Source organism: Drosophila melanogaster, chromosome 2R (genome assembly GCF_000001215.4).
Source record: "Drosophila melanogaster chromosome 2R".
Classification (NCBI taxonomy): domain Eukaryota; kingdom Metazoa; phylum Arthropoda; class Insecta; order Diptera; family Drosophilidae; genus Drosophila; species Drosophila melanogaster.
Window position 1 is genome coordinate 1,009,306 of NT_033778.4, and position 144,179 is coordinate 1,153,484.

Sequence of the window (144,179 nt, forward strand, 5' to 3'; positions counted from 1 at the left end):
TTCACGCACGGACTGATTTTTGATCTAACCCTTTTTAGGCCGCAGGGATCCCGTTATTTCCGTCTTCGCGCACGGTCCGCACGGTTACCGTTCGACCTCTTTGCCCTTGGCCAGCTGGAGTCCAAGGTCCAGAGCGGTATCGTTAGTTCACGGTGCGTCTTCTTTGTGCATGCACCGTTACCGTTCGTCCTCTTCGCCCTTGGCCAGCTGGAGTCCAAGGTCCAGTGCGGCACCGTTAATTCACGGCCTCTCCGCTTTGTCCTGGCCGCCCTTGACTCTTCCTGTATCACGGCTGTTGCTTGGCCACTTTCCTACACGAGACTTGTGGGGAGTTTTAAGACTCTCCCTTCCTTGGGAAGTTTTGAAAAAGCTTGATGATCCCGGCGGTCTTCCGCTCCTCGCATAGGCAGCTCCCTTGTTCCTTCCACCTTATCCTTCTGTTGTCCTGCATCCTTCTGGTTTCAGGCTGTCGTTAGGCATCAAGTCGGGGCATCTTGACCCTTCACATACCCTTCTCCGTCCTCCTCTCGTCGACCCGCGCCTTCTTGACCTCGGCCAGGCAGTCTCAGCCTAATAGACCCTGTTGTTCGGCGTCTCGGCTCCGGCTCGTCGATCCTCGCGGTCTTCCTTCAGCTTCCATCTGCTGCTGCTGTCTGCCCCTCTCCACCAGTTCGATATTTGAAAATTCCCACCTTCCGTTCTAACGCTCATCAATTTTTCCCGCCTAGCAACACCGCCGAACTCACCAATATTGTGTTATCGGCGCTGCCATCTTGTGCCGATCGCTGCCCATAGTTTGGCAGCGTGTTGAGATAGTTTGGCCGTGCTTATACAGTATTTTTCCCTATCGATCTCACTATCGATCTACCGCCATTATTAAGGCGCCCCAACCCAATTCTTTTTTTTTACAGGTGTTTTGGTGTAGCAGCTCAATGAGAGGTAAGTGTTGCGGTTTTTTTCTACCGCCATATTGACTTAATCCTCTCTTCTTTCCAGCTCCTCTTATGCCCCTTCATGCTCCGGGGTGGCTGTCCCTGGCCTCGAGCGCCGCGGAGGCCCGCTTTCATCTCCCACAGGCGCCCTCCTGGTGCCACAGACGCCCTCCCATCTCGATCGTGCGAACTGCCTGGCCGACGTGTGCCCGTGGAATCTCCCTTGCCTGTTGTCTATCACACCGTGGCCACTCCCCCTCCTGGGGTGGTGGCGAAAGGGGTGGTGGTGTCGGCGTACGGGGGTGCGGCGTTGGCGTTGACGGAGCGCGCGTCGGCCGTGACGGTGACGGCAGCAGAGCCTGCGCCGGCGTCAGCCGCGGTGGTGTCGGTGGCGGTGCAATAGAACAAGGTTTTAAGCCAAAATCAGTTATCAACATATTTAACAAAGATAAAAAGCCACAACCTCTTTTCAAGGTCGAACTTGAACCAGACTCTTGGGCATTAAAGAAAAACAAGAGTCACCTCTTTACAAGCTGCAATATCTCTTTCACCGTAGAATCTCTGTTGGAAGAGCCGCATGAGCGCAAAGGACCTGTACAGTGTGCAAATTGCCAAGAATATGGTCATACAAAAACTTATTGTACCCTTCGCACTGTATGTGTAGTTTGTGGTGAGCTTCACAGCTCTGTTAACTGCCCATCAAACAAAGCTGACCCCGGTATGAAAAAGTGTAGTAACTGCGGAGGTAACCACACAGAGAACTACAGAAGTTGCCCTGTATATAAGGATCTACAAAATCGGCTACACCAAAAAGTGACAATGATGCGTGGACAAAGCACGCCGAGCACAATTATACCCTCAAAACATACACCTGATGTCCACTTAAACAGTCTGACCAACAGGAACGTAACATTTGCAAGTGCGCTTAAATCAGGTCTTGCATCTACAAATCCTACAACTCCATTCCCACTCGCTGAACAAAACAAGGTAAATGCTGATCAGCCAAGAGGACAGCCACAAGGCAATATTGAAGCAATGATCTTTAACTTGCAACAAAGCATGACCGAATTCATGACATTTATAAGAACAACCATGGAAAATCTTATGCGTAATCAGGATCTATTGATTCAGTTGCTGGTATCGCAGATGTCAAAATAATCAATGGCTCCCTTACGTATAACTCTATAGAATGCCAAGGGCGTTTCGCGACACAAGCTTGAAATCGCTCAATTTCTCCAAGACAAACGATGTAATCCTCCTTTTTTAAACACATCTTACAAACGAGTACAAGTTTCAAATAAATGGTTATATATTCTACGGCACCGATCACCCTGATGGTAAAGCTCATGGAGTCACTGGAGTCCTGATTAGAAACCGCATGAAACATACTTTCCGCAACGATTTTGCGACAAACTACTTACAGGCAACATCTTTCAATATACAGCTGGGTAATGGACAAATAACACTTGCTGCTGTATACTGCCCACCTCGCTTTACGATATCCACAAACCAATTTTTGGATTTTTTCAACACACTAGGGGATTGCTTCATAGCTTCTGCTGACTACAATGCTAAGCATACGCACTGGGGATCTCGACTTGTAACCCCTAAGGGAAATCAATTGTACAATACAATTATTGAAGTAAGCAACAAGCTTAGTTGCGCCTCTCCGGGCACACCTACATATTGGCCAACGGACCCCAGAAAGAAACCAGACTTAATTGACTTTGCTGTTACAAGAAACATCTCACATAATTATATAAACGCCGAATCCCTCCCAGACCTATCTTCTGATCACTCACCGGTGCTCCTTAATTATCTTCAATGCCCGGCTCTGAAAAATTCACCCTGTTGATTGACATCCAATAGAAATAACTGGCTAAAATACAAGAAATTCGTAAGTTCTCATATTGAACTGAACCCAATAAGGCTGACATAGAAAGCACCACTAAACTTTTGAAGTCTGTCCTTGTTGCTGTGTCTGTGTCTGTGGCATTTCAAGTGAACAGACGTGTTTTCATCGAGCTCCGTATAAAATCACTTGATTTTAGTGAAGCATATAGTTCATAACATAAAATAAATAAATAAATCGAAAGCGAAAGAGACACTATTGGCAATGTTAAATTGCTACACTACAAAATGTTCTGTGTGTGGAATAATAAAGTAAAACTATAAAAAAAAAGAAACATAAATAGACAACGAACAAATCGATCGTTTTAAAATGAGCCAACGCGAATTGCGCGGTCATCGGGAAAAAGACCAAGACGAGCGGCGACTCTCTTCGCAGCGGAATAATGCATAATTCACCGTCGTGTCAGACGCCCGCGAGTGCCAAATCATCCACCCGGTCATTGACCTACGTTTGAATGCAAACGATCGCGGTATTGCTCACCAATGCTGCACGAAATAAACCCGAACGCACTGAGAGCGTCTCTCTCAAGCTCTCCCCATTTCAAACGGTGTCAAGTTTTTCATCAACCAGCACAGCAATAACAATATCTACTGCAACTGCACCGCTAGCAACAACAACAACTGCAAAAGCTTCAACATTAACTCTATGCTCAGTACCGACAGCGGTGTACAATTCCGCTGTACAAACAACAACGAAAGCAAGAGCACTCACAACGACTCTAGAAAGCGGAAGCGGACAAGAACCAAAACAAAACAAAAAACTTTGTCAAACAGGGCTGGATCGCTACATCCAAATATATCGAAAAGGAAGCCCACAACACAATCAGACTGGTAATCAACCGAAAATAAATCGTGCCAACGCCTCCAATGACTCAAGTTCAAATAGGTTTGCACTATTATATGACTGCGAAGTGCAGGAGCAGGAGCAGAAGAAGATAAGGCCGCCATCAATATATATACGTGAGAAAACCTCAAGTGCGCTGGTTAACAAACTAGCTACAATTATCGAAGAAAAGGGCAACATACAAGAACCGAAAGTGCAGAGTGATCAACATTCTTAACAGGAACAAAGAGCCGCAGCCACTCTTAAAAGTAGAACTGGAGCCATCGAGTATAAGCTACAGTATTTACTGCACCGAAGGATAACAGTAGAAGAGCCACACAAGCGCAGGAGTTACAATCCTGTGGCCGAGGGAGGAAAGCTTAAAAAAAAAACAACTACAAAAGTTGTCTGTTGTCGTATTGGCGATCTTCGTTTAATTTTTTTTTGCTCGTCTCCGTTTATTCGTTTGCTGTATCGGTGTTGTTTCCCTGTGGTCGGAGAGAGGGGGCATGTTAACTCCTCTCCAAAGAGAAGGCCATAAGGGGAAATGGCCGGATCGGAGAAAGGTGATTAGGCGACATGTTGTTGGTATATGCTACGAACTCCGACGATATTTTGAATTTAACAATTTTTTTTTTTAGAAATTGGTATCTTAATGTTAAACATGAGTGTTGTGTATACAAACGTTACATCTAATGCTAAAGTTACATTTTGTTTACTTATTATCTATCTTATATTATTATTTGTTTCTTATGAAATAACAGTTTAGGGATAATGTTTAGTTTACTTTTTTTTTCTTTATTTTACTTTACTTTTTACTTTTTAGTTTTCTTTTCTAAATATTGTATCATTAGGCTCGACTTGTACTGGTGTCTCTCTGTCCTTGTATTTGGACGAGCTCTCGTTCTAGGCGTGCTTTCTTTCTTTTGTTCAAGATTATCCTGTATAGTTCGGTTAAGGTGGAGTTCAGTCTCTCGACAGAAGCATTGCCCGTTGATTGTTGAAATGAAGTTGTATGAGCTGTTATTTGGAATTGGTCGTTAAATAGACTGCCCGAAAATTACGCACCCTGGTCGAAAATTATTTTCTTTGGTGCGCCATAGTGACTTATGAATTGTAATAGGGCATCGGCGACTTTTATTGAATTCCTATTGCTAAGGGGTAGGCTTGCGGTAGCTTGGTGAATTTATCGATAATTGTGAGGTTACAAGTATTGTTAATGAAATATATGTCTATATGTACGACTGCCAATGGTCCCTCTGGGGCGGATGGGGTTTGTGTAAATGGTCTATGGGGCTGTCTATCGTATTTTAGGGTTAGGCAGGTATCACAATTTTTTATAATTTTTGTGATAATGTCCCTTTTTAAATGGTTATATGTTTCATCTATCCCCCTATGATTGGTATTTAAGTGGTATTTCGAATTTCGTTTTCCTGATCATGAGGATTCGTAATTACGGTAAGCCATATATTGCAGCGGACAATTTTGTATAAGTCATTTTCAAAGAAATAGTTATTTTAGGATTCTTCTATTATTTTGAAAATATCGTCTGGTGCAAATATTGCGAATGTTTTATTCGGTTTCAGGATTGTTTGAAGGGTATTTGTAACGGAGTCGAAAGTATGTACGGGTTCTGTGGTTATGTGTCTTACTTTATGGATAAATGGTGTTTCTACCTGACTTAGGGTTGTTGATCCGGTACGCAACATTATTTGGAAATTGAAGTGATTTAGTAGTTGCGAAACGATTGGTATAATTTGTAGATCTTCGGTTATGTTTAAGTTTGGCCCAATTCTGCTGAGTGCGTCAGCAACTACGTTTTGCGATCCTTTTTTGTATACGACTTCGTAGTCGTATGCGGCCAGGGTACTTTTCCATCGAAGTGGTTTTGGATTCTGACCGTTCAGATTTTCTAGCCAGATTAATGCTTATGGTCTGTGACTATTTTGAGTCTACGCCCGAAGAGGTATGTTCTGAAGTGACCTACAGACCAAATTATAGCTAGCATTTGTTTTTCTATCGTACAATAGCGGATTACTGTGTCCGATAGAGTCCTGCTAGCGAAAGATATGGGCCTGTCATTAGTGTCTGGACCTTGTGACGGCACAGAGCCTATCGCATAATTACTTGCGTCTGTGGTCAGCGTGAACGGTTTATTGAAATCAAGGTATATGAGTATGGGATCATTGCAAAGAAGAACTTTCGACGTTTGGAATGCTTGTTTAAATTCATCGTCTATTATTATAGATTTCTTCCCTTTGAACAGTCTCGTTTTGGGTTTAGTTATTTTCACAAAGTCCTTTATGAAATTCCTGTTCTACCCTAATAGTCTTAAAAATGATTTCATTTCCATGGTTGTCTTTGGGCAGTGGAAGTCCTTTATGGTTTGAATCTTAAGTGAATCTTAAGAATCTTAAGGGAATCATATCTTACGATATGTCCCAGGAAGTCGATTTCTTTCCTTAAGAAGCTACACTTGCTTGGTTGGATTTTTAGGTGTGCGTTTTGGAGTTTTCTGAAAACAGATTTAATATCTGCTGTATGTTTTTGGAGTGAAGGGGAGAATACTATTATGTCATCGAGATAGACGAGACAGATGTTACCGACTAAGTCACCTAAAACATTGTCCATAACGCGTTGGAACGTGGCAGGGGCGTTCTTGAGACCGATGGGCATTCTCGTGAACTCGTTGTGCCCATTTTCGACGGTGAATGCCGTCCTGCTCGCGTCGTGTGGGTTCATTTGAATTTGGTGAAATCCACTTGCTAAGTCGATTGTTGTGAAATTCATGGTCTTTCCTATGCCGTCTAGTATATATGCAATGTTGGGGATAGGGTATCTATCAGAGTCAGTCTTCTCGTTTAATTTCCGAAAATCGATTACCAAGCGCCACTTGTTTTCGCCTATGATGTCACTTTCCTTAGGTACGACCCATACGGGTGCACTCCAGGGGGATTGAGAACGTTAGAGAACGTTAGTTGGTTGTTTTCGTTGTGGGAAAGTCTTTTGAATGACTTGCATAGTTTGAGTGTGTATCGTTTTTCCTCGCTGTTAAGGTGTTCCGTCAGAATGTTAAATTGTTGGTCGTCCGGTCGTTCTGTATCTGTTGCCGCGGACATGCAGTTTAAGTTTCTGCCTGTAACGGTTCCTCGAGGTAAAGTGTTTGGATCTGATCTGAGTTATTGCAGACTTCGAAATAAGCGGATCCTGCGTTTGCGGTGTATAAACCGGCTGATATGGATACTTGATTATCCAAATTCATACAAAAAATCTTCCTGCATGAAGTTTACTGGGAGCGGAAGTAGCATTTTGGTATTTTGTGGCAGGTTATGTAATGTGTCTACAGGGTTTGCCCTTGTGAGGATTGGGATGGCGGTTTCTGGTGTTTCTAGTACGGATTCGGCAAGGTTTATTTTTGCATTTAGGCTAGATAGGATATACATGCCTAGGAGGCCATTGAAGTGGAAGTCGAAATTTAATAATAAGAACTTAAAATTTGGTATTTTTTTTAATTGTTTGAAATTTATTTTATCGGTATATTCCCGAATTTTTAATGTATTAAGAACAGTGTGAATATTGATATCCGAGGTTAATTTTTTGATGTGCTCTTCATTAATAAGTGCTGGATTTATGAAAGAGTAAGTAGATACAGTGCCTATTAGAAATTTGAGAGGGTTTGGTTATAAGAAAACAAATGGCAAGGAAGATCCGTGAGTCTTCTTGCTTATGTAGCCGACTGGCTTCCCGAGGTAGAAAATATATAGTAGAAAATTTGCATCATTGTTGATGTTACATAGGGGAGCGCTTGGGTTATGATTGTTCCTGTTTTGGTGACTTAGGGTCTGATCTGGTTGCTCGTTATTGTGTAAGGGGTTCCTGCCCAGAGTTTCTCTGTCTTGTCGACCATTACTATCGTTATGGGAATTATGTTGACGTGTGAAGCGTCTATTATTATTGTTGTGCATGACAAGCGTTGTTGCCATTATTATAGTTCTGTTGTCGTGGTATGTAGCGACTGTTGTGGTCGTTATTGGTTGGTTGTCCTTTTGCGTATGGGTGAATCCTGTGAAATGGGATGTCGCGTCGTCGGTTTCCTTGGTGTTTGTTCAGGCTTCTAGAGAAATTTAATTCAATCTGTCAGTACTCGTATGCTTTCTCGATTGTCTCTGGCCTTTGATTTCTAATAGCTGACCTAAGTGGGTCCTTTAATCCAGTTAGGAATGTATTTAGGCAGAATCTATCGTATTGGTCACGTTTGGCCGCGAGAGAGTGTCCACTAGGGTCTGCTTCTCTGGCGAGTGACATTAAATCGCTTCTTATTTTAGCGGCTGAGTAATACAATTTTCCCATACTGAGTCCGTCCGGAAGATTGTGTATCTCTCTAACAAGCATATCTTCTGTTTTCTTGCTTGAGGTATAGACGCTTGAGGTTTATTTTGATGTCATCCCAACTAAGGAGTACATCACAGACATTCAGTGCTTCGTCTGCCCTGCCTTTAATTGTGTCACGGATAGTTCCAAGTAAGTACTGTCCGCCTGTTGTTTGGTCTACTGATGAGGCTAACAAAAGGAGCTGATCTACTCTGTCTATGAATCTATCAAGATTGTCAGGTAGGCCTTCGTAGGTTGGTTACAAGGGTTTTTTTTATTATTATTCGACTTACGGTAGGAAAATTAAAATCTTCTAAAGATACCACCTACCGTCCGTAGGTGGCATGCATAAGCCCTATTGGAATTATGCCTACGTACTAAAACAAAAACCTCCGCGTGTTCTTCAGTCCTTGCTCGCTCACCGGGACTGCCAATCAAGGTATGACTTCGGTGAGCAGGATGTGAGGCCAGGTCGCACTCCCTTCCTTCGGTGTAGTCCATGGGGCTCCTCCTTCCACCCTTTAGTCGCCTTTTACGACGAGCTAGGAACGCTGAGGTAGAATTCTTCGCCCGCCGTCACTCAGGACGCCAGATTGGGCTTAGACATCCACTCTGTTGGCCATCTCGTCTGATCGGACACGCAGTAGGCATAGAGGGCGGTAGCTGTTTGCAGCATGTGCTGGCAACAGGACTAGCTTCTGGCTTTTCCACCTTGTTGGGAAGATTCCGTCCAGAAGGCATTGCTGGAAGGTGGCCCTGAAGATTTCAGGTCTACCCAGCGCCACTGCTTTTATAACAGCTCCAGGAATACCACCTAGTCCAGCAGCTTTTTTGGGTGTGATGCGCTTGGCTGCCTCGACGACTTCAAGTTCTGTGACGCACGGGAAATCTGGGGCAGGGGCTGCCTCTGTTGGCCTCCATAGTGTGGTCTGGTTTGGAAATAGCTTCCTACTATGTTAGCCAGGACCCCCGGGTCGGATAGGGTTGCCGCTCTCCTCCTTAGCTTGTTGGTAACAAGCTTGTAGGCGAGGCCCCAGATATCGCTGTCTACGCCATTCTGCAGCTCCTTAAGTGACCGCGCTTTGGCAGCCGCGATGCCGTGCTTGAACTCTAGGCGTTTCTGAAAGCCTCCAAGAGTTCCGCGTGGTGGGTACTGCCTCTGGCTCGTTGCGCCGTTCTCCTAGCCCTGAGGCAATCAGTAGTTGGCTTAGGGAGGCACTCCACCAGTAAACGGGTGGTTTGCGCTGTACCTTATTTTTCCTTGGCATGGTTGCGTCGCAGATTCTTCCCAGCATATTCATGAGGCCTGCCGCCATACTCTCTGCGTCCACATTTGGGATTTCCAGGGAATTGATCTGATAGGCCAGCATGGCCTCATCGATCTTCCTGGTGTCCCATGCTTTCCCGGCTGTTCTACTCTGCCGTCTCCTGGGCATGCCCTCCGGGGGGAGACTGAAGGAGATCAAGGCGTGGTCGCTCAGCGTTTTGACGTCATGGACCATCCAGTTGTTGTTGTCCACTAGCCCTCTGCTGACAAAGGTAACGTCAATAAAGGTCGTACCCCTATCGTTGTTAAACCTGGAAGCCGACGTCGTTCAGCAATATAAGGTCCAGCATTCCCATGGCGTCAATCACAGCTCGGCCTCTGGTTTTGGATGGCCTGCTGCTCCATTCCACTGCCCAGGCATTAAAGTCGCCGGCAATGACCTTCGGGCTTCGCCCTCTCGCATGGTCCACGAGCGCCTCCAGAAACTCCTCGAACTGATCGGGGGTGTCGCTCGGCAGAGCGTAGTAGCTGCACATGTGCACGTGTTTTAACTTCGCATAAGCGATACCCCGCATAGGTAACGCAGCCAGTTTCTGGACGTGGAGAGAGCTGCAGCATTTGATAGCTGCTTTACCTGTCTCGTCAAGGATCATGGATGATTGTATACTACCAGAGACGTAGGGTTCGCTTAGGAACATGCTGTCTACATTGCGCTCAACCGCAGTCTGGGCCAGGAGGCTCTGAGCTGCTGCGCAATGATTGAAATTAAGCTGTACTACGCTAATATGGGCGTGCATTAAGGTGGCTCTTCGCTTCTTTTAGGGTCGCTCTGTAGGTCGGGCACGCAAAGCTACCCGTCGGGTGGTTTCTGTCCACCTCGCTGCTGCAGATCAGGCATTTTGGTTCTGCAACGAACCCCTTTGCCTTGTGCCCACGCTCACCGCATCTAAGACAGCAGTCGGCCCTGTCAGTGTCCTTGCAGGTTGCTGATCGATGACCGTAGCCCAAGACACCTCTAGCATCTCGTGGGTCGGAAGTCCTGGGTAATGCGACACCTTGACCATCCAACGATTAAGGTGCCCTGTTTAAGGACTGCTATCGCATCGTTGGCGTTAAGCAGCACTGAGGCTATCTGCGTCCCATCCCGCATTCTGAGAAGGCCCTGATATCTTTAGGATTTATCTGCAGGCCCTGGAATTGGGTGACCATGCAGCTGTGGTCGCCCGACAGCTCCTCTGCTGTCGTAGCCTCGTCCAGTCCGCTGCACGATAGTGCTATTCTTTGCGCTCCTGTGCGCACAGAGGCCAAGTCATTGAGCGCCGCTTCCAGATCGCTCTTAAGCTTGGAACGCTTTCCGATGCTTTTCCCTCTACCTCAAGCAACGGCTCACCTTTTTGTGTTCTCCGGATTTTGCGTACGTGACTGCCCAGTTCGCTAAGGCTTAGCTTCCGAAGCATCTCTGCGTACGAAATCTCTCCTGTTTTTTTTACGATGAGTGCCTCGGGTTTTTTACGCAGGCGCGTAGGCTTCACCTTGGTCCACTCTGCACCCGTGCTAGCATTCTTGGCGACAGATGCGTAGCTGCCTGGTTTGGACTCGTTTGGTATGGATGTTGCCTTTTCTTCACCGTTGCCACCCAACGTAGGGTTGCTCGGCTTGGGCGCCTGGACTTTTGGCACTTGCACCTTGGGTACCTGCGCATTTTGAGGAGCCTTTTTGGTAGGCTTTTGTACCTCCGTCTGGGTAGCACTGCTCTTCAAACGGTGCTCGCTAGTAGTACCTTCGTACAGCTCTAACGCCCTGTTGTTAAGGGCTGAGAGTTCGGAAGCTATGCCCTTTGTCTCTTGTGTCACGTGCCGTTGGGTCTCGAATGCGGATAGCAAGGTGCTGATCTTGCCATTCATCCTGGTAAGTATGCCCCTCAGGTCCTCATTCTGGAGAGCCGCGGTCAGGTCCGAAGACCGATGAGGGGAACCAGCTGGGGACTTCCCTCCCGTCTTTTGCGATGGCACGGCGATGTGGTCCATCGTCTTCTGACTTGTCGCGGTCGTAGAAGCTGTAGGAGCCAAGTTCTCCACCTCTACAGCATCGCTGCAGTGGCTAGTCAACGGCGGCTGGGGTCCTGCGTGCTCACCATGGGTCGGGTTACCGGCTCCTCTGGTGGGGGATCTCGAAAGTCGGGAGCTCCTCCTGAACGGGTCGTTGCGATCAGGGGGACTGCCCCCCTGAGCTGTCCATCAACTGAAGGATGGCCTAAGGTTACCTAGGCGAAGCACCAGCCTTAGAACGTGGGTTCCCACGTAGGCCACGGATTTCCTGGCTTTTACGGATGGAGGTTTGTACCGCCTCGACTCGGACACCTGAGCCTCTGCTTAAGCACCAGAACGGTGAGAGGATGATATTTGGTCTGTCCGCGACCTTTGTGACTTTTCCCCTTTCTTAACGACTTGGGCGCTCCCAGTAACCAGTATCAAAATTAAATTAAATTAAATTTCAACGGTTTAATTTTATATTTAATTTTGAATTTCGCGCCCTACTGTCGCAACACAACACTGATCACACGGTTGATCTGACAACGCCTCCCTCTCCAGATCACCCGCTGCGCCAAGTTGGCAGCGCTATCAGCTGTTTTATCCGCTACAACAATCGCAAGCTAATAAATTACCTATTTACCTGAAACAGGCGCACAATTAACTCGCGTGATTGCAGCGCGAAACTATGGCGCGACTCCATCGTGTGGTTTTGCCAGTTTGCCGCACACACCGGCCGACACAACTTCTATAATTTCGAGTATTTCGCGCAGCGTTAATTTAAGACGTCCGTCTTTACGGCGATGTAGACTTGGTGTCCGATTTACAAGGGTTAGTAGTTGTTGTAGCGATGTAGACTTAGTGTCCGATTTACAAGGGTTAGTAGTTGTTGTAGGTTCAGGTTTGTGTTTGTTGATGAATTAACGGTAGGACTTATTGGCCCTGTGGCGGTACCGGAATCCATAGCGTTGGTGGGATTATTGTCTTCGGATTGAACCGACTGGGCTTTCTCTTTTGTTCGTGTCGCTTCCCTTATCTCAGATAGACTAAATCCGCTTCTTAACCCTAATCTGCCCCTAACTGTATTTCTAATGTTGGCATTTTTTTTCCTAACATTTACGTGTATTAGTATGAAATCTGTATTTTTGTTTGCAAATAATAGTGAATAATTATATATTGGGTTATGGTATGTGTAATAATATGTGAGGTATAAATAGGTATATTAATAATATCTTTTTGTGTAGGGAAAATGATGGACGTTTGGCTTGTTTTGTTTTCGTTTGTATATCAATGTAGTGATATATTGTATTATATTCTGTGATGCTATGTATATGTATTGGGGTATATATATTGGGGTGTGGTTATGGTATGTGTAATAATATGTGAGGTATAATTAGGTATATTAGTAATATGTATTTATGTTTTTTTTTCTGTGTGTAGGGAAGATTTTGGGTGTTTGTTTGGTTTGTTTTGCTTTTCTTTGTATATTAATGTAGTAATATATTGTATTATATTTTGTAATACTATGTATATGCATATATGATTGAATGTGTATTATATGTGTATTCTATCCAAAATCAAAGAAAACCTGTATGTATGTGTCCGTTACTCAGTTCCTTCTTACCCTTGTTTCCCGGCGCTTAGTGTTAATTGTATGTCGTCCTTGTAGTGCTGCTGTGCTTCCATCCACCTTTGTAGTTTTTTTTTGTGTTTTCGACTTTAACTGTAATACATGATTAAAATAGATATTCAATAGTGTATTTTTTATAGGTTAGTGAAAATGTGACAACAGTAGGCGTTAAGTTGGTTGGTTGGTTCTTTTTTTTTTCTTAAATTAATTCAGTGGGTTTTTTTTTGTAGTGCGTGGTGTGCAAAAAGAATTCAACCGAATTCAAAAGAACTCAACAGTGTACAAGCGACCACGGCGTCAAGCGCCGTACCGCCACTCTGGCGCGACATCAGCTCTTGGCGGCAGCCAAAGTACAGTGATGCGTCGACGTCGCAAGGGTTATATAAGCGGCGCAGCACAAGCACATACATGCTTACTTGATTTTGCCGAAGGAAACTGTATCACTGTGCAAATATTTTAGTTTTATTTTTTATTTATTACTATTATTTCGGTAATTCGATAATCACACAACTTACTTTTATTTTTAATAGCCCACTTGTGTAGAAGGTCCCGTTGTCTTGGAGGCGATCGATGTCCACATTCACTCTTTGCGCAGTGAGTTAGGGTCACAACGAAGTCTAATATTCGACTGATCTAGTTCTTTACCATTATCTTTTCTTTTGTGCACAACAACCAACACAGCGACGCCGCTCTGTCGCCGCACACAACAACCGTTCGCAGTGCAAATATAGGCTGATAACCAAAGAGCATACCAATACTCTCCCAAATATGCACACCAAGCGCTCTCCGACACACGCAAACGGTCACCACACACAGTTTGACATGTCAGAATTTTTTTTTTTTTTTTTTTTTTTTTGATTAATTTTCCATTTTTATGAGTTAGGGTGTATGGATGATCCCGGTGCCTTATCAGCGATTGGTGTACACATATACGGTCGCCTGTGAAGCAATTTGTACTTGATTTTGTTTGTTTCATTTGTTTTATTTGCACTTGCACGTCATTATGTTTCAATAACGCTTAACAACAACTGTCGTCACATGTTCATCACCTCTTTAGAATTTGAACGATAAGCGTAGTGGGCATTGTTATCAGTTACAATCCTGTGGCCGAGGGAGGAAAGATTCAAAAAAAAAAAAACATAATGATTAGTTTAAGGTATGAAAAGAGAATGCTCTTTATTACAAAATTTGCCTGTTTCCCTAAAAATGTTTTCGTTTTCGAGGGCCATGTTAACTCAGGCAACCTGTGCAGTTCACAGACTGCCAAGAATATGGACACACCAAAACGTACTGCACCGTAAAATCCATTTGCGTCGTTTGAAGCGATGGCCGATACTGTAAACTGTCCTAAGAATAAAAACGACAGATCAATTAAGTTATGCAGCAACTTTAGCGAAAAACACAACTGGCGAGGATGCATTGTTTACAAGGAACTCAAGAGTCGCCTAAACAAACGAGTGGATTCAGCTCGAGATCGTATCTCAGCAACAATTCACAAACCAATGGAGCCGACCACATCTAACAATGGCAAATTCATCCTTTGCAAGTGTACTAAAATCAGGGATCCAAGCACCAACATCAGTCACCTTCAGCGTCCAGCATAAAACTCACCAAATAAACACACAGAACATGCAACAGCAGCCGATTGGCGTTGAAGCGATCATGCTTTCGATGCAGCAAAGTATGAAAGACTTCATGACTTTCATGCAAGAAACTATGCAGGAGCTTATGAGGAACCAAAACATCCTTCTTCCTCATTATTATGCTACTCTCAGAGACTCACCTTACCGAAAAGTACAACTTCAATATTCCAGGATATAAATTTTACTTTACGAAACACTCGGATGGCAAAGCCCATGAAGGCACTGGCATACTAATACGATTGCGAATGCCAAGCACATGTACTGGAGATCTCGGATAGGAAAACAGCTGTACAACGCAATCATCAAACCGAAACACAAACTTAACTATGTTTCCCCGGGAGCGCCTACATACTGGCCAGCAGATCCCATGAAGCTTCCAGATTTGATTGACTTTGCCATCACAAAAAGGATATCCCAATCAATGATTACAGCTGAGGCACTTCCAGAACTCTCATCTGATGACTGTCCGGTGCTCTTTCAATTTTTGTACCAGCTACAAAACATCGAGCGACCGTGTAGGCTTACAAGCAATAGGACCAACTGGGCGAGGTACAAAAAATATGTTTGTTCCCATACCGGCTTTTCTAGCCCCCTGGAAACCGAGCAAGACATTGATCCCAGGAAGCTTCCAGATTTGATTGACTTTGCCATCACAAAAAAGATATCCCAATCAATTATAACAGCAGAGGCACTTCCAGAACTCTCATCTGATCACTGTCCGGTGCTCTTTCATCTTTTGTACGAGCTACAACACATCGAGCGACCGTGTAGGCTTACAAGCAATAGGACCAACTGGGCGAGGTACAAAAAATATGTTTGTTCCCATACCGGCTTTTCTAGCCCCCTGGAAACCGAGCAAGACATTGATCAGTTTGCTGATGATATAGAATTAATACTTGTCGCAGCAGCAAAAGCGTCAACTCCACAAGACAACCATGTATGCAGCACAAAGTTTAACAAGACAAACAGAGATGAACTGCTTGTGCTTGAAAAACGTCGACATCGAAGGGAGTGTCAGGAGCACAGATCACCTGGCGCAAAGAATAAATTAAAAGCAGCTTCTCGCAGACTTACCAAAGCACTTAAGAAAGAAGAAGCGGACGCACAACTAAGATACATCAAGAATCTCACGCCCACAGGCACAAAGAACTCGTTGTGGAAAGACCTACAGGCACCAACAGAAACGGTTGTACCTATCCGTAACTCTACTGAAAACTAGTCTCGCAGTGACACGGACAGAGCAAGAGTCGTCGCTGATCATCTTAAAAAAGTGGTTTAACCAAATCCAGCCACTTAGCACCACAAGATCCTGTAAAATTTCGGCCAAGCGAGATAACGAAAGTCATTAAAGAGCAACAGACAACTGAAATCGTCGGCGACGACTTAATAACCCCGAAAATGATCATCGAGCTCCCAATGTGTGCAGTAATGCGAATCTGCTCTTCAACGCAATTACTAAAATTGTATACTTCCCCCAAAAGTGGAAGAAATCAATTATAATCATGATCCCCAGCCTGGGAAAGACAAAACACAGCCATCATCATACAGGCCAATAAGCTTACTTACTTGTCTATCCAAGTTATTTGAAAAAGTGCTGCTGCTACCCATCAGGCCCCACCTCAAAACATACTCCCATCTCACCAATTTGGGTTTCGGGCTAAACATGGAGCCATTGAACAGGTTAACCGCATCACAACAGAAGTTTGCACTGCCTTTGAACATCATGAATACTGCACAGCTCTATTCTTAGACGTTGCACAAGCATTCGATAGAGTATGGCTGGATAGACTTATGTTTAAAATAATCAAACTGCTGCCTCAAAACATACATAAGCTTCTAAAGTCTTACCTATATAAAAGAGTGTTCGCGGTTAGATGCAGTTCAAGCACTTCAAGCGATTGTACTATAGAAGCCGGAGTGCCTCAAGGAAGTGTTCTAGGCCCAATTCTATACACCCTATACACAGCGGACAGCCCAACAAACTACCAGCTAACGATATCCTCATTCGCTGATGACACTGCAATACTAAGTCGATCCAGATGTCCAGTGAAAGCTACGATGCAATTAGCACGCCATCTAACTTGTGCAGAACCTTGGCTTGCAAATTGGCGCATACGAGTAAACGGAGGAAAGTGCAAACAGGTAACATTTACCCTAAACAAACAAAGCTGCCCGCCCTTGCTAATGAACCATACGCGCATCCCACAAGCCGATAACGTAACATACTTAGGTATTCATCTGGGCAAGCGGCTCACCTGGCCAAGACCATGCACCTCAGACTAAAAGCAAGGGATCTACACTGGCTTATAAACGTTCGCCCTCCCCTAAGACTGGAGTATAAAGTACAACTCCGTCCTAAAAGCGACCTCGACCTATGGCTCCCAGCTATGGGGGAACGCCAGTAACAGCAGCGTAGAAATCATCCAACGAACCTAATCGAAAATCCTGAGAACCATCACCGGCGCACCGTAGTACGTTCGAAGTGATAACTTACATAGGGATTTATTCATACTTCCGGTCAGAGATGAAATAGCCAAACAAATGGAAAAATATCGCAACAAGCTACGTGCCCATCTGAACTGGCTTGAGAGATTTTTAACACGGCTATCTAGCTGAACCCGACTTCGTCGTAATGATATGCCAACCCGACGATAATTATTAGGGCCACACAAACTCATATCAGTTACAATAGTGACTGTTAGTTAAGTACTTTTTAAGATTTGTAAACTTATTGTTAGTCTCATAATGAGAAGCTTCAATAAAACAGGCAACGCATAAAATAAAAGTCTAGCAGTCTAGATTTTTTTACTTTGCCTCCCTTAACTGGGCCAGGATGTAATTTATCATCAGCATCGGGTACGTGTCCTTCACGGACCTTATCTGGAAATCCATTCACAACCTCCATTGCCCTGTTTTCTTTGTCACCATCACTATCGGTGAGCTGTACGGGCTTTTAGACAGCTCGATACATCCTTTTTCTAACAGCTCATCGACGTTGGCGTTGATCTCCACCTGCATCTTAGGGTTTTTCGGGTAGTACCGCTGCTTGACTGGTTGATCGTCCTTCATTGTTATTCGGTGCACTGCCACGGTTGATGTTCCTTGTACGCTTCCTAAACTGGTCAACTCCGACCTCAGGAATTCGTCCACATCTTCCTCCGAGAAGTTCGCAGCCCTCTCAACGATTGCCACTGACAGTTTCTCCCGTGCCCTGCTTTGCCCTGCTGAGCAAACTGATATTGTTACGCTCAGTCCGGCGCATTCCATTCGTGCTCCCATTCTTGTTAGGAAATCCCAACACAATACTAGAGCGTCGATTATGTTGTGTAAGATCAGCAATTGCATCCAAACGGCCCTCTCCCCTTTATCACCACTCCGTCTGTGGCGTACAGTTGCCTTTCTTCCGCCTTTAGATTGCCCATTAATTTTGAGGGGTTGCAGCTTGCGAACACCCTGGTTGCCCCTCTGAGGCTGGGGTCGCGTTGCGTTTTCCGATCTGTGGCAGCATTCCGCAGTCCTTGGACCGATTCTCCCGCGGGTCCAGCAAAAATTGATCGGCCGGTTCCTGCACTCCTGAGACCAGTGGCTCTGGCCACCACATCTGTGGGTTCGGCACAAGACCACGCCGCAACGGGTCCGGTTCTCGCCTGTCGTTGTTCTTTCTCTGTCCTTGGAAAGTCTCGCTGGTGGCGGGCCCTGTGATTTCGCTCTAGATCATATTGTTCCCTTTGGGTCCAGCTCTTCGAACTCGTCGGCCAGGGCCATCAGGGCATCCAGGTGTCGGCACACATACGCGCGTATGAACATGCGTAAGGCTGGAGTGCTGTTCTCCCTTATTCTTGCCAGCGTCTCCTTCTGCTACATTCCTAAGGCTCGCATCAGGGTTTACTTGTCCACCATGTAGTCCTTAAAGTTCTCGCCATGTCGCTGCTTCCTCTGCCTGACCTGGTCCGCCAGTTTCGTCATAAAGCCTCTAGACAGGAAAAATTCCTGGAAGCTTTGTATGAACTAGGCCCATGTTAAACAGAACTTGTTGTTGGCAATGAACTGAATAACAGGCCCTGCCAGTTTGTAAGTCCGGCATCGCTCTTGGGATCTGGTTGATGTCGAGTCCATACGTCATTGCTGAGCAATCCACCTGTTCCAGGAACTCCAGCGGCTTCTCGTTCCCGTCGTAACGTAAACTCCATTCTCGCACCTGTTTTGCCACCACCTGCCTTTCGGACCTGTTTCTGCTGGCCTCCGCCATGCTAGCGAAGTCGAGGCTCCTCACCAGTCCTTCTACGGCGGTGACCTTCACTTCTACAGCCGGTCTCCTTCCGTATTCCTTTTCCAGAGCTTCCAGAATTGCGACTGATTCCGACTCATCTGTGGTCTGGTCGATGAACTCGAACAATGTCTTCCGCATCTCCTCGACCAAACCTTCCAGCGTGATCCCGAGTGCACTTGCTATGGCGGGAAAGTCATCCTTCTTTAAGCTGTACAGCCACGACTTCCCCATGGTGCTCTATTTTCCTTTTGCCCGGACAATTAGGCTTGGGCGCCAGATGCAACGAACTGATTTTCTATTTTTGCTCGCTACGGATTTCAGGGGCTAGCTCAGGGAGTTTGTCGTTTGGACCCACCAAATTTATGATTTGTGTGATTGCCCGACCAAGAAAAAGCAAATGGTTCTTATTATATTCGGTTTATTCTACAATCTTAAGGATGACTCCTCCGGCGATCTCGCTGCTCCTGCGGCGTTTCTCATGCAACGCCTTGCCTCCTTTGTCCTCTGTACTCCTTGACAACGGACGACGAGTCGGCCCATCCGGGATTAGGATGTAATGAGGCAGGGTGTATCGATCACGGGCGAGGCAACGCTCGAAATGAGACCACCTTTGCCGACCACTGACCCCACTGTCCCTTTCGAACACGCCAAGTCCTTGTCGTCTCCTCTGGAAGACCACCTGCCGGTCGGTATGGGTTTAGGATGTTATGGGGCAGGGTGTATCGTCCACGGGCGAGGCAACGCTCGACCTGGGAACACCTTTGCTGACCATCGACTCCACTGGCCCTTTCAGACGCGCCAGGTCCTTCTCCTCCACTTCCAGGATCACTCTTCACTTGAGGTGCTCGTCCTTCCGTGCCCGACGCTTCTACTGTTTATTTCTTTCCGATTTGTCCGCGCATTCTCACTCCCGAGATCCTTCCCTCAACGCTCTGTCTCACTAACTTCTTCCACGCGCGGTCTGACTGACTGATTTTTGATCTGCTAGTCGAATTCAACGGTTAAATACCGTCACGATTGGTATTAACAAGCTTATCAAAGGCAAACCCCCAAGTGAACCTTAAGAAGTCGCATTTTTTCGGATACACAGGTAGAATTTTTGGGATATATCGTCACGGGCGATGGCATTAAGGCAGATCCGAAAAAGGTCATAGCGATTAGCGAAATGCCTCCCCCGACTTCTGTTAAAGAATTAAAAAGATTTCTTGGCATAACCTCATACTACAGTTCATTCAGGACTATGCGAAGGTAGCGAATAATTAGAAGCCCCTCACGAACTTGACGCTTGGACTGTATACCAATATAAAATCTTCGCAATCGTGCAAGGTCCCAATTACGTTGGACGAAACGGCTTTACAGTCTTTTAATGACTTAAAGTCAATTCTCTCTTCTTCTGAGATACTGGCGTTTCCATGTTTTACTAAGCCATTTCATTTAACAACGGACGCTTCTAATTATGCCGTCGGAGCTGTCCTCTCACAGGACGACCAGGGTAGAGATAGGCCGATAGCGTATATATTCCGTTCACTAAATAAGACACAGAAAAATATTGCTACTATTGAAAAAGAAATGCTCGCGATAATTTGGGCCTTGGACAACCTTCGGGCTTACTTATATGGTGCTGGTATTATTAAAGTATACACTGACCATCAACCTCTAACGTTTGCCTTGGGCAATTAAAATTTCAATGCGAAACTAAAACGCTGGTAGGCTCGTATAGAGGAATATAGTTGCGAACTCATCTACAAGCCTAGGAAATCTAACGTGGTGGCGGACACGCTTTCACGCATTCCGCCTCAGCTAAACCAGTTGAGTACCGATTTCAATGCCGACCCAGATGATGATATGCAGTCTTTGGCTACTGCCCATAGCGCTTCACATGACAGCTCGCAATTGATTCCCAACGTTGAATCTCCAATCAACGTTTTCAGGAACCAACTCATTTTTGACAAGACCAGGTCAGAGTACTTATGCGAATACCCGTACCCAGCTTACAATCGCCATGTGATTCCTCTTAAAGACGGATCACTTGCCGATTTAACCAATTCGTTATTATTAAGTGGGTTTGTATGTGTACTGCGACCCAGTCGGATCCGTTGTACTACCCCTTCATCACTAAAAGATCCCCCTAAAGTCCAATGCTCTGTATAAATGCCAGAATTTTATTGAGGTTCAGGGCTGCACTTGTTTCCCGTGGGACTACATACATGCCCAGGAGTCTGTTCCTGCTGATGGAAAGCGCCATGCAGTCACATATAATATGTGCAGAGCTCTCCTCCTCCATGCAGCAGAAGCGACAGAGTTCACTGTCTGCAATGCCAATCTTGTGAAAATGGCTGTGAAGTCAGCAATGCCCCGTAAGAAGGCGCACGGTGTTTTTCCCACGTGTCATTAAGGTCTTGAACCTTTTATGGTTATATTCACGAAGGAGAATAACAGACTGCCTAAGTCCTGGTAGGTGTTCCCAGAAGGACAGACGCTTTTCTTCCTCTGGTGACTCTAGTAAGCCCCGTACTCTGTCGTGACCAACCCCACAGAAGGGTTCGGGCCCAATTAGAGGGTTCTCTGCTCCTTTCCTGGCTAGGTTGTCCGCTAGCTCATTTCCCGGGATGTTGTTGTGTCCCGGGACCCACCTTATTGTGAGTTTGTTGACAGCTCCTAGTTTGTCTAGGGCTGTCCTCACTTCATTTACTAGCTTAGATGTTATCTTAGCATTGCTGAGCGCTTTTATGGCTGCTTGACTATCAGACAGTATAGCAATGTCCTTGCCATGATAGTTCCTTTGCATATTAAACTCCGCACAGCGTCCAATAGCACAGACTTCAGCTTGAAAAATGCTGGTGTATCTGCCCATTGATTCGTGGTATTTCAACCTGAGGCCTACAACCCCCAGACCACTTACCTCGTCGGTGAGGGATCCGTCTGTATACCACTTTATTGTTTGTGGTTTCATATGGTGTACTTTCCCCAGGAATGTCCAACTGTTCTTATTTCTGAGATGAGTGCTGAAGTTCTGAGCGAATCTATGCTCAGCTGGCATCTCATCCCTTGGTTGCATTAGCAAAAGGATAACCCTTTTTAGGCTTTCAGCATCCTTACTTGTGAGGTTGCAGTCATTTCCTGCTCAGCTATGCTGAGCTGGCATCTCATCCCTTGGTTGCATTAGCAAAAGGATAACCCTTTTTAGGCTTTCAGCGTCCTTACTTGTGAGGTTGCAGTCATTTCCTGCTCCTGCAATTCTTATTAGGGTGGCTTTCCGTTTCATTTTAATGACGATATGAAGCGGCGTCACCTCCATTAGTACTTCTAATGCTACAGTGGGACAGGTACGCATTGCTCCAGTCATGCATACGCAGGCAATTCTTTGCAGCTTATGGAGTTTCACCTTAGTGGTGCTAAGGCGTGCTCTATCACCCCAGGCTATTGCCCCATAGGTTAGTATGGGTCTGACTACCAAGAGGTACAGCCATCTTATTATGCGTGGTGAGGTTCCCCACGACTTACCAGCAATGTTTTTACACGTGAAAAGTGATCTGGTGCAGCATAGCCTAGGCAAAGTATACCCCTGCGGGTCAGTCTGTCCAGCAACTCGTCTACCAGCAAGCTCCACAGGAGAGGCGAGAGGACACCCCCTTGGGGGCAACCCCTTGTGGTAAATACTGTGGACGACTGTTCTCCTATAGTGGCCATGGCTCGCCTAGATGTCAGTAGTGATTTGATCCATCTGCTGGTTGTCGCATCTAGTCCTCATCTTGCCAGGAATGCGTTGACAGCCTCATGTGAGGTATTATCGAAAGCACCCTGCATGTCTAAGAAGGCACATATCGCCACTTCCTTATGAGTCAGTGAATCCTATCCTCAATAAGGCTTTTCAGGTGATATAGGGCAGTATCAGTTGATCTGCCCTCCCTGTAGGCATGCTGCGTCCGTTGGAGCGGATGCTCCACAAGCAGATTGCTTCTAATGCCGACATCCACTAGCTTTTCCAACGTTTTTAGCAAAAACCATGTTAAGCTGATGGGTCTGAACGACTTCGTATCACTGATGTCTTTCTTTCCAGCTTTTGGAATGAAGGCTACTTTTGCTTTACTTCAGGCAGTATGTATGTGTCGTTAAGCTAGGCTTCTGATCAGTATTTTCCTGATCGGTACTGCGAGCTGACTTAGCGCTCGTTGAAGCAGGATTGGCTGAATGTCATCTAGACCCGGAGATTTGTAGGGCTGGAATGTACCAATTGCCCATCTTAATATCTCCGTTGTTACAATTGATTTTGCTTTGGCCCAATCAGTAGCACACGGTCTACTTTGTGCCGGTACCGGGGTCTTTCCATCCCTTTGACGCGTGCTTCCCGGAAAGCCAGTCGTAGCTCAAGTTTCTCCTTTCTTCCTATAGTATAGGAGTAGTCCTATAAAGAGACGCCTGGTCGCTTTCCGTAACTTCTCCAATTGGTCGTTCCACCATGGAGCATCCTTGTCCCTCTTGGCTCGGCCAAGGGAGCAGTTTTCTCTGAACGCGTTTGTAAGACACGAGTTAATGTCTTGTACGGTGGCCTCCAGTTCTAGAGTGGTACGGAGTTTCCCGGTTACCCTAGTAACTGGATCTCGCAGTAAGGAGGCATTGAACCCTTCCCAGTTCGTATTCCTGGGATTGCGCCTACGCTCGCTACATTCTAGATTTAGCCCTATGCTAAAACGGATAATTCTGTGATCTGACATTGACTCCTCAGGAGATACGTGGCAGTCGCTTATATGCGAAGCCACTGATCTGCTGGAAAGTGTAATGTCCAGAACCTTAGATCTTACCCCAGTAACAAATATCGGAATATTGCCAACATTTAGGATTTCTAGATTATTATTTAAGATAAATTCTAGGAGTGACTCACCTCTTTGGTTCACGTCGCTGCTGCCCCATATCACGTGATGTGCATTTGCATCACATCCAATGATGATGGGTAAGTGCATCTTCTTACAGTGTTCAACCAGTGCAGTGATTTCGGGCGGTGGGCACGCCTCGTCACCGGCAAAGTATGCCGATGCCACCACAGTCTTCTTGACTGCTCCCACATCTTCTACCCCGATCGGTACACAGTCCCGCGTGAGAAATTCTGTAAGTATATAAGAATTAATACTTCTACATGCCAGGATACAAGCCCTAGGGCTAGAAGCCCGTTGATCCCAAATTACCTTGGCGTTCTTCACGTACAGTCCTTTTATTCCCTGATTGTACCAGGGTTCTTGTACCAGGGCTAGCTCAAGATGTTGCTTGGTGAACATCCTTGCCAGCACGGCCGAGGCCGCCTTGGTGCGATGGATGTTCACCTGAGCTATCCCTGTACTCCCGACCATTAGATGATCGTCAGCAGGTCTAGTTCCATGCCTAGCTTCTGAGAGGATATCGGGGTCTGATCCCCCATCTCGATGACGGTCGCATCGAGATCCTCATCATCCGCCAGATCCTCGCTGGATTCGGAGAGCTTATTGGGCTTCTCCTTCTCCGCGGAGACTGGTCGATTTCGAGGAGTCTCGACCCCTCTTGTGCCGGCTTTGCTCCCCTTGGCCATCTTTAGACCACAAACTGAGATGTCTCCAAACCTGAAGGTCAGCTTGTGGTCGCTAGCAATAATCTTGGCACATGACATGTCATCAATGCCAAGGCTGAGGAGTGAGCCACCACCCTCATTCTTCCTTGATATGAGACGCCAGTTCTCAGTGTCAATTCCATGATCCACTTTGTTGTCTTGTCTCCGTAGAAGATGGTGATGTTGTGTGACGATAGCAAGTCATCGCCCATCTTTACCTCCAGGGAGACACCGCTCCACTTACTGAGGCTGGGGACTGCTAATTGCAGCCACTCAGCAGTGGTTGCGTTGCGGCAATCCTGTATCAGGTGACCCACCCTGAAGTGGATTCCTCCAAACTGAATTGAAGAATTCCAACCGGAGAGGACTATCTCTTCCAGTAGTGCGTCCTCGAGCTGTGAGGACGACTTTGGAGTACCCCTCTGGTACGACCGCAACTTTTATGGCCCCAGTTACGGCCGCATATGATGGCTTGCGTACCTCCGTTTCCTTTGCAGTCCTTGAGGTACTTGTGCCATCGAAAGGAGCAGTCAGTGGCCTGCTCTTCTCCACCTTCTGCCTCTTAGGCGTTTCCGTCGGAGGCGTCAGGGTGGAGTTTGGCCCCTTCGAAGCAGAGTTGGGCCTTTGCCCAACTTACAGTCGTATCTGCGACACATAATAATAAACGGCGTCGAAATCCCAGAAGTGTATTTGCAAATTTTACAAACCATCTGGTTAGCGAGTTTTCTTTAATACAAAATTCGGATAACGCAGCGGTTGATGGCGGACGTGGCCTACGCAGAGGAAATTTGTGAAATAATCGAAAAAGAACGCCGTAGAGCACATACGGGCCCTACGGAGATTCGCCTCCAACTTTTAGAAAGATATTATTTCCCGCGGATGTCCAGTACGATCCGTCTGCGAACTTCCTTATGTCAGTGTTGCAAACTCTACAAATACGAGAGACACCCTAATAAGCCAAACTTACAACCCACGCCTATTCTTAACTACCCATGTGAAATACTTTACATCGACATTTTCGTGCTTGAAAAAAGATTATACCTTAAAACTTAAGGGCAGCAGACTTATTGGCCGGTATGACTCCGGGTCCTCTTCCGGTTTGCCTGGCTTATGAATCATATGGATAGCTGCCATCTTCCACTGTCTTGGGAAAAACTGGACCCGTAGCATACCGTTGAAGATCGAGCATAAGTAGATAATTGCTTGAATTGGTAGAGCTTTGAGTGTAGCATAGCAAATCCTGTCGATACCAGGAGCCTTGTTCTTTGGTAAGGACTTTATGACATCTACAATCTCCTCGACCCTAGCTGGCGTAATGGCCGTAGGATGTCATTTATTTCACTGGCTTCTTCCGCAGAAGCAAAATCGTACGGTGTGAATCGTATTTGCAGATGTTGAGCAAATGCGTTCGCCTGTTCTTCCTCATTCCTAACAAGATTACCTCCAGGGCATTGGACAAGAACCGGCCTAAAGGGTATTTGCATTTGTTTAATTGCAATTTTATTTTTGCTTCGGACAATTTATTAAAAACCAATTGTAATGAATTTAGATGTTCATCAAGCGATGAAGAAAAAACAATTATGTCATCTAGGTAAACTAAACAATGCTTGTAGAGCAGTGGTCGAAGAATGTTATTCATGCACCTTTGAAATGTTGCGGGTGCGTTTCTGAGACCAAATGGCATCCGAACGTATTCGTAATGTCCGCTCTTGGTGGAAAATGCAGTTTTCTGAATTGAATCTTGGTCCATTTCTATTTGGTGGAAGCCTTTCGCTAGATATATTGTTGTAAGATATTGACACTGTCCTAGTTTACCGAGTATTTCATCTATGTTTGGCATTGGATATCTATCTGGAATTGTTATTTCGTTCAACTTCCTAAAGTCATTTACAACTCTGTACTTCTGTTCACCCGAAGGGTCGATTTTTTTTTGATACTACCCAAGTGGGGCTAATATATGGTGAATTACTTTCTCTAATTAAACCTTCCTTAAGCATTTCTTGATTTACCTGATTTTCTACTTCTATTTCATGCATATGAGCAAGTGGATATTGCTTAGAATAAAAAGGCTAATTGTGTGTTGTGTTTATTACGTGTTTTATTACATTAGTAAATGGTAAAGAATCTCCTTCTTGATGTAGAAGATTCTTGAAGTTATTTAATAATATTTTTAATTTGGAACTTTCTTCCTCATTTAGGTGATTTAATCGAAACAATTTTAAATCTATTTTTTATGAAAGTCGGAATTGATTTCTCATCTGATATTGGTATTTTTTGTTGTTGAATGTAAAAAGAAAGATTTTTATTTATTTTATTTTATTTTTTTTTATTATATATATTTAAATTATTTAAAGATGGATCGTACCGTCTTGCGATCAACGTCGTCAGGAATCCCCCAGAGGTGAAGGGCTTCCTTGCTGGCTGCTCCGGGGAGTCCGGGGAGCAGAAGATTCTTATTTATGTTGAGAGGAACTTTCTTCTTTTTACTGCCAGCCTTGTGGTCTGGCAGAGTAAGTAATAAGAATATGTTTTACGACGCTTAACTCCGAAATGAGCTGCCGCTCTTTAATCAGACAAATGCAAATTCAAACTGAAGCTTAAAATTATTCTTATAGCTAACCAAGACTCGCAGCGGCCACGCAAATATGCTGTGTTTCCCGGCTGCGCACTGGTTTCCGGCCCCATGCTGGGTCAGCACTTTGATATTATGTTTCATGCACTGAGCCAACTGTTCTAGTTCGTTGGCTTATCTTAACTACTCCCCCTTCAAGATTACGGCCGTCCTCGACTGGTCCCAATTCGGGGATCATCCCGTTTAATTGGATTGCGGATTTCCGCGCTCCGATGAACCGTACACAGGAGATGCCGATACAAATCAATGCACAACGAATCGCTGTTGCGATAAATATTATGCGATGTGATTATGTGTATTAGCATCAATTTCTCTCCCGAACTCTTTGATGAACTCCAAGTTACGTTCACTCATCTGGTGAAGATGGGGGAGACTCAGAATATCTTTGTTGGCAGTGATATTCAATGATGGGGAACTAGCTACCCCTGGAGCTCGTATTTGGGCCTTGTCGTGATTTATAAAGGTGGTGTCATTTATCACGACGCGATCGTTGAAGGTAATGAGATATGTGCCACGTAGATGTTGTCCACCGTGACCCTGGCTGGCCGGTCATTAATGATGATGATACCCTCATCCAACGCTCGACCTGGGACCACCTTTGCTGACCATCGACTCCACTGACCCTTTCAGACGCGCCAGGTTCTTCTCCTCCACTTCCAGGATCACTCTTCACTTGATGTGCTCGTCCTTCCGTGTCCTGCCGGCCTCTTGCTGCCCGACGCTTCTACTGTTTATTTCTTTCCGATTTGTCCGCGCATTCTCACTCCCGAGATCCTTCCCTCAACGCTCTGTCTCACTAACTTCTTCCACGCGCGGTCTGACTGACTGATTTTTGATCTGCTAGTCGAATTCAACGGTTAAATACCGTCACGATTGGTATTAACAAGCTTATCAAAGGCAAACCCCCAAGTGAACCTTAAGAAGTCGCATTTTTTCGGATACACAGGTAGAATTTTTGGGATATATCGTCACGGTCGATGGCATTAAGGCAGATCCGAAAAAGGTCATAGCGATTAGCGAAATGCCTCCCCCGACTTCTGTTAAAGAATTAAAAAGATTTCTTGGCATAACCTCATACTACAGTTCATTCAGGACTATGCGAAGGTAGCGAATAATTAGAAGCCCCTCACGAACTTGACGCTTGGACTGTATACCAATATAAAATCTTCGCAATCGTGCAAGGTCCCAATTACGTTGGACGAAACGGCTTTACAGTCTTTTAATGATTTAAAGTCAATTCTCTCTTCTTCTAAGATACTGGTGTTTCCATGTTTTACTAAGCCATTTCATTTAACAACGGACGCTTCTAATTATGCCGTCGGAGCTGTCCTCTCACAGGACGACCAGGGTAGAGATAGGCCGATAGCGTATATATTCCGTTCACTAAATAAGACACAGAAAATATTGCTACTATTGAAAAAGAAATGCTCGCGATAATTTGGGCCTTGGACAACCTTCGGGCTTACTTATATGGTGCTGGTATTATTAAAGTATACACTGACCATCAACCTCTAACGTTTGCCTTGGGAAATAGAAGTTTCAATGCGAAACTAAAACGCTGGTAGGCTCGTATAGAGGAATATAACTGCGAACTCATCTACAAGGAACCTAGGAAATCTAACGTGGTGGCGGACACGCTTTCACGCATTCCGCCTCAGCTAAACCAGTTGAGTACCAATTTAAATGCCGACCCAGATGATGATATGCAGTCTTTGACTACTGCCCATAGCGCTTCACATGACAGCTCGCAATTGATTCCCAACGTTGAATCTCCAATCAACGTTTTCAGGAACCAACTCATTTTTGACAAGACCAGGTCAGAGTACTTATGCGAATACCCGTACCCAGCTTACAATCGCCATGTGATTCCTCTTAAAGACGGATCACTTGCCGATTTAACCAATTCGTTATTATTAAGTGGGTTTGTATGTGTACTGCGACCTAGTCGGATCTGTTGTACTACCCCTTCATGACTAAAAGATCCCCCTGAAGTCCAATGCTCAGTATAAATGCCAGAATTTTATTGAGGTTCAGGGCTGCAATTGTTTCCCGTGGGACTACATACATGCCCAGGAGTCTGTTCCTGCTGGTGGAAAGCGCCATGCAGTCACATATAATATGTGCAGAGCTTTCCTCCTCCATGCAGCAGAAGCGACAGAGTTCACTGTCTGCAATGCCAATCTTGTGCAAATGGCTGTGAAGTCAGCAATGCCCCGTAAGAAGGCGCACGGTGTTTTCCCACGCGCCATTAAGGTCCTGAACCTTTTATGGTTATATTCACGAAGGAGAATAACAGACTGCCTAAGTCCTGGTAGGTGTTCCCAGAAGAACAGACGTTTTCCTTCGTCTGGTGACTCTAGTAAGCCCCGTACTCTGTCGTGACCATCCCCACAGAAGGGTTCGGGCCCAATTAGAGGGTTCTCTGCCCCTTTCCTGGCTAGGTTGTCCGCTAGCTCATTTCCCGGGATGTTGTTGTGTCCCGGAACCCACCTAATTGTGAGTTTGTTGACAGCTCCTAGTTTGTCTAGGGCTGTCCTCACTTCATTTACTAGCTTAGATGTTATCTTAGCTTTGCTGAGCGCCTTTATGGCTGCTATCAGACAGTATAGCAATTTCCTTGCCATGATAGTTCCTTTGCATATTAAACTCCGCACAGCGTCCAATAGCACAGACTTCAGCTTGAAAAATGCTGGTGTATCTGCCCATTGATTCGTGGTATTTCAACCTGAGGCCTACAACCCCCAGCCCACTTACCTCGTCGGTGAGGGATCCGTCTGTATACCACTTTATTGTTTGTGGTTTCATATGGTGTACTTTCCCCAGGAATGTCCAACTGTTCTTATTTCTGAGATGAGTGCTGAAGTTCTGAGCGAATCTATGCTCAGCTGGCATCTCATCCCTTGGTTTCATTAGCAAAAGGATAACCCTTTTTAGGCTTTCAGCATCCTTACTTGTGAGGTTGCAGTCATTTCCTGCTCCCTCAATTCTTATTAGGGTGGCTTTCCGTTTCATTTTAATGACGATATGAAGCGGCGTCACCTCCATTAGTACTTCTAATGCTACAGTGGGACAGGTACGCATTGCTCCAGTCATGCATACGCAGGCAATTCTTTGCAGCTTATGGAGTTTCACCTTAGTGGTGCTAAGGCGTGCTCTATCACCCCAGGCTATTGCCCCATAGGTTAGTATGGGTCTGACTACCAAGAGGTACAGCCATCTTATTATGCGTGGTGAGGTTCCCCACGACTTACCAGCAATGTTTCTACACGTGAAAAGTGCTCTGGTGCACTTATCAATTGCGCTATCGACATGAGTTTTGAAGCTACGTTTGGAGTCAATGGTTATCCCAACATACTTAACTTCTTTGCTGGCCTCTATGCCACATTCTGACAGGGTTATTGCCTTCATTCTCTGTAGCTTGTACCTATTTGTGAAAGGAACAATAACAGTTTTGCTAGGATTTAGGCTCAGGCCTACTTCCTTGCACCATTCGCTGGTCATACTGAGGCCCAGTTGAATGATATCACAGAGTGTTTCCAAAGACACTAGAATAACAAGATGCGTAACGGCCATACATTGGTTTGGCACTATGCAGCCACTGTTTTGGTGACGGGCAAAATTGCTCTCTTTCCGTTCGCTTACACTGAGATCGTAAGAAACCTAAAAATAGAATTTGCTTCCTTGTGTGAGTATAAACAAGAGACGAGAACGCGTATATGTGTGCGTGTTGTGCTAGAAGACGATTTTCGGGTCAAAATCAATTCTGATCGAAGAAACGAATTTAAATTATAAATATTAGGGTAGTTTTTGGGCATTACAATTGGAATGGGGTCTTATATTTACGTATATGACCTTCGAGTCGACTTGAAATATTTTAATGTTTAACATTAAAACATTTCCATATTCCCCAATTAAGTTATTTTTCTAACTATTGTTTTTTATTATATAATGCTCGATCAGTCGTCAGTTATTTAAATAACGCTAATTTTTTTTATTTATGAGATAGAATGCTGAGCTTAGCTTGCTTTTTTTGTCTATCAGCTATCACAGTCCACTTACAATGCTTAAAAAGCAAAACTTTTATAAGTTTGTTTAAAAGATCTGTTCTATGTGCATAACATTCATTATTTTCATAAAACCATAATGAGAAGGCAGTACTTTCATTTTATTTTATTTTAATGCACTGCCGACAAACTTCAACAGGGGAGTGTGAGCGGTGTCTTTTAAAGTGTCTAAAGCATTTAAATTAATATCGGCATATTGCAACTTTTATAATTTATAAGATTGCGATCTGGAATTGCCCCTTTCTTCAAATATTTAATCTTAATATCATCTGGGGAGAAATGGTCTTGTCATAAAAACAGTGATAAAGTGCTCGCCACAAAATCTTCTGTAAATTGGCATTTTTCCGCCCATCTTATTAGCATTGTTGGATCCCTTTCAGGAAATCTAAACAATTTAAGAGCGGGGAAATCGCGCCTAGATTTCCGACAGTGGGATAAGCTGCACTTGTTCCCACTTATGTATCTTCTTTTATTCTTCAAATGTTATTCAAATGGGCCATTAAAATGTTTTTTTTTTTCACTTACAATTTATAAATTTCAACTCAAACCTTTGTCGAAAAGCAGCAGCACGTTGTGTTAGCGCGTCAAATTACGAAAATACGTAAACAATATTCACTATTCACTATTTATCGCAAATAGTTATCATCACTATTATTTGCGCTTGTATTTCCGTACTTTAGCTTTGCAACAAAACAACTTTAGTTCAATATAAATTCGATTATATAGCGAAAATATAAAAAAATTGAGGAGCTCTGCGTATAGCCAACTTTAAGCAAACGAGCTAAGAGAAATTAAAAGGAAAAACAGAAAAATTGGCGCGCTTTTCTTCCCACCCGAAATGGGGCGCTTTTTACAATTATTGAATTGGAATATAACAAAAAAAGAAAAACAAACTGAAAAACAACTGAATCTAATGTCTATTTTAAATAATAAAAATGGATCATTAACATACATTAATTATATTAAGTCAAATGACTTAATAAATATACTAAATAATTAAAGGAAGTAAAATATAAATTATTATAGCTACTGTAATTTAAAATATAAATTTTCCAAAAAGAAGACATTACATTGAGAAATAAATACTTCATAAAAATAATACGAAGTAGAAAATAAAAATTTGTAAAAAAAATATGAAAACTGTTTATTGCAAAAGTCACATCAAAGACACTAGAATTATTCTAGTGTCTTTGTTTTGGTCATATCTTGAGGCACGAAGTGCGGACACAAGCACTCAACAATCATTGCCTTATTAATTTTTCACATGCCGCAAGCTGAATACTCTAATGACAAATATTCTTATATAAAGTCATTTTTGAAATTTATTTTGTGATGGTATGTACATAGATTTGGCTATTTCTAATCTATTTTCAAATATTAATAACGTTAAGGCAATGCAAACAAGAATTTTTCGCATGGTGCCAATTGATCAAAAATAATACAGATTTAAAGTCTAAGAACTTCTAAGGTGAATGGCATATTTTGTCAAATTTACAATGCATGAGCATAGGTGTGTGCACACATAAAGTTGTCTGCTATCACTGTATGCGTAGAAAAGAGCTGTTCGCTGTAGCGCTCTTCGCTCTCTCGCTCTCTAACAAAAATTCGAGAGAGCCTGGAGCCACCTCTAGAGCCACGGCGAAAAAATCGTGTACCAAAAAATCGTATGGCGTTACGCATCTTGTTATTCTAGTGTCTTTGGTGTTTCCTCATATTTACCCCTAGCCATAATGACAATATCGTCAGCATAGCCTTGGCAAAGTATACCCCTGCGGGTCAGTCTGTCCAGCAACTCGACTACCAGCAAGCTGCACAGTAGTGGCGAGAGGACACCCCCTTGGGGCAACCCCTTGTGGTAAATACTGTGGACGACTGTTCTCCTATAGTGGCCATGGCTCGCCTAGATGTCAGTAGTGATTTGATCCATCTGCTGGTTGTCGCATCTAGTCCTCTTCTTGCCAGGAATGCCTTGACAGCCTCATGTGAGGTATTATCGAAAGCACCCTGCATGTCTAAGAAGGCACATATCGCCACTTCCTTATGAGACAGTGAATCCTATCCTCAATAAGGCTTTTCAGGTGATATAGGGCAGTATCAGTTGATCTGCCCTCCCTGTAGGCATGCTGCGTCCGTTGGAGCGGATGCTCCACAAGCAGATTGCTTCTAATGCTTATCCAACGTTTTTAGCAAAAACCATGTTAAGCTGATGGGTCTGAACGACTTCGTATCACTGGTGTCTTTCTTTCCAGCTTTTGGAATGAAGGCTACTTTTGCTATACTTCAGGCAGTATGTATGTGTCGTTAAGCTAGGCTTCTGATCAGTATTTTCCTGATCGGTACTGCGAGCTGACTTAGCGCTCGTTGAAGCAGGATTGGCTGAATGTCATCTAGACCCGGAGATTTGTAGGGCTGGAATGTACCAATTGCCCATCTTAATCTCTCCGTTGTTACAATTGATTTTGCTTTGACCCATTCAGTAGCACACGGTCTACTTTGTGCCGGTACCGGGGTCTTTCCATCCCTTTGACGCATGCTTCCCGGAAAGCCAGTCGTAGCTCAAGTTTCTCCTTTCTTCCTATAGTATAGGAGTTGTCCTATAAAGAGACGCCTGGTCGCTTTCCGTAACTTCTCCAATTGGTCGTTCCACCATGGAGCATCCTTGTCCCTCTTGGCTCGGCCAAGGGAGCAGTTTTCTCTGAACGCGTTTGTAAGACACGAGTAAATGTCTTGTACGGTGGCCTCCAGTTCTAGAGTGGTACGGAGTTTCCCGGTTACCCTAGTAACTGGATCTCGCAGTAAGAAGGCATTGAACCCTTCCCAGTTCGTATTCCTGGGATTGCGCCTACGCTCGCTACATTCTAGATTTAGCCCTTTGCTAAAACGGATAATTCTGTGATCTGACATTGACTCCTCAGGAGATACGTGGCAGTCGCTTATATGCGAAGCCACTGATCTGCTGGAAAGTGTAATGTCCAGAACCTTAGATCTTACCCCAGTAACAAATGTCGGAATATTGCCAACATTTAGGATTTCTAGATTATTATTTAAGATAAATTCTAGGAGTGACTCACCTCTTTGGTTCACGTCGCTGCTGCCCCATATCACGTGATGTGCATTTGCATCACATCCAATGATGATGGGTAAGTTCATCTTTTTACAGTGTTCAACCAGTGCAATGATTTCGGGCGGTGGGCACGCCTCGTCACCGGCAAAGTATGCCGATACCACCACAGTCTTCTTAGCAGCTCCCACACCTTCTATCCCGATCGGTACACAGCCCCGCGTGAGAAATTCTGTAAGTATATATGAATTAATACTTCTACATGCCAGGATACAGGCCCTAGGGCTAGAAGCCCGTTGATCCCAAATTACCGTGGCGTTCTTCACGTACAGTCCTTTTATTCCCTGGTTGTACCAGGGTTCCTGTGCCAGGGCTAGCTAAAGATGTTGCTTGGTGAACATCCTTGCCAGCACGGCCGAGGCCGCCTTGGCGCGAAGGATGTTCACCTGAGCTATCCCTGTACTCCCGACCATTAGATGATCGTCAGCAGGTCTAGTTCCATGCCTAGCTTCTGAGAGGATATCGGGGTCTGATCCCCCATCTCGATGACGGTCGCATCGAGATCCTCATCATCCGCCAGATCCTCGCTGGATTCGGAGAGCTTATTGGGCTTCTCCTTCTCCGCGGAGACTGGTCGATTTCGAGGAGTCTCGACCCCTCTTGTGCCGGCTTTGCTCCCCTTGGCCATCTTTAGACCACAAACTGAGATGTCTCCAAACCTGAAGGTCAGCTTGTGGTCGCTAGAAATAATCTTGGCACATGACATGTCATCAATGCCAAGGCTGAGGAGTGAGCCACAACCCTCATTCTTCCTTGATATGAGACGCCAGTTCTCAGTGTCCAAGTCATTCTGTTTTTTGATCAATTCCATGATCCACTTTGTTGTCTTGTCTCCGTAGAAGATGGTGATGTTGTGTGACGATAGCAAGTCATCGCCCATCTTTACCTCCAGGGAGACACCGCTCCACTTACTGAGGCTGGGGACTGCTAATTGCAGCCACTCAGCAGTGGTTGCGTTGCGGCAATCCTGTATCAGGTGACCCACCCTGAAGTGGATTCCTCCAAACTGAATTGGAGAATTCCAACCGGAGAGGACTATCTCTTCCAGTAGTGCGTCCTCGAGCTGTGAGAGGTTCTCACTGCTGAGGACGACTTTGGAGTACCCCTCTGGTACGACCGCAACTTTAATGGCCCCAGTTACGGCCGCATATGATGGCTTGCGTACCTCCGTTTCCTTTGCAGCCCTTGAGGTACTTGGGCCATCGAAAGGAGCAGTCAGTGGCCTGCTCTTCTCCACCTTCTGCCTCTTAGACGTTTCCGTCGGAGGCGTCAGGGTGGAGTTTGGCCCCTTCGAAGCAGAGTTGGGCCTTTGCCCAACTTACAGTCGTATCTGCGACCCATAATAATTAACGGCGTCGAAATCCCAGAAGTGTATTTGCAAATTTTACAAACCATCTGGTTAGCGAGTTTTCTTTAATACAAAATTCGGATAACGCAGCGGTTGATGGCGGACGTGGCCTACGCAGAGGAAATTTGTGAAATAATCGAAAAAGAACGCCGTAGAGCACATACGGGCCCTACGGAGATTCGCCTCCAACTTTTAGAAAGATATTTCCCGCGGATGTCCAGTACGATCCGTCTGCAAACTTCCTTATGTCAGTGTTGCAAACTCTACAAATACGAGAGACACTCTAATAAGCCAAACTTACAACCCACGCCTATTCTTAACTACCCATGTGAAATACTTTACATCGACATTTTCGTGCTTGAAAAAAGATTATACCTTAAAAATTGAGGGCAGCAGACTTATTGGCCGGTATGACTCCGGGTCCTCTTCCGGTTTGCCTGGCTTATGAATCATATGGATAGCTGCCATCTTCCACTGTCTTGGGAAAAACTGGACCCGTAGCATACCGTTGAAGATCGAGCATAAGTAGATAATTGCTTGAATTGGTAGAGCTTTGAGTGTAGCATAGCAAATCCTGTCGATACCAGGAGCCTTGTTCTTTAGTAAGGACTTATGACATCTACAATCTCCTCGACCCTAGCTGGCGTAATGGGTAAAGCCATTTGCAGCGGTGTCCGTAGGCTGTCATTTGTTTCACTGGCCTCTTCCGCAGTAGTAAAATCGTACGGTGTGAATCGTATTTGCATATGTTGAGCAAATGCGTTCGCCTGTTCTTCCTCATTCCTAACAAGATTACCTCCAGGGCATTGGACAAGAACCTGCCTAAAGGGAATTCGCATTTGTTTAATTGCAATTTTATCTTTTATTAAAAACCAATTGTAATGAATTTAGATGTTCATCAAGCGATGAAGAAAAAACAATTATGTCATCTAGGTAAACTAAACAATGCTTGTAGAGCAGTGGTCGAAGAATGTTATTCATGCACCTTTGAAATGTTGAGGGTGCGTTTCTGAGACCAAATGGCATCCGAACGTATTCGTAATGTCCGCTCTTGGTGGAAAATGCAGTTTTCTGAATTGAATCTTGGTCCATTTCTATTTGGTGGAAGCCTTTCGCTAGATATATTGTTGTAAGATATTGACACTGTCCTAGTTTACCGAGTATTTCATCTATGTTTGGCATTGGATATCTATCTGAAATTGTTATTTCGTTCAACTTCCTAAAGTCATTTACAACTCTGTACTTCTGTTCACCTGAATGGTCGAGTTTTTTTGATACTACCCAAGTGGGGCTATTATATGGTGAATTACTTTCTCTAATTAAACCTTCCTTAAGTATTTCTTGTACCTGATTTTCTACTTCTATTTCATGCATATGAGCAAGTTGATATTGCTTAGAATAAAAAGGCTAATTGTGTGTTGTGTTTATTACGTGTTTTATTATATTAGTGAATGGTAAAGAATCTCCTTCTTGATGTAGAAGATTCTTGAAGTTATTTAATAATATTTTTAATTTGGAACTTTCTTCCTCATTTAGGTGATTTAATCGAAACAATTTTAAATCTATTTTTTATGAAAGTCGGAATTGATTTCTCATCTGATATTGGTATTTTTTGTTGTTGAATGTAAAAAGAAAGATTTTTATTTATTTTATTTAATTTTTTTTTTTATTATATATATATAAATTATTTAATGATGGATCGTACCGTCTTGCGATCAACGTCGTCAGGAATCCCCCAGAGGTGAAGGGCTTCCTTGCTGGCTGCTCCGGGGAGTCCGGGGAGCAGAAGATTCTTATTTATGTTGAGAGGAACTTTCTTCTTTTTACTTCCAGCCTTGTGGTCTGGCAGAGTAAGTAATAAGAATATGTTTTACGACGCTTAACTCCGAAATGAGCTGCCGCTCTTTATTCAGACAAATGCAAATTCAAACTGATGCTTAAAATTATTCTTATAGCTAACAAAGACTCGCAGCGGCCACGCAAATATGCTGTGTTTCCCGGCTGCGCACGGGTTTCCGGCCCCATGCTGGGTCAGCCCTTTGATATTATGTTTCATGCACTGAGCCAACTGTTCTAGTTCGTTGGCTTGTCTTAACTATTCCCCCTTTAAGATTACGGCCGTCCTCGACTGGTCCTAATTCGGCGATCATTCCGTTTAATTGGATTGCGGATCTCCGCGCTCCGATGAACCGTACACAGGAGATGCCGATACAAATCAATGCACAACAAATCGCTGTTGCGATAAATATTATACGATGTGAATTATTAGCATCAATAACTCCAAGTTACGTTCACTCATCTGGTGAAGATGGGGGAGACTCAGAATATCTTTGTTGGCAGTGATATTCAATGATGGGGAACTAGCTACCCCTGGAGCTCGTATTTGGGCCTTGTCGTGATTTATAAGGTTTTTTTTGGATACACAGGTAGAATTTTTGGGATATATCGTCACGGTCGATGGCATTAAGGCAGATCCGAAAAAGGTCATAGCGATTAGCGAAATGCCTCCCCCGACTTCTGTTAAAGAATTAAAAAGATTTCTTGGCATAACCTCATACTACAGTTCATTCAGGACTATGCGAAGGTAGCGAATAATTAGAAGCCCCTCACGAACTTGACGCTTGGACTGTATACCAATATAAAATCTTCGCAATCGTGCAAGGTCCCAATTACCCGATTTAAAGTCAATTCTCTCTTCTTCTGAGATACTGGCGTTTCCATGTTTTACTAAGCCATTTCATTTAACAACGGACGCTTCTAATTATGCCGTCGGAGCTGTCCTCTCACAGGACGACCAGGGTAGAGATAGGCCGATAGCGTATATATTCCGTTCACTAAATAAGACACAGAAAAATATCGCTACTATTGAAAAAGAAATGCTCGCGATAATTTGGGCCTTGGACAACCTTCGGGCTTACTTATATGGTGCTGGTATTATTAAAGTATACACTGACCATCAACCTCTAACGTTTGCCTTGGGAAATAGAAGTTTCAATGCGAAACTAAAACGCTGGTAGGCTCGTATAGAGGAATATAACTGCGAACTCATCTACAAGCCTAGGAAATCTAACGTGGTGGCGGACACGCTTTCACGCATTCCGCCTCAGCTAAACCAGTTGAGTACCAATTTAAATGCCGACCCAGATGATGATATGCAGTCTTTGACTACTGCCCATAGCGCTTCACATGACAGCTCGCAATTGATTCCCAACGTTGAATCTCCAATCAACGTTTTCAGGAACCAACTCATTTTTGACAAGACCAGGTCAGAGTACTTATGCAAATACCCGTACCCAGCTTACAATCGCCATGTGATTCCTCTTAAAGACGGATCACTTGCCGATTTAACCAATTCGTTATTATTAAGTGGGTTTGTATGTGTACTGCGACCCAGTCGGATCTGTTGTACTACCCCTTCATGACTAAAAGATCCCCCTGAAGTCCAATGCTCTGTATAAATGCCAGAATTTTATTGAGGTTCAGGGCTGCAATTGTTTCCCGTGGGACTACATACATGCCCAGGAGTCTGTTCCTGCTGGTGGAAAGCGCCATGCAGTCACATATAATATGTGCAGAGCTCTCCTCCTCCATGCAGCAGAAGCGACAGAGTTCACTGTCTGCAATGCCAATCTTGTGAAAATGGCTGTGAAGTCAGCAATGCCCCGTAAGAAGGCGCACGGTGTTTTCCCACGCGTCATTAAGGTCTTGAACCTTTTATGGTTATATTCACGAAGGAGAATAACAGACTGCCTAAGTCCTGGTAGGTGTTCCCAGAAGGACAGACGTTTTCCTTCGTCTGGTGACTCTAGTAAGCCCCGTACTCTGTCGTGACCATCCCCACAGAAGGGTTCGGGCCCAATTAGAGGGTTCTCTGCCCCTTTCCTGGCTAGGTTGTCCGCTAGCTCATTTCCCGGGATGTTGTTGTGTCCCGGGACCCACCTTATTGTGAGTTTGTTGACAGCTCCTAGTTTGTCTAGGGCTGTCCTCACTTCATTTACTAGCTTAGATGTTATCTTAGCTTTGCTGAGCGCCTTTATGGCTGCTATCAGACAGTATAGCAATTTCCTTGCCATGATAGTTCCTTTGCATATTAAACTCCGCACAGCGTCCAATAGCACAGACTTCAGCTTGAAAAATGCTGGTGTATCTGCCCATTGATTCGTGGTATTTCAACCTGAGGCCTACAACCCCCAGCCCACTTTATTGTTTGTGATTTCATATGGTGTACTTTTCCCAGGAATGTCCAACTGTTCTTGTTTCTGAGATGAGTGCTGAAGTTCTAAGCTGGCATCTCATCCCTTGGTTGCATTAGCAAAAGGATAACCCTTTTTAAGCTTTCAGCATCCTTACTTGTAAGGTTGCAGTCATTTCCTGCTCCCTCAATTCTTATTAGGGTGGCTTTCCGTTTCATTTTAATGACGATATGAAGCGGCGTCACCTCCATTAGTACTTCTAATGCTGCAGTGGGACAGGTACGCATTGCTCCAGTCATGCACACGCAGGCAATTCTTTGCAGCTTATGGAGTTTTACCTTAGTGGTGCTAAGGCGTGCTCTATCACCCCAGGCTATTGCCCCATAGGTTAGTATGAGTCTGACTACCAAGAGGTACAGCCATCTTATTATGCGAGGTGAGGTTCCCCACGACTTACCAGCAATGTTTCTACACGTGAAAAGTGCTCTGGTGCACTTATCAATTGCGCTATCGACATTTGAAGCTACGTTTGGAGTCAAGGGTTATCCCAACATACTTAACTTCTTTGCTGGCCTCTATGCGACATTCTGACAGGGTTATTGCCTTCATTCTCTGTAGCTTGTACCTATTTGTGAAAGGAACAATAACAGTTTTGCTAGGATTTAGGCTCAAGCCTACTTCCTTGCACCCTTCGCTGGTCATACTGAGGCCATGTTCGCTGCTGAAAGAAAAGCTAAGTACTACATTTTCTGGTAAAAGATTTAATAATGTTGTTATGTTAAAAGGCATAGGCAATAATGGAATATTTAGTACTGCACAGGTTTTAAGTAACGTAAAAATTGATGATTACTCCATTGAAATTTTGTTATATGTAATAGGCGATGATCATATGCAGAACGATATTGTTATTGGTCGCGAAATATTAAATCAGGGTTTTGATATTGTCATTTCGTCAGACCGATTTAGGATTTAGGGAACCAAAATAATTAATTTGTGTACCGGCAGTGATTCAGCCGATATTGATACTGAACTTGATGGGCAAGATAATATAAAACTACATTCATTGTTGGCAGGGTACTCGAATTCTCTTATAAAGGGTATCCCATGTACCAAAGTTAAAGTTGGCGAAATTAAAATAAGATTAATTGATCCAAGAAAGACAGTTCAAAGAAGGCCATATCGATTAAACCCATGGGAGCGAGATTTAGTTCGAGAAAAATTGACGAATTTCTGAAATGCAATATAATTAGACCAAGCTGTTCACCTTATGCAAGCTCTATATTGCTGGTAAAGAAAAAAAAAATGGTTCCGATAAGCTTTGTGTTGACTATAGGGAGTTAAATTCAAACACAGTCGCTGATAAATACCCTCTGCCACTTATACAGGATCAAATAAGTAGACTTCGAGGAGCTTATTATTTTACATGTTTAGATATGGCTAGTGGTTATTACCAAATTCCCTTAAATGCGGATTCAATTGAGTATACAGCGTTTGTGACACCAGATGGCCAGTATGAGTTTTTATCTATGCCTTTCGTCGTGCTTAAAAATGCGCCGTCGGTATTTCAACGATTAGAAATGCAAGCGCTCGGGGATCTTGCAAATTCTTATGTTATCGTCTATATGGACGACATCATGATAACTGCATCAACACAGTGTGAGGCGTTAGAAAGATTACAAATTGTTCTAGATGTTCTGACAGAGGCCGGGTTTTCATTCAATATTACGAAGTGTTCCTTCTTGAAAACATCGGTTCAATATTTAGGCTACCATATCAGGGCTGGCGAAATTCGCCCAAACCCCCAAAAAATTGTTGCGTTGACTGCTCTTCCGCCTCCAAAGTCAGTCACATCGCTTAGGCAATTTATTGGATTAGCAACTTATTTCAAACAGTTTATTAAGGGATTTTCACAGTTGATGAAACCGTTATATTTTTTAACGTCAGACAAAAATAAATTTATTTGGAAAGCGGAACATGAACAGATACGGAAAAAGCTTATTTCTACTCTTACTGATAAACCAGTCCTTGTTATTTATGACCCAAAATATCCAATTGAGTTGCATACGGATGCAAGTTGCAGTGGCTATGGTGCAATTTTATTACACAAAATTAACGACAAGCCCCAGGTAATAGAATACTATAGCAAAACTTCTACACCTGCAGAGTCAAGATACCACTCGTACGAGCTGTAAACTTTAGCTGTTGTAAACTCCATCAAATATTTTCGGCATTATTTGTTGGGAAGGAACTTTACTGTTTTTACTGACTGTAACAATTGTATCACCTGCAAAATGTCCAAATCAAACTAAGGGAATTCAGGCCGAACTGCATCAAATCCCAAAAGTCAATATTCCTTGGCACACTATCCACATCGATATAACAGGGAAATTGAGTGGCAAGAGTGATCAGAAGGAGTATGTTATTGTTCAAGTAGACGCTTTTACCAGGTATGTCTATCTTAGTCATAGCCTTAAATTAGACAGTGAGAGTTTCGTTGTTTGGAGTACCAAACCGAATAATAGCTGACCAGGGAAGGTGTTTTACGCGTGCAAAGTTTAGTCAATTCTGTTCAGATCAGAAAATAAACTTGCATTTGATTGCCACAGGGGCTAGTCGAGTTAATGGTCAAGTTGAACGAACCATGAGCACATTGAAAAATATGTTAACGGCGGTTAAAACTGGAACGCAGTCTTGGCAGGACGTGTTAGGGGAGGTGCAGTTGGCAATCAATTGTACAACTAACCGTGTGACGAAGGCAAGTCCTTTTGTTAAATGATATTGGGAAACGTAGCACGCCCATTAGGATTACTTCCACCTGGTGACATAGAAAATTATGTTGATCTGTCAAATGTGAGAGCACAAGCTGAAAAGAATGTTTAAGCCACGGCAGTTTATGACAAAGAACGATTTGATAAAAATAAGGCAAAAGTTCTGAGACACAAAGTAGGAGATTTTGTGCTACTTAAAAGCGAAGAGAGGCATCAAACCAAGTTGAGTGCAAAATTCAAGGGGCCTTTTGAAATAATACAGGTTCTGGCGGGTGACGGGTACACTTTAAAGTCCTTAACCAATAAAAGAAATTATAAATATGCACATGAAGATTTGAGAAAAATGCCAGAGGGGCAAGTGCCCGAGGAGTTGAATGTGTGTGAAGAGAGCGAAAACGAAAATTTTGAAGCCACTGAAGAAAGTGAAGCACAGCAATAAAGGTGATGAAAGATGTACTGCTGGCCAAAGAAAATGGCAGAGTAACAAGACCAGACAATTAATGCAAGCACAAGTGCAAAACAAACTGATGTTTGTTTTGATCATGGCGTGTGGGGCATCGAATTTGTAATGATGAATGAAGAAGAATAATTGATTTTGTTAAAAATTACATTATAGTAAGAATTATGTAAAGATATTGGTTAAGAAGGCTTGATACTGTTTTGTGAAATTAACTTGATAAGTTTATACGAGTTGAAATGGAAATATTGAATCTTTTGTTTGTGAAAGGAAAATGAATAAATAATAGTAGAATTATAAAAAGACAATTGAATGGAACACGAGGTCGTGTTAGAATCAGGATGGCCGAGTGTGGTTCTCCATTTTGTTGCAGTTAAGTTTAAATCTGGTAACTGTTGGTGGTGTGAGTTAACTGGCCGGCTAATAGACTGTCATCTGGGTGCCACGTATGTTGGCCGAATCGTCGAGTTGTAAGCTGTTGTAAGCTAGGCTAACAAAAGATAGACTGGCCGGTTTGAAAAACTGTGCGCTAGTGGAAAAATTTTATTGGAAATCCAGACCTTTAACGATTTACGTGTGAAGAAGATAAAATTATGATTGATTGCTTGAGAGTTGTTGGTAATCCGGATCTCATGGCTTGAATGTAATAGGTGAAATGTTTTGAATATTTGTATTGGTTTGCTTTGAAGTCATGAAGAATGAAGAATAACTTAATGAATTAATAACGATGATCGATATTAAGGGATTACTAGCACACGAGGACGTGTGATAGGTCAGGATGGCCGTGTCGCAGATCATTTAAATGTAACGACATTTCTAGCAATTGCGCGTTCCTGCTTGGCACGCGACATGCAGGCGCCTTTTCTATTCTTTTTAGAGTTAGAGTTTCTCCCGAACGTAGTCTGGTCGCGGGTAGGAGCGGGGGGCAGTAGATGTCTGCAGGAATAACGGAAGCGTACAGAAAAATGCGGTGTGCATTAGTATTGATGTGTGTGGACTGGAGTTGGTCTCCAAAATGTGTTGGCAATGCGTGTAGAGTTAAGAACTACGCGTAAGGTGGCCGTTAAAACGAAGAATGGTTCCGTTAATTTGAAAAATGCGCTTTACGTAAAAAGCTTGCAAAGTAATTTCATATCGGTAGCGAAAGCCGTTGAAAAAGGGTATAAAGTGATTTTTCACAAGCAAAGTGCGTATATAAAAGCTGGAAGTCTTTTTGTTGTTGATACTTCGAACAATCGGTGCACGTACTTGTGTGCAAATGATGAATTGTGGAAGTGGCATTATCGTTATGGTCACTTGAACATGGCGAGCCTAAAAAAGATGACAGTGACAATATGGTCAATGGCTTAGAGTCAATCAAAAATGTTGTGGACATAGACCGAATTGCATGTGAAACCTGTGCTAAAGGTAAAATCTGTGTGAAACCATTCCCAAAAATGGCAGAAAATCGTGCGGACAAAGTGCTAGGGCTAGTGCATTCGGACATTTGCGGGCCAATGAACAAAGTATCTGCTGGTGGAGCAAGATATTTCCTAACATTTATTGATGACTATTCGCGTTATATGTTCGTAAATTTTTTGAAGACCCGTGATGAATTGCTTCCCACGTTTAAAAACTTTGTCGCGTTTGCAGAAAAACAGACCGGTGAAAAATTTAAAGCAATTCGCAGCGATAACGGTCGCGAATATATAAGCCACGAGTTTCAGAAGTTCCTATCTGAAAACGGTATCAAGCGGCAATTTACAGTACCGTACACTCCGCAGCAAAACTGGGTTGCTGAGCGCACTAACCGGACGCTTGTGGAAATGGCAAGGAGCATGATTATACATTCAGGAGTGAATGAGTCCCTGTGGGGAGAGGCAGTTAGGACTGCAGCATATCTACGCAACAGATCGGAGACAAGGTCGTTGAAGAGTCAAACACCATTCGAACTGTGGACAGGTAAAAAGCCTTCTATATCGCATTTAAAAATCTTTGGATGCAAAGCGATTGCATTGAATAAGAAACATGCAGGAAAGTTCAAGCCAAAAGGCATTGAATGCATGATGATAGGGTATTCAACAACAGCGAAGCCCTACAGGTTAATGCGCATTGGATCGAACCAGGTAATCGAAAGTAGAGACGTAGTTTTTCTAGGGGAAACTATAGGGTATCCGAAGAATTGAAACAGCGAGAACGAGACGGCACTTATTGACGAAATTGGAGTTGATTGTTCGCAGATTTTGGCAGTGGACAACAACAAAGAAAATGCTGAGGTGCTCGAGGAAGAGCAAATTGACAGCGAGGTTAATGAAGCCGATAGTTCTGATGTTTACGAGAGTGCGAAGAGCGATGATACCGAAAAACGGGAAATTCATGGTCCTGGTCGTCCTAAGAAGATAAAAACTGGAAAGCCCGGGCGTCCACGAAAACATTACAACTTGTTGAACATGATGAAGGTTCAAGATGTCAAGATACCTGTTACATTTGCTGAAGCGACGCAGTCTGAAATGAGTCAAGAGTGGGTAGCATCAATTCAGAAGAAGATTGACGCCCTCGAAGCTAATCAGACATGGGAGCTACAGGACTTACCAGAAGGTAAGAAAGCCATCGGTAGTAAGTGGGTTTTTGACATCAAAGGAGATAAGGATGGCAATGTGATGCGATTTAAATCGAGGTTGGTGGCTAAAGGATGTGCACAACAATATGGTATCGATTTTTTTGAAACGTTTTCACCAGTTGTCAGATATTCGCCGGTGAGACTTATTATATCTCTGGCTGTTGAGTAAACTTATTTCTACATCAGATGGATGTATCGACAGCTTACTTAAATAGCGAATTGAGCGAAGAAGTCTATGTGAAGCAACCCGATGGATTTGATTATAAACATTATGGAAAAGTTTTGAGACTAAAGAAGTCACTTTACGGACTAAAACAGAGCGGTAGAGAGTGGAACGTCAAGCTCAATGAAGTCTTGGAAAAACTGCATTTTGTTCCCTGTGCCAGCGAGCCGTGTGTGTACAAACGCAATGAGAAGGACAATATTAATATAATTGCAGTATATGTCGACGATCTTCTTATTACAAGCTCATGTAAAGATGATTTGATTGGTATAAAAGAGTCAATTGCCAAAGAGTTTAAAGTAGTAGATAGCGGACAGCTTAATCATTTCTTGGGCATCAAAGTTGAACGAGAAGGTGAAACTGGAGCCACATCCATAGGTCACAAGACATATATCGAGAGTATGCTACACACCTGGGGCATGTTAGATTGCAAATCGGTAGCAACGCCTTTGGAGGCAAATTTCCAAGTTAAGTGTACTGATCCTAACTGCAAGCCTATTAACGAAAAGGACTACCAGTCACTTATAGGATCACTAATGTATTTGGCAATTACAACCAGGCCAGATATAATGCATTCAGTTGCAAAACTGGCACAAAGAAATGTGAACCCACATAAGGAGCATGAAGTCGCTGCCAAGCATATACTAAGGTATTTGAAGGGCCCCTCAAACCTAAAGCATCATTATCACGCAACAGGTAAACCGATCCATGGCTACGTCGACGCAGATTGAGCAAATGACACATCGGATCGTAAATCCTACAGTGGATATGTCTTCATAAACGCAGCTGGTCCAATATCCTGGGAGTCCAAGACGCAAAGTCTGGTGGCATTATCCAGCACAGAGGCAGAATATGTTGCATTGTCCATTGCAGCAAGAGAAGCAGTATTTATAAACAAGTTTCTAAAGGAAATGGGTTTTTTGATAGATCACTCAATTTTAATTCTTTGCGATAATCAGAGTGCTTTATGTTTAGCTAAGAATCCAGTATTACATAATAGAAGTAAGCATATCGACATAAAGTACCACTATGTTAGGGAACTTTATTCCAAAAAGGAAATTGATGTAAAATATATATGTACAAACGACATGTTAGCAGATATTTTAACAAAAAACCTACAGAAAAACAAGCACTTAAAATGTATAACTGAAATGAATTGTTTCTGAATATGTTGTTGAGAAGGAGTATTGAAATAATGTATGTTAATTTGACAACAACTATATACTGAAAGTTGGTCACACTGATCTGAATAAGTTATTTTTGTTTTTCTGGAAACTTCTTTCTTCTTGTTAACTTCCAAACGACTCACAACGGTGTCACGCTTATGACCAATAAAACAGTTATTAAACTTTAACTAAATCGCCTCGCGTGTTACTCCACCTTTTCAAATAAAAGGCATAGGCAATAATGGAATATTTAGTACTGCACAGGTTTTAAGTAACGTAAAAATTGACGATTACTGCATTGAAATTTTGTTATATGTAATAGGCGATGATCATATGCAGAACGATATTGTTATTGGTCGCGAAATATTAAATCAGGGTTTTGATATTGTCATTTCGATTAAACCCATGCGAGCGAGATTTAGTTCGAGAAAAAATTGACGAATTTCTGAAGTGCAATATAATTAGACCAAGCTGTTCACCTTATGCAAGCCCTATATTGCTGGTAAAGAAAAAAAAATGGTTCGGATAGGCTTTGTGTTGACTATAGGGAGTTAAATTCAAGCACAGTCGCTGATAAATACCCTCTGCCACTTATACAGGATCAAATATGTAGACTTCGAGGAGCTTATTATTTTACATGTTTAGATATGGCTAGTGGTTATTACCAAATTCCCTTAAATGCGGATTCAATTGAGTATACAGCGTTTGTGACACCAGATGGCCAGTATGAGTTTTTATCTATGCCTTTCGTGCTTAAAAATGCGCCGTCGGTATTTCAACGATTAGTAATGCAAGCGCTCGGGGATCTTGCAAATTCTTATGTTATCGTCTATATGGACGATGTTATCGTCTATCGTCTATGTTATCGTCTATCATGATAACTGCATCAACACAGTGTGAGGCGTTAGAAAGATTACAAATTGTTCTAGATGTTCTGACAGAGGCCGGGTTTTCATTCAATATTACGAAGTGTTCCTTCTTGAAAACATCGGTTCAATATTTAGGCTACCATATCAGGGCTGGCGAAATTCGCCCAAACCCCCAAAAAATTGTTGCGTTGACTGCTCTTCCGCCTCCAAAGTCAGTCACATCGCTTAGGCAATTTATTGGATTAGCAACTTATTTCAAACAGTTTATTAAGGGATTTTCACAGTTGATGAAACCGTTATATTTTTTAACGTCAGACAAAAATAAATTTATTTGGAAAGCGGAACATGAACAGATACGGAAAAAGCTTATTTCTACTCTTACTGATAAACCAGTCCTTGTTATTTATGACCCAAAATATCCAATTGAGTTGCATACGGATGCAAGTTGCAGTGGCTATGGTGCAATTTTATTACACAAAATTAACGACAAGCCCCAGGTAATAGAATACTATAGCAAAACTTCTACACCTGCAGAGTCAAGATACCACTCGTACGCGCTGTAAACTTTAGCTGTTGTAAACTCCATCAAATATTTTCGGCATTATTTGTTGGGAAGGAACTTTACTGTTTTTACTGACTGTAACAATTGTATCACCTGCAAAATGTCCAAATCAAACTAAGGGAATTCAGGCCGAACTGCATCAAATCCCAAAAGTCAATATTCCTTGGCACACTATCCACATCGATATAACAGGGAAATTGAGTGGCAAGAGTGATCAGAAGGAGTATGTTATTGTTCAAGTAGACGCTTTTACCAGGTATGTCTATCTTAGTCATAGCCTTAAATTAGACAGTGAGAGTTTCGTTGTTTGGAGTACCAAACCGAATAATAGCTGACCAGGGAAGGTGTTTTACGCGTGCAAAGTTTAGTCAATTCTGTTCAGATCAGAAAATAAACTTGCATTTGATTGCCACAGGGGCTAGTCGAGTTAATGGTCAAGTTGAACGAACCATGAGCACATTGAAAAATATGTTAACGGCGGTTAAAACTGGAACGCAGTCTTGGCAGGACGTGTTAGGGGAGGTGCAGTTGGCAATCAATTGTACAACTAACCGTGTGACGAAGGCAAGTCCTTTTGTTAAATGATATTGGGAAACGTAGCACGCCCATTAGGATTACTTCCACCTGGTGACATAGAAAATTATGTTGATCTGTCAAATGTGAGAGCACAAGCTGAAAAGAATGTTTAAGCCACGGCAGTTTATGACAAAGAACGATTTGATAAAAATAAGGCAAAAGTTCTGAGACACAAAGTAGGAGATTTTGTGCTACTTAAAAGCGAAGAGAGGCATCAAACCAAGTTGAGTGCAAAATTCAAGGGGCCTTTTGAAATAATACAGGTTCTGGAGGGTGACGGGTACACTTTAAAGTCCTTAACCAATAAAAGAAATTATAAATATGCACATGAAGATTTGAGAAAAATGCCAGAGGGGCAAGTGCCCGAGGAGTTGAATGTGTGTGAAGAGAGCGAAAACGAAAATTTTGAAGCCACTGAAGAAAGTGAAGCACAGCAATAAAGGTGATGAAAGATGTACTGCTGGCCAAAGAAAATGGCAGAGTAACAAGACCAGACAATTAATGCAAGCACAAGTGCAAAACAAACTGATGTTTGTTTTGATCATGGCGTGTGGGGCATCGAATTTGTAATGATGAATGAAGAAGAATAATTGATTTTGTTAAAAATTACATTATAGTAAGAATTATGTAAAGATATTGGTTAAGAAGGCTTGATACTGTTTTGTGAAATTAACTTGATAAGTTTATACGAGTTGAAATGGAAATATTGAATCTTTTGTTTGTGAAAGGAAAATGAATAAATAATAGTAGAATTATAAAAAGACAATTGAATGGAACACGAGGTCGTGTTAGAATCAGGATGGCCGAGTGTGGTTCTCCATTTTGTTGCAGTTAAGTTTAAATCTGGTAACTGTTGGTGGTGTGAGTTAACTGGCCGGCTAATAGACTGTCATCTGGGTGCCACGTATGTTGGCCGAATCGTCGAGTTGTAAGCTGTTGTAAGCTAGGCTAACAAAAGATAGACTGGCCGGTTTGAAAAACTGTGCGCTAGTGGAAAAATTTTATTGGAAATCCAGACCTTTAACGATTTACGTGTGAAGAAGATAAAATTATGATTGATTGCTTGAGAGTTGTTGGTAATCCGGATCTCATGGCTTGAATGTAATAGGTGAAATGTTTTGAATATTTGTATTGGTTTGCTTTGAAGTCATGAAGAATGAAGAATAACTTAATGAATTAATAACGATGATCGATATTAAGGGATTACTAGCACACGAGGACGTGTGATAGGTCAGGATGGCCGTGTCGCAGATCATTTAAATGTAACGACATTTCTAGCAATTGCGCGTTCCTGCTTGGCACGCGACATGCAGGCGCCTTTTCTATTCTTTTTAGAGTTAGAGTTTCTCCCGAACGTAGTCTGGTCGCGGGTAGGAGCGGGGGGCAGTAGATGTCTGCAGGAATAACGGAAGCGTACAGAAAAATGCGGTGTGCATTAGTATTGATGTGTGTGGACTGGAGTTGGTCTCCAAAATGTGTTGGCAATGCGTGTAGAGTTAAGAACTACGGTGGCTGAACTAAGGTGGCCGTTAAAACGAAGAATGGTTCCGTTAATTTGAAAAATGCGCTTTACGTAAAAAGCTTGCAAAGTAATTTCATATCGGTAGCGAAAGCCGTTGAAAAAGGGTATAAAGTGATTTTTCACAAGCAAAGTGCGTATATAAAAGCTGGAAGTCTTTTTGTTGTTGATACTTCGAACAATCGGTGCACGTACTTGTGTGCAAATGATGAATTGTGGAAGTGGCATTATCGTTATGGTCACTTGAACATGGCGAGCCTAAAAAAGATGACAGTGACAATATGGTCAATGGCTTAGAGTCAATCAAAAATGTTGTGGACATAGACCGAATTGCATGTGAAACCTGTGCTAAAGGTAAAATCTGTGTGAAACCATTCCCAAAAATGGCAGAAAATCGTGCGGACAAAGTGCTAGGGCTAGTGCATTCGGACATTTGCGGGCCAATGAACAAAGTATCTGCTGGTGGAGCAAGATATTTCCTAACATTTATTGATGACTATTCGCGTTATATGTTCGTAAATTTTTTGAAGACCCGTGATGAATTGCTTCCCACGTTTAAAAACTTTGTCGCGTTTGCAGAAAAACAGACCGGTGAAAAATTTAAAGCAATTCGCAGCGATAACGGTCGCGAATATATAAACCACGAGTTTCAGAAGTTCCTATCTGAAAACGGTATCAAGCGGCAATTTACAGTACCGTACACTCCGCAGCAAAACTGGGTTGCTGAGCGCACTAACCGGACGCTTGTGGAAATGGCAAGGAGCATGATTATACATTCAGGAGTGAATGAGTCCCTGTGGGGAGAGGCAGTTAGGACTGCAGCATATCTACGCAACAGATCGGAGACAAGGTCGTTGAAGAGTCAAACACCATTCGAACTGTGGACAGGTAAAAAGCCTTCTATATCGCATTTAAAAATCTTTGGATGCAAAGCGATTGCATTGAATAAGAAACATGCAGGAAAGTTCAAGCCAAAAGGCATTGAATGCATGATGATAGGGTATTCAACAACAGCGAAGCCCTACAGGTTAATGCGCATTGGATCGAACCAGGTAATCGAAAGTAGAGACGTAGTTTTTCTAGGGGAAACTATAGGGTATCCGAAGAATTGAAACAGCGAGAACGAGACGGCACTTATTGACGAAATTGGAGTTGATTGTTCGCAGATTTTGGCAGTGGACAACAACAAAGAAAATGCTGAGGTGCTCGAGGAAGAGCAAATTGACAGCGAGGTTAATGAAGCCGATAGTTCTGATGTTTACGAGAGTGCGAAGAGCGATGATACCGAAAAACGGGAAATTCATGGTCCTGGTCGTCCTAAGAAGATAAAAACTGGAAAGCCCGGGCGTCCACGAAAACATTACAACTTGTTGAACATGATGAAGGTTCAAGATGTCAAGATACCTGTTACATTTGCTGAAGCGACGCAGTCTGAAATGAGTCAAGAGTGGGTAGCATCAATTCAGAAGAAGATTGACGCCCTCGAAGCTAATCAGACATGGGAGCTACAGGACTTACCAGAAGGTAAGAAAGCCATCGGTAGTAAGTGGGTTTTTGACATCAAAGGAGATAAGGATGGCAATGTGATGCGATTTAAATCGAGGTTGGTGGCTAAAGGATGTGCACAACAATATGGTATCGATTTTTTTGAAACGTTTTCACCAGTTGTCAGATATTCGCCGGTGAGACTTATTATATCTCTGGCTGTTGAGTAAACTTATTTCTACATCAGATGGATGTATCGACAGCTTACTTAAATAGCGAATTGAGCGAAGAAGTCTATGTGAAGCAACCCGATGGATTTGATTATAAACATTATGGAAAAGTTTTGAGACTAAAGAAGTCACTTTACGGACTAAAACAGAGCGGTAGAGAGTGGAACGTCAAGCTCAATGAAGTCTTGGAAAAACTGCATTTTGTTCCCTGTGCCAGCGAGCCGTGTGTGTACAAACGCAATGAGAAGGACAATATTAATATAATTGCAGTATATGTCGACGATCTTCTTATTACAAGCTCATGTAAAGATGATTTGATTGGTATAAAAGAGTCAATTGCCAAAGAGTTTAAAGTAGTAGATAGCGGACAGCTTAATCATTTCTTGGGCATCAAAGTTGAACGAGAAGGTGAAACTGGAGCCACATCCATAGGTCACAAGACATATATCGAGAGTATGCTACACACCTGGGGCATGTTAGATTGCAAATCGGTAGCAACGCCTTTGGAGGCAAATTTCCAAGTTAAGTGTACTGATCCTAACTGCAAGCCTATTAACGAAAAGGACTACCAGTCACTTATAGGATCACTAATGTATTTGGCAATTACAACCAGGCCAGATATAATGCATTCAGTTGCAAAACTGGCACAAAGAAATGTGAACCCACATAAGGAGCATGAAGTCGCTGCCAAGCATATACTAAGGTATTTGAAGGGCCCCTCAAACCTAAAGCATCATTATCACGCAACAGGTAAACCGATCCATGGCTACGTCGACGCAGATTGAGCAAATGACACATCGGATCGTAAATCCTACAGTGGATATGTCTTCATAAACGCAGCTGGTCCAATATCCTGGGAGTCCAAGACGCAAAGTCTGGTGGCATTATCCAGCACAGAGGCAGAATATGTTGCATTGTCCATTGCAGCAAGAGAAGCAGTATTTATAAAAAAGTTTCTAAAGGAAATGGGTTTTTTGATAGATCACTCAATTTTAATTCTTTGCGATAATCAGAGTGCTTTATGTTTAGCTAAGAATCCAGTATTACATAATAGAAGTAAGCATATCGACATAAAGTACCACTATGTTAGGGAACTTTATTCCAAAAAGGAAATTGATGTAAAATATATATGTACAAACGACATGTTAGCAGATATTTTAACAAAAAATCTACAGAAAAACAAGCACTTAAAATGTATAACTGAAATTAATTGTTTCTGAATATGTTGTTGAGAAGGAGTATTGAAATAATGTATGTTAATTTGACAACAACTATATACTGAAAGTTGGTCACACTGATCTGAATAAGTTATTTTTGTTTTTCTGGAAACTTCTTTCTTCTTGTTAACTTCCAAACGACTCACAACGGTGTCACGCTTATGACCAATAAAACAGTTATTAAACTTTAACTAAATCGCCTCGCGTGTTACTCCACCTTTTCAAATAAAAGGCATAGGCAATAATGGAATATTTAGTACTGCACAGGTTTTAAGTAACGTAAAAATTGACGATTACTGCATTGAAATTTTGTTATATGTAATAGGCGATGATCATATGCAGAACGATATTGTTATTGGTCGCGAAATATTAAATCAGGGTTTTGATATTGTCATTTCGTCAGGCCGATTTAGGATTTCGAGAACCAAAATAATTAATTTGTGTACCGGCGGCATTGATTCAGCCGATATTGATACTGAACTTGATGGGCAAGATAATATAAAACTACATTCATTGTTGGCAGGGTACTCGAATTCTCTTATAAATGGTATCCCATGTACCAAAGCTAAAGTTGGCGAAATGAAAATAAGATTAATTGATCCAAGAAAGACAGTTCAAAGAAGGCCATTTCGATTAAACCCATGCGAGCGAGATTTAGTTCGAGAAAAAATTGACGAATTTCTGAAGTGCAATATAATTAGACCAAGCTGTTCACCTTATGCAAGCCCTATATTGCTGGTAAAGAAAAAAAAATGGTTCGGATAGGCTTTGTGTTGACTATAGGGAGTTAAATTCAAGCACAGTCGCTGATAAATACCCTCTGCCACTTATACAGGATCAAATAAGTAGACTTCGAGGAGCTTATTATTTTACATGTTTAGATATGGCTAGTGGTTATTACCAAATTCCCTTAAATGCGGATTCAATTGAGTATACAGCGTTTGTGACACCAGATGGCCAGTATGAGTTTTTATCTATGCCTTTCGTGCTTAAAAATGCGCCGTCGGTATTTCAACGATTAGTAATGCAAGCGCTCGGGGATCTTGCAAATTCTTATGTTATCGTCTATATGGACGATGTTATCGTCTATCGTCTATGTTATCGTCTATCATGATAACTGCATCAACACAGTGTGAGGCGTTAGAAAGATTACAAATTGTTCTAGATGTTCTGACAGAGGCCGGGTTTTCATTCAATATTACGAAGTGTTCCTTCTTGAAAACATCGGTTCAATATTTAGGCTACCATATCAGTGCTGGCGAAATTCGCCCAAACCCCCAAAAAATTGTTGCGTTGACTGCTCTTCCGCCTCCAAAGTCAGTCACATCGCTTAGGCAATTTATTGGATTAGCAACTTATTTCAAACAGTTTATTAAGGGATTTTCACAGTTGATGAAACCGTTATATTTTTTAACGTCAGACAAAAATAAATTTATTTGGAAAGCGGAACATGAACAGATACGGAAAAAGCTTATTTCTACTCTTACTGATAAACCAGTCCTTGTTATTTATGACCCAAAATATCCAATTGAGTTGCATACGGATGCACGTTGCAGTGGCTATGGTGCAATTTTATTACACAAAATTAACGACAAGTCCCAGGTAATAGAATACTATAGCAAAACTTCTACACCTGCAGAGTCAAGATACCACTCGTACGAGCTGTAAACTTTAGCTGTTGTAAACTCCATCAAATATTTTCGGCATTATTTGTTGGGAAGGAACTTTACTGTTTTTACTGACTGTAACAATTGTATCACCTGCAAAATGTCCAAATCAAACTCAGGGAATTCAGGCCGAACTGCATCAAATCCCAAAAGTCAATATTCCTTGGCACACTATCCACATCGATATAACAGGGAAATTGAGTGGCAAGAGTGATCAGAAGGAGTATGTTATTGTTCAAGTAGACGCTTTTACCAGGTATGTCTATCTTAGTCATAGCCTTAAATTAGACAGTGAGAGTTTCGTTGTTTGGAGTACCAAACCGAATAATAGCTGACCAGGGAAGGTGTTTTACGCGTGCAAAGTTTAGTCAATTCTGTTCAGATCAGAAAATAAACTTGCATTTGATTGCCACAGGGGCTAGTCGAGTTAATGGTCAAGTTGAACGAACCATGAGCACATTGAAAAATATGTTAACGGCGGTTAAAACTGGAACGCAGTCTTGGCAGGACGTGTTAGGGGAGGTGCAGTTGCCAATCAATTGTACAACTAACCGTGTGACGAAGGCAAGTCCTTTTGTTAAATGATATTGGGAAACGTAGCACGCCCATTAGGATTACTTCCACCTGGTGACATAGAAAATTATGTTGATCTGTCAAATGTGAGAGCACAAGCTGAAAAGAATGTTTAAGCCACGGCAGTTTATGACAAAGAACGATTTGATAAAAATAAGGCAAAAGTTCTGAGACACAAAGTAGGAGATTTTGTGCTACTTAAAAGCGAAGAGAGGCATCAAACCAAGTTGAGTGCAAAATTCAAGGGGCCTTTTGAAATAATACAGGTTCTGGAGGGTGACGGGTACACTTTAAAGTCCTTAACCAATAAAAGAAATTATAAATATGCACATGAAGATTTGAGAAAAATGCCAGAGGGGCAAGTGCCCGAGGAGTTGAATGTGTGTGAAGAGAGCGAAAACGAAAATTTTGAAGCCACTGAAGAAAGGTAAGCACAGCAATAAAGGTGATGAAAGATTTACTGCTGGCCAAAGAAAATGGCAGAGTAACAAGACCAGACAATTAATGCAAGCACAAGTGCAAAACAAACTGATGTTTGTTTTGATCATGGCGTGTGGGGCATCGAATTTGTAATGATGAATGAAGAAGAATAATTGATTTTGTTAAAAATTACATTATAGTAAGAATTATGTAAAGATATTGGTTAAGAAGGCTTGATACTGTTTTGTGAAATTAACTTGATAAGTTTATACGAGTTGAAATGGAAATATTGAATCTTTTGTTTGTGAAAAGAAAATGAATAAATAATAGTAGAATTATAAAAAGACAATTGAATGGAACACGAGGTCGTGTTAGAATCAGGATGGCCGAGTGTGGTTCTCCATTTTGTTGCAGTTAAGTTTAAATCTGGTAACTGTTGGTGGTGTGAGTTAACTGGCCGGCTTATAGACTGCGTCATCTGGGTGCCACCAAAGACACTAGAATAACAAGATGCGTAACGGCCATACATTGGTTTGGCACTATGCAGCCACTTTTTTGGTGACGGCCAAAATTACTCTCTTTCCGCTTACTCCCGCTGAGAGCGTAAGAAATCTAAAAATATAATTTGCTTGCTTGTGTGAGTAAAAACAAGAGACGAGAACGCGTATAAGTGTGCGTGTTGTGCTAGAAGACGATTTTCGGGCCGAAATCAATTCTGATCGAAGAAACGAATTTACATGGTACATATTAGGGTAGTTTTTGCCAATTTCCTAGCAATATGATAAAATAAAAAAAATTTTAAAAATTCGCGCCCTGACTATTATAATTTTAAAGCTTTTTAAATTTGTTTGTTAAAATCGCCGCTCGAATTAGCTACCGTTTACACATTTATATTTATGTTTAATTCTAATTTGTCTCTCATCTGACCATTTTTTAAAAGCGAAATATTTTTTTTGAAACACTTTTAATGTTAATGTTACATCATATTTAGTCAAATGATTTAATAAATATACTAAATAATTAGATATGATAACTGTTTATTGCAAAAGTAATATCAAAGACACTAGAATTATTCTAGTGTCTTTGCTTTGTTCATATCTTGAGGCACGAAGTGCGGACACAAGCACTCAACAATCATTGCCTTATTAATTTTTCACACGCCGCAAGATGAATACTCTAATGACAAATATTCTTATATAAAGTCATTTTTGAAATTTATTTTTGTGATAATATGTACATGGATTTGGCTATTTCTAATCTATTTTCAAATAATAATAACGTTAAGGCAATGCAAAACAAGAATTTTTCGCATGGTGCCAATTGATCAAAAATAATATAGATTTAAAGTCTAAGAACTTCTGAGGTGAAGGGCATATTTTGTCAAATTTACAATGCATGAGCATACGTGTGCACACATACAGATGTCTGCTATCACTTTGTGCGTTGAAAAGCCCTGTTCGCTGTAGCGCTCTTCGCTCTCTCGCTCTCTAACAAAAATTCGAGAGAGCCTGGAGCCACCTCTAGAGCCACGGCCAAAAAATTGTGTGCCAAAAAATTGTATGGCGTTACGCATCTTGTTATTCTAGGGTCTTTGGTGCCACGTATGTTGGCCGAATCGTCGAGTTGTAAGCTGTGAGCTAGGCTAACAAAAGATAGACTGGCCGGTTTGAAAAACTGTGCGCTAGTGGAAAAATTTTATTGGAAATCCAGACCTTTAACGATTTACGTGTGAAGAAAATAAAATTATGATTGATTGCTTGAGAGTTGTTGGTAATCCGGATCTCATGGCTTGAATGTAATAGGTGAAATGTTTTGAATATTTGTATTGGTTTGCTTTGAAGTCATGAAGAATGAAGAATAACTTAACGAATTAATAACGATGATCGATATTAAGGGATTACTAGCACACGAGGACGTGTGATAGGTCAGGATGGCCGTGTCGCAGATCATTTAAATGTAACGACATTTCTAGCAATTGCGCGTTCCTGCTTGGCACGCGACATGCAGGCGCCTTTTCTATTCTTTTGATGCGCGGCAGAGAACCGTTAGAGTTTCTCCCGAACGTAGTCTGGTCGCGGGTAGGAGCGGGGGGCAGTAGATGTCTGCAGGAATAACGGAAGCGTACAGAAAAATGCGGTGTGCATTAGTATTGATGTGTGTGGACTGGAGTTGGTCTCCAAAATGTGTTGGCAATGCGTGTAGAGTTAAGAACTACGCGTAATTCCGATTTTGTGAAGAGGGATTGAGTCAGTTAGTGATCGATCGTTGAGCAGAACAGACAAGCCTCGCTCACGCCAGAAAACGTTATGCAGACAACAAGAATAGTGAAGAAGAAGAAGAGCGTCCTGATGACTCTTCGACATATATAATAATTAATACTTCTACATGCCAGGATACAGGCTCTAGGGCTAGAAGCTCGTTGATTCCAACTTACCTTGGCGTTCTTCACGTACAGTCCTTTTATTCCCTGGTTATAACAGGGTTCCTGTACAGCCCAAGATGTTGTTTAGTGAACATCCTTGCCAGCACGGCCGAGGCCGCCTTGGCGCGATGGATGTTCACCTGAGCTATCCCTGTACCGTTAGATGATCGGCTTCATCATCGGCGTTACTGGTCTGGAGATGGCCAGATACCCAGCCGCCAGTACAGCTTCTTCTTCACTCAACAGGTCTAGTTCCATGCCTAGCTCCTGAGCGAATATCGGGTCTGATCCCCCATCTCGATGACAGTCGCATCTTGATCCTTATTCTCTGCCAGATCCTCGTTGGATTCGGAGAGCTTATTGGGCTTTCCCTTCTTCGCAGAGACCGGTGGATTTCGAGGAGTCTCGACCCGTCTTGTGCCTGCTTTGATCGCCTTGGCCTTCTTTAGACCACAAACTGAGATGTTTCCAAACCTGATGCTCAGCTTGTGGTCGCTAGCAATAATCTTGGCACATGACATGTCATCAATGCCAAGGCTGAGGAGCGAGCCACCACCCTCATTCTTCCTTGACATAAGCCGCCAGTTCTCAGTGTCCAAGTAATTTTGTTTTTTGATCAATTCCATGATCCACTTAGTGGTCTTGTCTCCTGTCCTGGGGCGGAAGGTGGTGAATTTGTGAGACCATGGCAGGTCGTCGCCCATCTTTACCTCCAGGGAGAAACCGCTCCACTTACTGAGGCTGTGGACTGCTAATTGCAGCCACTCAGCAGTGGTTGCGTTGCGTCCACTATCAGGTGACCCACCCTGAAGTGGATTCCTCTAAACTTAAGTGGAGAATCCGAACCAGAGAGGACTATCTCCTCCAGTAGTGCGTCCTCGAGTTGTGACAGGTCCTCACTACTGAGGACGACCTTGGGGTACCCCTCTGGTACGACCGCAACTTTAATGGTCCGCATATGATGACTTGCGTACCTATGTTGCCTTTGCAGCCCTTGAGGTACTTGGGCCATCGAAAGGAGCAATCGATGGCCTGCTCTTCTCCACCTTCTGCCTCTTAGTCGTTTCCGTCGGAGGCGTCAAGGTCGAGTTTGCCCGCTTCGAAGCAGAGTTGGGCCTTTGCTCTAGCGGCTGCGGTGTCTTGGCCAAAAACAAAGCTTCCGCAGGTGACTTGCCCTGCTGAAGGTAACTTAGATACCACTTCGTTCTGGCCCTGCACAGCGCCTTACGGTTAGGGCCATCCCGGGCCAGCTCCAGCCAAACTACGATTAGCCAGCACTCTTAGCAGAGACATGACCTAACTAAGAGCCTGTTTAGAGTCGCCCTCGCCTGGAGAATGTAGTTGCACTTCCAGCAGTGTATCACAATTACGGCGCGTACCACCAGGTGGTTGATACCCTTGTGATACCTACTGGCATGGCATTCTAGAATCATATGGTTTGTAATGTAATTTTTTTCTTGCCTGGCAAGAAGAAGATAGCGATGTCGAAGGTATGGTCACACATAAGCGAATTAAAATTGGGCAATCGACTATTTGGAATTATTTTGATAAATCGGCTGATGGCAGTGGACTTTTTTCAAAAGTGTAGGCATGGCAGCTTTGTGCGGCGTTTGAGCGGTCGTGGCAACATGGGTCAACAAACTTGCGCTGCGTCTATTGGCATAAGTATAACTCTATGTCTCTCGAATCTGAACCTTCTAGCTTTAATAGTTCCCTTATATGGTCGGAAACGCTTCCTTCTGCCCGATACATACTTTTTAACGAGCCTAGTATACTAATACTAATATATATATAAGAAGCTAACTGACTATTGTGCGCTTGGGATATCACTTTTGATACTAATTCAGTGAGTATACATAGTTTTAATGCATACTTATCATTATTGGTTTTTATTCGCATTAACGTTTGCTAATAAATCCTAGTAATCCAGGCACATACATTTTTCAGAGTTCAAGTAAGCGAAAAAAACCTTCCAGACTTACAGCTGCTTTTTCATCTTCGTTTAACGCGATAAAGAATCCGGAACAGCGTTTAAAGTACCCTTACGATGTCCAATTTTAAAACGATATTTTTGAAATGTCAACGACCATCGAGCAAATCGTGAGCAACATCGGCGAGACATGATCAGTTAAAATCTCTGAAATTTCGCATAGCTGCTATCGCCACCAAACATTTCTGCTCAGTCACAGAACACACTAGTCGGCACTACACACACTGTTGGCAGTAAAATTTTAAAATGACTTAATATGATAATAATGATTATTTTTTATTTGTTGGGTGTAAGTAATATAAACATAAAAATTAACAAACGATATAGACAAGTTAATGTAATATGATTATTTTTTGTATTGGCATAAGTATTTTGACAAGCCTTTAATACCTAAATAAATAAGTTTAAGTGAAGCTGCAGCTTTTTTTAACGAGTTATTCTCGAAAGAACTTACATCTGTCCATAAAACACTTTTCCAGAACGAAATTAGTGAACCGGGGTTAGAGTTTTCTTAAAAGTTTGCATCTCTATATTCCAAAGCGTTTGAAACTAACAAACACAAACTGTAATTTACAAAGTTAAGTTAAGAAATTCGACAGGGACAGATGATCAACCGAAGTTGGACGCTTACTGTGTTCCTCCATATAATTTTACCTCACCATTACTTAATTTAAGAATGTCTTCATTTTTGAAAATAATTGTGTCCAAGGGTAAACCAAAGTTCTTAAGCATTGTTTTCCCTGACAATTAAAATTGAACAAAAGAAAAATGATAAAGGAAATTAAAGTTGAAATTTTTAAAGTAAAGATATATTTGAATTTATTTATGAGTCTTAATAAGTTCTTTCTGTGCTCTCTAAGTCCATTCACGTTGGACCCACTTCTTCTTTAATAGATAATACAAATGAATTATATCAAAATCACTGGTTCCTGCGCAACTTATTGCGCCAACAACGGCAACGACTGACGTCTGGACTGCGGCAGCGCCGACCAAACACAAGTTTTGCAGTCTGACGGCTGTTAAACAAAATCCCAAAACTCCATACACAAACTAAACTAAACTATATACTAAAACTAGACATCAACTGAGTTGGGCATTTTAAACAATGTGCTAGCTTTGCAGTCGCTCTTTGCGGTGCTACACTTGTACCCGCTCCGTCATGCGAGTTAAACTGAAATGTATTCTAAGAATGAAATAAATTGTTAATAAGGAAAAGGTCATGTTATAAAATAAACCTACATTAATTAAAAAAATTAAACCTACACTTATACCTAAAACCATGGTATTTCATTAATTCATAAAATAAATAGCTGTCATAGACATATTTTTCACGATTTCTGTAAACTTATATACTTGGCGTACGTAGCATTTACTTCGGATATCACCTTAAGAGTAACAAATATATTTAAGTACATTCGGATTTTTTAATGTAAAAATATAAAGTTTTTGACATCTGATAGTATTTTGTTTAAAAAGAATGTTCGATCATCAATCATCCTCCGTTGCAACACTGCTGAATTTTCTGTAGTGGGCAAACTACATTTAGTTAGCTGTACATTTGTATATGCTTCTGAGTAGTGAGCTGTTAAGAAATTTTATTATAATATAATAAAAAAGCAATTAAAGGATTTGTTTTCTCTTAATTAAACATTTAATTTCTGCTTTCGTGTTAATATGTATATTCTACATTGGTTTGTAGTCACGTCTTAATGGTGGGAACAGTACTTTTAGTTCCGTTTACGCTGAATTTACATCTGTTAGGTCACACAGCAGAAGATGGCACATGCCTGCTTTCTTGTTTTATTTTAATGGGCAATAATAGCTTAAATTAGGAATATAACACTAAGTCAAAAGGTTTTTATTTCTGCGCTCCCATTGAAAAATGTCCAAAAATATATTTAACCCAACATCAGGTTAATATGTGATGATCAATTTCCTCCTTTAATACCAATTTTTAAATAAAAAAATGTCTTACGCAATGACTGATCATTTTTAAATTATTATATTATTTAATATTAATTGTGGAAATTGTGGCTGCCAAAAGACTGATGTACCTTTTGGGATCCGATTATAATTGGATCGGATAAACATTGACCAGTGTCGTTATCTTAACATATTATTAATGTTTTACGCCGTCGATTTTGATAAATCATATTTACGCATTTGTCTAAAGAGTAAAAAAAAGTTGAGTTTATATATTCATATCTTAAGTTATAGACTTTTGGTTAAATTCATAATAAAGTAAATAAAGATTTTGCACTTATTGCTGTTCACTTAAATAAGATAAAGTGGGACATATTCAGTTGTAAAAGTGTTATTACAATCCACGCATACATACATTGCGAATTTTGCAGATACGGTGTATTTTGTATCATAACATCTTTAGTAGTATTTCAAGTTTTCCAGAAGAAACGTTAGTCATGGAGGAATTTAATTCGAGCGGATCAGTAGTTAATGGTACAGGATCTACGGAAGTTCCTCAATCTAATGCTGAAGTTATAAGGGGACAAATATTTGAAGTTGGTCCTAGGTATATTAAACTCGCCTATATAGGTGAAGGAGCTTATGGCATGGTTGTGTAAGTACCTAATACCTATTTTTATTTTTGAAGCCGTTTTTAATCTACAGTGTTTGCACACCTCTTTCTTGTTGTTCCTTTGTCCATTATTCATAGTTTTTTTTTTATCTTGCGGTTCTCCTTCCGAAATGCAGTAATACTCAGAACCGTGTTCTCTTGATTTTATATCAAGTAATACATTTTGTTCAAGTCCTTTGCTGTAAGTTCGCATACATGGTATTGCTGAATCAATGTTATTTTTCGAAAATGCATTAAATTTATTCACATCAATCATACGCAGTACTAAGCTGTGAAACACTTAACAACGAAATAGTTTCTCAAATTTTTGATTTCTTTCTTTTTCTCTAAACGTGGCTTAGTTTTGCTTTTTCTTTGACAAAATCAATCTTTAAGGGTCGACACAACCGAGTTTGTTTTCATGCAAAAGCCTAAATTGGCCGATGGACTTTATAAATAAAGGAAAGTCAATAGCTTCTGAGTCATATTGCTTGCTTTTAAACGCTGCGCACAAAACTTTCGTTTACCGGTCGATCGGTTGTTCAACGCAATACAATTTCTCGCTAAACTTGGATTTGCTTGTTAAAGTACTCTTTTACTCGGTGCCTTTATACCTTTTTCTAATGCTTTTGGACATAATTAGGGATTATTCATTCATTCATTAAAAGTAAATTTGGAACCTACATTTTCAAAAATAAAAAATCAACACATTTTTTAAAAGTTGCAGTTGCAGTTTTGGGCGGAGAGTGGGCATGGCAACATTTCATTTTTCAGTATTTAAAAATAAAAAATATTTAGTTGAATTATTTTGTTATATTCTTATAAAATATTTAAAAAGCGGACATTTTGTTTTTTTTTTTAGTTTCTTTTAATTTTAAATTATAGTTTTATGTTTTTTGATTAGGTTGGAGTTTTGAGGTGGGTAGCAAATGGGGTTGATTGACTGAAGAGAGCATATTTTGGGGAGGGGTCAGTTCATGTAGTGGGCATTGGTAAGGTTGGTGTGTCCAAGCCTGAGCCTTTTTATTAGGATTTGTGTTTTCTTATTGTGTTATGTAGTGTTGTAGCTTGAAGGATGAGCTCATACCAGGGAAAATTGAGAAAAGTCGTCACAGTTGTAATTTGAGGAGTGTACAAGGGCGTATCTGTGGGCATCTTTAGCTGTTTTGTCGGCGTATTCGTTGGCGGATATGCCGATGTGAGTGGGCATCCATATAAGTTAAATAATTGGGAAGTGGTTGGTGAGAGGGTTTCTTATTGTGGATAGATATTATGAGATGTTGATTGGTATTGGTATTGGTGAGGAAATTTAGGGCGGACAGGAATTCGAAGCCCGGCGGCTAAATTTAATTTTGCTGGCGTTGCTTGTTACGCTATAGCTTATTATTTAATTGGATATCGAGCCATATGTGTGGCTGCATAGTTGCAAACCAATGTATGGCCGTTACGCATCTTGTTATTCTAGTGTCTTTGATATAACATTGGTTGCTGATTTTAGTGTTCTTCTGGACCTTAAACTAAAGTTTTTCAGATCATATTTCGACTATTGTCAATAAGGCAGGGGTGTGCTTGGTTTAATAAAAAGGAGGTCAAAGGAATTAAATGATCATTACAGCACCAAAACCTTATTCATTTCGCTAGTCCGTTCGATTCTTGAGTATACGTACCTCAATCGGATCGCATTGAATCGGTCCAAAAAAGTTCTTCTTTTAAGTTTATAGCTATTTGGCTGTACAAAGGAATACTTAAATATATTCCTTATTTGTCGCTGTTCTGCTATAAAAAATCGGAATTCACCACCATATCCTATTATTTGTTCTAATTTATTTTAACAGAATGTGCATAAATCCTTAATGACGAACATTTCTTGGACCTAATCCATCTTGGGACTGTTGGAGAACATCTATGGAGTCTGCCTTAGTTATTAGGTCTTCCATAGCGATATCATTCCTAATTATTTTACATGCGTATTTTACTAGATTCGTTGAAATGTATGTGACAGGCAGAAGAAAGCGTTTCCGACCACATAAAGTATATATATTCTTTATCAGGATTAATATCACACCAATTGTTTTCTTTGCAATTTTTTTTGCCTTTCTTTTCTTTCTTATCTTTGTTTTCCACACCAGAGTTATTTGTAATTTCTTTAACTACATAGCACAAAAGTTATTACTCTTTGCATGCCACTTAAATTATGAGTGATTTTGTAAATAATTCCTACTAAGCCCTAAAAATTGTCCCAGGGTCCTGTTTAACGAAATTCATTTCTGCGACGACGTTGTATTATTATAAATGTTTATTTTAAAATAATATTTCGCGAAATATGTGAGTGTAATATTAAACTTAAATGAGTTTACAAAAGTTTGTGGTGGTTCCCTGTGTTGATCTCAACACCGACTGGACACATTAATTGTATTGATCTCCATGCTCTCTTTTTTCACGCTCTCTTGTGGCGTTATTAATAACATGGTTTACTATACATTCATTTACTATATTCATTAAGCGTTTCAAATCATAATGTATTTCTAATGAACCCGCTGCTTCTTTTTTTTTCTTGTCCACTTTCTTATAGCAATCCAAGGCTTTCGCCTGTTGAAAATTTGTTCCAATGCTTATTAGTTCATATATGCTAAAAATCAAACTACTAAATCATATAGCAGAACATAAAGTTATTATATTATAGATGTTTTTATTCAAATAGTGTTCTAATTCGGTAAGCTACAGCATTTTGATAATATTTAACTTTATTTTTGCTTCGATAAAAATTGGACGGTAACATAGCTCAAAGAAGCTGGGGTCGGAAAAATCGAATTTTTAAAATTTGAAAGCTGGAATCGTTTGCCCATTTTTGCCCATGTTTGCCCACCAATTAGTTTTTTTGCCCACGTCCAGTTTTTGAGATATAAATTTTCGAAAAAGTTCGAAAATGTTCGAAAATCAAAAATTTCGTTTTTTTCAAATTTTTTTTTTAAATCGCAATAACATCGTTTGACCACGTTTGCCCACCCTTTAGAATTTTGAAAAAATGTATACTTTAGAAAATATAAGGCTTTTAAGTTTACCTCGGTCTAATCAGAGAGTAAATCGTTTGCCCATCTCTTAAAACCAAATATTATCAACAAAAAACGTTTGCCCAACCATTATTATTAGTTTTTATCGTTTGCCCACCCTTTAAAAAACCTTTAACAAAAATTTTTTTCGATTGCCCACATTTAAAATACACCCAATTTCGTTAGCCCACCTCTTTAAAATAAAAATTTCCAATAAAAAACGTTTGCCCACCATTTAAAAATAAATAATTTCGATTGCCCACCTTTTAAAACTAAATAATTTCGTTTGCCCATCCTTTGAAATTCATTTTTAACGTTTGCCCACCCTTTAAAAATAAATTATTTCGTTTGCCCACCCTTTAAAATTTGTTTTTTTCGTTTGCCCACTCTTAAAACTAAATAATTTCGATTGCCCACCTTTTAAAACTAAATAATTTCGTTTGCCCATCCTTTAAAATTCATTTTTAACGTTTGCCCACCCTTTAAAAATAAATTATTTCGTTTGCCCACCCTTTAAAATTTGTTTTTTTCGTTTGCCAATCGAAATTGGGCAATCGAAAAAAAATTTTTTGTTAAAGGTTTTTTAAAGGGTGGGCAAACGATAAAAACTAATAATAATGGTTGGGCAAACGTTTTTTGTTGATAATATTTGGTTTTAAGAGATGGGCAAACGATTTACTCTCTGATTAGACAGAGGTAAACTTAAAAGCCTTATATTTTCTAAAGTATAAATTTTTTCAAAATTCTAAAGGGTGGGCAAACGATGTTATTGCGATTTAAAAAAAAAAATTTGAAAAAAGCGAAATTTTTGATTTTCGAAAATTTTCGAACTTTTTCGAAAATTCATATCCCAAAAACTGGACGTGGGCAAAAAAAACTAATTGGTGGGCAAACATGGGCAAACGATTCCAGCTTTCAAATTTCAAAAATTCGATTTTTCCGACCCCAGCTTCTTTGCGCTCGGTAACATCCATACAGCCGCAGTAATTTAAAAAAAATCATAGTTTTGTTGTTTTTGATCATAAAAGGTTCTTATTCTATTGTTGCGCAGAAATGTTCGAATACCGAATCGTGTATTACATTTTTGTCTTGAAATATTTTAAAATAGCGAAAAAACTTGTAAAAAAAATTTTCATTTTTCATTTCAGGTCTGCGGATGACACGCTAACAAACCAAAGAGTTGCAATAAAAAAAATATCGCCCTTTGAACACCAAACTTATTGTCAAAGGACTCTCAGAGAAATAACCATATTGACCAGATTTAAACATGAAAACGTAAATACATACTCAAATAAAAATTATAAGATTAAAATAGGTTTATCTTACCAGATTAACTTACAAAACTGCGTTAAAAATGTATCTATACCCGTGAAACAGGCATACCCCATGAGGTATATATATATACACATATGTGACCAATTGGCTATTGATGGAAAATGACTATTGATCCTGATCAAATGTATATATACTTTATATGGTATATATATATGGTACAGTTGCGGTAACAATAATAGCACCATAAGAATATTTCGTATATGTCCCAGCGTTTCTGCATTTTCTGACACTTTTTCATCATTTCACTCACTAAACTTAAATACTACAATAATTTTCAATCGAAATAAAAAAATTAGTAACAGATCTAATGGATATTTTAAAAATAATTGGTAAAACAAAAAAAAACCTTCAAATTTAGGCGGTAACAAAAATAGCACTGTTTCTCGTAGTTTGCCAAAACTAAATAAAAACTAAAAAAAATAATTCAACAAATGGATTATATCATAAGAACTATGTTTAAAGAATCTTAATATTTGGTTGCGTGACCTTTGGTGGCAAAGACAGCAGCGCATCGTCTTGGCATGGAGTCCACCAAGCCCTCGCACCGTTTTTGAGGAATTTTGCTCCATGAATCCTTGACCACACCCCAAAGTTTCTCGTTATTATTGGGTTCGGCTTCAGAAACCTTTTTTTCACATCCGCCCAAAGGTTTTCGATTGGATTCAAGTCGGGTGACTGAGCAGGCCATTTCATTACTCGGATCGATTTCTGCTCAAACCACTTTCGAGCTTTCTTGCTCGTGTGTTTTGGGTCGTTATCCTGTTGAAATGTCCAAGCCAACGGCATATCATCCTCGGCATATGGCAGCATCACATTTTCCAGGATATCTGTGCAAATGTGCTGATCCATGATGCCTTGAATCCCATACCATGATGTTGGATCCCCCGTGCTTTACCGCCTTAAAGGTGAAGCCGAGGATTATATTCAGTTCGTGGTGGACGCCGAACATAAGACCGAGAGCCTTTCCCACCAAACAACACAATTTTGCTCTTATCTGACCACAAAATGTTGCGGCACTTCTCCACAGACCAGTCCTTGTGTATCTTGGCATATTCGATTCGCTTTGCCACATGCTTAACAGTCAAAAGCGGGACTTTTCTGGGGCTGCACGCATTAAGGTTGTTTTGTCTTAAGCGTTTGCAAACAGTTTCAGTTCCGTCACCGGCTTTAACGGCTCCTTCTTGCTTTGCCGAACCAAGCGCTTGATCTTCACGTTGGACATTGAGGGCTTTCTTCCACGTGTTTCGTCCTTTTCGACAAACAGCAGTGCTTTGCGGATTATTTTGTTTGAACAACCGACAATGCGACCAATTTCAGCGTATTTTTTACCTTTAGAAATCATGTTTTAATCAATGCTTTCCGCGACCAAAGACACTAGAATAACAAGATGCGTAACGGCCATATATTGGTTTGGCACTATGCAGCCACTTTTTTGCTGACGGCCAAAATTACTCTCTTTCCGCTCACTCCCGCTGAGAGCGTAAGAAACCTAAAAATATAATTTGCTTGCTTGTGTGAGTAAAAACAAGAGACGAGAACGCGTATATGTGTGCGTGTTGTGCTAGAAGACGATTTTCGGGCCGAAATCAATTCTGATCGAAGAAACGAATTTACATTGTACATATTAGGGTAGTTTTTGCCAATTCCGTAGCAATATGATAAAATAAAATAATTTTTAAAAATTCGAGCCCTGACTATTATAATTTTAAAGCTTTTTAATTTTGTTTGCTAAAATCGCCGAATTAGATACCGTTTACACATTTATATTTTTGTTTAATTCTAATTTGTCTTTCATCTGACAATTTTTTAAAAGCGAAATATTTTTTTTAAACACTTTTAATGTTAATGTTACATCATATTAAGTCAAATGACTTAATAAATATACTAAATAATTAAAGGAAGTACAATAGAAATTATTATAACTACTGTAATTTCATAAATTTCATAAAAATATGATAACTGTTTATTGCAAAAGTCATATCAAAGACACTAGAATAATTCTAGTGTCTTTGTTTTGTTCATATCACGAAGTGCGGACACAAGCACTCAACAATCATTGCCTTATTAATTTTTCACACGCCTTAATATGAATACTCTAATGACAAATATTCTTACATAAAGTCATTTTTAAAATTTATTTTTGTGATAATATGTACATAGATTTGGCTATTTCTAATCTATTTTCAAACAATAATAACGTTAAGGCAATGCAAAACAAGAATTTTTCGCATGGTGCCAATTGATCAAAAATAATATAGATTTAAAGTCTAAGAACTTCTAGGGTGAAGGGCATATTTTGTCACATTTACAATGCATGAGCATACGTGTGCACACATACAGTTGTTAGCTGTAGCGCTCTTCGCTCTCTCGCTCTCTAACAAAAATTCGAGAGAGCCTGGAGCCACCTATAGAGCCACGGCGAAAAAATCGTGTGCCAAAAAATCGTATGGCGTTACGCATCTTGTTATTCTAGTGTCTTTGCCGCGACCCATGACTAGAGAATTTTTGGTCTTCGTTTGGAAAAAATTCAATAAAAACCTTTAATGCAACTCCTTTTTCAAAATTTGTCGAAAAAAACCCAAAGCAATCACTCCTATTAAATTTATTCAGCAAAAACGTGGTCAGTGCTATTTTTGTTACCGCCTCATTTCGGGCGCTTTTGCAGCAAGTGCCCAAAAACCAAAAGAACCGTTACATTGAGAGAGTAAAAATTTCTTGCTCTGAGAGCCAACATATATGGTACTTATTATTCATGCAATCTGACTTAAAAAAAAAACATTTAATAATTTTTTTTAGGAAATCAACTATCCACCTGCAGTAGTGCTAATATTTTAACCGCAGCTGTATATATATTAAATGGAAGATATAAAGCATGAACGCATGTTCACGTGACTATTACGCAGTGGAAATGTGTTCCAGAACGTTACCACGACCTTATTTTACTTCCGTAAATTGGCATACATTTTCTTATTTCTTCTTACTTCTGTTGCCCCTTTTCTATCATTGTTCGGAAAACATGCCCACAAGATACAAAAAACCGTCACGCTCACATTTCATAAAAATGTTTAATTTTTTGATTTTACTTTTTTTTTTTTTAAATTTCCTCTTTGTGCCGTTTGCTTTGTCTAGCATTGCTCTTATGCTATTGTCCAATCTATATGAACAGCACTTTTTTGTCTTGTTGGCGGCTGTGTCTCAGGCGTTGCCATGTCTTTCAACTCACGAGCAATGGGATCGCAAAAGTTTAGTGAGCGCACCGACAGATCAGTTTAGTGTCGGAGTCAATAAGTTGCATCACTACTTATTTACTCTTTATGCAGTAGATATAACCGTTATATGCATATGTATTATGTGTGATTTAGTCGGTTGGCATTAAGCGCCAAGCAATTTCGCTCCAATACTGAAATCGTACAAACAACAGCTTGACAATATTCATTTCTTGAAAATCTAGTTTTAAATTCAATTTGCTTTTAATTAGTTGTTCCTTATGTGTATTTATTTTCTTTCAGATTATTGATATTCGAGATATTCTTCGAGTTGATAGCATAGACCAAATGAGAGATGTTTATATTGTACAGTGTTTGATGGAGACTGATTTGTATAAACTACTTAAAACACAGGTAATGGTGCTCCCTGATATTTGGTTAAAATTTATTGAAAGAATAACTACCATTGATATGTGGTGTATTATCTTGGCCATTACTCCAAATACCAAGACTGAGTACAATTGTAGGTTGTCGGACATTTTCAATTATGGAAGTGATTCGCGTTATGCTTTCATGCGGGCTTTAAAATGATCTGATCAATGTTTAAAGAAGAATGTGGATATTCTCTTTTTAACTATTTTTACCAGAAATAACTATACTTTAACCTATAATATCTTTATAAAAAAATAATAACCATAATCAATGGTAAAAGAATGTTAGTCACACATAATTTAAACAGCTTAAGAAGAAATTTAGCATAAGAAACTGTAAGAGATCTAAGTGTGTGAAGGTATGCATATTAACATGAATTGAGAACGTTTATTTTTCTTCACAAAACAGCAACACTGTCGAGCCACGCAGCCGGCATCATTAAACAAGACCAATTGTAAAAGTTATGGTTAACGTAAATCAGTCATTGTTTTCCTCTTGCTCATTTATCTAAGCAAACGTTTGCATACATACATTCTTATCTTTACGCTGAACTTTATACGCAGCCAAAGACAGACAAATTCTCTCAGTTTTGAGGTGAGTTGTCTACATACGCCGCCTGAATATATACTTTTCTCTCTGGCTTGACCCTTTCGTTATCAAATAAACTAAAATAAACCAAGAATATTATCTGAACAAATAAGTCTTATTTATTCAAAAGCTAATGAAAATGCTCATTGGCTTAACATTGCTGACCACGACGTGATATGTGCATAAGCAATAATAGAGCTGCAATGCAAATCGCGAAATACATAAATATCGGCAAATAATTATCCATAAATACTGCTTCAAATTTTGTGTTCTCAGGTGCGCGAGAGTACAGCAGTCATTAATTGCTTACATATATATACACGTACGTTATAAATATAGTTATATTATATACCTATATATATACTGCCGCTTGGTTAGCTGCCGTTAGATGTTTGTCGTTATTTTTCGTTCCGTTATTTTGTGCTTGCGCGTGTTGGTATTGAAGCTATTCGCCATTGATAACGCAAGCAGCCCATATAGAGCGAACTTTTTGAAGCGGAAGTCAACTGCATGATATGCAAGGGTTCAAAGGTTGCAAACATCGTTGTGAAATGAGACATTAAGTGGCTGCGATGAGAGAACGCTGCTTGTGTGGTTGGAAAAAATCGACGAGATTCGAGGAACTGTCAAGACGCTTCACACCGAGCTAAAGGAACTGTAGTTTGACGAAATTGGCAGCGAGCTAAGTGAAAAATTCGACGAATTTATCGTGCAATTCAAGGCTAGCATAAATATGATCGAAAATAGCCAAGAGTAATGCCAATATTGCTCCGCATTCCACATTTGCCGAAGGTGTCACGCCCACAGCATCCACAGCGTCAGCCGCGACACAGGTCGCCTGTATTGCCGTCTTTGCCGTTTCCAACACTCAGCGTAAGCTATGCGAACTGGATAGACTTTTTCCCGGTGTTTATAAGTATTATAGACTGCCATCCGGACCTTACCAATATTGAGAAGTTGCTGTGCACCTAAAGCAACTATGCTTCTGCGTTAGACTTATTGCAAAAACGATTTGGTAATCGCCGTTTGGTTTTTCAGGAACACAATACGGATATTCTGGGCATGAAGGAAATGGATTAGTTTCTAAACTCTGGAACTATCGGATACATTTAATGCTCACATTAGCGTTCTCAAAGGCTTATGCTCGCCTGAGCAGATAGCCAATGCTATCTGTCAAAGTCCTTTTCCATAAACTTGGTGTCCACGACTCAAGCCAAATAGAAAGAACGTCTTGAGGATCAGGCATTCGTTAATTTTATTCCGTCGATTGAATCGATGGCAAATGTTGTGGAGCACCGGTGCTTGGAAGCCAGGCGGCCAGGTGGTAAAAAATAGACACGATAACAGATCCTCAATTATGGCAATTCCACAGTCTTCGGGTGGAGACGTGTTTCTTTCAAGCTACGAATAGCAAGTTCTAAAAACTACAACAGTATAGTGAAAGTTAAACACAAAGTGTAAAGTGCAGTTTGCACAACTAACAATTATTGACTATAGTAATTATTTACTAAAATAAATAATTATTCCATATTGTTCTGGTAATTGTTATATGTGGACTTAGAACAATGAATCAAAACGACATACGTTCTCAGCGACAATGTGAACAAGACGAGCGTCGGCTCTCTTTACAACGCAACAATGCATACTTTTCTTTCGTCTCACCGCAAATCGGTGATCGAGCACCCTCACCTTCAACTAACTCGAAACTTTTGCCCTCAGCGAACGACAGACCGCGTTCTTGCTCTCCCTCTCTGCCTGCTTCGGCTCACAAGTCGTGGAGCGAAGAGACCGCCTCTCCTACCCCGCTCCTCTCGCAGCGCCAAACGACCGTCCCGGGTAACTGTAACACTGCAATAACGAGTGCAGTGACCTCACTGGCAACTGCCACAACATCAACTTCGTCAGCGGCCCAACTAATTATCGCTGTGCCAGCTGTAAATAATTCAGCAGCACTGACCGTTTGCAACAACAATAATGCACGTAAAGAAGAATCAAAACAAAAGCAGAAGTCGATTTCGACTGTGCAGACTGGCATGGATCGCTACATCCAAATCAAGAGAAAGCTCAGCCCTCAAAACAATAAGGCAGGTAATCAACCCAAAATCAATCGAACCAACAACGGCAATGAAAACTCTGCAGTAAATAATTCAAACCGATATGCTATCTTGGCTGATTCTGCGACCGAACAACCCAACGAAAAAACGGTAGGGGAACCAAAAAAGACCAGGCCTCCACCAATTTTCATACGAGAACAAAGTACAAATGCACTTGTAAATAAACTCGTTGCTTTGATTGGTGACAGCAAGTTCCACATTATCCCACTTAAAAAAGGAAATATTCATGAAATAAAACTACAGATCCAAACAGAAGCAGACCACCGTATAGTGACTAAATACCTAAATGATGCTGGTAAAAACTACTACACATACCAATTAAAAAGTTGCAAAGGGCTACAGGTAGTACTTAAGGGCATTGAAGCAACAGTGACACCAGCTGAGATAATTGAGGCTCTGAAGGCCAAAAACTTTTCTGCAAAGACAGCTATTAATATTTTAAACAAAGACAAAGTTCCGCAGCCACTATTCAAAATAGAACTCGAACCAGAGCTCCAGGCACTAAAGAAAAACGAAGTGCACCCAATATACAATTTACAGTACTTGCTACATCGGAGGATCACCGTGGAGGAGCCGCACAAACGTATCAATCCAGTTCAATGTACTAATTGCCAAGAATACGGCCACACCAAGGCATACTGCACCCTTAAGTCCGTATGTGTTGTCTGTAGCGAACCTCATACTACCGCAAACTGCCCCAAAAACAAGGACGATAAGTCTGTGAAGAAATGCAGTAACTGCGGGGAAAAACATACTGCAAACTACAGAGGCTGTGTGGTGTACAAAGAATTGAAGAGCCGCCTAAACAAACGTATTGCCACAGCACATACATACAACAAAGTCAATTTCTACTCTCCGCAACCGACTTTTCAACCACCCCTAACTGTCCCAAGCACTACTCCAACAATTTCTTTCGCTAGCGCCCTAAAATCCGGACTAGAAGTGCCCGCCCCACCGACAAGAACTGCTCATTCCGAACATACACCGACAAACATCCAACAAACACAACAAAGTGGCATCGAAGCTATGATGCTATCCCTACAGCAAAGCATGAAAGACTTCATGACGTTCATGCAAAATACTTTGCAAGAGCTCATGAAAAACCAAAATATCCTGATTCAACTTCTTGTATCTTCAAAATCCCCATAATGGCTTCCCTACGGATATCTCTGTGGAACGCAAATGGCGTTTCACGGCATACACAAGAGCTCACACAGTTCATTTACGAAAAAAACATCGACGTAATGCTACTATCAGAAACGCACCTCACAAATAAAAACAATTTTCATATACCAGGATACTTGTTCTATGGTACAAATCATCCAGATGGTAAAGCTCATGGAGGCACTGGAATACTCATCAGAAATCGCATAAAACACCACCACTTAAACAATTTTGACAAAAACTACTTACAATCTACGTCCATAGCCTTAAAACTCAACAATGGTTCAACGACTCTAGCCGCAGTCTACTGCCCACCGCGCTTTCCAATCTCTGAGGATCAATTCATGGAATTCTTTAACACACTAGGTGACAGGTTCATCGCAGCGGGTGACTATAACGCCAAGCACACCCATTGGGGATCTCGACTTGTGTCGCCAAAGGGTAAGCAATTGTACAATGCGCTTACGAAGCCAGAAAACAAGCTAGACTATGTATCCCCGGGTAAGCCTACATACTGGCCAGCAGACCCAAGAAAAATCCCAGACCTGATCGATTTTGCAATTACTAAACATGTCCCCCGCAACATGGTCACCGCCGAAGCACTAGCAGATTTATCATCAGATCACTCACCTGTTTTTCTAAATATGCTAACTCGCCCCCACATCGTCGACCCACCGTATAGACTCACAAATTTTAGAACAAACTGGCCAAGGTATCAAAAGTATGTCTGTTCACACATAGAACTAACGACGGCATTATCTACAAAGGAGGATATAGACAAGTCAACGGAAACTCTTGAAAACATTTTAGTTTCGGCTGCAAAGGCTTCAACCCCGCCAGTGACGTATGCAAAACCAAACTACATCAAAACTAATCGCGAAATCGAGCGGCTGGTATTAGATAAACGACGCCTACGAAGGGATTGGCAGTCTAATAGATCACCAATTACTAAGCACATGCTTAAGATAGCCACACGCAGGCTTACCAATGCTCTCAAACAAGAGGAAAAAAACAGCCAACGTTCATATATCGAGCAACTCTCTCCCACCAGCACTAAGTACCCTCTTTGGAGAGCTCACAGAAACCTAAAGACTCCAATAGCGCCAATTATGCCACTCCGAAGTCCCTCTGGCACCTGGTTTCGAAGTGATGAAGAAAGAGCCAGTGCTTTCGCTGACCATTTACAAAATGTATTCCGACCAAATCCCTCTACCAACACATTTATTCTCCCTCCTTTAATAGCAGCCAATCTAGATCCTCAAGAACCCTTTGAATTCCGACCATGTGAACTAGCAAAGGTTATCAAAGAGCAACTGAACCCAAGAAAATCGCCTGGCTACGACCTAATAACTCCAAGAATGCTCATTGAACTCCCAAAGTGTGCTATTCTTCACATCTGCCTGTTGTTCAACGCAATCGCCAAGCTTGGATACTTCCCTCAAAAATGGAAAAAGTCGACCATAGTAATGATTCCAAAGCCAGGAAAAGATAAAACGCAGCCATCATCATATAGACCGATAAGCTTACTAACATGTCTTTCAAAGCTGTTTGAAAAAATGCTACTCCTTCGGATTAGCCCTCATCTTAGAATAAACAACACACTTCCAACACATCAATTTGGCTTTAGAGAAAAACATGGAACCATCGAACAGGTCAACCGAATCACGTCAGAAATTCGTACTGCTTTTGAACATCGAGAATACTGCACAGCCATTTTTCTAGACGTCGCGCAGGCATTTGACAGAGTGTGGCTCGATGGACTTTTGTTTAAAATAATCAAGCTGTTGCCCCAAAACACACATAAGCTACTGAAGTCATACCTATATAACAGAGTGTTTGCAATAAGATGCGATACAAGCACTTCACGCGATTGCGCAATCGAAGCTGGAGTGCCGCAAGGCAGTGTACTGGGTCCAATCTTATACACCCTGTATACGGCGGATTTCCCCATAGACTACAATCTAACAACCTCCACGTTCGCTGATGATACCGCGATACTCAGTCGCTCGAAATGCCCAATAAAAGCCACGGCACTCCTATCCCGACACTTAACATCTGTAGAACGATGGCTTGCCGACTGGAGAATTTCAATAAATGTTCAAAAATGCAAGCAGGTTACCTTTACCTTAAACAAACAAACATGCCCACCACTGGTCTTGAATAACATATGCATTCCACAAGCCGACGAGGTAACATATCTGGGAGTTCATCTGGACAGGCGGCTCACTTGGCGCAAACATATAGAAGCCAAATCGAAACATCTTAAACTTAAAGCAAGGAACCTCCACTGGCTCATAAATGCTCGCTCTCCACTTAGTCTGGAGTTCAAAGCTCTTCTATACAACTCCGTCTTAAAACCTATCTGGACTTATGGCTCCGAGCTGTGGGGCAACGCATCCAGAAGTAACATAGACATTATTCAGCGAGCACAGTCAAGAATTCTGAGAATTATCACTGGAGCGCCGTGGTACCTTCGGAACGAAAACATACACAGAGACCTAAAAATCAAATTAGTAATCGAAGTAATAGCTGAGAAAAAAACGAAGTATAACGAAAAGCTGACCACCCATACAAATCCCCTCGCAAGAAAACTAATCCGAGTATGCAGTCAAAGCCGGCTGCACCGCAACGACCTCCCAGCCCAGCAATAAACTTATTAGGGCATTAATGAAAAAAAAAAACTATCACTAAGTGAAAGTTAATTAAGTTAGATTAAGATTTGAACACTTATTGTTAGTCTCTTAACACAAAGGGAAGATTCAATAAATAATAAAAATTAAAAAAAAAAAAAAAAAAAAAATTATGGCAATTGTCCTAACTAATATTGGCTGCTTGCTCTGTCATGATGTAGGTCATGCAATTAACTATTGTCCGGGATTTGCTTGATTTCGGCTCACAATTGCCTCTAATTACATCACGTTTTGCCAACCAGCTTCAACTTAAAAAATCAAGATCCTATGGCACAGTTTCAGGAATGTGCGATTTAAATTTCGTTACTCTGAAAATTTGATGATGGGAGTGACATCACCAAAACTGAAAATATTTAATGTCCGGTATTATTATTCCAGTAACGTTGGCAAATATTTTGCTTTACCATGCGGCTAATCATCATACCGGACTAGAGCTCTTCTTGGTATAAGCCGTTCCAAATATTGCCCTATTGGCTAAACCTCGTCTAGTTGAACACATTATTCTTCCGACGGATAGCATGTCTTTCAGGTCACTGGAGTCGATTTCTGTGAGCTATTCTTCTGCACGCTGGAGGCTCGCAACAAGCCCCCGATTAAGTGCTACGTTTTCGTATTTATTAGCCAAGCAATGATCTGTCCACAGTAGCATTTTTCCATGGTCTCAAGCTTTTTAAATCCACCAGGCGGAAGTCTAAACAAATTTGGTCAGAGAACTCCACTAATTTTGTCGGCGTCAGAAGCGAGCTAGTGATTGCCAAGAGTCGGTGCATATCTGAAACTATCGATTGGAATTTCACCCCTCCTATTTTGGTGGGCGGCGGTGAAGACGGCCAAGCACCATTTTTATCGTGCTGGGGGGGTCCTTTAATCCTGGCATTCATTCGATGAACTGAGAACTCTTTAATGCCATATATCAGCCATTCAGAGAGCTGTAATAATATGGATGTTCTTATCCCAGCACATTTCTGGATCTGCCGTCCTCCTGATTTCTTCTGTTAGCCTATCGTAACAAGTCTCAACTATAACCGCTTGGATGCGTGGCATCGCGGATCCTCTTTGCTGTAAATATTTTGCTATAAGTGGAAGGAAGAATATCTAACATTTGTTCAGCACCATTCGAAGTGGCGAACTTCAATGCAAGGTCTGTCGGCAAACGACATTGTTCTTGTCAAGAACGAGAATCTACCCCCAATGAGGTGGCCCCTAGGTGGAGTGATTCAGCTGATACCCGTCAGAGGGTACCATCAAAGATACTAGAATAACTAGATGCGTAACGGCCATACATTGGTTTGGCACTATGCAGCCACTTCTTTGGTGACGGCCAAAATTGCCCTCTGTCCGCTCGCTTACGCTGAGAGCGTAAGAAATCTAAAAATAGAATTTGCTTTCTTGTGTGAGTAAAAACAAGAGACATATAATATATATAATGTGTGGGTGTTGAGCTAGAAGACGATTTTCGGGCCGAAATCAATTCTGATCGAAGAAACGAATTTACATATTTGGGGAGTTTTGGACAATTTCGTAGCAATGTGATGAAATTGCGCGCTGCTTAAAAATATCGAATTGGAATATAAAAGAAAAACCGAATATGAAAAACAACTGAATCTAATGTGCATTTTAAATAATAAAATTGGATCATTCAAATGACTTCAGTCAAATGACTGAATAAATATACTAAATAATTAAAGCAAATACAAAGAAAATTATTATAACTACTGTAATTTAAAACATAAATTTCCCAAAAAGTAGACATTACATTGAGAAATAAATATTTCAAAAAAATAATACGAAGTAGAAAATAAAAATTTATGTATATAATAAATAAAAATATTAAAACGGTTTATTGCAAATTATATCTTGTGGCACGAAGTGCGGACACAAGCACTCAACAATGCCTTATTAATTTTTCACACGTCGCAAGCTGAATACTCTAATGAGAAATATTCTAATATTTATTTTGTGATATGATTCGGCTATTACTAATTCTAAGCTATATTTAAATAATAATAACGTTAAGGCAATACAAAACAATAATTTTTCGCATGGTGCCAATTGATCAAAAATAATATAGATTTAAAGTCTAAGAACTTCTATGGTGAAGGGCATATTTTGTAAAATTTACAATGCATGAGCATACGTGTGCACACATACAGTTGTCTGCTATCACTGTATGCGTAGAAAAGAGCTGTCCGCTCTCTCGCTCTCGAACAAATATTCGAGAGAGCCTGGAGCCACCTCTATAGCCACGGCGAAAAAATCGTGTGTCATATACTGAAAACATTATCAGGAGAGACAAGACGTGCAGTGGACAAGTTGTTTATGCTGCACCTTAAGGACTCTCTTAAAAGCCTGCCTACCAATGGGGGAAGCATGTCGGTACGGACATTTACTCTGAAGAAGGACCTGGCTTTGACATCATCTTCGGCCTACTTTTGGATAAAACTTGTTTTCACCTCGGATGAGCAGTTGGACCGTCCGTCTTTTGATGTCATTACTCTCAGCTTCGAGAGAAAACAGCAATCGGCTTTGCCGTCTGTCATGTATAGTGTTTATATACAATTTGAAGTTGAAAAATGCCCTTCCGAGCTTTCTTTGTTTCGGCGCACGACAAAATTTCAGTAACTTCTCGCGGAAGAGGAAGTCGCTTGTATTTTTGCATGCGCCTGTATTAATTTAGAGATGAAATTACGGTGTCCGAAGTTTTAATCCTCTGTGAAACACATGTTGGCATATAATATTGAAAATCTGACTGTGTTTTAATGCATGGTGAGGTCTGTCGGATTTGTAAATTTGTTTCTTGATTTTGCAGCCTCTTATCGAAAGCAGACTACTGGAAGAACTGTGTATTTTTAAGAATATGTTTGTAGTGAACAAGTATCTTGTAATCGGTCGCTGTTATTGGAACCTAAGAAATCACGTCTACAAATAGTTCCCCGTCTTATGGCTCAGTTATTTTATACTTATCTAGGTCAATTGGCAATTTACCAGGCAATCATATTAATTTTCCTCATGTTTTAAATGTTTTGGATGTCAACGTCTGTTATTTCGGGAAAGACTTTAAAGTTGTTGAATGATCCGCTAGCAGAATTCCCAACATTTGTGCTTCTGTTTTGTTTGGCCAACCCTAACTCCATATTTTCACAGATTTTATACCTAGCATGAGTTGTCTAAAATCGGTACCAACTAAAGGCTCTTAAAATTTTTGTTCCACAAAAAATCCCTTGACTTCGCGTTGCAAATGGGGCAAGCCTGGAAAGATTCGGTACTTGTGAGAGCGTTAAGAACTTTTCCGTCAATATCAGTTAGGTACAAACTAAACTTTACGTAATTTTATTATTATTGAGGATTACTGTACACGATATTAAATACATGTACAGACAAATTCTGCAATATTGAAATTTTTAGATTTAATTTAATTTAATTTGAAATTATTCCCGTCTGGCGAATCGATGAGGCACAGAGGTGTTACTGTCGTTGCAAAAAGGATTGAATCGTCTTCATTTGACATCCATTGAATGCCTGTTTGTATATAGATTATTCCGTGCTTCCATCAAAACCATAATTTAATTTTAACTCAGCGGATTCAATTGCTTAGTTAGTTTTTATAACCATTGGTATTATATCTCATCTTAATAATTTACTATTCAATCTACGGCATGATCTTAAACATCTTGTAGGCTAACAAAGATCCTTTTTGAGCCCATGATCAAGAATTAAGGCCAGTGCCTCTTCAACGTTAGAGCGGTAGAGGATGGTATACGGGCCTGATTAACCACTTGCTAATGATCTTCGCTTTAGCTTGGTAAAAGGCTAGTATTTCTGGTATTCTGGTATACCGTGCGTCTATACTCGACGTTTACTACAATAATCTAGGGTTATGTTTCTGAAGCCTTGAAAGGTCGGCTGCTTGCTTTTTCTGCCCTCTTACTCCTTTTAAACCAAATATAATATTTGGACGACCAGCTTGATGTCTTTGCAGCTCTACTTTGCTTTTATTTCTAAGTAAGTTTAAGCTAAGATTGCCTTCCGTCCATGCCGGGTATTTTGTTGAAAGCTTATTATCTTTCTATTGCATATTTCCCATTTATGCAAAAAATTTACATAAAGCATTCGCACTTTCTCCCATAAGTGAACTATATTAATTTCTAAATTGCTCTCGTCGAAATTACCACAAATAAATTTCAGTATTGCATTCACTTTTTTACGAGCCAGCCATTGCGTGTGCCATGTTTCTAGCAGGACCGCATCTTTTTAAAACTATTCAAAGTTGAACTTTTAACTATTTTTTTTTTTAGTTTACACACAAAATATAAGCAACGTGTTAGTAAAACACAATCCAAGGAGATTGAGAATTCATCTCAAATTTGATGGGCTTGGGCGTTATGGTCCAAAATCAGTAGAGTAATTTATCAAAATTTTAGTAGCTCACGAATGGTATGTGCTTTAGGTTTGCACTAGCTGACTTACAGTTGTTTTATTATTCCCGATACTCGTACTGTAAAACCCTTTTACTAAATTCGTTAATAAGTATGTAACAGGCAGAAGAAAGCGTTTCCGACCATATAATCTACATTTATATTCTTGATCAGGATCAATTGCCGCCAAATCGATCTGGCCATTTAAGTCTGTCCGTATGAACATCGAGATCTCAGCAACTATAAAATCTAGGAGGTTAAGATTCAGCATACAGATTTTAGGGACTAGACGCAGCGCAAGATTGTTGACCCACACCTTTTAAAAATGGTTGATATTTTTCACATTTTTATTAATCCTGTAAATTTATCTAGATTTGCCAAAAAAAAAAAACAACTTTTTGCAAAGCCCACTCTAACCCCCTAAAACCGCCCAAAACTGCCACTCCCACATTTTTTAAAACTGTTGGATATTTTTTTTATAATTTTATTTGTCATATAAATTTCTATTGGATTTTTCCAAAGCCTTTGCCAAAATCGGTATCCACTCCCTTATTCACTACCTCCAAGAATTGAAATTAGGTCCCGGTATCATTAATAAGTTTTAAATTTCATGACAAACTGGAAGATCATAGTTAAAAACGCAAACAATTTATCCAACAGATTACCCCTCAAAAATAGGAACCCGTAAAGTTAGAATTCTATTATCTCCCTCCCAAAACAAATTAAGTTCGTTGGTTACGCTGACAATTTCCAATTAATAATTGACCACAAAAAAAAAAAGAAACCATTTAACTAGCCATTCACCGCTTTTCAACAATATACATATCAGAGATCTGTTCAACTACAAGTTCACTGCATACACACACAGTATTTGTAGACACGCGACACAAAGCACCGCATCAAAACAGGATGCGGTGTTTTTTTACTTGTTTCTTTTGTGCAGTCCTTCTATGCGGTGCCAAATATGAGTAGATACCTATTGACTGGTTGACTTTTTACTCGTGTAAGCAGCGACCGCATATATGATTGTGTGTGCAAAAACAACACGAACATTTTTGGAGCACAAATGTAAAATTCACAATCAATAATTTTTTGAGTTCATTATTTTTGTTGGTATTTAAATTTAATAAGAAAACATAAACAAAGATTACATTTAATGGACTAAATATTCATGGATTAAGTAATAAAAATAAATCAGTTTAAGGAACTTCATGTCGTCTTACATTTAACTTGCATTTTAGTTAAACAATGTTTATACTTATACATATTTATACACATCTATGTTTATACAAGAAATGCAAAAAGAATGAGGCTGTTCAGTGGATTAGGCCCTAATCTGTTCATCTTCTCGGTAACGACATTTACTGAAAGGGAAAATGCACTCTCGGCTGCTGCACTACTTGCTGGCAGCGCGAACTTAGAAAGTTTGGGATAGAATGCCTCATTGTTTTTTCACCACTTCACAACTTCGAAGTCTTCGCTTATGAAGACTTTTTCATTGCAGTATTTTTCAATTTCATCATACGCGGTAAGGCTGAGCAAGTTTGAAGAGGAATTTTTCAACATATCGGAGAAAAAGAATTTATTTTTAAGTATAGGAGAATCTGTATAGGAATTTTTTAATGATATGGTCGGGCCAAAGACACTAGAATAACAATATGCGTAACGGCCATACATTGGTTTGGCACTATGCAGCCACTTCTTTAGTGACGGCCAAAATTGCTCTTTCCGCTCGCTCACGCTGAGAGCGTCAGAAATCTAAAAATAGAATTTGCTTGCTTGTGTGAGTAAAAACAAGAGACGAGAACAGACAATACACAAAAATATGCGACGGAATAAGACACACTCAAAAATGTACTCCGTCTCTTTCACGCGCGGAATTTCGGCACATTCCGGAAGGGAAAGAGTTTCTTCTGGAATGTTTTAAGCGGGATTATTAAGGATGATGGATCAATTTTAAACGACTTGGTTTACTGCCGCTCATGTTGAAAAATCGTAAAATGTGTTGGCAATCAAACATCCAATTTAGTCAGGCGCAAATGTTGACAATCTTTTAAGCAACCAACTTCCCTGCGGATTGTGTCTACTCCAGACAAAAAGGAGGCGTTGAATGCAGTCTCGAATTGGACTGTGGAGGACTGCCGCCCATTTTCGGCTGTGACTGGATTCAGATTTAGGTCAATGGTCCAATTTTTTATAAAAATTGGCTCCACCTATAGAGAACTAGTGTACATCGACGACCTGATTCCAGACCCTACAAGTATCGCTCGAGAATGCCAAAAAGAAGCTGAAGAGAAAAAGGCAGATCTTAGCACTGAGTTGAAGGAAGTTGTAAGTCGAGGGGAGCATCACTGACTGGATTTATGGACCGACTATAAAAGGAATATTCCTTGGAGTAACGATGCATTTCGAAAAGGATTTTCAAATGGTAAGCCTAATCTTGGGTCTTAAATTGATGGATTTAATTTGCAAAGATCAAGATCAAATATCAAAAGTACGCGAGAAGCTAAGGTCCCTTCTGAACGAGTTCGACATAAAAGAAATGGAAGACATTACATTTGTAACAGACAGGGGTACTAATATAATTAAAGCATTAGAATCTAACACGCGCCTCAATTGCAGCAGCCATTTATTTGCTAATGTGCTAGATAAATCCTTTGAAGAAACAGTTGAACTGGCTGACGTTTTATTTGGTTGCAAAAAAGTTGTCAAGTACTTCAAAAAAGCAAATTTGCAACACAAGCTAGTAACATCATTAAAAAATCCTTGTCAAACGCGGTGGAACTCCAACTATAATATGTGCAAATCTATTTTTGATAATTGGCCCGAAACTAATAATATTTTAACAGAAAGCAATGAAAACCATAGACTGCAGCAAATAAACATAACTACATTAAATGTGATAGTTGAGCTCTGTAAAAATTTTGAAATTATATTTAAAGAAATGCAAACTTGCAGCTCAGCATCAATTTGCTTTGTAATTCCATGAATTTTCAAAGTTAAAAAATTATGCGAAGGAAATATTTTATATACGGGTCCAATTTCAATCTTAAAAGAAAAAAATTACTCATTATGTTTGTGAAATATGGGAAAAAAAAACTTGTCCATATATCATAAAGTTGCCTTTTTTTTGTATCCACCAGCTATAAATACCCAAGAAAATGATATATATAAAATTAAGAATTTTATTTTAACCAAAATGGAAGAACTATATTTTAGCTACTTTTCACAACAAACGCCTACAACTAGCGACAGCCCCATAGCTCCAAATCCACATAGCCCGACCAAAGACACTAGAATAACAAGATGCGTAACGCCATACGATTTTTTGGCACACGATTTTTTCGCCGTGGCTCTAGAGGTGGCTCCAGGCTCTCTCGAATTTTTGTTAGAGAGCGAAGAGCGCTACAGCGAACAGCTCTTTTCTACGCATACAGTGATAGCAGACAACTTTATGTGTGCACACGTATGCTCATGCATTGTAAATTTGACAAAATATGCCCTTCACCTTAGAAGTTCTTTGACTTTAAATCTGTATTATTTTTGATCAATTGGCACCATGCGAAAAATTATTGTTTTGTTTGTTATTATTATTTGAAAATAAATTAGAAATAGCCAAATCTATGTACATATTATCACAAAAATAAATTTCAAAAATGACTATATAAGAATATTTGTCATTAGAGTATTAATCTTGCGGCGTGTGAAAAATTAATAAGGCGCTGATTGTTGAGTGCTTGTGTCCGCACTTCGTGCCTCAAGATATGAACAAAGCAAAGACACTAGAATAATTCTAGTGTCTTTGATATTACTTTTGCAATAAACAGTTATCATATTTAATTATTTAGTATATTTATTAAATCATTTGACTTAATATGATGTAACATTAACATTAAAAGTGTTTCAAAAAAAATATTTCGCTTTTAAAAAATTGTCAGATGAATTGTCAAATTAGAATTAAACATAAATATAAATGTGTAAACGGTAGCTAATTCGAGCGGCGATTTTAACAAACAAATTTAAAAAGCTTTAAAATTATAATAGTCAGGGCGCGAATTTAAAAAAATTTTTTTTTTTTATCATATTGCTACGGAATTGGCAAAAACTACCCTAATATGTACAATGTAAATTCGTTTCTTCGATCAGAATTGATTTCGACCCGAAAATCGTCTTCTAGCACAACACGCACACATATACGCGTTCTCGTCTCTTGTTTTTACTCACACAAGCAAGCAAATTCTATTTTGAAATTTCTTATGCTCTCAGCGGGAGCGAGCGGAAAGAGAGCAATTTTGGCCGTCACTAAAAAATTGGCTGCATAGTGGCAAACCAATGTATGGCCGTTACGCATCTTGTTATTCTAGTGTCTTTGGTTAGTGGTTGTTTTTCTGCGTTTCATAAAACCGTGCGACATGGTGATATAATGGTGAACACGCTGAAGAAAAAAAAACAGTGGGCTTTCGTTTGGAGTCGGAAAAAATATTAAATTCGACTTCGATACCGCGTAGAATAAGTTTTTTGAAAAAACTTGGCATTGCCTGATCCGGTGTTACCGTAGTATTTTCAAAAAATAGGAAGGGTAGGAAATGGTTTAGCGCTTATTGCTAACTATACTATACTATAAAACCGTTTCGGATCCTGTGCGAACTGGACTTACATCGGCTTAATAGCTTTTGTAACACTGAGCATCAAGAACGGTAAAATTTAATCGATCACTTAAATATTTTGAAAGAATAGACTAAAACCCGTATTTTTAAATTTTGTATAAAGTCTGAACTTTACATGTCTTAGGTGTGTCAAATGATTATTAATCCAAGAACGTTCGTTAGAGATTGACGGATCTCAAGAATTAAAATTAATTTAATTGCGGTATAAAAATAAAAATAAAAAAAATAAAAAAACAATAAATTTGTTTGGTCCATTTCTCTTTTATTACGGTCAATTGTCACCTCAAAAGTAGAATATTTTTTGGATCTTCTTCTATTTCAGACGGTAACAAATGATTTACATATTAATATAAAACAAGAGAGAATGCTGTGGTCGACTTCCCCTCAGCTAGTGGGAATGTGAACGCGAAATTTCTTCATTTTTCTCGGACATCGATAGATATTAAGGAAAAGTATGAATTATAAATTTAAAATATGTGTGTTTTCTGTATACAGATAAAAATTTGCAAGACAAACAATAAGTTTTTAAACGAAACTGGAAAAAATATTACACGTACCAACTCAAAAGCACTAAAGGGCTGCAAGTGGTACTAGAAGGCATTGAGCCTTATTCATTTGAGTACTTTATTAGACCTAAAGTAGTAGGTTACAATATGACTGCACGCATGCAGTTGACAGCATAAGAGATAAAATATAAGAGTCCCGCTTTAGTGTGACTTTAAATTAAAGAGTTTAAATTAAGAGTTATGCTAATAGTTTTTCCGTTGCCATAAAATTGCGTTGCTACATAAATACATACATAAATTTAACAATCCTGATGTGACCCCAATGAAGTTGACAATGCACTTTACGAAAAGGGCTTTAACAACGTTAAATCAGTTATTAATATTCTTAATAAAGATAAGAAGCCCCAACCACTCTTCAAGGTCGAGCTAGAACCAACTAGCCAAACTTTAAAGAGAAATGAAGTGCACCCAATTTACAATCTCCAATTCGTATTACACCGTAATATTACTGTAGAAGAACCACATAAGCGTAATGGTCCAGTACAAGGCTCCGACTGCCAAGAATATGGCCACACCAAGACCTAATGTACCCTTCCCTCCGTTTGAGTAAATATGTTTCCGTTTCCAAATATGTATATTATGTGCTAATTACCGGGGATGCCCTGTCTACAAAAATCTTAAAAGTCAGTTCAAAGAAGCTGTGTTCAGAAAAATCTAATTTTTAAAATTTAAAAGCTTGAATAGTTTGCCCATTTTTTGCCCAGCAATTAGTTTTTTTTTTACGCACGTCCAGTTTTTGAGATATGAATTTCCAAAAAACTTCGAAAATGTTCGAATCAAAAATAAAACTTTTTTAAAAATATTTGTTTTGTAATCGCAATAACATCGTTTGGCCACCCTTTAGAATTTAAAAAAATATATCCAAATATCCAAATCGATCGCCGACGTGTGAAGACGTTTTTATCGTGCTCCGCACAAAATCGGTTGTTTTGAGTGAAGTGAACGCCAAATAAAATAAACTATAGTGATTTGTTATCTTAAATAATAAGACTATGAGTCAGAACGACACTCGCGCTCAGCGTCAGCGCGAGCATGACGAACGCCAGCTCTCAATTCAACGCAACAACGCGTACTTCTCCTACGTCTCACCGACAATCCCAAACGCAGACATCGAGCGGTCAATAACCCATAGCCCAAGAAACCTTCTTCTACCAACAAATCAAGAAAGAGCGCGCTCCTGCTCTCCCGCTCTATTAGCTCCGACAGAAGCCCCGCTACCTCCAACAACAACAGCTGGAGAAGGACCGACAGCCCGCTCTACCTCGTCATCGGCTGCACCCGCTCACGGTCTGACTAAGTCAGCGAAAGCAAAACCGCAAGCAATAAACGGTACTGCTGCACTACCAGCAAAACAAAACGAAAACGTAAACAAAAAAGCTGGGTCGACCTGGCAGACTGGAATGGACCGCTACATCACAATAAAGCGAAAGCTCAGCCCGGAAAATTCAGATTTGGGAAACAAGCCGAAAAATACACGCGACAACTCTACCTTGATCAAAAATGTAGCCCCTGCAAATACCAACAGATTTGCCTTGCTGGTAGGCACCGCTGAGGACGTGCCGCTGGGATCCGCTGATATCGAACCGAAGAAAACAAAGCCTCCGCCAATATACATCCGCGAGAAGAGCACGAGCGGTCTTGTAAATACTTTGATTGGCCTTATTGGAAAAGATAGCTTTCATATAATTCCCCTCGTAAGAGGTACTATCAATGAAATCAAACTTCAGACGAAAACGGAGGACGACTACAGAAAAGTCACAAACTATTTTACCGCACAAAAAATAGGCTTCTACACCTACCAGCTTAAAAACAGCAAGGGCCTGCAAGTAGTCCTGAAGGGCATTGAGTCTGATGTTACGCCCGAAGAGATAACTGAGGCGCTAAAGGAAAAGGTATTTTACGCACAAAGCGTGTTCAATATCAAAAACAGAAACAGGCAGCCCCAACCACTCTTCAAGATTGAGCTTGAACCAGAAAGCAAGCCTCCTAGAAAAAACGATGTTTACCCAATTTACAAACTCCAGCTCCTTCTGCACCGTAGGATCACGGTAGAAGAGCCGCACAAACGCAACGCTCCTGTACAATGTACAAACTGCCAAGAGTATGGCCAGACGAGGTCATATTGTACACTTCGCCCGGTGTGCGTAGTCTGTGGAGATCTCCACGACTCCAAACAGTGTCAAACTAACAAAGAAAATGCATGCGAGAAAAAATGCAATAACTGTGGGGGCAATCACACAGCAAACTACAGAGGCTGTCCAATCTACAAAGAGCTGAAAATCCGTCTTCACAAAAGAATGAACACGGCACACCAAGGAACAGCTACCCTGATACCATTAGAGACAAATCCTGAAAAAATTTTCTCGAAAGCAGCAAGTTTCGCTCCCTGGCCTACATCCAACACTAACAAGACAACATTTGCTAACGTTTTAAAATCAGGTATGACGCCTCCAACCCAAAATTCCCGAACTCCACATGAAGTGCACACAAAATTAGATACTCAACAAAACTATAACCCAGCTGCGCAGCAGGAAACAAAAACTGAAGCTATGATGCAAGCCTTACAACAGAGCATGATGGAATTTATGACATTTATGAAGACCACCATTCAAGACATGATGCGTAATCCTAAAACCTTTTGATACAAATGCTTGTAGCCCAACAATCAAATAAATAATGGCTACCTTACGCATAGCTAAGTGGAACGCCAATGGCGTTTCACAGCGCAAACTTGAGCTAGCTCAATTCCTACATGAGAAGCATATCGACGTAATGCTTCTTTCGGAAACTCATCTCACAAGCAAATACAATTTTCAAATAATTTTCAACATCCGTTTCACAGTATTAGAAGCTCAATTCCTGGATTTCTTCCAAGCACTAGGGCCACACTTCATTGCAGCAGGCGACTACAACGCTAAACATACTCACTGGGGATCGCGACTTGTGAACCCAAAAGGAAAACAGCTTTATAAGACTATAATAAAAGCCACTAATAAACTTGACCATGTTTCCCCCGGGAGTCCTACATACTGGTCCTACATCAGACCTCAATAAGCTGCCAGACCTGATCGACTTCGCAGTTACGAAAAATATTTCCCGCAGTTTGGTTAAAGCTGATTCACCTCCGCCGGTACGCAGAAAACGTGAAACCACCAATCAGATTGGCTTCTAGCAAAACAAACTGGCTCAGGTATAAAAAATATATAAGTTCACATATTGAGCTAAGCCCAAAACTCAATACTGAATCTGATATAGAGAGCTGCACGAGTGCATTGCAATCCATCCTTCCTGCAGCAGCTCTTACTGCAACACCCAAAATAACAAATAATACAATTAATTCAAAAAAGACCAACATACAAATCGAGCAACTCGTCCACGTAAAACGTCGCTTACGCAGAGAATGGCAATTTTCCAGATCCCCAACTGCAAAACAAAAGCTAAAAGCAGCCACACGGAAACTGGCCAACGCTCTGAAACAAGAAGAGGACGACGATCAGCGCCGATACATAGAGCAACTCACACCAACAGGCACAAAACAAAAGTCACTGTGGCGAGCCCACTCAACTCTTCGCCCACCGACTGAAACCGTTTTGCCGATAAGGAAATTCTCATGTGGCTGGGCCCGTAGTGATGAAGACAGAGCCACCACATTTGCCGCTCACCTACAAAATGTGTTCACGCCAAACCAGGCTACTAGCACATTCGCGCTACCGTCCTATCCCGTAAACCGCCACCAGCAACACACCCCAATTGTGTTTCGTCCTAAAGAAATAACTAAAATAATCAAAGACAATCTCAGCCCGAAAAAATCCCCCGGCTGCGACCTTATAACACCGGAAATGATCATCCAGCTGCCACATTCTGCAGTTTGCTACATAACCAAGCTCTTTAATGCCATCACCAAACTTGGTTACTTTCCTCAACGATGGAAGAGGTCGATTATCATAATGATTCCAAAGCCTGGTAAGAACCACACAGCCGCTTCATCTTACAGACCAATAAGTCTACTCTCATGCATTTCGAAACTATTCGAAAAATGCCTGCTGATCCGACTTAATCAACATCTTATATACCACAATATAATCCCAGCCCACCAATTTGGATTTCGCGAAAGCTATGGAACCATTGAACAGGTGAATCGTATTACAACGGAAATAAGAACTGCATTTGAATATCGCGAATACTGTACAGCAGTATTTTTAGACGTATCCCAAGCATTCGACAGAGTCTGGCTCGACGGCCTAATGTTTAAAATTAAAACATCCCTACCCGAAAGCACACACAAACTTCTAAAGTCTTACCTCTATGACAGAAAGTTTGCAGTGCGGTGCAACACTGCCACTTCCACTGATCATACAATTGAGGCTGGAGTCCCCCAAGGCAGCGTTCTTGGGCCAACCTTATACCTCATCTATACAGCCGACATCCCTACAAATAGTCGCTTAACGGTATCCACATTTGCCGACGATACAGCTATCCTTAGCCGTTCAAGGTCCCCTATCCAAGCTACAGCACAGTTGGCACTGTACCTCATCGACATTGAGAAGTGGCTCTTTGACTGGCGAATAAAAGTAAACGAGCAAAAATGCAAGCACGTGACGTTTACGCTAAACAGACAAGACTGTCCTCCGCTCTTATTGAACAACATACCACTCCCGAAAGCAGATAAGGTAGCGTACCTAGGAGTACACCTTGACAGAAGACTCACATGGCGCAGGCACATTGAAGCCAAAAAAACCCAACTTAAACTCAAAGCCAACAACTTACACTGGCTCATCAACTCTGGTTCTCCGCTCAGCCTAGATCACAAGGTCTTGCTCTACAATTCTATATTGAAACCAATCTGGACCTATGGCTCACAGTTATGGGGCAATGCCAGCAACAGCAATATTGACATCATTCAGCGAGCACAATCAAAGATTCTGAGAACCATCACTGGGGCACCGTGATCCCATCAGTTACCAACGCAATCACGGAACTTAAGGAAAAATACCATAGCAAGCTTTACACACACCCCAACCACCTAGCGCGAGGTCTAATCCAGCTCAGCAGCCGTTCCCGTCTCCGGCGAAAGGACCTACCTAAATAATACAACTGTTCAAAAAATACTTGTTATAGTTAAGATTTTTAAACTTATTGTTAGTTCTTACACAAGAAGATTCAATAAATAAAAGCAAAGTAAAAAAAAAAAAAAAAAAAAGTTTACCTCGGTCTACTCAGAGAATAAGTCGTTTGACCATCTATTAAAACGAAATATCATCAATAAAAAACGTTTGCCCAACCATTATAATTAGTTTTATCGTTTGCCCACCCTTAAAAAAAACCTTTAGCAAAAAATTTTTTTTGCCCACACTTTAAAAATAACCAATTCCAATTCCAGCAGCATTAGACTTCTAGCCATATCTATCAAAGTTCGGTTAGCACGTTCCGCCACACCATTCTGCTGAGGGGTGTGTAGAACCGTCAACTGTCGCTTGATGCCATTCAAGAAAGACTGAAACGCATTACTTAAATACTCACTCCCATTGTCGCTTCTTACGGCTTTAATCTTCTTATTGGTCTGTTTTTCCGCCAATGCTTAAATTCTTTAAATAATAATTAAACATATCGAGGTTCGTCATCTATGAATGTAGCAAAAAGTGTGGACCTCCAATGGAAACAGTTTGAATATGTCCACATATATCGGTATGCACAAATTCCAGTTATTCTGTTCACGCTTCACGCATATTTTACTTTTAGCACACGAGACACATTGAAATAGTTTCGCACCACTAAATTCTTGTTTCTTTAGACCATATACCATTTTTTTATTAATCATATTATTTAAACTCGAAAAATGTAGATGTCTATATCTTTGATGCCATTGTTCCAAAGAATTGGCCTGTTTAGCAAAACACAATTGCTTAGCACCATTTGCTTCATTTTTAAATAAGAATAATTCGCTTTGCAATTCAGCAACTAAAATAAATTGCTTCTCTTTGTTTTTTATAACCGCACTTTTATTTTCAAATTTCACTTGAAAACTATGTTCAATTGCTCGTGTTACTGACATAGAATTGCATTGCAAGTTTTTTACATACAGTACGTTAATCGGTTCTATAGTGGAATTTTTCCACTTTTACATAACTGTTCCGCGACCATCCGCTTCAATGTAATTGTTTACAACCAAGAGAATGCGCTCTTTATATTCTCTTATATTTTTAAAGAATGATCTCTCAGAGCACAAATGAGCAGTATCACCCGAGTCCAAACACCACATATTTTTCGGCAAATTGTCTAGCTGGGCGACAGAGCAGAATGCTGAATATGATTTCGGATTTGCTTTCTATCTCTCTTGCGATTTTTTATTCGCTTTGCACTCGCAGCTTTGTGGCCACTACCTCCACATTTCCAGCATGTAACTATTCTTTTACCGTTTGCTGTTTGCTTGTGTTCTTTTTGTCCGTTTCTTTTATTATCGCTCTTCTCATTTTCGTTCGCGGACCGAATTCCAAAAACCGTTTGCTTACATTTTTCTACTTGATCTTGTACTTTTCGCCTTTGTCTTTCTTGCAATTTTATTTTCAGCATACTTAGTGATGGCAACTCATCTTGTGTTTCTAGAGCAATCACGAAGCCTTCAAACGACTGAGGCAAACTTGACAATAGTATAAGAGTTAGGATTTCTTCTTGAACTATAAAACCCACTTCTTTTAATTTTTCCATAATGTCATAAAATTTTATCATATGTGCCCCCACTGTTCCCGTTTTACAAACAACTGCTTTAATAAGCAAGATTCATTCTCATTTCATACCTCAAACCGCTCAGTTGTTTTTTTTTTAACCTTTCCTATCTCGACCACAGGATTGTAACTCGCGCTGGCCTGGGCCCATAACCTATTCACTTGAGTACTTTATTAGAACTAAAGTAGTAGGTTACAACGTGACTGCACGCAGGCAGTTGACAGCATAAGAGATAAAATATAAGATAGTCTCGCTTCAGTGTGACTTCAAATTAAAGATTTGTTCTCATGCTAAGAGTTTTGCCGTTGTCTTGCATAAATCATAAATAAATTTAACAAGCCTGATGTCACACCCAATCAAGTTGCGAATGCACTTTATGAAAAGGGATTTAATAACGTTAAATCAGTTCTTAATATTCTTAATAAAGATAAGAAGCCCCAACCGCTCTTCAAAGTCGAGCTAGACCCAACTAGCCAAAAACTCAAGCGAAATGAAGTGCACCCAATTTACAATCTCAAATTCGTATTACACCGCAATATTACTGTAGAATATGGACACACCAAGACATATTGCACCCTTCCTACCGTTTGCGTCGCCTGCGGGGATCTGCACGAATCAGGCACTTGCCCGGCTAATAAACTTGATCCAAATGTGTATATTGTGTGCTAATTTTCGGGGATACCCTGTTTCCAAAGATCGAAAAAGTCGCATGAACAAATTAATTGCTACCCAATTGATACCCTCTTCCTCCAGTAAGCACCACACCGGGTATTTCATTTGCTAGTGCCCTAAAATCGGGAACGTAAAGTCCTGCGTCCACAACAAAGCTCACAAAAGCGTCGCAACCTCGAGCCGTGCCAGACGACCTGCAACAACCCACAAGTGTCATCGAAAAAATGATGTTATCATTCCAAGCAACGATGACGGAATTTATGTCGTTCATGAGAACAACAATGCAGGATCTTACACGACCCTTAGTACATGTACTTGCATCCAACATTCAAAATAAAAAAATGTCCTCCCTTCATATATGTTTATGGAATGCGAATGGCGTCTCCCGCCATAAGCTTGATCTCGCTAGGTTCTTGAAAGATAAAGAAGTTGATATTATGTTGCTCTCAGAGACCCATCTAACCAGCAAGTACAATTTTCAAATAAATTGCTACGTGTTCTACGCCATTAATCACCACGATGGAAAAGCACATGGAGGAACCGGCATCTTGATCAATAGTCGCAATAAACATAACTTCCTTGATCAATCCGATCCGATCACATGGGAAACCCATATATTGGCCTACAGACCCCCGAAAACTACCAGATCTGATTGATTTTCCGATCGTAAGAAAATTCCTTTAGTGCTTCTTGACGCTGTAACACTTGAAGATCTCTCATCTGACCACTTCAACATTTTTCGGCAGCCAGAAATTAAAGAAAGGCCCCGTCATCTAACATCAGCCCCAAACTGGTTAAAGTATAAAAAATATGCACGAACGGTAAAGAACATCGCCGGTATATTGAGAAACTATCGCGAACAACCAGAAGGCAGTCATTGTGAAAGGCAAATCTTTGCCTAAGTATGCCTATGGAAGCAGAGGGAAATAACACTGGGAAATGGGCCCGTAGTGATGCAGAAAAGCCGAACCCACCACCAAATGGCTTTACGCTCCCGCACGTCTCCGATGGATAACCTACTACTCCACTGAATTTTTCTCCGAACGAAATTGAAAAAGTTATCAAAGAACAACTGTATCCAAAAAAAGCACCTGGTCATGACCTAATATCTCCAAAAATGATTATGGAGCTACCAAACTGTGCTGTGCGATTTAACAGCACATTGTTTAATGCCATAGATAAAAACAATTATTTTCCCAACCAATGGAAAAAATCCACCATAATTATGATTCCCAAACCAAGGAAAGATAGAACGCATCCATCATCCTACAGACCAATAAGTCAATAAGTCAATATTTCCAATAATGGAAGAACTAGAGGCTTTGGATTATCACTAGGTTGGATAATTGGCTTTGAAGTTGAAGTGGGCTTAGCGAGATTATCGCGGTTGATAACGTACTCAGAACTGAACTACTGTATGGGGACATGTCTGGGTTTTTATAGGCAGCGAAGTTTAAGAGAATAAAGGTTTCAACGTCTATTCTCCCGAAAAGAGAGGTGTCTATTCTCCCGTTAAGAGAGGAGCTCCCGAAAAATGGGAGTAATTGGAGAATCCTGAGACGATTGTGTGGGCGGAAGTTTTTGTTATTTCAGTTGGCTTGCCAAGTGATTGGATATTTAGGGGACGTGGACGTTGTCTCGCCAAGTGATCGGATATTTAGGGGACGTGGACGTTGTCTCGCCACAGGGGAGTTGTGGGTGTAGAATGGATATGTTACTATATATATATTAATATACATATATTTTTTACCATGTTTATAATCAAAACCTAATTTGCTTTTATTTCAGAGGCTAAGTAATGATCACATCTGTTACTTCTTATATCAGATATTGCGTGGACTCAAGTACATTCATTCCGCAAACGTCTTGCATCGGGACCTTAAGCCAAGTAATTTACTGTTGAACAAGACGTGCGACTTAAAAGTATGTAAATAACAATTATTGTCATTATGAAATATAATAATGAAGATTGCTAAAAAGTTAGTATATTTACACCAACATATTGTATAGCCATCAGCAGTAAAAGCGTTTTGAGCTTAGATGCACACGCAGCTCCTTGCGTAGATAACAAAGACAATGCTGCACAGTCAAAGACCCTAGAATAACAAGATGCGTAACGCCGATAGCAGACAACTTTGTGTGCACACGTATGCTCATGCATTGTAAATTTGACAAAATATGCCCTTCACCTCAGAAGTTCTTAGACTTTAAATCTATATTATTTTTGATCAATTGGCACCATGCGAAAAATTCTTGTTTCGCATTGCCTTAACGTTATTATTATTTGAAAATAGATTAGAAATAGCCAAATCGATGTACATATTATCACAAAAATAAATTTCAAAAATGACTATATAAGAATATTTGTCATTAGAGTATTAATCTTGCGGCGTGTGAAAAATTAATAAGGCAATGATTGTTGAGTGCTTGTGTCCGCACTTCGTGCCTCAAGATATGAACAAAGCAAAGACACTAGAATAATTCTAGTGCCTTTGATATTACTTTTGCAATAAACAGTTATCATATTTAATTATTTAGTATATTTATTAAATCATTTGACTTAATATGATGTAACATTAACATTAAAAGTGTTTCAAAAAAAATATTTCGCTTTTAAAAAATTGTCAGATGAATTGTCAAATTAGAATTAAACATAAATATAAATGTGTAAACGGTAGCTAATTCGAGCGGCGATTTTAACAAACAAATTTAAAAAGCTTTAAAATTATAATAGTCAGGGCGCGAATTTTAAAAAAATTTTTTTTTTTATCATATTGCTACGGAATTGGCAAAAACTACCCTAATATGTACAATGTAAATTCGTTTCTTCGATCAGAATTGATTTCGACCCGAAAATCGTCTTCTAGCACAACACGCACACATATACGCGTTCTCGTCTCTTGTTTTTACTCACACAAGCAAGCAAATTCTATTTTGAAATTTCTTATGCTCTCAGCGGGAGCGAGCGGAAAGAGAGCAATTTTGGCCGTCACTAAAAAAGTGGCTGCATAGTGCCAAACCAATGTATGGGCGTTACGCATCTTGTTATTCTAGTGTCTGATAAAACTCTGGGTCATGCAATTCATAGTTAGATCTACAATGATCTACAATTTAAGATAAGGGGTATATAGTTTCTAGTGAATCCACTTGGAACCGAGAAGTTAAGCCCGACAAGTTGGGACTGTCAACATCACCACAAATAAACTTACAAATAAAGACCGTTCCAAGCCGATTCAATGCGGCCCGAGTGGTCTGCGTATTGTGGACTCCAAGCAGGTGATCCGTACTCGAGAATCGGACGGACTAACGAAATAAATAAGGTTTTAGTCAAGTAAGGATCATCAAATTCCTTAGACCACCTTTTTATAAAACCAAGCACACCCCTGGCCTTGGGTTGGCACGACAAAAGGTCATAACTTTACACTTGGAGCCATTTAAGTCTAATACGTTATCACGGCACCATATTTGAAATCAGTCTAGATCGGATTGTAAGTCCAAATGGCACGAAGTGTCCTTGTACTGGAGGCATAATTTAACATCGTCTGCGTACATAAGTACACGCGAATGTTTTATAATTAAGGGAGGTCGTTAATGAATAAGGTAAAAAGAAGCGGACCAAGATGGCTCCCTTTTGGGACACCGCATGTGACTCGGAGAATACAAGGTAAAGAATTTTTAAAGAGGACTTGTTTTGTCCTGCCATTCAGATAGCTTGAAATCCAATTTAGAAGATCAACAGGGAAACGAAAAAGATCAAGTTTTCTGATTAGAAGGTAATGATTAACAGAGTCAAATGCTTTACTAAAATCAGTGTGGATGACATCTGTTTGAAGAATTTTTTTGAAACCCTGTATTACAAAAAAAGTTCGCTCTAAGAGGTTAGTGGTTGTTGATGTGCGTTTCATAAAACCGTGTTGACACGGTGATATGATTGATCTACAGAGGTGCTGCAAATGAGGAGTGATAACATTTTCAAAAAGTTTTGGGATAGCCGACAATTTAGAGATTCCTCTGTAATTGCTTGCTTCCAGTTTACCTTTTTTATGAAGAGGAATCACAAAGGACTCCTTCCATATATGAGGGAACTGTGAAGATTCCAGAGATAAGGTAAACAGTTTCAGTAGAGTCTTGCAAAAGGCTTCCGCACAGAATCTGAGCACGCAGCCAGAGATTCCATCGGGACCTGGCAAATAAAACGATTTAACACGATGAAGATCGTTAAGCAGTAAGCTTTCTTTTATAGTGGGGCAAAATATTAGATTCGACTTAGATACCGTATGGCTGTTCGGAATATGTGTTTGAATATGTTGTTTGAAAAAACTTGGCGAATAGATCGGCCTTGCCTGATTCGATGTTACCGTAGACTTTTCAAAAAATAGCGAGGAAGGGTAAGAACTTGTTTTTCGCTTAGTGCTAACGAAATTATAAAACTGTTTCGGATTTTGTACAAACTGGAACTTACAACGGTTTAAATAATTTTTGTAGCACTGAGCATTAAGCACGGTAAAGTTTAACCGAGCGCTTAAATATTTACAAAGGATGGACTGAGAACCGGTATTTTTAAATTTTATATAGAGTCGGGACTTTACATTTCTTAGGTGTGTCAACTCTTTACTAAACCAAGGAGATTTAGAGATTGACGGATAGTACATCGGAGCACAAGAGTCAAAAAATGATTTAATTGCGGTATAAAACATATTAATCGCATCCGCCATTATGTTGCAGGAGTAAAGATCGGACCAATTAAAGCCAGCTATAAAATTGTTTAGCCTCCGAAAATTTGTCTTCCGAAAACAGGGAATTCGCTTTGTTGACTTCTCTGAATTTACTCTTAATACCGTACCTATGTCGATTGCCACCTCGAAAGTAGGATGATATGGATCTTCAGGTTATGTAAGAGATGCTACCCTGGACAGAAACACTTTCAGGACTTGTTACAAAACATAGATCCAACAGTCGACCAAGAGAGTTTTGAATATAATTAACTTGCGACAACAATAAGCCGAGCAAGCCGTCAATAAAGTCATGTTGTGCTAAAGGGAGAAGGATATTCGATTGTTTTTCTGGGGACCACATTGTGCCAGGTATATTAAAACCACCTAGAACTACCAATTGGTCCCTGTCAGACAGTTTATTCAAGATGGACTGGACAGCGCTCAGATGATTCTGATATTCTGGGAATTCAGAAGATGGTGGAATATACGAGCACGTAATATACACTGATCTGTCGGAAAAAGACAGCTTTACGCATAAGAATTCCGAGTTACGGGATTCTTCCAAAAGTAACTCCTCCGACGCGAGGGTAGATCTAACCGCAATTAAGACTCCACCTCCCCGTCTGGAGGGAAGGTCAAACCTATATATAGTGTACATACCTGGGAAGACTTCGGAGTTAAGTATCTCCGGCTTTAACCAAGTCTCTGTGAGCACTATTATATGGGATGCAAATGAAAGACTATCACAATACAATTTGCTTAATTTACTACGCAAGCCTCTAACATTTTGATAGGAGATAGTAAGATTCGTTGTTAGGGGAAGTTTAATTCCCACGGGCTCTTTTTCCTATTTTTGATCTTAACTTCGAACTCTTTTACCACCATACTATCCGGCCAAAAATCACCCGAACATATGGTCGAAAAAAGCTCGTTTGGGATAGTTATCTTGAAAGATGATAGTCCCTAGCGTAAGAGAAGATAAATTTATTCACTTTTATATTATCGGCTTTTGTTTTGTCTTGTATATAAGACAATACATCAGACGATGTTTGATCAGGGGAAAGCCGAGAAACAAAAATTTGTTTTTTTTTAGTGGAACCACCGCGAGGGGTTTTGGCCCTGCAGATTGTATTTCTGATGTTCCAACTTGTGCCGGTAGTCCGGACTCAATGTTCCCTTGTGGTGGTAAACAAATGGAGACGGGTGGAATCACTGGTTGAAAAACCAGTGCAGACAATTCGGAATTTTTAGCAATCGCAGGGTGGGGTCCCTCCACAGCGGATTGATCGGATTGCTCTGAATCTTTTTTAGCTGCCGATCTTAGCAACATATGCGGATTTAATTCAAGCTTACTGGTAAGAGTATGTCTGCCGTTTTCTTCTTCCTCCACGAATGCTCGTACACCGCCTATGAATGGGGTCCTCCGAAACACCTCCAGAGGAATGTGGCTAGGGGTCTGGGGTTTACAGTTGGATACCTGTTTTCGTCTTAGCTGAGGCCTGGTGTTGATGTCGCTGGCTCCAATGCTACGCATGACGTCTTCGCTGATGCTGCGCTCGACATGCCCAAATAGGATTTGCTGTAGGCGTTCGTCTCCGGTAACATAAAGGGCCAGTATGTAGTCAATTCGGCTTACAGAGGTGTATAGGGTGCCCGGATCACCGTTGAACTTCTCCATTGCCAATCTGTTAGGTATCCTGGGTCATGTTGCTGCCTGATAGGGGTGGCACGACTATGGGTTCTGTGATTTTTTTGTTATTCTTGTTGTTGTCTTTAAGTTAATTTAATAGAGTTATTTTTTGTTTTATTTTATTTATTTAATTTCTTTTTATTTTTGTTTGTTGTTTTACGGATCTTAATTTGTATGTATCTTATTTTATTTTTTTGTCTTTTGACTTATTTATTTATTATTCTTTTTTGTAGTTTTTGCTCTTAAGGTAGATTTTGATTTTCACATTGGTTGCACTATTGCTTTTTTCGTGGGGTTTTGAGGAAACCAATTGGATTTACAGCATCTCACAAATTCTATAGCGTCTTCCTAATATTAAATTCAGGTTTGTTGTTGACATTGCGTTACACGGTTTCGCGCTATTGTCGAGGTTTCAATCAAAACTTAACACTATATTGAACGTTACATGGTTTCGCGTTACTGTCGAGGTTCTAATTAAGACTGAACCGTCGCGTGGGTGTCTAAAAGCGTGGTGTTTTTAGATAGTGATTAAATATATTTCAACGCTATCTTGACCGAATGCGCCAGTAACAAATTAAAGGCTACAAAAAATTGCCTTGATTCTATTAAATGAAACGTTTCGTATACAAACTTAGTCCAACGCTGAAATCACGGTTTTTTCCAAATTAAAAGACGATTAAAGTAGCGAGACCGATTTTGGTCCTTTATTGTTTGATGCTCAGCTTAAGATTGAAAATTAAATGTAAGTGAAATTGAGGAGAAGCCTCTGTATTTTGGGAGATCATTGCTATTGGATGCTTAGGAAGGGCATTGCTCTTGGTTTCTTAATTTGAGGAGAAGCCTCCGAGAAAGCAGGCAAAACTGCTTAGGTTAGGCTTTGGGATTTGTTTACATGAATGGCTAAGTGCCGTTGCCAAGAATTTATTTATTGTTACCAACGAATTTGTTTATCAAAACACATACTGAGCAGATAGCATACAGTATGGTAACCTATTAGGTGCTTTATTGTTCATGCAATTAATGAAATTAGCCGGTTTGGGTGGAGAAAATACGTCACTATATATATATTTTATACCGCTTGAGTCCCACGGCTACACCTCAAGAGCAAACGGCAGAGGGGCGCTACCGTGTATTGTACGGCTCGATTCAGGACAAGATAGTCGCGACATAGGAAAGAGATACGAGGAATTAAATATAATATAAAATAATAATAATAAATGTAGTAAAATCTAATTTAAAAAAAAAGTTAGAATTGATTGCTCTTAGAGCGGCAGAGAATCATGATGACAGGTAATGGGTAAAAAGCACCCACTTAAAGTGTAAGTCGTGTGTATTTGGTTCGCACACAACTGAAGATCATAACTTTACACTTAGAGCCATTTAAGTTTAGTACGTTATCTCGGCACCATTTTTGAAAGCTATCTATTGTAGATCGGATCCTTAAACTGGAAGCATAATTTAACATCGTAGGCGTACATAAGTACACTCGACTGTTTAATTACTAAGGGGGTAGGTCGTTCTTAAATAAGTTAAAAAGGAGCGGACGAAGATGGCTCCCTTGTGGGACCCCGTATGTGACTTGGAGTATACAAGAGCATTTTTAGAGAGGACCTGTTGCTTCCTGCCATTCAGGTAACTTTCAAAGTACTCTTTCAATTACTAAAAATTCTATTCTCAACCACAAATTCCTTTACACAGATGGCTTGAAGGCCAATGGAAAAATAGTGTAACAAGCGAAACCAAAGCCTTTTTCGAAGGGGTGAAGCCTTCTTCCCCCCCTACTTCCAGGCAAACATGATATCTGCTATTGGGAATTCGAACGCAAAATTTCATCATTTTTCTGGTATATTGGGAAATTAAATGAAAAAAATGTGTTTGTAGGCGTAGGAGTGGGGGTGGCAAAAAGTTTTTTTGCGAATCGATAGAAATTTACAAAACTAGGAGAAATATGAAAAAATAGCCAAAAAGTTTGTTGGCAGATAGATAGAAATTTAAAAGACTTACAAAAATTAAAAAAAATCAAAACATTTTGGAAGTGTGGGCGCGGCAGTATTGTGCGGTTTGTGGGCGTTAGATTGGGCGTGGCAACATCGGTCAACATACATACCTACATTACATACTTTTCAACGATTATAGTATACCCTTTTTTTTAAATACATATAAATGCATATAAATAGGTGAGAATTTTAATTATCCAAGTATCGGGCAGTGGAAAATATTCTAGTAGAGAACGGAATGTTTCGAAGGTTTTGAAGATTATTGCTTACTATTTAACATATACATAATACAACATTTTATAGTTCAGACACGTGTTTGAATGCTGACTAAACCAGCCTTCGTTATCGCACTAGGCTCTACAAATTGAACGTGTTGTTGTACAATTTTTTTTGTTCCCTGACAAATTTTTTTTGGATTATCCATTGGAATTGGCAAATCAAATAATAATATTCAATATAGGCGAAACAGGTTAATGTCAAGCAATAGGACAAGAGCGGGAGTAAAATCTTTTAAAATAATCTTATAAGAATGATTCTAAAATTCTTGACGTTCATATGGACTATAAGATCGACTAGTCTAGTGATCCTGATGAAGTGAAAACGCTTACCTTTTACATATTTTTCTGACATACTTTACATTAAAAATTTTATTTTCATTGGTCCTATAATGAAAGACTAATGAATGGGTTGGAATGCAAAATGAAAACGTAATTATATTGGTTTAATTTATTTTATAGATTTGCGACTTTGGATTGGCTCGTATTGCAGATCCCGAGCACGATCATACTGGCTTTCTCACAGAATACGTTGCTACCCGATGGTATAGAGCACCTGAAATAATGCTTAACTCAAAAGGATACACCAAATCTATAGACATATGGTCCGTTGGCTGCATTTTGGCTGAAATGTTAAGTAATCGGCCAATATTTCCTGGAAAACATTACCTGGATCAACTTAATCATATTCTTGGAGTATTGGGTTCACCGTCCCGGGACGATTTAGAGTGTATTATTAATGAAAAGGCAAGTAAAACTATATTTTTAGTTTAAAATTGCTAACAATTTTTCGGACTTTAGGCACGGAACTATTTGGAATCTTTACCATTTAAGCCAAATGTACCCTGGGCGAAACTATTTCCAAATGCTGATGCGTTGGCTTTAGATCTCCTTGGAAAAATGTTAACATTTAACCCGCATAAACGGATTCCTGTCGAGGAAGCTCTTGCACATCCCTATTTAGAGCAATATTATGATCCTGGAGATGAGGTACTACATATAACCAACAAAGAAGACAGTTTTATAAAATTTACAATAATTTCCTTTGTTGTTGTTGTTGTTCAAGTAACTTATATTTTGTCAATTCTATTTTCTTTGAAATTTATACTGAATATGTGGTTGCCAGGGCTTACTTGTTCAAGCTCTGAAACATGGTAAAGCTGCAGAGTGGGAAATGGACGTATATCCATTTGTCTTGTGACTTCAAATTTATCGAATTTAATTTTGCTTTTGCCAAATCCAGTGGTTGTTTTAAAAATTCTTGCTCGACTTGTCGTTGTGGCAAGTTAATTATCCATATCATAATAATTTTAAGGTAACAATCGACTTATGTAGGTACCGTAATAAAAGAGAAATCAGAGAAGTCAGCCAAGCGAATTCATTGTTTTCGCAAGGCCAGTTTCTGAGGCTAAATAACCTTATAGATGGCTTTAAATGGTCCGATCTTTACTCCTGCAACATAATGGCGGATTCCATAAATATTTTTTATACGGCAATTAAAACATTTTTAACTCTTGTGTTCCTATGTATTATCAATCTCTTACAAACCTCCTTGGTTAAACGATATTTTATATTAATATGTTTATCACGTTTATAACATAAGGGATTCATGGCTATACTAATGTATATCTGGTTTTCTTCGTAAATTTTGGTTGGGGCTTTAAGCTGGTTTTAGCTCAATCTTAAGTACTCTTGGGTTGCTTGCCTAGGGGTTGCGAACGAGATGAAATCGTCTTTACACCAAACTAAAGTTTCTGGCGTAGTCAGAGATAGTAAAATTTTCTTTTCGCGCTAGATTCGCTGGTGGTAGGCTGCCAATGGGGAACGCTCACAGCCACTGGCAAGTGATCAACAGGATTCCACAAACGAAAACCCCTCGCGGTGGTTAAACTAAAGAAATACATTTTCGTTTTTGGCTTTCCCATGATCAAACATCAAACATCATTATAAGTGTGGGCGTGACTGTTTTGTACGTTTTGTAGGTAAAAAGAGGAGAGTGGCCACAATATTTTTGGTATATAGATAAAAATTGGCAAGACAAACAATAAAACGAAGTTGATTTAATTTCAGGGGGCAACTCAATTTCTGAGGTTGAGGTTCTGAGGTTCTGAGGTAAACAAAATGCAACAAACTTCCGCATAAAAGGGGAAACATTTTACTTTTCTTAAGCTAGAGGCTAGAGAGTTTTTCCGATCATATTTTCGGAGAGAGAGTACGAAGCTAAGATTAAAAATAAGAAAAAAAGGTCCGTGGGAACTAAACTTCCCTTATTTTTCCTATCAAAATGCTAGGGGCTTCCGTAGCAAGCTAACTAAATGGTATTGTGATAGACATTCCTCTGCATGCCATAACATTGTGCTACAGAGACTTGGATAAAGCCGGAGATACTTAACTCTGAAGGGAAGACCTGCTATGTAAAAAATGTACATGTATGATCGTACCTTTACGGGGAGTTGGAGTCTTAATTGCGGTGAGGTCTACCTTCACGTCAGACGAGTTACTTTTTGTCAAGTCCCGTAACCTAGAATTCATATACGTAAAGCTGTCATTTTCCGATAGATCTGTTTATATTACGTGCCTTTACACTCCGCCGTCTTGTGAATTCCTAGAATATCTAAATCATTTGTCCGTTATCCAATCCGTCTCAAGTAGACTGAATAGGGACCAATTGGTGGTTCAAGGTTATTTTAATGTACCTTTCCATATAGCACAACGTGACTTTATTGACGGCTCTCTCGACTTATCGTTGTCGCAAGCTAATTTTTTCGAATCTCTATTGGTCGATTATTGGATATATGTCTTGTAACAAGTACTGAAAGTGTGTTTCTGTCCAGAGTAGCACCTCTTACTCAACCTGAATATCCTTTTGATAATAAGCTTTTTATATGAAAAACTATAATTTTAATGTATAAAAATTGAGGATTATCAAATTTGTTTCAGCCATTTAGAATATATTAAAAAGCTTAAAAACAATTGAATATGAAAAATTTCAATGTATTTATTGCACCTCTACCAAGCAAATTAAATTAAGGGGCATTTTAAGCTGAAGAATACTGTGAAGTACGATGTAGGACTTTCATTGGTTTTTTAATACATAATGCTGTGAACAGGATAGTACGCCAATAAAGTATCTTAAGCCGATATACTAAGAATAAATTATGTCTTAAATGGAATACCACTGTAATTAATATTCCTATGGGGTATGCTGATTCGGATTGAGCTGGAAATTAGATTGACAGAAGAAGTTTTACAGAAATGTTCGAAAATTATTCAATATTCTGGAGTAATATGAAACAAAAATCTGTTTCTGCATTACTACTGAAGCAGAATTAATGGTCATATTTGAAGGTGTAAGAGAGACGTTGCGGCTAAAGTCATTGACAAATGGAGTTAAATTAAAATTAAATGGTTCGACACAATAGAAAGATGGAAGTGGGAAGATCTAAAAGATAGAAAGATCTCTCTCATTGTTCTCTTAACAACTTTTTGATATAGTGCAGATCATCCATTCACCTGCCGACGACAAGTGCGTGCGGTTGTGTAAATAAATCAAAACAACATTTAATGTGTTTTTAGTATTTGATATTTTTTTTATTTATTTACTCAAAGCTTACTTAAAGTTTACAACTAATATCATTCACCCGCCCCACAGTATAAATCAATGGTGAACTTACTCAGGTGGGTCCATTTCAATAGACCAATGTCAAGTCCTTAATATATGTCGTAAACACAAATGCAAACCAAAAATTTAAACCGGCACTATATAAATTCAGCAACCAATAGCAAAAAAATCCTAGGTGGAGCCCTGAACAATAGATTTAACTGGGCAACTCACATAGGCAATCTAAGAGACAGCCTCTGTAAACCTCATCATAAAACAGAAAAAAATACAACACCAACACTTCCCATATACAAATAACAAATTCTATCTTAATCTCCAAATCTCTATGCAACTCCAACCAACAACCTAATAATCGAAGGAGGGAACTTCTAACAGGCAATCTTTCCACAAAAATCGTACACTCTTACGACAAACCCCTCAGAAAACTTGTTAAAACACCCAATAAAAAATTTAAACAACAATCCCTATAGACCGAATAACGCATCACTCTGAAAATACAAGAAATCCAGCACACACGCCATAACTTTTAAACAACTTTTTCAATTTCTAAAAAATCTGAACCGATTCCCTTCTATTCCTCTGCCCTAAAATCCTTCATCAATACCAATAACAACTCATACCCGACAATCATTAGAAACCTGTTTTTGAAACACTTCTCTAAAAAACTCATCTGGATCCCAAGTCACATTGGAATTACAGAAAACGAAAACGTCGATAAAACAGCTAAAGATGTCCACATGTACCCCCGTGTATACTGTCCAAATTACAACTCCAACGACATCTCACAGAATATTACAAAATACGTTTTCTCCAAACAAACAGAACTAGACATCAACATTACTCCTTGGTACAAGCGTGTCCTTTCTAACCACATCAAATTTCTCTTACAACACCACATTACACAATAGGAAAAGTCAAATCCTTATAAACCGGCTCATGCTTGGACACACCAACTTCACTAATGCGCCTTCCAGTTTGAAAGATCCCTACCCAACCCATGCTACCATCATCACCAGTTAGACATTAAACACATCATCTCGTTACAAAGAACACTTTCTGTTAATTCAATTAGCGCACACAATGCCATTGTTAACCCAACAATCAATAACATCCAAAAATTATAAAAATTACAAATTACAACTTATCACAACAAAATTTTAAAATTGTAAAAAGCATTGTCTGCTAATGCTCCTAGATCCTAGTTCTAGTCCTAGATGGGAACGCGAAATTTCATAAATTTTCTGGGATATGAAATCTCGACGTTCATATCTGAACTAGTCTTTTGCATGAATGTAGTAATTTCTAACTTAACAAAACTGTACGGTAGTGTATTGTTCTCAAAACTACTAACTAAACTAAAGAGTAGTCCCCGGATCGCAACGACCCTTTCAGGAGGAACTCCAGGCTTTCGAGATCCCCCACTAGTGTAGTCGGTAACCCGAGGGGTGAGCAAGCAGGCCCCCAGCCGCCGTTAACTGGAAACTGCAGTGCTGCTGTTGAAGTGGATAACCTGGATCCAGCTTCTACTACCGCGACAAGCTAGAAAATGATGAAACACATCACCGTGCCATCGCAAAAGGCGGGAGTGAAGTTCCCAGCTGGATCCCCTCATCGGTCTTCGGATCTGACCACGGCTCTCTGAAGTACACCCTCAATAGGATGAAAGGCAGATAAACCTCCTGCTACCAGCTTTTGAGACTCAACGGCACGTCACAAGAGAGACCAATGGCGTATTTTCTGAACCCTCCACTCTTAACAACAGGGCGATAGAGTTGCACGAAGGGGCCGCTGGCAAGCACCGCATGACGAGCTGTGCTACCCAGGCAGAGGTCCAAAAGCCTACCAAAAGGCTTTTCACTATGAGCAGGTGCCAAAGGTTTAGTGATGAGCGCAAAAGATTAGCGGTCCTAAAATAGGGCGCTTTAACCGTTGGATGGTCAAGGTGTCGCATAACTCAGGACACCCAGCCCACGAGAAGCTACAGGTGTCTGGGCTACGGACATCGACCTGCAAGTCGATTGATAGGGCTGACAGCTGTCTACGATGCGGTGAGCGTGGGCACGACATACAGAGCGAGCCGAAAAAAAAGCTAAGAGCCACCATAATATACGCCCATATTAACGTAATCCAACTCAATGTTTATCATTGAGTAGAGCTCAGAGTTTCATGGCCCAGACTGCTGCGGAGCGCAATGTAGATATCATGCTCCTAAGTGAGCCATATGTCATTGGAAGGGGACAATATGCTGCTAGTACATATACCCCTATATATAGGGGACTATATCCGAACACGCGGCACTAGTTTTGGCAGGCTTGCCGCCAATCGATTTGGAGACCAAGGCTGCCAGCCTAGCGGGGTGGCGCTCCCAGAGTAGAGGCCCACGAGTGGCTGCTGGGTGAGTGGCAGAACAGATGGAAAACGTCGCGACGGGGAAGGTGGTCTTACCAGCTCATCCCTGAGTTGGGAATGCATGAACTACCACCGAACTCAGATCCTCATGGACAATGGCTGCTTTCGGGCCTATATACTCCGGTTCCGCCACGAAGAGTATCCCAATGCCTGTTCTGCGTCGATTGTGACGAAAAAGCAGAGCATGTACTAATGCACTGCTCCCGGTTTGCGGCGGATTTGGAGCAGCTAAAGACGCTGTCAGGTACCCTGTTCAGCCCTAGTGGCTCGTTGGGGGTATGTTTGTCCGATCAGATGAGATTGTGAGAAGTCTTGAAGCTCCCCACAAATCTCGTGTAGGGGAGTGGCCTAGCAACAGCCACGATGCAAGGCGGCCAGGGCAAAGCGGAGAGACCGTGAATTAACGGTAGCCCGGTAGGCCGTGGAGGACGCAAAGAGGACGCACGGCCTACCGGGCTACCGTGCCTCGCCCGTGGACGATACACCCTGCCCCATAACATCCTAAACCCATACCGACTGGCAGGTAGTCTTCCAGCGGAGACGACAGCGACATAACGGGTTCGAGAGGGACAGTGGAGTCAGTGGTCGGCAAAGGTGGTCCCAGGCCGAACGTTGCCTCGCCCGTGGACGATACACCCTGCACCATAACATCCTAAACCCGTTCCGGCCGGCAGAGGGTCCTTCAGAAGGGAAGGCAAGAACGTGGCGTGTTAGTAAGGGTCAGTGGAGTCAGTGGACGGTACAGGTGGTCCCAGGCCGAGCGTTGCCTCGCCCGGGACGATACATCCTGCCCCATAGCATCCTTAACCCATACCGACCGGCAGGTAGTCTCCCTGCGGATACTACAGCGACATAGCGGGTTCGAGAGGGACAGTGGAGTCAGTGGTTGGCAAAGGTGGTCCCAGGACGAGCGTTGCCTCGCCCCAGGACGATACACCCTGCCCCATAACATCCTAATCCCGGTCGGGCCGACTCGTTGTCCGGGTCAAGGAGCAATCAGGACCACGGAGGCAAGGCGTTGCAGGAAAAGCGCCGCAGTAGCAGCGAGATCGCCGAAGGAATTATATATAAAACAGTAGAATAAACGGCTGTCATAAGAACCCATTGCTTTTCCTTGGTCGGGCAATCACACAAATTATTAATTTGGTGGGATGAACGCACAAACTCTCTGAGCTAGCCGCTGCAATCCGTAGCGAGCGAAATAAGAAAATCAGTTCGTTACAAGATGGCCAACAGAGTGGGTGCCTAAATCCAAACACGTGTCCTGTGTGGTGGCGGGTGAACCTCAGCGTACCCGGCTTGTTGTAAAGGGATGGAAGGAGGAGCCCACATCGCCTACACTTAATTAAGGGAGTGCGACCTGGCTCCACATCGGTGAGCGAGCATGGTCTAAAGAGCAGGCGGAGGTTTTTTTTTTTTTTTGTTTTAGTACGTAGGCATAATTCCACTAGGGATTATAAATCGTGAAGGCCACCTACGAACGCTAGGTGTTGTTTTTAGATTTTAATTTTCCTACCGTGAATTACTGAATTTAATTAATTAATAGTTCAAAACTTGTACGATCTTTGAAATGTAGTAACTTGAGATCTTAAACGGCACTTAGTAAATGTGAAACTGTAAACACTCTTCTCCTACTTGCATACCTTCCATTCCCTTGCACACGTATTAATCGTCGTTAACAGGTAACTTATAGTCAAAAGACTCCACGAAAGCGTTCTCCTCTATTTATATTTGTATTAAAATAAAATGTCAGTAGTTACTAAGTAAATTATGTATAGCAGATTTCTCCTCTGACCAATACTTAAAAAAGTTGATTGATGTGCTCTGTTTAAATGTTTTTATAAATTTTTTCTTACAGCCTGTCGCTGAAGTGCCATTTCGGATTAATATGGAAAATGATGACATTTCTCGAGATGCCCTGAAGTCGTTGATTTTTGAAGAAACCTTAAAATTTAAGGAACGACAACCAGACAATGCGCCTTAAGAATGCGCTGTAAGCTTTAAGAATTTGAGTATATAGTAAAACAATTGCTCCACTTCTCCATTAGCATAACTTTTTTCGTAATTTCTCTATGTTTATTTAGATTAGGGCTTTAACACAAAAAACATACTGAAATGAGACAAACTCCGATTCTTACATATATCCTAAATAGCCCTAATTATTTTCTAAAGATAGGAACTTAAACTATGTGTGATGTTCGTAAAATGCAAAACATTTTTTTATTTATTTTAAAAGTACCTAATAATTAGGCTACCTGATGTAAGAAACGTGTATTATATTGAGATATTATTCGCGGAATATTAAAGATCGATTAAAGAAAGTAAAGAAGTTTACCAAAATAATCAATCAAACTATGTAAATTTGTTTATTCTTTATTTGTTTTAGATCTAAATCCAAAAAAATCTATATCAAGCCAAACCCCCCATTTTTTGATTTGTGTAGTCATAATCAATATAACCATCTTTGATATATAATTAAGATGTTCACATCGCGTCACTATTTCCAAATTCAATTGATGATAACAAATTGTTAACAGAATTATGTATGACCAACTGGCATGATAATATAAAATAATACAGTTATATCATAATTTAATGTGATTTATCAAGACTAGCAGGGTAAACCTTCCTTGGATGTTTAAGTGATTAAGCTAAAGAATATTTCGAAATATGCCATAACACGAACGGTACCAAATTTAAAAATGTCTTGCTATTTAATGCAAGACATAAATTTGAGAACTAACGAATTTTTAAAATACGTTTAATTTTTTTTTCTTGTGTGGGGTACATGGGACTTTTCTAAATTTGAAAAATTTACAACTCTGTTCTGATATAAGAAAAACTAATACACCGAAGGATAGATTTTCCGGGTAGATTTTTACTTGTTTCCGAAATTCAAAGACTTCACATTAATTAATAGTTGCGCACAATGAAATAATATAAAAATTATAATTAATATTATCACCTAACGAAATTTAAAAGCAAATATTAAAAAATTGTAATATTCCCCATTTCTAATTAGCTATACTTTTATTCAAAATCATTTGATATACTTTCGGTTAATAAAATCGTTACGCAACTAAATTAAATTATAAGGTATACATATGCAGACTTGTGCATTTACAATTATAATAATTTTGAAATAATAAAGGTAATTAAATGCGATTTGGTTTGGTAAACATTGAAGTATATATGTATGTAAATTCAATGGAATATTTTTATACCCGTAACTTGTGGAGTAAGGGTATATTAGATTCGTTGAAAAGTATGTAACAGGCAGAAGGAAGCGTTTCACCATATAAAGTATATTTATATTCTTGTTCAGGATCAGGAACCGCCGATTCGAACTGGCCATGTACGTCTGTCCGTATAAAAGCAGAGGTCTCAGGAACTATAAAAGCTAGAAGGTTGAGATTCAGCATACAGATTCTAGAGACAAAGACACAGCGCAGGATTGTTGGCCCATGTTGCCAGGCCCACAAACCGCACAAAATGCCTCAATTTAGAATACAGATTCTAGAGACAAAGACGCAACGCAGGATTGTTGACCCATGTTGCCACGCCCACAAACTGCACAAAATGCCACACTTTAGAAAAATTGTTGATATTTTTTTTAGAGTTTTATACGTTTTAAATTTCTTGAAAAACTGAAAGATTATAGTTAAAAACGCAACCAATTTAATTCAATCCAATCCAACTGATTACCCCTCAAAAACAGGAACCCAATCCCAAGGTTCACCAATCTCAGTGATTCTATTTCTAATTTTGCAATTCTAATCTTACAATTCTCTTACTTCTATTTTCTCTCTCCCAAAACAAATTAAGTTCGTTGCTTACGCTGACAATTTCCATTTAATAATTCAGCACAAAAAAAAAACATTTAACTAGCCATTTACCGCTATTCGACAATATACATATGTACATCAATGGTGCACTTACTCAGACGCCTCCCTTTCAATAGACAAATGCCAGACCCTCATAATTTGTCGTAAGCACAAATGCAAACCAAAAATAGAAACCGACACAATAAATATTCCTCCAACCAATAGCACAAAAAGTCTAGGGCTAACAATAAACAATATTTACAACTGGGCAACCCACATGGGCAATCTAAGAGACAGCCCAACACATTATAAAACAGCTTTATTCCAAAAAATACCACACCTCGATAATTCGATATTAATCTCTAAAATAGACTGCCCATTTAAGGTACCGCCCACAACAACAATTAACAAATCGCATAAAAAACATACAAGACTCACTTTAACACAGGTCAAAATTCCTGACATACAAACTTTCCAGCAAACTCTTACACTCCTACGACACATCCCTTAAAAATCTCGTTTCAACACCTTATAAAAATTAAAATACCCCAGCACCAAAGACACTAAAATAACCAGATGCGTAACGGCCATTCATTGGTTTGGCACTATGCTGCCACTTTTTTGGTGACGGCCAAAATAGCCCTCTGTCCGCTCACTTACGCTGAGAGCGTAAGAAATCTAAAAATTGAATTTGCTTGCTTGTGAGTAAAAACAAGAGACAAGAACGCGTATAAGTTATGTGTTTCCTCTCCTGTGTCCAGGGGGTTATGAATATCTCTTCTTCCGAGTCTAGGAGTCTTCCTTCTCAAGATTATGTATGACCACTGGATTTAGGTAGATTACGTTGGAGGGCTTGACTTCGCCCCCTTAGTTATGTTGCTAGCCTTGTGGCTTAGCAATGCAATGTAGATAAGAACAAAGTGATTTTACGGCTATGCGCCGGAGTTGAGCTGTGGTTTATTGAGTAGGTTTTTTAGAACTAAAGTACAGACAATATTCTTGCTTAGTCTACCCTACGAGACAATGCATCGCGCCGCCAAGACATGAGCGGCAAGTCGACTCAGCATTCCTTGTGGCTCGAGAGGGACAGTGGAGTCAGTGGTCGGCAAAGGTGGTCCCAGGCCGAGCGTTGCCTCGCCCGTGGACGATACACCCTGCACCATAACATCCTAAACCCGTTCCGGCCGGCAGAGGGTCCTTCAGAAGGGAAGGCAAGAACGTGGCGTGTTAGTAAGGGTCAGTGGAGTCAGTGGACGGTACAGGTGGTCCCAGGCCGAGCGTTGCCTCGCCCGTGGACGATACATCCTGCCCCATAGCATCCTAAACCCATACCGACCGGCAGGTAGTCTCCCTGCGGATACGACAGCGACATAGCGGGTTCGAGAGGGACAGTGGAGTCAGTGGTTGGCAAAGGTGGTCCCAGGACGAGCGTTGCCTCGCCCCAGGACGATACACCCTGCCCCATGACATCCTAATCCCGGTCGGGCCGACTCGTTGTCCGGGTCAAGGAGCAATCAGGACCACGGAGGCAAGGCGTTGCAGGAAAAGCGCCGCAGTAGCAGCGAGATCGCCGAAGGAATTATATATAAAACAGTAGAATAAACGGCTGTCATAAGAACCCATTGCTTTTCCTTGGTCGGGCAATCACACAAATCATTAATTTGGTGGGACGAACGCACAAACGCTCTGAGCTAGCCGCTGCAATCCGTAGCGAGCGAAATAAGAAAATCAGTTCGTTACAAGATGGCCAACAGAGTGGGTGCCTAAATCCAAACATGTGTCCTGTGTGGTGGCGGGTAAACCTCAGCGTACCCGGCTTGTTGTAAAGGGATGGAAGGAGGAGCCCACATGGCCTACACTTAAGGAAGGGAGTGCGACCTGGCTCCACATCGGTGAGCGAGCATGGACTAAAGAGCAGGCGGAGGTTTTTTTTTTTGTTTTAGTACGTAGGCATAATTCCACTAGGGATTATAAATCGTGAAGGCCACCAACGAACGCTAGGTGTTGTTTTTAGATTTTAATTTTCCTACCGTGAATTACTGAATTTAATTAATTAATAGTTCAAAACTTGTACGATCTTTGAAATGTAGTAACTTGAGATCTTAAACGGCACTTAGTAAATGTGAAACTGTAAACACTCTTCTCCTACTTGCATACCTTCCATTCCCTTGCACACGTATTAATCGTCGTTAACAGGTAACTTATAGTCAAAAGACTCCACGAAAGCGTTCTCCTCTATTTATATTTGTATTAAAATAAAATGTCAGTAGTTACTAAGTAAATTATGTATAGCAGATTTCTCCTCTGACCAATACTTAAAAAAGTTGATTGATGTGCTCTGTTTAAATGTTTTTATAAATTTTTTCTTACAGCCTGTCGCTGAAGTGCCATTTCGGATTAATATGGAAAATGATGACATTTCTCGAGATGCCCTGAAGTCGTTGATTTTTGAAGAAACCTTAAAATTTAAGGAACGACAACCAGACAATGCGCCTTAAGAATGCGCTGTAAGCTTTAAGAATTTGAGTATATAGTAAAACAATTGCTCCACTTCTCCATTAGCATAACTTTTTTCGTAATTGTCTATGTTTATTTAGATTCAGATTAGGGCTTTAACACAAAAAACATACTGAAATGAGACAAACTCCGATTCTTACATATATCCTAAATAGCCCTAATTATTTTCTAAAGATAGGAACTTAAACTATGTGTGATGTTCGTAAAATGCAAAACATTTTTTTATTTATTTTAAAAGTACCTAATAATTAGGCTACCTGATGTAAGAAACGTGTATTATATTGAGATATTATTCGCGGAATATTAAAGATCGATTAAAGAAAGTAAAGAAGTTTACCAAAATAATCAATCAAACTATGTAAATTTGTTTATGTTTTATTTGTTTTAGATCTAAATCCAAAAAAATCGATATCAAGCCAAACCCCCCATTTTTTGATGATATTGATAATCAATATAACCATCTTTGATATATAATTAAGATGTTCACATCGCGTCACTATTTCCAAATTCAATTGATGATAACAAATTGTTAACAGAATTATGTATGACCAACTGGCATGATAATATAAAATAATACAGTTATATCATAATTTAATGTGATTTATCAAGACTAGCAGGGTAAACCTTCCTTGGATGTTTAAGTGATTAAGCTAAAGAATATTTCGAAATATGCCATAACACGAACGGTACCAAATTTAAAAATGTCTTGCTATTTAATGTGGGGTAATGTAGTGTGGGGTACATGGGACTTTTCTAAATTTGAAAAATTTACAACTCTGTTCTCATATAAGAAAAACTAATACACCGAAGGATAGATTTTCCGGGTACATTTTTACTTGTTTCCGAAATTCAAAGACTTCACATTAATTAATAGTTGCGCACAATGAAATAATATAAAAATTATAATTAATATTATCACCTAACGAAATTTAAAAGCAAATATTAAAAAATTGTAATATTCCCCATTTTTAATTAGCTATACTTTTATTCAAAATCATTTGATATACTTTCGGTTAATAAAATCGTAACGCAACTAAATTAAATTATAAGGTATACATATGCAGACTTGTGCATTTACAATTATAATAATTTTGAAATAATAAAGGTAATTAAATGCGAATTGGTTTGGTAATCATTGAAGTATATATGTATGTAAATTCGATGGAATATTTTTATACCCGTAACTTGTGGAGTAAGGGTATATTAGATTCGTTGAAAAGTATGTAACAGGCAGAAGGAAGCGTTTCACCATATAAAGTATATTTATATTCTTGATCAGGATCAGGAACCGCCGATTCGATCTGGCCATGTACGTCTGTCCGTATAAAAGCAGAGGTCTCAGGAACTATAAAAGCTAGAAGGTTGAGATTCAGCATACAGATTCTAGAGACAAAGACACAGCGCAGGATTGTTGGCCCATGTTGCCAGGCCCACAAACCGCACAAAATGCCTCACTTTAGAATACAGATTCTAGAGACAAAGACGCAACGCAGGATTGTTGGCCCATGTTGCCACGCCCACAAACCGCACAAAATGCCACACTTTAGAAAAATTGTTGATATTTTTTTTAGAGTTTTATACGTTTTAAATTTCTTGAAAAACTGAAAGATTATAGTTAAAAACGCAACCAATTTAATTCAATCCAATCCAACTGATTACCCCTCAAAAACAGGAACCCGTAAGGTTCACCAATCTCAGTGATTCTATTTCTAATTTTGCAATTCTAATCTTACAATTCTCTTACTTCTATTTTCTCTCTCCCAAAACAAATTAAGTTCGTTGCTTACGCTGACAATTTCCATTTAATAATTCAGCACAAAAAAAAAAACATTTAACTAGCCATTTACCGCTATTCGACAATATACATATGTACATCAATGGTGCACTTACTCAGACGCCTCCCTTTCAATAGACAAATGCCAGACCCTCATAATTTGTCGTAAGCACAAATGCAAACCAAAAATTGAAACCGGCACAATAAATATTCCTCCAACCAATAGCACAAAAAGTCTAGGGCTAACAATAAACAATATTTACAACTGGGCAACCCACATGGGCAATCTAAGAGACAGCCCAACACATTATAAAACAGCTTTATTCCAAAAAATACCACACCTCGATAATTCGATATTAATCTCTAAAATAGACTGCCCATTTAAGGTACCGCCCACAACACTTAACAAATCGCATAAAAAACATACAAGACTCACTTTAACACAGGTCAAAATTCCTGACATACAAACTTTCCAGCAAACTCTTACACTCCTACGACACATCCCTTAAAAATCTCGTTACAACACCTTATAAAAATTAAAATACCCCAGCACCAAAGACACTAAAATAACCAGATGCGTAACGGCCATTCATTGGTTTGGCACTATGCTGCCACTTTTTTGGTGACGGCCAAAATAGCCCTCTGTCCGCTCACTTACGCTGAGAGCGTAAGAAATCTAAAAATTGAATTTGCTTGCTTGTGAGTAAAAACAAGAGACAAGAACGCGTATAAGTTATGTGTTTCCTCTCCTGTGTCCAGGGGGTTATGAATATCTCTTCTTCCGAGTCTAGGAGTCTTCCTTCTCAAGATTATGTATGACCACTGGATTTAGGTAGATTACGTTGGAGGGCTTGACTTCGCCCCCTTAGTTATGTTGCTAGCCTTGTGGCTTAGCAATGCAATGTAGATAAGAACAAAGTGATTTTACGGCTATGCGCCGGAGTTGAGCTGTGGTTTATTGAGTAGGTTTTTTAGAACTAAAGTACAGACAATATTCTTGCTTAGTCTACCCTACGAGACAATGCATCGCGCCGCCAAGACATGAGCGGCAAGTCGACTCAGCATTCCTTGTAGCTCGAGAGGGACAGTGGAGTCAGTGGTCGGCAAAGGTGGTCCCAGGCCGAGCGTTGCCTCGCCCGTGGACGATACACCCTGCACCATAACATCCTAAACCCGTTCCGGCCGGCAGAGGGTCCTTCAGAAGGGAAGGCAAGAACGTGGCGTGTTAGTAAGGGTCAGTGGAGTCAGTGGACGGTACAGGTGGTCCCAGGCCGAGCGTTGCCTCGCCCGTGGACGATACATCCTGCCCCATAGCATCCTAAACCCATACCGACCGGCAGGTAGTCTCCCTGCGGATACGACAGCGACATAGCGGGTTCGAGAGGGACAGTGGAGTCAGTGGTTGGCAAAGGTGGTCCCAGGACGAGCGTTGCCTCGCCCCAGGACGATACACCCTGCCCCATGACATCCTAATCCCGGTCGGGCCGACTCGTTGTCCGGGTCAAGGAGCAATCAGGACCACGGAGGCAAGGCGTTGCAGGAAAAGCGCCGCAGTAGCAGCGAGATCGCCGAAGGAATTATATATAAAACAGTAGAATAAACGGCTGTCATAAGAACCCATTGCTTTTCCTTGGTCGGGCAATCACACAAATCATTAATTTGGTGGGACGAACGCACAAACGCTCTGAGCTAGCCGCTGCAATCCGTAGCGAGCGAAATAAGAAAATCAGTTCGTTACAAGATGGCCAACAGAGTGGGTGCCTAAATCCAAACATGTGTCCTGTGTGGTGGCGGGTAAACCTCAGCGTACCCGGCTTGTTGTAAAGGGATGGAAGGAGGAGCCCACATGGCCTACACTTAAGGAAGGGAGTGCGACCTGGCTCCACATCGGTGAGCGAGCATGGACTAAAGAGCAGGCGGAGGTTTTTTTTTTTTTGTTTTAGTACGTAGGCATAATTCCACTAGGGATTATAAATCGTGAAGGCCACCAACGAACGCTAGGTGTTGTTTTTAGATTTTAATTTTCCTACCGTGAATTACTGAATTTAATTAATTAATAGTTCAAAACTTGTACGATCTTTGAAATGTAGTAACTTGAGATCTTAAACGGCACTTAGTAAATGTGAAACTGTAAACACTCTTCTCCTACTTGCATACCTTCCATTCCCTTGCACACGTATTAATCGTCGTTAACAGGTAACTTATAGTCAAAAGACTCCACGAAAGCGTTCTCCTCTATTTATATTTGTATTAAAATAAAATGTCAGTAGTTACTAAGTAAATTATGTATAGCAGATTTCTCCTCTGACCAATACTTAAAAAAGTTGATTGATGTGCTCTGTTTAAATGTTTTTATAAATTTTTTCTTACAGCCTGTCGCTGAAGTGCCATTTCGGATTAATATGGAAAATGATGACATTTCTCGAGATGCCCTGAAGTCGTTGATTTTTGAAGAAACCTTAAAATTTAAGGAACGACAACCAGACAATGCGCCTTAAGAATGCGCTGTAAGCTTTAAGAATTTGAGTATATAGTAAAACAATTGCTCCACTTCTCCATTAGCATAACTTTTTTCGTAATTGTCTATGTTTATTTAGATTCAGATTAGGGCTTTAACACAAAAAACATACTGAAATGAGACAAACTCCGATTCTTACATATATCCTAAATAGCCCTAATTATTTTCTAAAGATAGGAACTTAAACTATGTGTGATGTTCGTAAAATGCAAAACATTTTTTTATTTATTTTAAAAGTACCTAATAATTAGGCTACCTGATGTAAGAAACGTGTATTATATTGAGATATTATTCGCGGAATATTAAAGATCGATTAAAGAAAGTAAAGAAGTTTACCAAAATAATCAATCAAACTATGTAAATTTGTTTATGTTTTATTTGTTTTAGATCTAAATCCAAAAAAATCGATATCAAGCCAAACCCCCCATTTTTTGATGATATTGATAATCAATATAACCATCTTTGATATATAATTAAGATGTTCACATCGCGTCACTATTTCCAAATTCAATTGATGATAACAAATTGTTAACAGAATTATGTATGACCAACTGGCATGATAATATAAAATAATACAGTTATATCATAATTTAATGTGATTTTATCAAGACTAGCAGGGTAAACCTTCCTTGGATGTTTAAGTGATTAAGCTAAAGAATATTTCGAAATATGCCATAACACGAACGGTACCAAATTTAAAAATGTCTTGCTATTTAATGTGGGGTAATGTAGTGTGGGGTACATGGGACTTTTCTAAATTTGAAAAATTTACAACTCTGTTCTCATATAAGAAAAACTAATACACCGAAGGATAGATTTTCCGGGTACATTTTTACTTGTTTCCGAAATTCAAAGACTTCACATTAATTAATAGTTGCGCACAATGAAATAATATAAAAATTATAATTAATATTATCACCTAACGAAATTTAAAAGCAAATATTAAAAAATTGTAATATTCCCCATTTCTAATTAGCTATACTTTTATTCAAAATCATTTGATATACTTTCGGTTAATAAAATCGTAACGCAACTAAATTAAATTATAAGGTATACATATGCAGACTTGTGCATTTACAATTATAATAATTTTGAAATAATAAAGGTAATTAAATGCGAATTGGTTTGGTAATCATTGAAGTATATATGTATGTAAATTCGATGGAATATTTTTATACCCGTAACTTGTGGAGTAAGGGTATATTAGATTCGTTGAAAAGTATGTAACAGGCAGAAGGAAGCGTTTCACCATATAAAGTATATTTATATTCTTGATCAGGATCAGGAACCGCCGATTCGATCTGGCCATGTACGTCTGTCCGTATAAAAGCAGAGGTCTCAGGAACTATAAAAGCTAGAAGGTTGAGATTCAGCATACAGATTCTAGAGACAAAGACACAGCGCAGGATTGTTGGCCCATGTTGCCAGGCCCACAAACCGCACAAAATGCCTCACTTTAGAATACAGATTCTAGAGACAAAGACGCAACGCAGGATTGTTGGCCCATGTTGCCACGCCCACAAACCGCACAAAATGCCACACTTTAGAAAAATTGTTGATATTTTTTTTAGAGTTTTATACGTTTTAAATTTCTTGAAAAACTGAAAGATTATAGTTAAAAACGCAACCAATTTAATTCAATCCAATCCAACTGATTACCCCTCAAAAACAGGAACCCGTAAGGTTCACCAATCTCAGTGATTCTATTTCTAATTTTGCAATTCTAATCTTACAATTCTCTTACTTCTATTTTCTCTCTCCCAAAACAAATTAAGTTCGTTGCTTACGCTGACAATTTCCATTTAATAATTCAGCACAAAAAAAAAACATTTAACTAGCCATTTACCGCTATTCGACAATATACATATGTACATCAATGGTGCACTTACTCAGACGCCTCCCTTTCAATAGACAAATGCCAGACCCTCATAATTTGTCGTAAGCACAAATGCAAACCAAAAATTGAAACCGGCACAATAAATATTCCTCCAACCAATAGCACAAAAAGTCTAGGGCTAACAATAAACAATATTTACAACTGGGCAACCCACATGGGCAATCTAAGAGACAGCCCAACACATTATAAAACAGCTTTATTCCAAAAAATACCACACCTCGATAATTCGATATTAATCTCTAAAATAGACTGCCCATTTAAGGTACCGCCCACAACACTTAACAAATCGCATAAAAAACATACAAGACTCACTTTAACACAGGTCAAAATTCCTGACATACAAACATTCCAGCAAACTCTTACACTCCTACGACACATCCCTTAAAAATCTCGTTACAACACCTTATAAAAATTAAAATACCCCAGCACCAAAGACACTAAAATAACCAGATGCGTAACGGCCATTCATTGGTTTGGCACTATGCTGCCACTTTTTTGGTGACGGCCAAAATAGCCCTCTGTCCGCTCACTTACGCTGAGAGCGTAAGAAATCTAAAAATTGAATTTGCTTGCTTGTGAGTAAAAACAAGAGACAAGAACGCGTATAAGTTATGTGTTTCCTCTCCTGTGTCCAGGGGGTTATGAATATCTCTTCTTCCGAGTCTAGGAGTCTTCCTTCTCAAGATTATGTATGACCACTGGATTTAGGTAGATTACGTTGGAGGGCTTGACTTCGCCCCCTTAGTTATGTTGCTAGCCTTGTGGCTTAGCAATGCAATGTAGATAAGAACAAAGTGATTTTACGGCTATGCGCCGGAGTTGAGCTGTGGTTTATTGAGTAGGTTTTTTAGAACTAAAGTACAGACAATATTCTTGCTTAGTCTACCCTACGAGACAATGCATCGCGCCGCCAAGACATGAGCGGCAAGTCGACTCAGCATTCCTTGTGGCTCGAGAGGGACAGTGGAGTCAGTGGTCGGCAAAGGTGGTCCCAGGCCGAGCGTTGCCTCGCCCGTGGACGATACATCCTGCCCCATAGCATCCTAAACCCATACCGACCGGCAGGTAGTCTCCCTGCGGATACGACAGCGACATAGCGGGCTCGAGAGGGACAGTGGAGTCAGTGGTTGGCAAAGGTGGTCCCAGGACGAGCGTTGCCTCGCCCCAGGACGATACACCCTGCCCCATAACATCCTAATCCCGGTCGGGCCGACTCGTTGTCCGGGTCAAGGAGCAATCAGGACCACGGAGGCAAGGCGTTGCAGGAAAAGCGCCGCAGTAGCAGCGAGATCGCCGAAGGAATTATATATAAAACAGTAGAATAAACGGCTGTCATAAGAACCCATTGCTTTTCCTTGGTCGGGCAATCACACAAATCATTAATTTGGTGGGACGAACGCACAAACGCTCTGAGCTAGCCGCTGCAATCCGTAGCGAGCGAAATAAGAAAATCAGTTCGTTACAAGATGGCCAACAGAGTGGGTGCCTAAATCCAAACATGTGTCCTGTGTGGTGGCGGGTAAACCTCAGCGTACCCGGCTTGTTGTAAAGGGATGGAAGGAGGAGCCCACATGGCCTACACTTAAGGAAGGGAGTGCGACCTGGCTCCACATCGGTGAGCGAGCATGGACTAAAGAGCAGGCGGAGGTTTTTTTTTTTTTGTTTTAGTACGTAGGCATAATTCCACTAGGGATTATAAATCGTGAAGGCCACCAACGAACGCTAGGTGTTGTTTTTAGATTTTAATTTTCCTACCGTGAATTACTGAATTTAATTAATTAATAGTTCAAAACTTGTACGATCTTTGAAATGTAGTAACTTGAGATCTTAAACGGCACTTAGTAAATGTGAAACTGTAAACACTCTTCTCCTACTTGCATACCTTCCATTCCCTTGCACACGTATTAATCGTCGTTAACAGGTAACTTATAGTCAAAAGACTCCACGAAAGCGTTCTCCTCTATTTATATTTGTATTAAAATAAAATGTCAGTAGTTACTAAGTAAATTATGTATAGCAGATTTCTCCTCTGACCAATACTTAAAAAAGTTGATTGATGTGCTCTGTTTAAATGTTTTTATAAATTTTTTCTTACAGCCTGTCGCTGAAGTGCCATTTCGGATTAATATGGAAAATGATGACATTTCTCGAGATGCCCTGAAGTCGTTGATTTTTGAAGAAACCTTAAAATTTAAGGAACGACAACCAGACAATGCGCCTTAAGAATGCGCTGTAAGCTTTAAGAATTTGAGTATATAGTAAAACAATTGCTCCACTTCTCCATTAGCATAACTTTTTTCGTAATTGTCTATGTTTATTTAGATTCAGATTAGGGCTTTAACACAAAAAACATACTGAAATGAGACAAACTCCGATTCTTACATATATCCTAAATAGCCCTAATTATTTTCTAAAGATAGGAACTTAAACTATGTGTGATGTTCGTAAAATGCAAAACATTTTTTTATTTATTTTAAAAGTACCTAATAATTAGGCTACCTGATGTAAGAAACGTGTATTATATTGAGATATTATTCGCGGAATATTAAAGATCGATTAAAGAAAGTAAAGAAGTTTACCAAAATAATCAATCAAACTATGTAAATTTGTTTATGTTTTATTTGTTTTAGATCTAAATCCAAAAAAATCGATATCAAGCCAAACCCCCCATTTTTTGATGATATTGATAATCAATATAACCATCTTTGATATATAATTAAGATGTTCACATCGCGTCACTATTTCCAAATTCAATTGATGATAACAAATTGTTAACAGAATTATGTATGACCAACTGGCATGATAATATAAAATAATACAGTTATATCATAATTTAATGTGATTTATCAAGACTAGCAGGGTAAACCTTCCTTGGATGTTTAAGTGATTAAGCTAAAGAATATTTCGAAATATGCCATAACACGAACGGTACCAAATTTAAAAATGTCTTGCTATTTAATGTGGGGTAATGTAGTGTGGGGTACATGGGACTTTTCTAAATTTGAAAAATTTACAACTCTGTTCTCATATAAGAAAAACTAATACACCGAAGGATAGATTTTCCGGGTACATTTTTACTTGTTTCCGAAATTCAAAGACTTCACATTAATTAATAGTTGCGCACAATGAAATAATATAAAAATTATAATTAATATTATCACCTAACGAAATTTAAAAGCAAATATTAAAAAATTGTAATATTCCCCATTTCTAATTAGCTATACTTTTATTCAAAATCATTTGATATACTTTCGGTTAATAAAATCGTAACGCAACTAAATTAAATTATAAGGTATACATATGCAGACTTGTGCATTTACAATTATAATAATTTTGAAATAATAAAGGTAATTAAATGCGAATTGGTTTGGTAATCATTGAAGTATATATGTATGTAAATTCGATGGAATATTTTTATACCCGTAACTTGTGGAGTAAGGGTATATTAGATTCGTTGAAAAGTATGTAACAGGCAGAAGGAAGCGTTTCACCATATAAAGTATATTTATATTCTTGATCAGGATCAGGAACCGCCGATTCGATCTGGCCATGTACGTCTGTCCGTATAAAAGCAGAGGTCTCAGGAACTATAAAAGCTAGAAGGTTGAGATTCAGCATACAGATTCTAGAGACAAAGACACAGCGCAGGATTGTTGGCCCATGTTGCCAGGCCCACAAACCGCACAAAATGCCTCACTTTAGAATACAGATTCTAGAGACAAAGACGCAACGCAGGATTGTTGGCCCATGTTGCCACGCCCACAAACCGCACAAAATGCCACACTTTAGAAAAATTGTTGATATTTTTTTTAGAGTTTTATACGTTTTAAATTTCTTGAAAAACTGAAAGATTATAGTTAAAAACGCAACCAATTTAATTCAATCCAATCCAACTGATTACCCCTCAAAAACAGGAACCCGTAAGGTTCACCAATCTCAGTGATTCTATTTCTAATTTTGCAATTCTAATCTTACAATTCTCTTACTTCTATTTTCTCTCTCCCAAAACAAATTAAGTTCGTTGCTTACGCTGACAATTTCCATTTAATAATTCAGCACAAAAAAAAAACATTTAACTAGCCATTTACCGCTATTCGACAATATACATATGTACATCAATGGTGCACTTACTCAGACGCCTCCCTTTCAATAGACAAATGCCAGACCCTCATAATTTGTCGTAAGCACAAATGCAAACCAAAAATTGAAACCGGCACAATAAATATTCCTCCAACCAATAGCACAAAAAGTCTAGGGCTAACAATAAACAATATTTACAACTGGGCAACCCACATGGGCAATCTAAGAGACAGCCCAACACATTATAAAACAGCTTTATTCCAAAAAATACCACACCTCGATAATTCGATATTAATCTCTAAAATAGACTGCCCATTTAAGGTACCGCCCACAACAACAATTAACAAATCGCATAAAAAACATACAAGACTCACTTTAACACAGGTCAAAATTCCTGACATACAAACTTTCCAGCAAACTCTTACACTCCTACGACACATCCCTTAAAAATCTCGTTTCAACACCTTATAAAAATTAAAATACCCCAGCACCAAAGACACTAAAATAACCAGATGCGTAACGGCCATTCATTGGTTTGGCACTATGCTGCCACTTTTTTGGTGACGGCCAAAATAGCCCTCTGAGAGCGTAAGAAATCTAAAAATTGAATTTGCTTGCTTGTGAGTAAAAACAAGAGACAAGAACGCGTATAAGTTATGTGTTTCCTCTCCTGTGTCCAGGGGGTTATGAATATCTCTTCTTCCGAGTCTAGGAGTCTTCCTTCTCAAGATTATGTATGACCACTGGATTTAGGTAGATTACGTTGGAGGGCTTGACTTCGCCCCCTTAGTTATGTTGCTAGCCTTGTGGCTTAGCAATGCAATGTAGATAAGAACAAAGTGATTTTACGGCTATGCGCCGGAGTTGAGCTGTGGTTTATTGAGTAGGTTTTTTAGAACTAAAGTACAGACAATATTCTTGCTTAGTCTACCCTACGAGACAATGCATCGCGCCGCCAAGACATGAGCGGCAAGTCGACTCAGCATTCCTTGTGGCTCGAGAGGGACAGTGGAGTCAGTGGTCGGCAAAGGTGGTCCCAGGCCGAGCGTTGCCTCGCCCGTGGACGATACATCCTGCCCCATAGCATCCTAAACCCATACCGACCGGCAGGTAGTCTCCCTGCGGATACGACAGCGACATAGCGGGCTCGAGAGGGACAGTGGAGTCAGTGGTTGGCAAAGGTGGTCCCAGGACGAGCGTTGCCTCGCCCCAGGACGATACACCCTGCCCCATAACATCCTAATCCCGGTCGGGCCGACTCGTTGTCCGGGTCAAGGAGCAATCAGGACCACGGAGGCAAGGCGTTGCAGGAAAAGCGCCGCAGTAGCAGCGAGATCGCCGAAGGAATTATATATAAAACAGTAGAATAAACGGCTGTCATAAGAACCCATTGCTTTTCCTTGGTCGGGCAATCACACAAATCATTAATTTGGTGGGACGAACGCACAAACTCTCTGAGCTAGCCGCTGCAATCCGTAGCGAGCGAAATAAGAAAATCAGTTCGTTACAAGATGGCCAACAGAGTGGGGTGCCTAAATCCAAACATGTGTCCTGTGTGGTGGCGGGTAAACCTCAGCGTACCCGGCTTGTTGTAAAGGGATGGAAGGAGGAGCCCACATGGCCTACACTTAAGGAAGGGAGTGCGACCTGGCTCCACATCGGTGAGCGAGCATGGACTAAAGAGCAGGCGGAGGACTAAAGCGCCGCAGTAGCAGCGAGATCGCCGAAGGAATTATATATAAAACAGTAGAATAAACGGCTGTCATAAGAGGAGGTTTTTTTTTTTTTTGTTTTAGTACGTAGGCATAATTCCACTAGGGATTATAAATCGTGAAGGCCACCAACGAACGCTAGGTGTTGTTTTTAGATTTTAATTTTCCTACCGTGAATTACTGAATTTAATTAATTAATAGTTCAAAACTTGTACGATCTTTGAAATGTAGTAACTTGAGATCTTAAACGGCACTTAGTAAATGTGAAACTGTAAACACTCTTCTCCTACTTGCATACCTTCCATTCCCTTGCACACGTATTAATCGTCGTTAACAGGTAACTTATAGTCAAAAGACTCCACGAAAGCGTTCTCCTCTATTTATATTTGTATTAAAATAAAATGTCAGTAGTTACTAAGTAAATTATGTATAGCAGATTTCTCCTCTGACCAATACTTAAAAAAGTTGATTGATGTGCTCTGTTTAAATGTTTTTATAAATTTTTTCTTACAGCCTGTCGCTGAAGTGCCATTTCGGATTAATATGGAAAATGATGACATTTCTCGAGATGCCCTGAAGTCGTTGATTTTTGAAGAAACCTTAAAATTTAAGGAACGACAACCAGACAATGCGCCTTAAGAATGCGCTGTAAGCTTTAAGAATTTGAGTATATAGTAAAACAATTGCTCCACTTCTCCATTAGCATAACTTTTTCCGTAATTGTCTATGTTTATTTAGATTCAGATTAGGGCTTTAACACAAAAAACATACTGAAATGAGACAAACTCCGATTCTTACATATATCCTAAATAGCCCTAATTATTTTCTAAAGATAGGAACTTAAACTATGTGTGATGTTCGTAAAATGCAAAACATTTTTTTATTTATTTTCAAAGTACCTAATAATTAGGCTACCTGATGTAAGAAACGTGTATTATATTGAGATATTATTCGCGGAATATTAAAGATCGATTAAAGAAAGTAAAGAAGTTTACCAAAATAATCAATCAAACTATGTAAATTTGTTTATGTTTTATTTGTTTTAGATCTAAATCCAAAAAAATCGATATCAAGCCAAACCCCCCATTTTTTTGATTTGTGTAGTCATAATCAATATAACCATCTTTGATATATAATTAAGATGTTCACATCGCGTCACTATATCCAAATTCAATTGATGATAACAAATTGTTAACAGAATTATGTATGACCAACTGGCATGATAATATAAAATAATACAGTTATATCATAATTTAATGTGATTTATCAAGACTAGCAGGGTAAACCTTCCTTGGATGTTTAAGTGATTAAGCTAAAGAATATTTCGAAATATGCCATAACACGAACGGTACCAAATTTAAAAATGTCTTGCTATTAATGCAAGACATAAATTTGAGAACTAACGAATTTTTAAAATACGTTTAATTTTTTTTTCTTGTGTAGGGTACATGGGACTTTTCTAAATATGAAAAAATTACAACTCTGTTCTGATATAAGAAAAACTAATACACCGAAGGATAGATTTTCCGGGTAGATTTTTACTTGTTTCCGAAATTCAAAGACTTCACATTAATTAATAGTTGCGCACAATGAAATAATATAAAAATTATAATTAATATTATCACCAAACGAAATTTAAAAGCAAATATTAAAAAATTGTAATATTCCCCATTTCTAATTAGCTATACTTTTATTCAAAATCATTTGATATACTTTCGGTTAATAAAATCGTTACGCAACTAAATTAAATTATAAGGTATACATATGCAGACTTGTGCATTTACAATTATAATAATTTTGAAATAATAAAGGTAATTAAATGCGATTTGGTTTGGTAATCATTGAAGTATATATGTATGTAAATTCGATGGAATATTTTTATACCCGTAACTTGTGGAGTAAGGGTATATTAGATTCGTTGAAAAGTATGTAACAGGCAGAAGGAAGCGTTTCACCATATAAAGTATATTTATATTCTTGATCAGGATCAGGAACCGCCGATTCGATCTGGCCATGTACGTCTGTCCGTATAAAAGCAGAGGTCTCAGGAACTATAAAAGCTAGAAGGTTGAGATTCAGCATACAGATTCTAGAGACAAAGACACAGCGCAGGATTGTTGGCCCATGTTGCCAGGCCCACAAACCGCACAAAATGCCTCACTTTAGAATACAGATTCTAGAGACAAAGACGCAACGCAGGATTGTTGGCCCATGTTGCCACGCCCACAAACCGCACAAAATGCCACACTTTAGAAAAATTGTTGATATTTTTTTTAGAGTTTTATACGTTTTAAATTTCTTGAAAAACTGAAAGATTATAGTTAAAAACGCAACCAATTTAATTCAATCCAATCCAACTGATTACCCCTCAAAAACAGGAACCCGTAAGGTTCACCAATCTCAGTGATTCTATTTCTAATTTTGCAATTCTAATCTTACAATTCTCTTACTTCTATTTTCTCTCTCCCAAAACAAATTAAGTTCGTTGCTTACGCTGACAATTTCCATTTAATAATTCAGCACAAAAAAAAACATTTAACTAGCCATTTACCGCTATTCGACAATATACATATGTACATCAATGGTGCACTTACTCAGACGCCTCCCTTTCAATAGACAAATGCCAGACCCTCATAATTTGTCGTAAGCACAAATGCAAACCAAAAATAGAAACCGGCACAATAAATATTCCTCCAACCAATAGCACAAAAAGTCTAGGGCTAACAATAAACAATATTTACAACTGGGCAACCCACATGGGCAATCTAAGAGACAGCCCAACACATTATAAAACAGCTTTATTCCAAAAAATACCACACCTCGATAATTCGATATTAATCTCTAAAATAGACTGCCCATTTAAGGTACCGCCCACAACAACAATTAACAAATCGCATAAAAAACATACAAGACTCACTTTAACACAGGTCAAAATTCCTGACATACAAACTTTCCAGCAAACTCTTACACTCCTACGACACATCCCTTAAAAATCTCGTTTCAACACCTTATAAAAATTAAAATACCCCAGCACCAAAGACACTAAAATAACCAGATGCGTAACGGCCATTCATTGGTTTGGCACTATGCTGCCACTTTTTTGGTGACGGCCAAAATAGCCCTCTGAGAGCGTAAGAAATCTAAAAATTGAATTTGCTTGCTTGTGAGTAAAAACAAGAGACAAGAACGCGTATAAGTTATGTGTTTCCTCTCCTGTGTCCAGGGGGTTATGAATATCTCTTCTTCCGAGTCTAGGAGTCTTCCTTCTCAAGATTATGTATGACCACTGGATTTAGGTAGATTACGTTGGAGGGCTTGACTTCGCCCCCTTAGTTATGTTGCTAGCCTTGTGGCTTAGCAATGCAATGTAGATAAGAACAAAGTGATTTTACGACTATGCGCCGGAGTTGAGCTGTGGTTTATTGAGTAGCTTTTTTAGAACTAAAGTACAGACAATATTCTTGCTTATGTCTACCCTACGAGACAATGCATCGCGCCGCCAAGACATGAGCGGCAAGTCGACTCAGCATTCCTTGTGGCTCGAGAGGGACAGTGGAGTCAGTGGTCGGCAAAGGTGGTCCCAGGCCGAGCGTTGCCTCGCCCGTGGACGATACATCCTGCCCCATAGCATCCTAAACCCATACCGACCGGCAGGTAGTCTCCCTGCGGATACGACAGCGACATAGCGGGCTCGAGAGGGACAGTGGAGTCAGTGGTTGGCAAAGGTGGTCCCAGGACGAGCGTTGCCCAGGACGATACACCCTGCACCATAACATCCTAAACCCGTTCCGGCCGGCAGAGGGTCCTTCAGAAGGGAAGGCAAGAACGTGGCGTGTTAGTAAGGGTCAGTGGAGTCAGTGGACGGTACAGGTGGTCCCAGGCCGAGCGTTGCCTCGCCCCAGGACGATACACCCTGCCCCATAACATCCTAATCCCGGTCGGGCCGACTCGTTGTCCGGGTCAAGGAGCAATCAGGACCACGGAGGCAAGGCGTTGCAGGAAAAGCGCCGCAGTAGCAGCGAGATCGCCGAAGGAATTATATATAAAACAGTAGAATAAACGGCTGTCATAAGAACCCATTGCTTTTCCTTGGTCGGGCAATCACACAAATCATTAATTTGGTGGGACGAACGCACAAACGCTCTGAGCTAGCCGCTGCAATCCGTAGCGAGCGAAATAAGAAAATCAGTTCGTTACAAGATGGCCAACAGAGTGGGTGCCTAAATCCAAACATGTGTCCTGTGTGGTGGCGGGTAAACCTCAGCGTACCCGGCTTGTTGTAAAGGGATGGAAGGAGGAGCCCACATGGCCTACACTTAAGGAAGGGAGTGCGACCTGGCTCCACATCGGTGAGCGAGCATGGACTAAAGAGCAGGCGGAGGTTTTTTTTTTTGTTTTAGTACGTAGGCATAATTCCACTAGGGATTATAAATCGTGAAGGCCACCAACGAACGCTAGTTGTTGTTTTTAGATTTTAATTTTCCTACCGTGAATTACTGAATTTAATTAATTAATAGTTCAAAACTTGTACGATCTTTGAAATGTAGTAACTTGAGATCTTAAACGGCACTTAGTAAATGTGAAACTGTAAACACTCTTCTCCTACTTGCATACCTTCCATTCCCTTGCACACGTATTAATCGTCGTTAACAGGTAACTTATAGTCAAAAGACTCCACGAAAGCGTTCTCCTCTATTTATATTTGTATTAAAATAAAATGTCAGTAGTTACTAAGTGAATTATGTATAGCAGATTTCTCCTCTGACCAATACTTAAAAAAGTTGATTGATGTGCTCTGTTTAAATGTTTTTATAAATTTTTTCTTACAGCCTGTCGCTGAAGTGCCATTTCGGATTAATATGGAAAATGATGACATTTCTCGAGATGCCCTGAAGTCGTTGATTTTTGAAGAAACCTTAAAATTTAAGGAACGACAACCAGACAATGCGCCTTAAGAATGCGCTGTAAGCTTTAAGAATTTGAGTATATAGTAAAACAATTGCTCCACTTCTCCATTAGCATAACTTTTTTCGTAATTGTCTATGTTTATTTAGATTCAGATTAGGGCTTTAACACAAAAAACATACTGAAATGAGACAAACTCCGATTCTTACATATATCCTAAATAGCCCTAATTATTTTCTAAAGATAGGAACTTAAACTATGTGTGATGTTCGTAAAATGCAAAACATTTTTTTATTTATTTTAAAAGTACCTAATAATTAGGCTACCTGATGTAAGAAACGTGTATTATATTGAGATATTATTCGCGGAATATTAAAGATCGATTAAAGAAAGTAAAGAAGTTTACCAAAATAATCAATCAAACTATGTAAATTTGTTTATGTTTTATTTGTTTTAGATCTAAATCCAAAAAAATCGATATCAAGCCAAACCCCCCATTTTTTGATTTGTGTAGTCATAATCAATATAACCATCTTTGATATATAATTAAGATGTTCACATCGCGTCTCTATTTCCAAATTCAATTGATGATAACAAATTGTTAACAGAATTATGTATGACCAACTGGCATGATAATATAAAATAATACAGTTATATCATAATTTAATGTGATTTATCAAGACTAGCAGGGTAAACCTTCCTTGGATGTTTAAGTGATTAAGCTAAAGAATATTTCGAAATATGCCATAACACGAACGGTACCAAATTTAAAAATGTCTTGCTATTTAATGTGGGGTAATGTAGTGTGGGGTACATGGGACTTTTCTAAATTTGAAAAATTTACAACTCTGTTCTCATATAAGAAAAACTAATACACCGAAGGATAGATTTTCCGGGTACATTTTTACTTGTTTCCGAAATTCAAAGACTTCACATTAATTAATAGTTGCGCACAATGAAATATAATAATAATTAATATTATCACCTAACGAAATTTAAAAGCAAATATTAAAAAATTGTAATATTCCCCATTTCTAATTAGCTATACTTTTATTCAAAATCATTTGATATACTTTCGGTTAATAAAATCGTTACGCAACTAAATTAAATTATAAGGTATACATATGCAGACTTGTGCATTTACAATTATAATAATTTTGAAATAATAAAGGTAATTAAATGCGATTTGGTTTGGTAATCATTGAAGTATATATGTATGTAAATTCGATGGAATATTTTTATACCCGTAACTTGTGGAGTAAGGGTATATTAGATTCGTTGAAAAGTATGTAACAGGCAGAAGGAAGCGTTTCACCATATAAAGTATATTTATATTCTTGTTCAGGATCAGGAACCGCCGATTCGATCTGTCCATGTACGTCTGTCCGTATAAAAGCAGAGGTCTCAGGAACTATAAAAGCTAGAAGGTTGAGATTCAGCATACAGATTCTAGAGACAAAGACACAGCGCAGGATTGTTGGCCCATGTTGCCAGGCCCACAAACCGCACAAAATGCCTCACTTTAGAATACAGATTCTAGAGACAAAGACGCAACGCAGGATTGTTGACCCATGTTGCCACGCCCACAAACTGCACAAAATGCCACACTTTAGAAAAATTGTTGATATTTTTTTTAGAGTTTTATACGTTTTAAATTTCTTGAAAAACTGAAAGATTATAGTTAAAAACGCAACCAATTTAATTCAATCCAATCCAACTGATTACCCCTCAAAAACAGGAACCCGTAAGGTTCACCAATCTCAGTGATTCTATTTCTAATTTTGCAATTCTAATCTTACAATTCTCTTACTTCTATTTTCTCTCTCCCAAAACAAATTAAGTTCGTTGCTTACGCTGACAATTTCCATTTAAAAATTCAGCACAAAAAAAAACATTTAACTAGCCATTTACCGCTATTCGACAATATACATATGTACATCAATGGTGCACTTACTCAGACGCCTCCCTTTCAATAGACAAATGCCAGACCCTCATAATTTGTCGTAAGCACAAATGCAAACCAAAAATAGAAACCGGCACAATAAATATTCCTCCAACCAATAGCACAAAAAGTCTAGGGCTAACAATAAACAATATTTACAACTGGGCAACCCACATGGGCAATCTAAGAGACAGCCCAACACATTATAAAACAGCTTTATTCCAAAAAATACCACACCTCGGTAATTCGATATTAATCTCTAAAATAGACTGCCCATTTAAGGTACCGCCCACAACAACAATTAACAAATCGCATAAAAAACATACAAGACTCACTTTAACACAGGTCAAAATTCCTGACATACAAACTTTCCAGCAAACTCTTACACTCCTACGACACATCCCTTAAAAATCTCGTTTCAACACCTTATAAAAATTAAAATACCCCAGCACCAAAGACACTAAAATAACCAGATGCGTAACGGTCATTCATTGGTTTGGCACTATGCTGCCACTTTTTTGGTGACGGCCAAAATAGCCCTCTGAGAGCGTAAGAAATTTAAAAATTGAATTTGCTTGCTTGTGAGTAAAAACAAGAGACAAGAACGCGTATAAGTTATGTGTTTCCTCTCCTGCCTTGTGGCTTAGCAATGCAATGTAGATAAGAACAAAGTGATTTTACGACTATGCGCCGGAGTTGAGCTGTGGTTTATTGAGTAGCTTTTTTAGAACTAAAGTACAGACAATATTCTTGCTTAGTCTACCCTACGAGACAATGCATCGCGCCGCCAAGACATGAGCGGCAAGTCGACTCAGCATTCCTTGTAGCTCGAGAGGGACAGTGGAGTCAGTGGTCGGCAAAGGTGGTCCCAGGCCGAGCGTTGCCTCGCCCGTGGACGATACACCCTGCACCATAACATCCTAAACCCGTTCCGGCCGGCAGAGGGTCCTTCAGAAGGGAAGGCAAGAACGTGGCGTGTTAGTAAGGGTCAGTGGAGTCAGTGGTCGGCAAAGGTGGTCCCAGGCCGAGCGTTGCCTCGCCCGTGGACGATACATCCTGCCCCATAGCATCCTAAACCCATACCGACCGGCAGGTAGTCTCCCTGCGGATACGACAGCGACATAGCGGGCTCGAGAGGGACAGTGGAGTCAGTGGTTGGCAAAGGTGGTCCCAGGACGAGCGTTGCCTCGCCCCAGGACGATACACCCTGCCCCATAACATCCTAATCCCGGTCGGGCCGACTCGTTGTCCGGGTCAAGGAGCAATCAGGACCACGGAGGCAAGGCGTTGCAGGAAAAGCGCCGCAGTAGCAGCGAGATCGCCGAAGGAATTATATATAAAACAGTAGAATAAACGGCTGTCATAAGAACCCATTGCTTTTCCTTGGTCGGGCAATCACACAAATCATTAATTTGGTGGGACGAACGCACAAACTCTCTGAGCTAGCCGCTGCAATCCGTAGCGAGCGAAATAAGAAAATCAGTTCGTTACAAGATGGCCAACAGAGTGGGTGCCTAAATCCAAACATGTGTCCTGTGTGGTGGCGGGTAAACCTCAGCGTACCCGGCTTGTTGTAAAGGGATGGAAGGAGGAGCCCACATGGCCTACACTTAAGGAAAGGAATGCGACCTGGCTCCACATCGGTGAGCGAGCATGGACTAAAGAGCAGGCGGAGGGTTTTTTTTTTTTGTTTTAGTACGTAGGCATAATTCCACTAGGGATTATAAATCGTGAAGGCCACCAACGAACGCTAGGTGTTGTTTTTAGATTTTAATTTTCCTACCGTGAATTACTGAATTTAATTAATTAATAGTTCAAAACTTGTACGATCTTTGAAATGTAGTAACTTGAGATCTTAAACGGCACTTAGTAAATGTGAAACTGTAAACACTCTTCTCCTACTTGCATACCTTCCATTCCCTTGCACACGTATTAATCGTCGTTAACAGGTAACTTATAGTCAAAAGACTCCACGAAAGCGTTCTCCTCTATTTATATTTGTATTAAAATAAAATGTCGGTAGTTACTAAGTAAATTATGTATAGCAGATTTCTCCTCTGACCAATACTTAAAAAAGTTGATTGATGTGCTCTGTTTAAATGTTTTTATAAATTTTTTCTTACAGCCTGTCGCTGAAGTGCCATTTCGGATTAATATGGAAAATGATGACATTTCTCGAGATGCCCTGAAGTCGTTGATTTTTGAAGAAACCTTAAAATTTAAGGAACGACAACCAGACAATGCGCCTTAAGAATGCGCTGTAAGCTTTAAGAATTTGAGTATATAGTAAAACAATTGCTCCACTTCTCCATTAGCATAACTTTTTTCGTAATTGTCTATGTTTATTTAGATTCAGATTAGGGCTTTAACACAAAAAACATACTGAAATGAGACAAACTCCGATTCTTACATATATCCTAAGTAGCCCTAATTATTTTCTAAAGATAGGAACTTAAACTATGTGTGATGTTCGTAAAATGCAAAACATTTTTTTATTTATTTTAAAAGTACCTAATAATTAGGCTACCTGATGTAAGAAACGTGTATTATATTGAGATATTATTCGCGGAATATTAAAGATCGATTAAAGAAAGTAAAGAAGTTTACCAAAATAATCAATCAAACTATGTAAATTTGTTTATGTTTTATTTGTTTTAGATCTAAATCCAAAAAAATCGATATCAAGCCAAACCCCCCATTTTTTGATTTGTGTAGTCATAATCAATATAACCATCTTTGATATATAATTAAGATGTTCACATCGCGTCACTATTTCCAAATTCAATTGATGATAACAAATTGTTAACAGAATTATGTATGACCAACTGGCATGATAATATAAAATAATACAGTTATATCATAATTTAATGTGATTTATCAAGACTAGCAGGGTAAACCTTCCTTGGATGTTTAAGTGATTAAGCTAAAGAATATTTCGAAATATGCCATAACACGAACGGTACCAAATTTAAAAATGTCTTGCTATTTAATGCAAGACATAAATTTGAGAACTAACGAATTTTTAAAATACGTTTAATTTTTTTTTCTTGTGTGGGGTACATGGGACTTTTCTAAATATGAAAAAATTACAACTCTGTTCTGATATAAGAAAAACTAATACACCGAAGGATAGATTTTCCGGGTAGATTTTTACTTGTTTCCGAAATTCAAAGACTTCACATTAATTAATAGTTGCGCACAATGAAATAATATAAAAATTATAATTAATATTATCACCTAACGAAATTTAAAAGCAAATATTAAAAAATTGTAATATTCCCCATTTCTAATTAGCTATACTTTTATTCAAAATCATTTGATATACTTTCGGTTAATAAAATCGTTACGCAACTAAATTAAATTATAAGGTATACATATGCAGACTTGTGCATTTACAATTATAATAATTTTGAAATAATAAAGGTAATTAAATGCGATTTGGTTTGGTAATCATTGAAGTATATATGTATGTAAATTCGATGGAATATTTTTATACCCGTAACTTGTGGAGTAAGGGTATATTAGATTCGTTGAAAAGTATGTAACAGGCAGAAGGAAGCGTTTCACCATATAAAGTATATTTATATTCTTGATCAGGATCAGGAACCGCCGATTCGATCTGGCCATGTACGTCTGTCCGTATAAAAGCAGAGGTCTCAGGAACTATAAAAGCTAGAAGGTTGAGATTCAGCATACAGATTCTAGAGACAAAGACACAGCGCAGGATTGTTGGCCCATGTTGCCAGGCCCACAAACCGCACAAAATGCCTCACTTTAGAATACAGATTCTAGAGACAAAGACGCAACGCAGGATTGTTGGCCCATGTTGCCACGCCCACAAACCGCACAAAATGCCACACTTTAGAAAAATTGTTGATATTTTTTTTAGAGTTTTATACGTTTTAAATTTCTTGAAAAACTGAAAGATTATAGTTAAAAACGCAACCAATTTAATTCAATCCAATCCAACTGATTACCCCTCAAAAACAGGAACCCGTAAGGTTCACCAATCTCAGTGATTCTATTTCTAATTTTGCAATTCTAATCTTACAATTCTCTTACTTCTATTTTCTCTCTCCCAAAACAAATTAAGTTCGTTGCTTACGCTGACAATTTCCATTTAATAATTCAGCACAAAAAAAAACATTTAACTAGCCATTTACCGCTATTCGACAATATACATATGTACATCAATGGTGCACTTACTCAGACGCCTCCCTTTCAATAGACAAATGCCAGACCCTCATAATTTGTCGTAAGCACAAATGCAAACCAAAAATAGAAACCGGCACAATAAATATTCCTCCAACCAATAGCACAAAAAGTCTAGGGCTAACAATAAACAATATTTACAACTGGGCAACCCACATGGGCAATCTAAGAGACAGCCCAACACATTATAAAACAGCTTTATTCCAAAAAATACCACACCTCGATAATTCGATATTAATCTCTAAAATAGACTGCCCATTTAAGGTACCGCCCACAACACTTAACAAATCGCATAAAAAACATACAAGACTCACTTTAACACAGGTCAAAATTCCTGACATACAAACTTTCCAGCAAACTCTTACACTCCTACGACACATCCCTTAAAAATCTCGTTACAACACCTTATAAAAATTAAAATACCCCAGCACCAAAGACACTAAAATAACCAGATGCGTAACGGCCATTCATTGGTTTGGCACTATGCTGCCACTTTTTTGGTGACGGCCAAAATAGCCCTCTGTCCGCTCACTTACGCTGAGAGCGTAAGAAATCTAAAAATTGAATTTGCTTGCTTGTGAGTAAAAACAAGAGACAAGAACGCGTATAAGTTATGTGTTTCCTCTCCTGTGTCCAGGGGGTTATGAATATCTCTTCTTCCGAGTCTAGGAGTCTTCCTTCTCAAGATTATGTATGACCACTGGATTTAGGTAGATTACGTTGGAGGGCTTGACTTCGCCCCCTTAGTTATGTTGCTAGCCTTGTGGCTTAGCAATGCAATGTAGACAATATTCTTGCTTAGTCTACCCTACGAGACAATGCATCGCGCCGCCAAGACATGAGCGGCAAGTCGACTCAGCATTCCTTGTGGCTCGAGAGGGACAGTGGAGTCAGTGGTCGGCAAAGGTGGTCCCAGGCCGAGAGTTGCCTCGCCCGTGGACGATACACCCTGCACCATAACATCCTAAACCCGTTCCGGCCGGCAGAGGGTCCTTCAGAAGGGAAGGCAAGAACGTGGCGTGTTAGTAAGGGTCAGTGGAGTCAGTGGACGGTACAGGTGGTCCCAGGCCGAGCGTTGCCTCGCCCCAGGACGATACACCCTGCCCCATAACATCCTAATCCCGGTCGGGCCGACTCGTCGCCCGGGTCAAGGAGCAATCAGGACCACGGAGGAAAGGCGTTGCAGGAAAAGCGCCGCAGTAGCAGCGAGATCGCCGAAGGAATTATATATAAAACAGTAGAATAAACGGCTGTCATAAGAACACATTGCTTTTTCTTGGTCGGGCAATCACACAAATCATAAATTTGGTGTGACGAACGCACAACCTCTCTGAGCTAGCCGCTGCAATCCGTAGCGAGCGAAATAAGAAAATCAGTTCGTTACAAGATGGCCAACAGAGTGGGTGCCTAAATCCAAACATGTGTCCTGTGTGGTGGCGGGTAAACCTCAGCGTACCCGGCTTGTTGTAAAGGGATGGAAGGAGGAGCCCACATGGCCTACACTTAAGGAAGGGAGTGCGACCTGGCTCCACATCGGTGAGCGAGAATGGACTAAAGAGCAGGCGGAGGTTTTTTTTTTTTTGTTTTAGTACGTAGGCATAATTCCACTAGGGATTATAAATCGTGAAGGCCACCAACGAACGCTAGGTGTTGTTTTTAGATTTTAATTTTCCTACCGTGAATTACTGAATTTAATTAATTAATAGTTCAAAACTTGTACGATCTTTGAAATGTAGTAACTTGAGATCTTAAACGGCACTTAGTAAATGTGAGACTGTAAACACTCGTCTCCTACTTGCATACCTTCCATTCCCTTGCACACGTATTAATCGTCGTTAACAGGTAACTGATAGTCAAAAGACTCCAGACTATTTGTATTAAAATAAAATGTCAGTAGTTACTAAGTAAATTATGTATAGCAGATTTCTCCTCTGGCCAATACTTAAAAAAGTTGATTGATGTGCTCTGTTTAAATGTTTTTATAAATTTTTTCTTACAGCCTGTCGCTGAAGTGCCCTTTCGGATTAATATGGAAAATGATGACATTTCTCGAGATGCCCTGAAGTCGTTGAAATTCAAAGACTTCACATTAATTAATAGTTGCGCACAATGAAATAAAATAAAAATTATAATTAATATTATCAACTAACGAAATTTAAAAGCAAATATTAAAAAATTGTAATATTCCCCATTTCTAATTAGCTATACTTTTATTCAAAATCATTTGATATACTTTCGGTTAATAAAATCGTTACGCATCTAAATTAATAAGGTATACATATGCAGACTTGTGAATTTACAATTATAATAATTTTGAAATAATAAAGGTAATTAAATGCGATTTGGTTTGGTAATCATTGAAGTATATATGTATGTAAATTCAATGGAATATTTTTATACCCGTAACTTGTGGAGTAAGGGTATATTAGATTCTTTGAAAAGTATGTAACAGGCAGAAGGAAGCGTTTCACCATATAAAGTATATTTATATTCTTGATCAGGATCAGGAACCGCCGATTCGATCTGGCCATGTACGTCTGTCCGTCAGTGACGCGCATGAATGGATTAACGACGGACGTGTTTTCGTTTCGCTCGTGGACATATTGCGAAGAACCTAGCTTTCCGTATTTGGAAGTAAACAAATAATTAATTTAGTGTTCCGTAGAAGTGGTGCGCAAATTTTCGCGATTCAAAAACAAGCGGTTTGGAAGTTATTAACAATAAATTATTGGAAATTTTTCATTCCGCACGTGTTGCGTGGCGAGCTTGCGGGTGAGCTTTTCGAACAGCTGTGAGAAGCTTATTGGTGGTAGTCACTGCTAAAGTTTTTGTCTTGGGACAGCTTAGTGCACACTACCAATAGGTGGAGCTCTACCACCATAGCAACTAGCCCGTGTCAGTGAGCATACGATTGCGGGATTCGACAAAAGGAGGAGCCACCATCGGAGCAATGCCGATGGAGAGCGACAGCAGCGTGAGTGCCTTGAGCGGAAGCAGTGCCTCAAGGATATCAAGACGAGGCAGGCGTAGAGGCCATCTGGCCTCCAAGAGCTCGGCGCCAACGCAGGCGAAACTGGTGGCCCTGGCCTCGAATGGAGTGCCAGAACCCGTTGGTGTGCTGGAGGAGGCGTTTTCATCGCTTGAGGATGCCCGGGTGGCTACGTCAAGCGCTGCCATCGATGCTGCCCCCCCCCCCCCCCCCCGCTGCTGCCCCAGCTGTTGATCTCACTGTTGCCCCTGCTGTTTCTACTGCCGCTAAAATCGCTGCCACCACTGCCACCGCTGCCGCCCGTGCTGGGCAAGCAGCCATGATGGCAGAGCTGTCGGCCACTCAGCGCATGGTGCGAAGCAGTTTCCGCAGCCTAGGAGGCGTGGACACGGAAGAGCTCTCGTGTGCCGCTATGATGAGCTGGTGATGGCGTTAATGCTCCGGTGTGGAGAACTGGAGACGCGGCTCGCTATGCCACCACCGCCGCCGCCGTCGTCCAAGGCGAACACTACTGCCGCCAATGCTCCCCAGATGCCTCAGGTTGCACCCATCGCTGCCCCGCGGACCACCAAGGTTCGTGAGACGTGGTCAGCGGTGGTGAAGTGCGACGACCCTGCGCTATCGGGGAAAGCCATAGCCGAAAAGGTGCGAACGATGGTTGCACCCTCCCTCGGAGTCAGAGTACATGAGGTACGTGAGCTCCGTCGAGGTGGTGGTGCGATCATTCGTACTCCTTCGGTTGGAGAGCTGCAGAAGGTGATGGCATCGAAAAGATTCGCAGAAGTTGGGCTGAATGTGGAACGAAAAGCGGCCGAGAAGCCGAAGGTCGTAGTCTATGACGTTGACACAGCCATCGGCCCAGAAGAGTTCATGCAGGAGCTTCACGAAAACAACTTCGATAGCGGAATGACTCTGGCCCAGTTTAAAAAGTCGGTGCACCTGGTGACCAAGGCGTGGTCGGCAACTGACGGTGCCACTGTAAACGTGACGCTAGAGGTAGACGACCGGGCGATGGCGAAACTTGATGTAGGACGTGTTTACATTAAGTGGTTTTCATTCCGATGCCGATCGCAGGTCCGCACCTATGCCTGCCACAGATGCGTGGGTTTCGACCACAAGGTCAGTGAATGCAGGCAAAAGGAGAGTGTTTGCCGCCAGTGCGGGCAACAAGGCCACACCGCGGCAAAGTGCCAAAACCCGGTGGACTGCCGGAACTGTCGTCACAGAGGGCAACCTTCGGGACATTATATGCTCTCGAATGCTTGCCCGATATACGGAGCGTTGCTAGCGAGGGTGCAAGCTAGACATTAATGTTTAGCTTCATCCAAGCGAACTGTGGCCGAGGCAGAGCTGCTACCATCGAGCTCGGAGTCCGACTCAGGAGATCGGAGTTAATGTTTGCTCTGGTGCAGGAGCCGTATCTTGGCGGGGATGAAATGGATGTGCTGCCTGAAGGAATGAGGGTTTTCACCGACCGGCGAGGGAAGGCAGCCATCCTAGTGAATCATCAGGAAGCCATCTGCATGACAGTGGAAACCCTCACCACAGATTATGGCGTATGTCTGGTCGTTAAAGGGAGTTTTGGCTCAATCTTCCTTTGCGCCGCATACTGCCAGTTCGATGCACCTCTGGAACCGTACCTCCGGTACATAGATGCGGTCCTGCTGCAGGCCAGCAGAACCCCCGCAATTCTGGGCCTCGACGCGAATGCAGTGTCCCCCATGTGGCTTAGCAAACTCTCTCGTCATGCCGAGAGGCAAGCTAACTACAGACGGGGTGAGCTGCTGTCAGAGTGGATGCTGGAGGCAAGAGTCGCCGCCCTAAACCAGCCAACAGAGGTGTACACGTTCGATAATCACAGAGCTACAGTGATATCGACGTGACAATCGTCAATGAGGCAGCATCTATGTGGGCCACATATGAGTGGACGAGTGGGAATTGAGTGACCACAACATCATTACTGTTGGGGCCGAACCAACTACCGCGCGCGCAGTTGAGAGCATAGCTCCTGTGCCGTCCTGGAACTTCTCAAATGCACGTTGGCGATTGTTCAAGGAGGAAATGGTCAGTAGAACAGCCGAACTTCCGGAAAACTTTTCAGAGTCGCCGTTGGACCAGCAAGTTTCGACCCTGCGCAGTATAGTACATAGTGTATGTGATATTGCGCTGGGAAGGAAGTTGACTCGATCGCCCAGCAGGAGAGCACGTTGGTGGACTGCCGACATCTGCGCTGCAAGGCGCGAAGTCCGAAGACTTCGTCGCCTGCTCCAAGATGGAAGGCGTCGAGATGACGATGCCGCTGTAGAGCTTGTAGTGGTCGAGCTGAGGCGTGCCTCAGCTAACTACAA

General features: G+C 40.3%; 1 protein-coding gene and 1 long non-coding RNA gene across 8 annotated transcripts, besides 4 other annotated features; one reads left to right on the top strand and one right to left on the bottom strand.

Moving 5' to 3' along the window:
• Positions 1-30,624: 30,624 nt before the first annotated feature.
• Positions 30,625-32,852: a mobile genetic element.
• Positions 32,853-56,633: 23,781 nt separating this feature from the next.
• Positions 56,634-57,738: a mobile genetic element.
• A 3,613-nt stretch (positions 57,739-61,351) lies between these two features.
• lncRNA:CR41257 (long non-coding RNA:CR41257) lies at positions 61,352-62,014 on the bottom strand. Its single transcript, NR_125317.1, has 2 exons — positions 61,942-62,014; positions 61,352-61,739 (listed from the first exon to the last, which is right to left on the bottom strand). It is a non-coding gene; the product is annotated as a long non-coding RNA:CR41257 (long non-coding RNA).
• Positions 62,015-62,156: 142 nt separating this feature from the next.
• rl (rolled) lies at positions 62,157-116,622 on the top strand. 7 transcript variants are annotated; one of them, NM_001110878.4, is made up of 9 exons: positions 62,670-62,740; positions 62,946-63,134; positions 67,330-67,456; positions 67,511-67,572; positions 71,026-71,136; positions 96,542-96,676; positions 103,893-104,177; positions 104,232-104,420; positions 111,320-116,622. In NM_001110878.4, the coding sequence occupies exons 5-9, from the start codon at positions 71,071-71,073 to the stop codon at positions 111,443-111,445; spliced, it is 801 nt and encodes a 266-aa protein (NP_001104348.2). In that variant the 5' UTR covers positions 62,670-62,740; positions 62,946-63,134; positions 67,330-67,456; positions 67,511-67,572; positions 71,026-71,070; the 3' UTR covers positions 111,446-116,622. The 7 variants fall into 7 exon arrangements, with proteins under 7 accessions (NP_001015122.1, NP_001104348.2, NP_001015121.3 ...); NM_001015121.3 differs by lacking the exon at positions 67,511-67,572 and adding an exon at positions 64,967-65,059 and having other exon boundaries at positions 111,320-112,466; NM_001015122.3 differs by lacking the exons at positions 62,670-62,740; positions 67,511-67,572 and adding an exon at positions 62,157-62,268 and having other exon boundaries at positions 62,963-63,134; positions 111,320-111,802.
• Positions 68,883-69,997: a mobile genetic element.
• Positions 85,411-86,497: a mobile genetic element.
• Positions 116,623-144,179: the final 27,557 nt, after the last annotated feature.

Excerpts from the sequence above, each read along its gene's own strand:
- rl (NM_001015122.3), top strand. The coding sequence starts at position 62,977 with ATGGAGGAATTTAATTCGAGCGGATCAGTAGTTAATGGTACAGGATCT. Across the intron at positions 63,135-67,329 it reads GGAGCTTATGGCATGGTTGT|GTCTGCGGATGACACGCTAA; the intron begins GTAAGTACCTAA and ends TTTTCATTTCAG. Across the intron at positions 104,421-111,319 it reads ATTATGATCCTGGAGATGAG|CCTGTCGCTGAAGTGCCATT; the intron begins GTACTACATATA and ends TTTTTCTTACAG.